Source organism: Triticum aestivum, chromosome 5D (genome assembly GCF_018294505.1).
Source record: "Triticum aestivum cultivar Chinese Spring chromosome 5D, IWGSC CS RefSeq v2.1, whole genome shotgun sequence".
Taxonomy (NCBI): domain Eukaryota; kingdom Viridiplantae; phylum Streptophyta; class Magnoliopsida; order Poales; family Poaceae; genus Triticum; species Triticum aestivum.
The window spans coordinates 156,837,945-156,982,123 of record NC_057808.1 but is presented as its reverse complement, the minus strand read 5'-3'; positions in this window follow the sequence as shown (position 1 = coordinate 156,982,123).

Genomic DNA, 144,179 nt, shown 5'->3' with positions numbered 1-144,179 from the left:
ATGCAAAGTAGGCTCCGTAATTTCTGATTTCAGGGACTGATTCTCAAGTCTGTCTGCTGTTATTTTGTTGCCATGTAAACTTGATGCTACAGAGAGATCCATGCATATTTTGGAGATGTTCAGTAAGGATGTTTTGCATCTATAGTTGTAATTCATCCATTCCTGCTCTTGTTTGCAATTATGGAGTGCCATAGTATGACTCAATCTGGCTCTACTTTTGCTATAAAATATTTCTGGCAGATTCTTAACATGATATGCAATATTGCCAAGCTTATTGTAGTTGATCCATACATGATATGCTTTTTTTCTTGACATGAATTGCTTCATAAACATGCCGTCTTGCTGTAGGTATGCTTGGTTTGTCATGCATTGCTCTGTAGTGAGTGCATCAAGCTCACTAACATGCCCTCATATTATTATTTCTGCCATGCTCTGTTTTCTACTAAGTCTGAAACCTGATAACGAAACTTGCTATGTTCACATGCTTGCCATCATATCTTCTGGTCCTTTTTGGCTTATGGTCAGTAAGTGACTTTTGTCGTATGCATTTAGTAGAATACTGACATGCCTTGTCTTGCTATGTTAAGTTCCTCTAGCATGTGATTTCGTTCTCTGAACATTGCTACCTGATGCTGTTTACTGCCATGTCCAGTTTTTCACCAAGTCTGTGATCCTGTTATCTTTTGCACTTTTGCCATGCTTGTTTGAGCTTGATATGTTGTGATCTAGCCGTAGCTCAGTGTTCATCTTTTATCAAGCATCGCCTGTAGATTCCTGACATGTGCTTTGTTGCTATGTTGGAGTGTTGTAGCATTGTCGTTTGTTGCATTTTAAGTTCTATCATGCTGTTAATCGCAGATTCGTGTCATTCTTGTTTTGCTTGCCATTTGCAAACCGTGCATCCGTTTCCGGTGATCTTTATGTCGATTTCGACCGAAATCATCTCATCTTTCCAGTGGCATGCTTGGTTTGCTAAGTTACTACCATGTTCATCATTTTCCTTCCGGTGCACGCATATGCATCGCATATCATATCTTGCATATCATACATGTCTTGCATCATGTTGCTTGTGCATTTCTCGTGGTTGATTGTCGTTCCGTTTGCTTGTGTTCTTGTCTTGGGTAGAGCTGGGAGACGAGTTCATGAACGAGGAACCTGTTGAGTACGCTTACGAGGATCAAGCTTTTGACAACTCCGAGAACCTTGCAGGCAAGATGACCACCCCTCGAAATCACTTCTATCTTTGCTTTGCTAGTTGTTCGCTCTATTGCCATGCCACGCTACCTATCACTTGCTATATCATGTCTCCCATTTTGCCATGTCAGCCTCTAACAATCCTTTCCTAGCAAACCGTTGTTTGGCTAAGTTACCGCTTTTGCTCAGCCCCTCTTATAGCGTTGCTAGTTGCAGGTGAAGTTGAAGTTTGTTCCATGTCGGAACATGGATATGTTGGGATATCACAATATCTCTTATTTAATTAATGCATCTATATATTTTGGTAAAGGGTGGAAGGCTCGGCCTTATGCCTGGTGTTTTGTTCCACTCTTGCCGCCCTAGTTACTGATATACCAGGATTATGTTCCTTGAGTTTGCGTTCCTTACGCGGTCGGGTGATTTATGGGACCCCCTTGACAGTTCGCCTTGAATAAAACTCCTCCAGCAAGGCCCAACCTTGGTTTTACCATTTGCCACCTAAGCCTTTTCCCCCGGGTTTTCGCGAGCCCGAGGGTCATCTTTATTTTAACCCCCCCCGGGCCAGTGCTCCTTCGAGTGTTGGTCCGAACTGAGTAGACTGCGGGGCCCCCTCTGGAAACTCGAGGTCTGGTTTTACTCGTAGGATGTCTCATCCGGTGTGCCCTGAGAACGAGATATGTGCAGCTCCTATCGGGATTTGTCGGCACATTCGGGCGGCTTTGCTGGTCTTGTTTTACCATTGTCGAAATGTCTTGTAAACCGGGATTCCGAGACTGATCGGGTCTTTCCGGGAGAAGGTTTATCCTTCGTTGACCGTGAGAGCTTATGATGGGCTAAGTTGGGACACCCCTGCAGGGTATTATCTTTCGAAAGCCGTGCCCGCGGTTATGAGGCAGATGGGAATTTGTTAATGTCCGGTTGTAGAGAACTTGTCACTTGACCCAATTAAAATACATCAACTGCGTGTGTAGCCGTGATGGTCTCTTCTCGGCGGAGTCCGGGAAGTGAACACGGTCTGAGTTATGTATGACGTAAGTAGGAGTTCAGGATCACTTCTTGGTCATTGCTAGATGACGACCGTTCCGTTGCTTCTCTTCTCGCTCTCTTTGCGTATGTTAGCCACCATATATGCTTATTGCCGCTGCAGCTCCACCTCATTACACCTTCCTTTCCTATAAGCTTAAATAGTCTTGATCTCGCGGGTGTGAGATTGCTGAGTCCTCGTGACTCACAGATTCTACCAAAACAGTTGCAGGTGCCGACGATGCCAGTGCAGATGATGGGGTCGATCTCAAGTGGGAGTTCGACGAGGAACGTGGTCGTTACTATGTGTCTTTTCCTGATGATCAGTAGTGGAGCCCAGTTGGGACGATCGGGGATCTAGCATTTGGGGTTGTCTTATTTTCATCTGGATTTTGACCGTAGTCGGTCTATATGTTTGTATTTTGGATGATGTATGAATTATATTTATGTATTGTGTGAAGTGGCGATTGTAAGCCAACTCTTTATCCCATTCTTGTTCATTACATGGGATTGTGTGAAGATGACCCTTCTTGCGACAAAACCACTATGCGGTTATGCCTCTAAGTCGTGCCTCGACACGTGGGAGATATAGCCGCATCGTGGGCGTTACAAGTTGGTAATCAGAGCCATCCCCGACTTAGGAGCCCCCTGCTTGATCGAATCGCTGGCGTTGTTGAGTCTAGAACAAAAATGTTTTGAGTCTTAGGATTATATATATCGGAGAGTAGGATTCTTTTTACTCCTCAGTCCCTTCGTCGCTCTGGTGAGGTCTCCTGACGTAGAAGTTTTGACTATTCTCTCCTCAAATTTCACTAAAAAATTTTAGGATCACGCGGGTATCTTGGAATCGTTCCGATGGTTTTGTGACGAGAACATTGTTCTTGGTGCCTCCTGACATTTAGGGGTTGTGGCAGTGTCCCGGGGAGTTGAGCTCCGAGGTGTTGTCGTCACAATTTTATCGTTGCAGTTCTGGAATACCTGAGTTTCGCCGACATCGAAATCTCTTTTATGCAGTTGTTGGTGAGATCACCTCGACGCCACCCAGTACTGGGGCGGGAGTTCGGGAGTATTGCCATAACTTGTATAACGGATGTTTTTCGAAGGTTGAGGTAAACGATTTCCGAAGGTTTCTTGGTTATGTGTTGACGGATGGATACAGCTGGATCTAGGGATTGCTAGTTTGGGTGATATATTTTGTGTCCCCTGTATCCCCAACACCAGATTGCATAACCAGAAAGTTTCGGGAGTTTATAAGTGGGAATTCAAGTAGCCTTAGGATATCTTTCCGACAGACGCATGATATGAGATTGGGGTTCGACGTCTAGTGGTCCGCCTGTACACGGTTGGTTTTACAGTGGTCTCGTAGTGTCTTAAAGAGTCCATGGCTATGCCGACTCGGGGACGCTTCGTATGTCATGTGCACAGCCTTGTACATGATGGTGCTGTACGATTGAGCCCGTGTGGGCCCCACCACGAAAACTTCGGACGAAACCTCTATCATATGTTTGTTCCGGCTTATTCTGCAAGCCAATACTTTGTTTTGTTTTGTATTGTGGTATTCGAGTTGCTTCGAAGTCATATGTTGATTCCATATCTTTTTCAAGTGGCTTCTCAACTTATGGAAGTGTGATGATTTACTACGGAATTCATTCGTTCATCTTCGTTCGAATGTTTATTGTGAAGACTATATGTTGCAATTTCTATCCGTTGATTCTACTTATCTATTTGTCTATCAAGATGCTAACGGATGTCACCCTCTTCAGGATGGCTCCGCCAACGCGTCAGAATCCGGATCGCAATGAAGGGAGTCAAGCGAACCCTCCGCCACCACCTCCGCCTCCGGAGGCATGGCAAGCTATCATGGCAGCCACCAACGCCAATGCTCAGATGATTCTGCAACTCTTGCAAGAACGTACTCAAGGGCAAGGCAATCAAGGCAATCAAGGTCAAGGCAACAATCAGTTTCACTTTGCCACTCTCAACCAGTTTCTCGCAAATCAGCCCAAGTCTTTCAGCTACTGTGCCGAGGCCACGGATGCCGATGATTGGCTCGTGGACATCAACAAGCATTTTGAATGTAGCAATGTCAGGCCTGAGGACTATGTCAAGTTCGCTTCTTTCCAGCTCAAGGACCAAGCTGCTGATTGGTTTCAGCAATACAAAGATTCCAGAGGAGGTCGTGTGATCACTTGGACTGACTTCTGTCGGGACTTCAAAGCGCACCACATTCCACAAAGTGTTGTTGAGAGCAAGCGTGAGGAGTTCCGCAATCTCAAGCAAGGCAACATGTCTGTGTATCAATACAACATCCAGTTTCAGAAACTTGCTCGCTTCGCTAAACAAGACGTTCCTGATGAAAAGAGCATGATCTATCACTTCAGAGGTGGCCTTAAAGAGGATCTGCAGTTAGCTCTCGTTCTTGTTGAGCCTACTCAGTTTGATCAATTCTACAATATGGCACTGAAGCAAGAGGCTGCTCAGCTCAAGTGTGAGGCTTCTAAGAAGAGAGTCAGAGACGCAGTTCAGTCTTCTTCTTCCTCACTTGTGACTGCTAAGCAACAGAAGTTCTGGTTGCCTCCTCCTCCTCCGTTTCGTCAGCCTTACCAGCAGAAGAACAAAGGTGGCCATGGTTCTTCCAACTCTTCCAACTCTGGCTATCAGAACAAGTCTCAGAATCAAGCTCCAAAGTCCAATGCTCCTTATCACCGTCCACTCTCAGAGGTGACTTGCAACAAATGTCAGCAGAAAGGTCACTATGCTAACAAATGCTTCAACCAAAGGCGTCTGCCTCCTCCTCCTGTCAGATCTTCCAGCAATGCAGTGGTCAAGCATAATCCAAAGTATGCAAAGGTGAACATGATGAATGCAGCTCAAGCGGAGGAATCTACTGATGTGATAATGGGTAATCTCTCAGTTAATGATATTCCTGCAAAAGTTCTTTTTGATACTGGTGCATCGCATTCTTTCTTGTCATACCCTTTTGCATCGAAGCACAATGTTGACACAGAGATTTTATCCAAAGTTATGCAAGTTGTTTCTCCGGGAAAGCTTTTGACTTCTAGTTTGGTTGCTCCCAATGTTTCCATCAAGATGGGCGACTATAAATTTCTGTCTTCTCCAGTTGTTCTTGGTGACTCGGATATTGATCTAATTCTCGGGATGGACTGGCTTTCTAACCACAAGGCTCAACTCGATTGTGCTGCCAGGGAAATTCAATTGACACACTCTTCTGAGGATGTGATTATTTTTGCCGCTCGTGATGAAACCATTCGGTTTTTCTCTCTCAATGAGAAGGGCGAATTGAATGCCATCTCTCAAATTCCAGTCGTTTGTGAGTATCAAGATGTCTTTCCAGAAGAGCTTCCGGGTATGCCTCCTCATCGGCCAGTTGAGTTCGTTATCGAACTAGAGCCTGGCACTGAACCCGTTTGCAAGCGTCCATACAAGCTTGGACCCAACGAGCTGAAGGAATTGAAGAAACAGCTCGATGAACAAGAGCGTCTGGGTTTGATCAGACCGAGTTCTTCTCCATGGGGTTGTGGTGTTCTTTTTGTCAAGAAGAAGGATGGCACGGACCGACTTTGTGTCGACTACCGTCCATTGAACAAGAAGACAATCAAGAACAAGTATCCACTTCCCAACATCAATGAGCTATTTGAGCAACTCAAAGGTGCTAAAGTATTCTCGAAGCTTGACCTTCGTATGGGTTATCATCAGATTCGCATTCGTGAAGAAGATATTCCCAAGACAGCATTCAGAACAAGCTTTGGTTCTTATGAATATACTGTCGTGTCTTTCGGCCTTGTCAATGCTCCTCCAGTGTTCTCTCGGATGATGAATTTCATCTTCAACCCCTATACCAATGAATTCGTTCTGGTGTATCTCGATGATATCTTGGTCTTCTCCAAGAATAAGCAGGATCATGCCAAACATTTGCGATTGGTGCTCGACAAGCTCAGAGAGTATCAATTCTATGCGAAGTTCTCCAAATGTGAGTTTTGGCTCGATGAAGTTCTTTTCCTTGGTCACATCATCTCTGCCAAGGGCATCGCTGTTAACCCCGAGAAGGTGTCCGCAATTGTGAATTGGGAACCTCCTCAGAATGTCAAGCAGCTCCGCAGTTTTCTTGGTCTTGCAAGCTATTGCCGAAGATTCGTTGAGAATTTCTCCAAGATTGCAAAGCCTCTTTCCAACCTCCTCCAGAAGCATGTGAAGTATGTCTGGTCTCCTGAGTGTGACGTTGCTTTCAACACTCTCAAAGAGAAACTAGTCACAGCTCCTGTCTTGACTCCTCCTGATGAATCCAAGCCGTTTGAAGTTTTCTGTGATGCTTCTCTCCAAGGTCTCGGTGCTGTGTTAATGCAAGAGAAGAAAGTTGTGGCCTATACCTCTCGTCAGTTGAAGCCCAACGAGAAGAACTACCCCACTCACGATCTTGAGTTGGCGGCAGTCGTCCATGCATTAATAACGTGGAGACATCTCTTGTTGGGAAGACAAGTGGACATTTTCACCGATCACAAGAGTCTCAAGTACATCTTCACTCAGCCCAACCTCAACCTCAGGCAGACTCGATGGGTCGAAATGATTCAAGAGTACAATCCGAGTATTGAATATACTCCAGGCAAGGCCAATGTCATTGCAGATGCTTTAAGCAGGAAGGCTTATTGCAACAGCTTAATTCTCAAGCCTTTCCAACCGGATCTTTGTGAAGCTTTCCGCAAGCTGAATCTCCAAGTTGTTCCTCAAGGCTTTCTTGCCAACCTCATAGTATCTCCTACTTTGGAAGATCAAATTCGTGAGGCACAACTCCTTGATGCCATGGTGAAGAAGGTGAAACGTGGTATCGACAAGGGTCTTTCCAAATACAAGTGCTATCGCATTGATGACAGAGACACTTTATTCTTCGAGGACCGGATTGTGGTTCCTAAAGGTGATCTAAGGAAAGTCATAATGAACGAGGCGCACAATTCTCTCCTTTCCATTCATCCTGGAAGTACGAAGATGTACCATGACCTCAAGCAGTCGTATTGGTGGACTCGAATGAAGCGAGAAATTGCTCAATTCGTGAATGAATGTGATGTCTGTCGAAGAGTGAAAGCAGAACACCAACGACCAGCTGGTCTCCTCCAACCTCTTGCTATCCCAGAATGGAAGTTTGATCATATCGAAATGGACTTCGTGACTGGATTTCCCAAGTCCAAGCGCGGAAATGATGCTATCTTCGTTGTCATTGACAAGCTTTCTAAAGTGGCTCATTTCCTTCCAATCAAAGAATCCATCACAGCAGCTCAGCTGGCAGAGCTTTACACCTCCAGAATTGTCTCCTTGCACGGCATTCCACAATTGATTTCTTCAGATCGTGGAAGCATCTTCACCTCTAAGTTCTGGGACTCCTTCCAGAAGGCCATGGGCACAAACATTCGCTTCAGCACAGCTTTCCATCCTCAAACTAGTGGCCAAGTCGAGCGAGTCAATCAAATTCTTGAAGATATGCTCAGGGCTTGTGTCATTTCTTTGGCATGAAATGGGAAGATTGTCTTCCATATGCTGAATTCTCCTACAACAACAGCTTCCAAGCGAGTTCGGGCAAGGCCCCATTCGAGATTCTCTATGGCAGAAAGTGCCGTACTCCTCTCAATTGGTCAGAGACTGGTGAACGCCAACTTCTTGGCAATGACTTAATCACTGAAGCTGAAGAAATGTGTAAAGTCATCCGTGATAATCTCAAAGCCGCGCAATCGCGCCAGAAGAGTTACTATGATAGTAAGCATCGTGATTTGGCTTTCGAGATCGGAGACCATGTCTACCTCCGCGTCTCTCCAATGAAAGGCACTCGTCGCTTCGGTATCAAAGGGAAGCTTGCCCCTAGATACGTGGGTCCTTTCAAGATCATTGGCAAAAGAGGCGACCTCGCCTATCAACTTGAGCTTCCTTCCAACTTCGCGAACGTGCACGATGTGTTCCACGTGTCACAGCTCCGCAAGTGCTTCAAGACGCCTGAGCGCACTATCAACTTCGAAGAGATTGACCTCCAAGAAGATTTGTCTTATCATGAGCACCCCATTGCTATTCTTGAAGAAACTGAGCGCAAGACTCGCAACAAGTCAATCAAATTCCTGAAAGTGAAGTGGTCGCACCATTCCGACCGGGAAGCCACCTGGGAACGCGAGAACCATCTCCGTTCCGACTATCCGGAGTTCTTTCAGTCCTAGATCTCGGGACGAGATCCTCTCGTAGTGGTGGAGTGTTGTAACACCCCGCATGTAACTTGCCATATTTGTAACTCCGACTCTTGCCATTTTCGGCTATGTGTTATGTTATTCCCTCCGTGGTCTGGTTTTGTCTTTCGTTTTGCATTTTGTCATGTCATGCATTTTCATATCATGTCATCATGTGCATTGCATTTGCATACGTGTTCGTCTCTTGCATTCGAACATTTTCCCCGTTGTCCATTTTGCAATCCGGCGCTCCTATCTCCTCCGGTGCACCCCTCTTGTTCTCTTTCGTGAGCAGGTGTCAAACATACTCGGAATGGACCGAGGCTTGTCAAGTGGCCTTAATATACCACCCGGAGACCACCGGTCAAGTTTCGTTCCATTTGGAGGTCGTTTGGTACTCCAACGGTTAACCGGGCATCCGCAAAGTCCATTTGAGTGTCCAGCAAAACCCCCCTCCAAAATCAGCCCAAAACCCACCAAACTCTCATCGATGCTCTAGGTCGTTCGATCATGATCGTGTGGGCAAAAACCGCACCTCATTTGGAGCCTCCTAGCTCCCTCTGCTCCCGAAAACGAAACACAGTCCGAACCCTAGCATTTTTCCTCACGCCGCCGGACACGTCCGCCCGCGCCGACCGACGAATCACGCGCCGACACGTGTCCCGCCGCCGTCCACGCGCCGCCGCGGCCCGCCGGGCCCAAGGCCGGCCCGCCCGCGCGTGACCAGGCCCTGAGCCGCCGCCCGTTGCTCCGCCGTGCCCCGCCGCCGCCGTTGCCTCGCCGTCGCGTGCCGCCTCGCCGCGCCGCCCCTCTCCTCCGCCGCCGCGCGTTCCCCTCCGGCCGGCCACCGTCTCCCTCCTCTGCGCCGGCGTCCCCGCGCCTCCTCCTCCGGCCGGCGAGCCGAGCCCGAGCTCCATCGGGCCGGATCTCGATCTGGTACTGTAGCTCGCGTTGACTTTCCCCGACCCCTATATTTTTCTAAGTTTTTGCATTTTCTTATTAAGTGTCCATGTTCATCGTTGCATAACTCCTCGCATGTAGCTCCGATGCGCGCATGTAATATGTCAAATTGTTCGCCTCATGATGCTCTACATTTTTTTCAATTGCACCATGTTCATTAGAGGTCATCTTGATTCCCAAATCTCTGTTGCAAGAGGGCTAGTTGCTGTTATCTGCTGGTTCTTAGCAGAACTTGGAGATTCTTCATTTTTGTATCATTAAATCTGTGCACTTTATGGGCATGAGCTCTACATGTGTTTTGAAGTATGCCATGCCATCTTTCCAGTGGTGTATGCCATGTATTTTTGTGATATCTGTGGTGACTAGCACAAGCATGCAAAGTAGGCTCCATAATGTTTCTGATTTCAGGGACTTGGTGATCCTCAAGTCCTCGTCTGCTGTTATTTTGTTGCCATGTAAACTTGATGCTACAGAGAGATCCATGCATATTTTGGCGATGTTCAGTAAGGATGTTTTGTAGCTATAGTTGTACTTGATCCATTCCTGCCCTTGTTTGCAATTATGGAGTGCCATAGCATGACTCAATCTTGCTCTACTTTTGCTATAAAATATTTCTGGCAGATTCTTAACATGATATGCAATCTTGCCAAACTTATTGTAGTTGATCGATACATGCTATGCTTTTGTTCTTGCCACGGATAGCTTCATAAACATGCCATCTTGCTGTAGGTATGCTTGGTTTGTCATGCTTTGCTCTGTAGTGAGTGCATCAAGCTCAGCAACATGCCCTCATATTATTATTTCTGCCATGCTCTGTTTTCTGCTATCTGAAACCTGATAACGAAACATGCTATGTTCACATGCTTGCCATCATATCTTCTGGTCCTTTTTGGCTTATGGTCAGTAAGGGACTTTTGTCATATGCATTTAGTAGAACACTGACGTGCCTTGTTTTGCTATGTTAAGTTCCTGTAGCATGTGATTTCGTGCTCTGAACATTGCTACCTGATGTTGTTTACTGCCATGTCCAGTTTTTCACCAAGTCTGTGATCCTGTTATCTTTTGCACTTTTGCTATGCTTGTTTGAGCTTGATATGTTGTGATCTAGCCGTAGCTCAGTGTCCATCTTTTGTCAAGCATCCCCTGTAGATTACTACCATGTGCTTTCTTGCTATGTTGGAGTGCTGTAGCATTGTTGTTTGTTGCATTTTAAGTGCTATCATGCTGTTAATCGCAGATTTGTGTCATTCTTGTTTTGCTTGCCATTTGCAAACCGTGCATCCGTTTCCGGTGATCTTTATATCGATTTCGACCGAAATCATCTCATCTTTCCAGTGGCATGCTTGGTTTTCCAAGTTACCGCCATTTCATCATTTTCCTTCCGGTGCACGCATATGCATCGCATATCATATCTTGCATATCATACATGTCTTGCATCATGTTGCTTGTGCATTTCTCGTGGTTGATTGTGGTTCCGTCTGCTTGTGTTAATGTCTTGGGTAGAGCCGGGAGACGAGTTCGTGAATGAGGAACCTGTTGAGTACGCTTACGAGGATCAAGCTTTTGACAACTCCGAGAACCTTGCAGGCAAGATGACCACCCCTCGAAATCACTTCTATCTTTGCTTTGCTAGTTGTTCGCTCTATTGCCAGGCCACGCTACCTATCACTTGCTATATCATGTCTCCCAATTTGCCATGTCAGCCTCTAACCATCCTTTCCTAGCAAACCGTTGTTTGGCTAAGTTACCGCTTTTGCTCAGCCCCTCTTATAGCGTTGCTAGTTGCAGGAGAAGTTGAAGTTTGTTCCATGTCGGAACATGGATATGTTGGGATATCACAATATCTCTTATTTAATTAATGCATCTATATATTTGGTAAAGGGTGGAAGGCTCGGCCTTATGCCTGGTGTTTTGTTCCACTATTGCCGCCCTAGTTACTGATATACCGGGATTATGTTCCTTGAGTTTGCGTTCCTTACGCGGTCCGGTGATTTATGGGACCCCCTTGATAGTTCACCTTGAATAAAACTCCTCCAGCAAGGCCCAACCTTGGTTTTACCATTTGCCACCTAAGCCTTTTTTCCCCCAGGTTTTCGCGAGCCCGAGGGTGATCTTATTTTAACCCCCCCCCGGGCCAGTGCTCCTTCGAGTGTTGGTCCGAACTGAGTAGACTGCGGGGGCCCCTCTTGGAAACTCGAGGTCTGGTTTTACTCGTAGGATGTCTCATCCGGTGTGCCCTGAGAACGAGATTTGTGCAGCTCCTATCAGGATTTGTCGGCGCATCGGGCGGCTTTGCTGGTCTTGTTTTACCATTGTCGAAATGTCTTGTAAACCGGGATTCCGAGACTGATCGGGTCTTTCCGGGAGAAGTTTTATCCTTCGTTGACCGTGAGAACTTATGATGGGCTAAGTTGGGACACCCCTGCAGGGTATTATCTTTCGAAAGTCGTGCCCGCGGTTATGAGGCAGATGGGAATTTGTTAATGTGCGGTTGTAGAGAACTTGTCACTTGACCCAATTAAATACATCAACTGCGTGTGTAGCCGTGATGGTCTCTTCTCGGCGGAGTCCGGGAAGTGAACACGGTCTGAGTTATGTATGACGTAAGTAGGAGTTCAGGATCACTTCTTGGTCATTGCTAGATGACGACCGCTCCGTTGCTTCTCTTCTCGCTCTCTCGTGCGTATGTAAGCCACCATATATGCTTATTGCCGCTGCAGCTCCTCCTTATTACACCTTCCTTTCCTATAAGCTTAAATAGTCTTGATCTCGCGGGTGTGAGATTGCTGAGTCCTCGTGACTCACAGATTCTACCAAAACAGTTGCAGGTGCCGACGATGCCAGTGCAGATGATGGGGTCGATCTCAAGTGGGAGTTCGACGAGGAATGTGGTCGTTACTATGTGTCTTTTCCTGATGATCAGTAGTGGAGCCCAGTTGGGACGATCGGGGATCTAGCATTTGGGGTTATCTTAATTTCTTCTGGATTTTGACCGTAGTCGGTCTATATGTTTGTATTCTAGATGATGTATGAATTATATTTATGTTTTGTGTGAAGTGGCGATTGTAAGCCAACTCTTTATCCCATTCTTGTTCATTACATGGGATTGTGTGAAGATGACCCTTCTTGCGACAAAACCACTATGCGGTTATGCCTCTAAGTCGTGCCTCGACACGTGGGAGATATAGCCGCATCATGGGCGTTACATATATACAGTTGGATATGAGTGATCATGAGTTATTATTGTTGACGTCACCCTTGAGGTGAATAAGTTGGGAGGCAAAACTATAAGCCCTTATCTTTCTATATGTCCGGGTAAAACTTTTTGCTCCGTATATATGTTGAGAGTGTTAGCAATCATATAAGACTAAATGATGGTTAAGTATGTGGACTTGCTAAAAAGCTCCGACATGAGATCCTTCCTGAAAATATGATGAATTGCAATTGCATTGTTGATTGAGAACATAGTTTTTTAGTTTTCAAGAAAGTTTATGCTTTATACTCTGATGTTGTGATGCATTGTTACTTGCTCATGAGAAGTTTTATGATAAAGTTTATTGCTGTTATAACAATGATCATGATGCTACTATGTCCGTATTTTGTTTTTATCGACACCTCTCTCTCTCTAAACATGTGGACAAGATTTCTGATATCGGCTTTTGCTTGAGGACAAGCGAGGTCTAAGCTTGGGGGAGTTGATAAGTCCATTTTGCATCATGTTTTCGTACTGTTATATATAGTGTTTTTATTCAATAAAACACTTTGTGGAGTAATTCTAATGCCTTTTCTCTCATAACATGCAAGGTTTACACAAAGAGGGAGATTAACGGTAGCTGGAATTCTGGACCTGAAAAAGCTATGTCAGAGATACCTATTCTGCACATCTCCAAATGAGTTGAAAGTTTATGGAGATTTATTTTGGAAAATATAAGAATTATTGGAGAAAAGAAATACTAGAGAGGGCCACCAAGGTGCCCACTAGGCACCAGGGCGCGCCTGCCCCCCTGGTGTGCCTGTACCGACCCGACCCGAATGGATCGAAGTCTCTGTGCTGAAGTGTCATCCCTGGATCGGTATGCTGACACACACAGTACTCGAGGATTTATAACAGAGGTAAATCACATGTATAAAGTAACGTAAATACTAGTACCTCAATCCAAATAGCGGAAGTAACAATAAGGTTGTGGATTCCCATCAACACCAACGACAAAGTTGAGTGTAGAAACCGTAACCCTAACGTCTCACTTACTCGTCGTAAGAATCCTACAACATGAGACGTTGCAGCCACATAGGGTCAGTACATTGAATGTATGGAAAATTCACACCATAGGATAATGATGAATAATAGCTATCACTACATGCATATTTGGCTGGTGGAAAAGCTCTAAGTTTATTTTTGCGTAAAGCCAATTTTTCCCTACAACAAAGGAATATATTTTATTTAACTATAAAGTTTGTTGAAAATATTGAGAAGGTTCCTCGAACTCAATCCCAAAATATAAATCATTAACCCAATCAAATTAATTAAATAAAGTGTTGAGATCAACATGATAATCCAAGTACCAGAGACTCAAAATGTCCATAACCGGGGACACGGCTAATCATGATTAGTTTGTACACTCTGCAGAGGTTTGCGCACTTTTCCCCACAAGACTCGATCTCCTCCGTTGGATTTCTTGCACTACATGGTGTTTAAGAAACAGATGACCGAGACACAGTCTTTTAGAAACACTAACTCTTTACTCTGGGTGGACAGTTACACCTACTTTCCCCTACATCTGCTAGCCCACCACTGAAAGAGGTCATGCAACATACTCAACTATTCTAGAGCCCAAAATAGCTTGTGGCTGCACACGGAAGTTTCTAGAATGACTAATCTTATGATCCCTTTGAGCCTGGGTGGCATTCCATAGGGTGATCACATGGGTACTCCGGGATCCCCTTGGGCAATCACTGGGTTCTCCAGGTGCCCGGGCAAACCACTGGGTGCTCCAGGGTGCCCCAACCAATCCACCCAGATGTGTATTAAAGTAGCCACCTTACGTTAACCCTTAATAATAACTCTCACATCTGTCATGAATACACTCAACCAATCCACGTCTATGAGCATAGCAGAGCAGTATAAGCATAACGTAGTAGTAACTCCCAATGTTTGAATGCAGGACAATAGGTTCCTACCTCATCAACTACTTCCCAATACCCACATGTTATCAATCCTATTCATGCAATGTTTGAGGGTTTGAAACTAATGCATAAAAACTGGGTATAAAGGGATATGATCAAAGTGTGAACTTGCCTTGTACGGTTGATGAAGATGATTCGCACTCATAACTCCCGATAGCTCTACTCTTCACACTCTGGTCAATCTATCGTAAGCAAGCAATAGTCACCACACATAAGCAATCACTCACAAGATCGGAAAGAACGAAGAAGACAATTCGGAAAACATCAAAACCAAGCAAATAACTCTTGCAACATAAAACAATTTCTAACAGTACCAAAATTAAGTGAATTTGGCCTTATCAGAAAGTTTAGGTCAAGAGCTTCGATTTCCAAAAAGAATCAACTCAAACGGAGTTATAAAACTCAAGTTACGAACAAAAAAAGTTTGAACATGAATCTGAATAAATTTCGAAATTTGAAAATTTCAACAAATTGATGTGACAGGTTCACTAGATAGGTGAAAACAAGGCGAAACTATAGGCACTGGTTTCATCTAATTTGGGTGAACGAGTAAAAAGTTATGCTATTTGAAAAATCAGGGCCAACTTGATTTACAGAAGAAAAATAGCTACGGCTAAAAGAATTCTAGGTCTAATGTTGATAATCTAATTATTTTACCGTATTAGTCTAGAAATAATAAGCAACGGGAGTATATATAAAAAAATATGAAGAAAGATAGAAAAGACGACTTCGGAGAGAGGAGACAACTTTCAGAAGTCCCGCCGGAGAGAAGAAATATATTTTTTCTTTAATGAATCTAGTCAAACCAAAATATTGATTTAACCGGAATCGGATGATTTTTGGAGGCTCTATGGGTCTATATTTATAGATGGAAAAGAGACTTAAGGGTTAAAGTCTAGGCAATATGGGACTAAACATATACGTACGCAGATGAAATTTGAAAAGATCATGCACATGGGCTATAAAAGTTTGGCCCGGCCGCACGCTGTAGTTTTTTCTTAAACAAAATTTGGTCAAAGTGAAAAAAATGGCTGGCTGGGCCTGGCCCATGGAGGAGAGAATAAAAATAAAATGATGGGGTGCCCGATGCCATTATGCAGCGCACGTGGGCGACTGTTAGTTCTAGGCGCACGCGCAGTTTTGCTTTTTATTAAATAAATGGAAAAAGAAAACTGTATAACAAAAATAAAAATGAAATTCTACATAGGCATATTATATATCAAAATTTTCAGAAAAAGATTTCCCAAACGATGAACACATTTTCAGTGGCAAATAAATTCCACAAAAGTTTAAATAAAGCAAACAATGCTACTGGTTCATTTCAAAACCAAATAAAAATACTTTAAAATACCAAAATAATTTCAAATCCATTTTCTCCAATTTTCTGTTATAGGGAATCATTTTACCCAATTTTCCATATATTTTATTTTCGGAGAAAAATAATTTGAATAAAACTCAAATAACATCAAATTTAAAATAATTTCAATGGACTCTAAATTTGATTCCTTTTAAACTTCCAACTCATATTTCATATCTTTTGAAGAAGTCATTTTATCTTCTCTCATGAAAATCATTGAGTAGCTTAAACTTTCTAAATTTGAAATATTTCCAAATGAAATTCAAATGTTTTTGAAAACCCTTTCCATTTTAATTGGAAGAAGTCATGCCATCTTCTCTCTAGGGTTTTGTATTTGAAAAGAATTTGAATTCATGGAGATCATAAATGCAAAATGAAAGTTTGGGAAAGTCCTTTTATTCCCTCTCATTTAACTTTTGAAAAGGTTCAAATTTCACTCAATCTAACACAAGCAACCACACCAAAATCAAAAAACAATCAAAACTATTTATTTAATATAACATTCCAAAATTTAGAATTTTGGGATGTTAGAGTGCCCTGGTGGGTAGTGGGCCCCCTAGCCAGCCTTCGGTGCCAATCTTCTAGTATATAAGGTCATTTGCCCTAGAAAAAAATAAAGAGATTACTTTCGGGATGGAGCGCCGTTGTCTTGAGGAGGAAATTGGGCAGGAGCACTTTCCGCTGGGGATATTGCCCTCTAGGAGGGGCAAATCAAAGTTATCATCATCACCAACAAGCCTCTCATCGTGGGAGGGCGAATCTTCATCAACATCTTCAACATCACCATCTCATCTAAAAACCCTAGTTCATCTCTTGTGTTCAATCTTTGTATCAAAACCTTAGATTGCTACCTATGGGCGACTAGTAGTGTTGATTAAATCTTGTAGTTGATGCTAGCCGGTTTATTTGGTGGAAGATTATATGTTCAGATCTATTATTCTATTAAATACCCCTCTGATCTTGAGCATGAATATGTTGTGTGACTAGTTACTTTTGTTCTTGAAGCCATGTGATAGAGGCAAAGGTGTCCCGTCTTTCGATGAGATGGTGGTTGTCGTTTTCGAGGAAGTCAACTTTGACGATCTGACTACGAACGTGCGAGGACGTCGCGCCTTAGCAATCGCTAAACCAACTTCGAGAGGTTATTGACCACGCCGGAGCACGATCAACCTGACCACGAAGGTCAGTTTCCTGCAGACAAACGAAGAACAAGCAAGAAACTAAGATTGCAATCTGGATATTGCGAATATAGGAGGAAAGCTTTATTGATCAAGGTGGGGTTCTGTGACGCCTTTTGTCTGGTCGTTGAACACAAACGAAGTACGCGAAATTGCAGCTATGACAAACTTTACTCTAAACAAAACCCAAAGTCTATACGGTCCCCTAAGGGCTGTATATATGGAGGAAGAGGGGGGGAATTTGGTGGCCCTTGGGGAAGTGGTACGAAACCAACCCTATCTCTTGTTTCCCCAGACATACGGACTCTAAAAACAGCCTATGCTGATGTATTTCGAAATTACATGGGCCTGGCCCAATAATAAGGTGACGCATCACCTAGAATAGCCTCTGGACGAAATTTATGACGTGGCATCTTCTATATTTCGTCCAAGGCTTCATGCACTCATTATGGTGGCTTCAAAGTCCTGAAATCATCACTTGTAACTCTGTTCTTGTTCCCCTTGCGCATGCCATCCTCTCCATACTTGCTCTTGCTCCAGTGTTCATCCCTCTTATCCATGCTAGGCCCTTCATTTGTAAGCAAAACAAGTGTATCCAATTTAGGCAGCATCATATTCTCATGAACATTACAATTATTACCAAGAAACAAAGTACCTGAAAATTTAATTGGCGTGCGCAAGCTCTAGTAATTGGTCCAGTATATGTAGCAGCAAGGGATGTGGGTGTAACAATGGTATTGATGTCCTCATCAACATGTGTCGGTGGAAACGACTCCTATGGGATCACGGGGAATCCCTTCTACGGTTGGTGGCGCAGAGCTGCGGAAACAACGGGTTTAAAAGATCAACACGGGGAATTTATCCAGGTTCTGGCCGCAAGTGATGCGTAATACCCTACTGCTGCTAGTTTGTGTTTATCTGGTGTTCTTGGACTAGCTACAAAGCATGCAGGGTCCAAAAAGTCTGAATCCCCCTCCAGTATGCCTCGGGCCTCCTTTTATAGCCAAAGGGGTCGCCACGGTGGCACACAGGAGGTGGAAAGTTTATATTGTATACAAGTCTATCGCCTGGCACTGTGGGACAAATGCATTTAATGCGCTGCCGACGTGCCCCCTCACTTTATCGGGGACGGCAAGGAAACTCGTCCCGTCCGCGCTGCTTCGCCTCGCTCCGACGCGTGTCCAGGCTGACTAGGCGTGCATCGCCACGCTGGTTGGTTGGCTGCTGAGTTGGTGCGGTGGCAGAGTCTTCACGAAGATCTGCATGCCACCACGCAGGTGCTTGCTGAGTTGGCCTGGAAGTTGCACGTCGCCACGCAGGTGCCTGCCTTGTTGGCGGGTTGACTTCTGTGTCAAAACGGCGGTGGAGCCTTAGCTAGTGGGGGCCTAGCTGTGGCCCCGCAGATGTCTTCGGCAAGCGCCTTGCCGGGGTCTCGCAGGCGTCCCCGGCAAGGGTCTTGCCGGGGGTCTTGTGAGCGTCCTTGGCAAGGATCTTACTGGGGTTTCCGTCTTCTGGTTCTCTTCTAGTATTGTATGTCCTTGGTCTTGACAAAGATCTGCATGCCACCATGCAGGCGCCTCCCGAGCCTTGGTTCCAATGTTGTCGATGGTGTTGGAACTCTTAGGCTCGAGGGTGGCGGCTCTGCTGGTGTTGGGCAAGTCGCCCCGGCAAGGCCCTTGCCGGGGCTATGTAAGCTGCCCCGGCAAGGCTCCTGCCGGGGCTATGTAAGCTGCCCCGGCAAGGCTCCTGCCGGGGAGAGCCCACCTTGTCCCTTCGCTCCTCGTGCCTCTGTCTTGGCATTGCTCTGGTAGTCCTGTGTCTTCGCTCCATCCGCCCGCCAAGCATGGCCGCAGGCGCGTGGCTGCGGCTGCCCGCGCACAAGTAAAGGGGTACAAAAAGGACCCCTACTTTTGTACACCGACAGGAGCCCCGGGCCTGGGCCACATATAAGCGCGGAGCATTATTGGGCCAGACCCAGAACGGTGCGCGGGTACGCGTGGCAGAGTTTTACCGCAGTAACTCCCTCGCCCGTTGCGCTTCCCCATAACCAGCGTTGAATGTGTGACGTGGGGGTCGTGCGTGGGGAGGTTGCCGCACGCTCACGTCACATCATGGTAAATGGTAAAGAGGTGGCCCGCGCCTTCCCCATAAAAAGGAGAAACCGCAGGCGCGCTACTCATTTACCCCGTGTGCATTCCCCAATCTCGAAATGTCGCTCCCTTCTTCTCCCTTAAGCTCTTGTATTTGCCTGCCGCCACCATGCCGTCACTGCCCTTAATCCTCCATCCCCTCTCAGTCGCCATGGTGCCCAAGACAGGCAAAGGCAAAGGGGTGGACAAGGACGTCGGGGAGAAAGAGGCGCCGGAGAGCGAGTTGGCGGTGCTGGGGACGCAGCACGCCTACTTCCCCTCGACGATCGATGTGGTCCACCTCAGGGACAACTTCAGGCCCCTGTGGGGGAGGGAGACGACGGGGCATCCCACCACGCGCATCGTCCCTGCCGATTTCACCAAGGCCGGCCCAAATCGGTACCCCTTCTTCGTTGACTACTTCTCTTGCGGGCTTTGCCCCCCTTTCTCTGATTTCTTCAACGACGTCATGCACACCTACGGCTTCCATCTTCTGGATCTCACGCCGAATGCCGTGGCGTGCATGGCCTTCTTCGCCCATCTCTGTGAGGGCTTCGCCGGAGTGCGCCCCAGCACGGTGCTCTTCCGCCACTACTTCTACCCTCGCATCCAGGCAGGGGGCGCCATCTCCGGCCGCATCACCTGGATCTCGAGGTCTCAAGAGAAGGGCACATACCCGGAGGGCACCCAGAAGGAGAGGTGCGATGAGTGGCGGAGCCGGTGGTGCTGGATCGAGGAGAAGGATCCACGGGAGTTCTGCCGGGTTCGCCGGAGTCCGCCGGTCCGCCGCAAGGACTGGAGCGACCTCGACGCCAACAACGAGATGCTCTTGGTTGCCACCACCAGGATCAACCGCCTCACCGTGGCCGGGCTCACCCTCAAAATGATTGGGGCTGATTTCATCCGCCGCCGGATTGCCCCACTGCACAACAAGGGGAGGCCGGCCTGGGACTACAGGAACGCGGCCGACGTCATGAGGCTCCGCCCTAGCTTGAAGCAGAACTTCACGGTGATGGGGCACGCTCACTTCTGCCGGAGGCTCTTCTAGCTCAAGGTGAGTGACGATAGCAGGGCTGAGAGGACCGACAGAGCCGAGAAGGCCGGCAAGGTCGTCAAGGCCTCTCTGTTTGGGTTGCCGGCGGCCGTGGTCCCATTGAGCAACAATTCTCGCCAGACCTCCATCATTGCCATGATGCCAGACATCAACGCACATGGCCTCGATTCGCTCTGGGTCGAGCTGAAAGCGGAGGACGTGCAGGCGTTCTTCGACAACTTGTCGGAGAATTATGTCCGTGATGTGCCTCTGCTCATCCGCGACACCACCAAGCAGGAGCTGGACAACATCACTGCCAGGGCGGCGGATGCGGCACTCGCCAAGTAGGCTGGCAGCGCCGGCACCATGGAGGATGAGGTCGACGCGGGCGCAGAGAAGAAAGAGCTCGCCGGATGGGCGGAGTCTGCCGGGGAGGCCAGCAGCGCCTGCGCCGGGGCTCCCCTCGTTGAAGACGTGGTCGAGGAATGGACCGAAGAAGAGGCCGAGGCTGTCGACCCCTCGGCCATAGGGAAGAGGCGCGTCCTGCGGTGCGCCAGCTCCGGCGAGCTGGTCCGGCCTGGCAGGACCGCGCAGCGGCAACAGGTTCAGGAGCAGTCCGTGCGCCAGACGAAAGCCGCATCGACAAAGGCCGCGACAGGAAGAAGGCAGTGAAAACCGCGGTAGCGAAGAAAAAGGCGGCCGCCTCCTCCTCATCAAAATGGTGCCGGACCCCATCCCCTTCTCCTTCTCCTTCGGATGGCAACTCGGAGGTAAATTTTGACCTCGGGTCCTTCAGCCCGAAGAGGAAAAAGAGGCTAGTGGAAGAGGAGGCGGAGGACGACTAAGCGCTTCGCCCTCCATCATCTCCTGACCCCACGCCTATGCTATCCTCTTTTAACATGATATTATCCTCGCAGGGACATGGAGACGTTGGCCCAGAGGGTGGCGAAGAGGGCCAGGGCCTCGACGGGTGACGAGCCCCCGGCGAGCACTCCGCGCACGCCGGAGTTGGTGGTGATCAGCTCTCACTTCCCGTCGGTGTGCGTTGGGGCACGATCCCTTGGTGCTGATCTTGCCGGGTTTAAAGGAGGAGAGCAGCAGGAGGAGGAGGCGCTGAGGGCCACCCCCAACACACCGACCCCGTCAACCACGCCGCCCAGAGGGGCGTCCCCGACAAAGGCACCAAGCACCGAGCCCACGCGTACAGAGGAGGAGGAGGTGAACTTGGGCGGCAGTGGTTCCATCCCGGCAACGGACGTTGGCGGGGAGGGAAACACTTCTTCCCAGCTTGGCGCAGGTACGTGGCCTGCCTTCTGAACCTGTCTTTTCTTCTTCTTGGACCTTGATTTTGGCCCCGTCTCATTCTCCTTCTTGGTATCCAGACCCTCCCTTGGCGGACCAGGAGGACATTGATACCGTCATCGGGGAGGTCACCAAGGACGCCAAGGCCGAGGCCGACAAGATTGCTACCGAGGAGGCCGCCAAGACCTCCGCTGAGGAGGCCGCCAAGGGGCTTGCCGGGGAGGCTGACAAGGCCGTTGCCGAAGAGGCCGGCAAGGGGCCTGCCGGGGGGGTGGCTGATGACCAACCTTCCTCCCCTCCAGACCCTGGCACGGGCAAGTACTTGAAGGTGGGCGACGACCTGTTCGTCCATCTCCCAGGGACGGCGAGCACCAGGGCGCCAACCGAGGGGGAGGTGTTCGACGCGAGACGCTCGGCACCACCGGGCTTCAGGTTGTTGATGAACCGAGCACCGGCGGTGGCAGTTCCCAAGAGGAGCAGCTTCTCCGGGCCATGAGCGTCAACTTCTAGAAGCTCCAGGTGCTCCACCGTGCCCGCCTAAACAAGGCGAAATGCAGGACGGCGACAGCGGACAAGGCGGAGGTGGATCTAGAGGAGCGCGTCGCTCAGACGCAGGTCTGGTTCCGCGAGGCTCAGGAAGGACTGAAGGCTGCCCAGGATGAGCTCGCTGAGCGCAAACGGGAGCTCATCCTGAAGCAGGCTGACGTCGAGAAGGCCCAGGAGGTGGCGAAGGAACAGGCGGCCAAGGACGCGGCTGCTCGGCAATAGCACCAGGCTCTGCTGAACTCCCAGGAGTAGGAGCTTGCAGCCCGTGACGAGGCGCTCATCGCTACACTCCGTGGCAAGGATGAGGAGGTCGAGAAGCTCGTCGCGCAGTGGGCCCAGGAGCTGGAGCAGAGGCACAAGGAGGCAGTCGATACTCAGGCCCTAGTTCATGCCGGCAAGGTGAAGGAACTGGAGCTGGGGCAGGAGGAGCTGAAGAAGGTGGCCTCGGAGCTGATGAAGGAGAGGGACACGGCCAACCATTCTCTGGCGGATGCCTAGGCCGCAGTCTCCAACAAGGCCAAGCTGCTCTCCGAGGCCAACGACTCCATCAACGACCTTAAGCTGAAGGCGGACGACTTGGAGGGGAAGCTCTCGGAGGCCGGGGCTTGTGAGGAGACCCTGAACAAGGCCTTGGAGGAGGAGAAGCGGCTGCGGACGGATGGCGCCGCCGAGTACGAGGAGTACACGAAGGGCGTAAACCTCTGGATCAGCCGCCTCGTCGACGTCGTGGAGAGGCTCACCATGCAGCTAGCCGCCATGGGCCTTCCAGATGTGAGGTACTCCTAGGAGCTGAACTTGAGCCCCAATGCTAGGCTGGCCCTATTCTTCGAGGGCGTCCTCGGAGCCCTGGAGCGGCTCCGCTCCAACCGAGCGACCTCTCTTGCCAATGAGGCCCAGAAGCTTTGCCGGGGCGCCCTGACCAAGGTCCTCACCAAGGTGGCGTATTGGAACCCCAACGTCGACTTCGCCGACGCACTGGAGAGACTGCCAGAGAACGTGGACCTCGCGGCGCTCGAGGAGCGTATCGAGCCCATGATGAGCTGCGTCGACGGAGTCCAGAGGGTGGAGGGCCAGTGCCGGGACTAGGCACCCCATTTCTCATCGCCGCTGTGGGTTCATGACCAAGACAATTTTATCTCAAGTTAGAACTGCAGCAACAATTGATGTAATATAACTCTGCAGTACTTTAAGATGAAACATGCTATCTTCCTGTGTTGATCTTTCTTTGTATGTATACACCCTACGCCCAGTGGGATAGGGTTGTTGGCGCGTAAACCCATGCTATGGTGCTTCGAGGACGGATCCTAAGCAGCCTGCCGGGGGGCGCTTGCTGCCGGACAAACAACCTTGCCGCTCTTAGCGCGACCGCTTGAACTGTTGAGCGGACTCAAAACAGAACAAGGACGTTGCTAATACCGGGCAGGTCACTTTGCCGTTCTCAGTGTGGCCGATCGAACTATTGAGCGGACTAGAAACAGAACAAGGGCATTGCCAATAGGGGAAGGGCCCCATTGCGTACAGGTTTTCCATACAAAGAGCGAGACCTTTCGAGGAGAATAACCTTATATTAAAAGGAATTGCTAAAAGTTTTGCGTGACTTAGCTTTTCGGTCGCCATGCAGATGGTTGTTGCAGCTGCGGACAGCACCGCTCCGCCTAGCCGATGGCACCAGGGCGTGGCTGACCGCGGTAGCCTTCCTCTCTCGAGCCATCGCGATGAGGAAATCGATGAGCTGACTCCAAAAATGGATTTTAACAGCTCGCGCACCCTACCTGGCGCGCCAAAGATGTCGGTGGAAACGACACGTATGGGATCACGGGGTATCCCTTCTATGGTTGGCGGGCGCGGGGCTATGGAAAGAGCGGGTTTAGAAGATCAACACGGGGAATTTATCTAGGTTCGGGCCGCAAGTGATGCGTAATACCCTACTCCTGCTGGTTTGTGTTTATGTGGTGTTCTTGGACTAGCTACAAAGCGTGCAGGGTCCAAAAATTCTGAATCCCCCTCCAGTATGCCTCGGGCCTCCTTTTATAGCTAAAGGGGTCGCCACAGTGGCACACGGGAAGTGGAAAGATTATATGGTATACAAGTATATCGCCTGGCATCATGGGACAAATGCATTTAATGCGCTGCCGACATGCCCCTCACTTTATCGGGGACGTCAAGGAAACTCGTCCCGTCCGCCGCCGCTTCGCCTCACTCCGACGCACGTCCAGGCTGACTAGGCGTGCAGCGCCACGCTGGTTGGTTGGCTGCTGAGTTGGTGCGATGGCAGAGTCTTCATGAAGATCTGCATACCACCACGCAGGTGCTTGCTGAGTTGGCCTGGAAGTTGCATGTCGCCACGCAGGTGCCTGCCTTGTTGGCGGGTTGACTTCTGTGTCAAAACGGCGGTGGAGCCTTAGCTAGTGGGGGCCTAGCTGTGGCCCCGCAGATGTCTTCGGCAAGCGCCTTGCCGGGGTCTCGCAGGCGTCCCCGGCAAGGGTCTTGCCGGGGGTCTTGTGAGCGTCCTTGGCAAGGATCTTACTGGGGTTTCCGTCTTCTGGTTCTCTTCTAGTATTGTATGTCCTTGGTCTTGACAAAGATCTGCATGCCACTATGTAGGCGCCTCCCGAGCCTTGGTTCCAATGTTGTCGATGGTGTTGGAACTCTTAGGCTCGAGGGTGGTGGCTCTGCTGGTGTTGGGCAAGTTGCCCCGGGAAGGCCCTTGTCGGGGCTATGTAAGCTGCCCCGGCAAGGCTCCTGCCGGGGAGAGCCCACCTTCTCCCTTCACTCCTCGTGCCTCTGTCTTGGCGTTGCTTTGGTAGTCCTGTGTCTTTACTCCCTCCGCCCCGCGTGTGGTTGCGGCTGCCCGCGCATAAGTAAAGGGGTACAAAAAGGACCCCTACTTTTGTACACCGACAACATGGGAGAAGTCTTGTCATAAGTAATCATGTGAATTTGATATTTTGATGATATGTATGTTGTGATTCCCTTAGTGGTGTTATGTGAACATTGACTACATGACACTTCACCATCCTTGGGCCTAAGGGAATGCATTTTGGAGTAGTTATTAGATGGTGGGTTGCTAGAGTGATAGAAGCTTAAACCCTAGTTTATGCGCTATCCCGTAAGGGGCAGATTTGGATCCATATGTTTAATGCTATGGTTAGATTTTATCTTAATTCTTCTTCCGTAGTTGTGGATGCTTGCAAGAGGGGTTAATCATAACTAGGAGGCTTGTTCAAGTAAGAACAACACCCAAGCACCGGTCCACCCACATATCAAACTGTCAAAGTTGCGAACGCGAATCAAACCAACATGATGAAAGTGACTAGATGAAATTCCCGTGTGTCCTCAAGAACGCTTTTCTTATTATAAGGATCGTTCCAGCATGTCCTTTGCTATAAAAAGGATTGGGCTACCTTGCTGCACCTATTGTTACTATTGCTACTTATTACTTGTTACAAATTATCTTGCTATCAAACTACTTGTTACCGACAATTTCAGTGCTTGCGGAAATTACCTTGCTGAAAACCGCTTGTCATTTCCTTCTGATCCTCGTTGGTTTTGACACGCTATATTATTGAAAGGACTGCGATTGATCTCCTATACTTGTGGGTCATCATCATGCACACATAGTGTTTAGAATATTATCATGCTCCCACTTACATTCTTGTGAATACAAGCATCTTTGTTTCTATCGATGAAATCATATTATTTGATCAACTCATCGAAACAACGATTCCAACTCCACGATGCTTGCTTCAGATCATTACTGGATCTCTTGAAGTTTGCACACTTACTAGCATCCTCTAGATCTAGAAAATTACCTTGGACCGTATCAAATACACAACCTTGCTTATATTTCATAACTGAAATATTTAGTAATTGCTAGTTTAATCTGAACTGACTTGAAGTATTATTATGATGAGACAATCTCCTCATAATTAACTTCTTGATCTTGTCATAAACTATCTGCAACAAGTGAAGCATTATAAAACATATTTATCTTTGTCAATTTTTAGATCCATCACTACACTTTAGAAATTGAGTCTTTTAGAGGGTCTATCAAGTATTAAACTTGAATTATGTGTATGGATACTATATCCGATTATTTTGGCATATAGCCAAATCCGGAGTCAGGGCCTATCAAAGCTTCTCTGTGAATTATAGGTTCATTGTTTGTTTCAACAATATTTTGTCTGCATACCTTGATGGTGTGTACGAATTTTCCAACCTATATAGTTCAGCTGCATGTTCGACCGAAGTCCCTATATCCTATGTAGATGCTTTTGTATCATTCGCGGTAAGAAATTTTAGAACCACTTCTAGTGTTTCTTTTCTTTGACCAGATCACGAAGATTCTGTAATCTCGTCGAATTGCACTATCCTCCCACTCACTCTTTTACAGAAAACATTTTCTTGAAAATTTCCGCACTCTGTGACAAAACACTTTGCCTCGGCGTAGTGATTGAGGAATACCCAACCATTTGGGATAACCTATAATGTCACAGTTATTTTAACAAATTTGATGGCACTCTTTTCAGTGTAAAAGCCATAGTCTCGAAAGCATCATATTAAAAGAATATTGGCGGAATAATCAATGTCATCTCTGATCTCACCATCTCATAAATAGCTTATTACATCTACTCAAAACACTCTACCCTTAGTGGTGTTTCTAGGAGGTGCAAGCTATAAAATCCTTTTGTAGCTCATCAGACATTCACTAAATTTGAAAATCAAATATTCTTTTCTACAATCTAATAGTACAAACACAAGTTTCTTGTTACAGTAATTTCTACTTCATTCTGAAAATATTTTGCAACATTTCAAAAGATCGAGATTTATGTCTTAGTTAGTAAATATAAATATCTACTTGAGCCATCCATGAAGAAACATAAATGCAATGTTTGCAACAGTACTTATTGGACTACAAACATCAATATGCATATTCTTAATTAGTTTTGTTTCTCGTTCTTTATGGCCTGTGAACGGTATTTTAGTTTACTTCACTATTTGGATGAAAGTTTCAAGTATCACATGATTCATATTCATATGACACCAAATTCCATCACTATGAAATTTCTTCACGCGGGTTTCTCCAATATGACTAAATGCAGTGCCACACACATATGTCGTATTTTTAGTCTTGCGACATTTAGCGTCAGTGTTATGGATGTTCAATCCTATCACCAATATTCATCACTTACATCCTATTCACAATAAGAGTATGACCCTTTTGGTCATTACACAAGCAACTATTGTTCTCTTATGAACAAGCTCCTCGCAATTTCTATGCAATGGGCTAGAGTGAAAAAACTCTAAAATGAATTATGACAATAAATTGAGAGGTAATATGTTGATAAAAAACTATCATAACTATTAGAAAATATTCAACACATATTTAACCTCATTTATTTGTTGGATATTAGGTCATAGTAATTCTTGCATCAATTCGCAACAACATGCAATCGAGTCGGTTTCCTTGTGATCAACTGTTAACCACAATTCCCAAAGAATTTAGTGTAAAACAATTTAATCAAAATTATCGAGAATCACACTTTACTTGACCGACTTCCTCTACATCTTATAACGTGTATGACATTCATACCTGAGCTGGACATTCCAGTCTTCTTTTCCTTCCGCTTCTAAACTTCTTATATTTTTACTTTCAATATTTCTCACACTCAACAGAAGAATCATCTAACTTTTTAGGACTGGCATGAGCCCCGAACTCCCCTAGTCATGTAAGTCTCATTACATCCTTTGGTTTTGTTCTTTCTCTTTAAGTTCTCGCCCTCAACTCATGATTGGCGTTCTTCCGGATCTTACATATTTCAGTCTTAAACATAGTTGAACACTTCACTAGATCTTACAAACAAAACACTTCTTTAGATATCACATATCTTTTAATCTTTGTTCGTTTTTGAAAACAATCTTAGGGTATCACATAACTATCCCAAACATTTTGAAGTTCGGGTTACTCGGAAGCAAGCAGACCGTAATGCAATTCTAGATTTGGGATTGAAGAACATGAGTCTCGTCATCCATAGCATTAGCAGGAGAGTATTGTAAGCATACAGTAGGAAAAAAATCCTTCATTACACTTTTAGAGGACGATCCTCTCAATCATAAAGATTCAACTAGATAAATAATAGTCAACCAATTTCAACAGCAAAAGGTGGAATTGTGAGCCATAATTCTACAACAATAATGCAAACTAAACATAGGAATTATTCATGATTAATTTGCACAAGTGATTAAACTTAATTAATACATAATTGTGCTCCCACTCAAATCTGATGTAGGGTAGAACTCTAGGTGGCCGATCTTTCACGATTGGAGCGAATCCCATGAAGAACACGAGGGGAAAGAGAGGAATCACTCAAATCAACAAAAGCAATCACACATGTGCTAGATCCAAGTACCGATAGAGATCACACGGTCCAAATCCAACAAAGGACGATACATAAGGTGATCGGTTCTTCTCCGTGAGGAGGTCTTGAGTTCTTCCCGTTAGGGGACTTGAATCCAAGTGGATCTTCTCCGTAGAGGCGCGGTCTCTCTCGATGGAATAGATCCATATGGTGAGCAAAGTTCTATCTCAATTGGCTAAACCTATGCTAACCCTAACTAGGAGGAGGAGGGGGGTTTATATATAGTGCTAAGCCACGAAGGGGTAAGTGAGGGGCGAATGGGGACACGGGCCTCGACCCAAGTCATGCACGCAGGCAAAGGCCAGATGATCCAAATGGAGGTCCGGATGATCCGGGCCCTCTCCCAGATGATCCGGCTCCGCCGAGTGGATTCTGCAAGCTCTGGGTGCCGTGGCTGTGCGATTACGTCGATGATCCGGGGGGCATCCGGATGATATGGCTGAGTCCAGATGATCCGGACGGAGGTCTGGATGTCTAGGCTGACTCCAGCAGCCGCTCCATCTTCTTCTCCTTTCTTCCGTCTTCTCTTCCATGCTTGGCCTTGGTCCTTTGAATCTCCATGGTCATCTCGTATGAGCCTGAGTATACACAAGGTCCATGCATGAGGTAGTAACCATGTCTCATATGTGGAAAGTGGCGGTTCGAAGGGTTGTGAGTTCACCTTGTGTCCAATGGCGTATGGTCGAGGTCTCATCGTATGTCCTCTTGGGGCTTGGGGAGTACTCGAAGTGTACATGGGGATGATCATAGGATGCTCCGCATCATCTCCCCCCCTTGGGAAAGATCCGACCTCGGATCGTTGTCCTCATCACCATGGAAACGGTTGTTTTGGATGTACTTGTAGTTGGACGGAGTTGAAGACATTGAGCAATCCAAGTACTCCAAGGTATTGCCGGAGTGGTATACATGCAAAAAGAGCAAACACAAACAACACTCAGAAATGCAATGGTTAGCGCACACAAAGTGTCCATCATGTAAGAATGAGTCCGTGCGGCAAGATTGTTCATGACAAAGCGCATGAAGCTTATCAAGATGATATAGAATGATATGCAAAGCATGCATGGGAGAAAAATAATTCATTATGCACACAAATGTGTTGTGAATATGACCAATGCAACCACGGTGCAAAATAATGTCACAGTGAGACGGTTTATCAATAGCATGAATATGGCAATGGATGCTCAATATGAATAAGTTATCATGCAATTGATGGTAAGCAATATGATCATGATGTATGAATATGTCATCAAGAAAGATCACAACAAATTTGCTAAGAAAGTGCACAAGCTCATAAATCATGGATGAAATGGTAATACAAGATGCAACAAGGCAATCATAATTTTAGTCAATCCATGCATAATATGCAAATTTATTATGTGCGGTGTTGTACCAAAGCTCGATGTTGTGGCACTCCTCAACTTGAAGGTTCATAGGGTCCATCTCCAATGTCGATCCTCCCTCCAATATGTGTATCATGTAGACAATAAGAAGGAAACAACAATGAAAGAATGACCTATCCAATATACGTATGTGAGGATGGCTCAAAGGAAGGAGTTCACCTTATGGATGTTCCCGAAGATGTTGGAGTTGCACGTCATGTATGCGTTCACATAACCAATATGTCTCGTGATAGTGGTGCCTTGTGATTCCTTCAAAACAAAAGAACATGACAAACACTCGGAAAAACAAATGAGGTTAGCGTGAAAGCAAAACCTATCATTCGTGTGGTGAAATACCCAACAAGTATTCTCATCATTCTTGGCATAAGAAAGGACAAGGTGTGGCATTCTATGAAAGCATATGATGCGACTACAACCAAAGACATTAGGCTCAAGTAAACAAGCATGCATCACAAGTAAGTTGTCCAAGTCTCCATGATCAATAAGCATAGTATCGGTGCACGCACGACAAGTGGATATGAATGGTGCAACTAACGGAGATAAGAGACAATGATTAAGACAAATCAAGTGAGAGGCATGAACGTATATGTCATCAACCCAAGAAAGCGAGTAAGAATGGAACATGGGTGATGCGATAAAGCAAGCAATCATAGTAAAAAAGTCAAGCAAGCTAGTTGTGCGAAGATGCAACATACTAGAAGGAATCATGGCAAACATGTCATGTGTGCAAATAGTGGTCATGAATGATGCACATGACATATCACAAGCATGAAAGCAAGATATGAGGAAAATATCATCAATGTATTGGCGAGAGGCCATATGTAAATAGCAATGGGTCATCATGACTCTCCGAACACAACAAGCATCAATAGCATGAGGTACAAGGAAAACATGGTAATGGCAACAAGGATCTCTACCAAAATGCAAATACAAATAGGAGTAGCATAATGGTGTATCATGTGTAAGTGCAAGCAAGGGTCACAATTGCATGGCAAAGACATAGAAATAGGCATAACATGTAAAGTGAACACGGTAGAATGGGCATAAGATGACAAATGGTATATAGCCCAAAGCCGTGTGAGAGCCAAGTAGAAGAGATGTGCGTAGTCCTTGCGCGAAGGGAACGGTGGTAAGGATAATCCACGGGATCCTAAGTCATTGTTGCTCTCAAGAGCTCATTTCACCAACTCTTGGGATTGAGAGGTCGATGATTATATGTGAGTACCTAGACAAAACAAAGGCAAAGGGAAAATTGTGTGTGCGTGGTATATGTACACATCATCCATCATGATGCATACATGCTTGGGTTAGCACAAAGTAGCCAATGCTCAAATAAATGAGATGCATGATATAGAAACATGTCATCCATCATGAGAGGTTTGTTATTATGTATAGCATAATGTAGACTCAAATCGTGTAATGCATCATGAGAGATATGTAGAGCATTGTTGTTCATGGAATGCATATGATGCTAGCAATTATGGGAATCATGCAAAGTATGGAATGCATCAAAATCTCCTAATATGTATGAGGAAACTATGGGGGTCTCCTCGTGAGCATTTGTAGAAACATCACATGGAGAATATTGACAACGACCAAAACAAAAAAATATTTGGAACAATGTGATCATGGCATGGCATAGTAGATGAATTGCGCAAATCATGTAAAGGAAGCACAACAATATCATCACATGAAAAACAAAAGCCAATGACCATCATCTCATCATCTATGCCATAAGTGCAAATGGGATTTTTTAATGGGGCATGAATACTTACTATGTTGAGATTGAAATGATTCAATATGGGAGATCTCACTCATAGCATACGAAAAGTTTAAAGGGTTGTCAAACATGAAGTGACCAATAGAATTTTCACATGATATCCTATGGAGCATAACATCACAACTAGGCAATTCAACATGCTCATCATCATATTCATCATAAATGGGTAAGTCATGACATGAAGAATGCACACTAGGATGAAGCATGGGTGGATCAACATCATGCAATCAATCATTGGTGAGATAGTCCGCTAGTGGGACAAGAGAAGCACCATCACCTATGTTACCTTCGGTGCGTCGCTCATGTGTTGTAGGTAAGGTGTCGAAGACCAAGTCGTGGTCATTTTCATCTTGATGGAACCATGTGGGAGGTGCATCATCGTCTTCCACCATGGCCATCGTCGTCTCCATTAGAGGTATAGACTCGTCCAGGATAGGCACGTCATCATGTAAGAAATCTAGCACCAAAAGGGAAAACACACTCGGAGTAGAGGTTAAGTCGTTGGAAATCATAGTGGCGTCACATGCCATCTCAACTACCTCACTCACTAGGTGTTGTGGCTCACTCACTCCCGGTATGATGCTCTCACTCGTACGGTTGGTGGAGTCACTCAAATGGCTCTCAACCTCACATAGGATGTGTGGCATGCTCTCAAGTGTGGGTGATAAGGACATCGATACCATTGTTACACCCACAGCCCTACTACTACATATACTGGACCAATTACTAGAGCTCGCGCACGCCAATTAAATTTTCAGGTACTTTCGTTTCTTGGTAATGAATCTAATGTTGATGAGAATATGATGCTGCCTAAACTCGATACATTTCTTTTGCTTACAAATGAAGGGCCTGGCATGGATAAGAGGGACGAACACTGGAGCAAGACCAAGCATGGAGAGGATGGCATGCGCAAGGGGAACAAGAACGGGGTTACAAGTGATGATTCAGGACTTTGAAGCCACCATAATGAGTGCATGAAGCCTTTGATGAAATATACAAGATGCCACTTCATAAATTTCGTCCAAAGGCTATTCTAGGTGCTGCGTCACCTTATTATTGGGCCAGGCCCATGTAATTAAGAAATACATAAGTATAGGCTGTTTTTAGAGTCCGTATGTGTGGGGAAACAAGAGATAGAGTTAGTTTCGGACCCCTTCCCCAAGGGCCACGAAATTCACCCCCTCTTCATCCATATATACAACCCTTAGGGCACCGTTTAGACTTTGGGTTTTGTTTAGATTAAAAGTTCGCCATAGCTGCAACTTCGCGTACTTCGTTTGTGTTCAACGACAGACAAAGGCGTCATAGAACCCCACCTTGATCAATAAAGCTTTCTGTAGCGACCAGACCTCAGACGGTCAAGTCTCTGTGCATCAGTGTCATCCCTGGATCAGTAATGCTGACACGCACAGTACTCGAAGGATTTATAACAGAGTAGCAATCACACACTTATTACATCGAATGTCTCAAAAGAGAACTTAATAAAATAAATATGGCTTAAGGCCATCTAAAAACGATAACAGCGGAAGGCTTGGAAGATAAGCGAGTCCATCAACTCCAACGGCATCAGTGAGTATAAGACCATGACCTAAGGCACCTTACTCGTCGTCTGAAAAGTCTGCAACATGAAACGTTGCAGCCCGAAAATGGGTCAGCACATGGAATATGCTGGCAATGTAACACATAGAGAGTAATGAACAGGATAATGCTATACTACATGCATATATGGCTGATGGAAAGCTCTATGGTTACAGTTTTGCGAAAAGCCAATTTTCCCTACTGCAAAGGAATAAATTTTATTTAACTATCATGGTGGTTGTTAAACATTGAGAATGGGTGACACCATCTCAATCCCCATTAAGTTTCAACATTAATCCCAACATAATTAATTAAAGTAATATGATGAGATTCACATGATAATCCAAGTACTAGATACTCAAGATGTCCATAACTGGGGACACGGCTAACCATGATTAGATTGTACACTATGCCGAGGTTTGCGCACTTTTCCTCGCAAGACTCGATCTCCTCCATTGGGATTCTCGCACTGCATGGTGTTTGAGAAACGGATGACCGAGACATAGTCTTTCAGAAGCGTTAGCACCTTACGATCGGGTAGACAGCTACACCTACTTCCCCTACATCTGCTAGTCTACCACTGTAAGAGTTCACATAACTTAATCAACTATGCTAGAGCCCAAAATAGCTTGCGGCTGCACACGGAAGTTTCTAGCATGAATAATCTTATGATCCCTTTGAGCCTGGGTGGCGGTGCATAAAAAACAGGCAATCGCTGGAATACCCAGGTGCTTCAATCCACCCAGATGTGTATTTAAGTTGCCACCTTAAGTTGAACCATTAATTAACATACTCACATCTGTCATGGATACACTCAAACCCAATCCACGTCTACTATCATAGCATAGCAATATAAGCAAACGTAGCAGTAACTCCCAAGGGTTTGAATACAAAACAGGTAATAGGTACTACCTCATCTACTTTCCAAAACCCACAATTTAATAAGATCCTAATCATGCAGTGTTTGAGGATTTATCTAATGGAATAAAACTGGGTAATGAAAAGTATGATCAAAGTGTTACTTGCCTTGCTGATGATCCGTGAAACCTAGGGATTCGAAGTAGCAAGCGGCGCACTCCGGGTACTCTATCGCAAACAAACAAGCATACAATAAGTACTCATCTAATGCACAGGTAAAACTCGAATAATAGATCTAACCAGAAAGTTCAACTTAAGAACTCCGGTTTGCAAAAAGAATCAAATCAAACGAAGCAACGAAAGTCAAACGACGAAAGAAACAAGCTTCGTTTACTAATCTGGACCTAAGTCAAATTTTACAGAAGGAAAAACTTATTTGAGTTGGTTAAACGGAAAGGCGGCTTCGAGACGAAACTCTGGGCGCTTGAATCGCCTGATTCCGACAAACGAGCGAAAAGAAAAACGAAAACGAAAAACAGATCAGAAATCGCGATCAGAAATAATCGCGGAAAATCCGAGAAAAAGAAAACGGACGAACAGGCTAACGAACGAACGTTCGTTGACAGCGACTAAACGGCAAACTCGTTCGTTAAAACGAATGTACGGACGAACGTCCGCTAACTAAACTAAACCGGGGGAAAAAAAATAAAAACCGATCTATTCTAAAAAACAAAAACTAGGTTTTTTTTTTAAAACCGGATCGGTTAAAAAAACCGAACGGCGGCGGGGCGGCGGCGGCGTATACCTCAGGCGAGGCTCCGGTGAGGCGGGGCGGCTCCGGCGGGCGGGGTGAAGTGGCGGGGTGGGGCGCGGGACGGGCGGCGGCTTCGGGCGTCAGCGGGCTTCGGGCGGCGGGGCGGCTTCGGCGGCCGGGCGGGATGGGTGAGGCGGCGGGGCGGGGGCGGATTTTAAGAGGGGGGAGGGGCGGCTTGGAGGAGGGGGCAAGGCGGCGGGGAGGCGGAGTCCGGGTCGGACTCGGCGACGGCGGCGGTGGTCGCGGTCTCCTGGAGGGAGACGGCGGCACGGGGGAGCTGGGCCGGCTCGGCTGGGCCTCGGCCCAGTCGGGCGCTGGACGTTTTTTTTAAACAATTCCGCCGAACAGAAAATAAATCCTAGAAAAATAAATAAAAATCTAAAAATGCCAAAACAAATTTTCACCGTCTAAATAAAATATTTAGAACGAGATGAACATTTTCTTGGCCCTAAAATGCAATTTGAAAAACGTGTAATTTTTCCTATATTCAAATAAAATAGCGAAAACCTCCAAAATAAAATCTTATTTGATTTTTTTATTAAATCCTCAATATTTATTATTTTTGGGAAAGTCATTTTATTCCCTCTCTCTTATTTTTATAAATGAAATAATTGAAGATAAAATAAATAAAATCAAATGATCCTCTTTTAAAAAATTTGAGGAAACCCAAATATGAAAATAATGAAATCCCCAACTCTCTCCGTGGGTCCTTGAGTTGCGTAGAATTTCTAGGATCAAAATCAAAGTGCAAATAAAATATGATATGCAATGATGCTCTAATGTATAACATTCCAAATTGAAAATTTGGGATGTTACAAACCTACCCCCCTTAAGATGAATCTCGCCCTCGAGATTCGGGTTGGCTAGAAAATAGGTGAGGTTGGTCCTTCCATAGATCTTCCTCTCGCTCCCAGGTGGCTTCATCCTCGGTATGGTGGCTCCACTGAACTTTGCAAAACTTGATTACCTTGCTGCGCGTGACTCGACTGGCATATTCGAGAATCTTGACTGGTTTCTCCTCATAGGTCAAATCACTATCCAACTGAATTGCTTCTAGTGGCACTGTATCTCTCAATGGTATATCAGCCATCTCTGCGTGGCACTTCTTCAACTGGGAAACGTAGAACACATCGTGAACTCCTGACAATCCTTCGGGTAATTCCAACTTGTAAGCAACTTCTCCCATACGCTCCAAAACTTTGTATGGTCCTACAAATCGTGGCGCTAACTTTCCCTTAACTCCAAAGCGCTTAACTCCTCGAAGTGGGGATACACGAAGATAAACTCTGTCTCCAACTTCGTAAGCAGTCTCCTTGCGTTTAGAATCCGCATAGCTCTTCTGCCTGGATTGGGCTACCTTGAGCCTATCGCGAATCAACTTCACCGTCTGTTCAGATTCCTTAATCAAATCTGGTCCAAACAACTGTCGGTCTCCAACTTCGTCCCACAACAACGGTGTTCTGCACTTTCTTCCGTACAGCACTTCGAAAGGGGCCATTTTCAAACTGGCTTGATAACTGTTGTTATAAGAGAACTCTGCATAAGGCAAATTGTCGTCCCAACTAGATCCATAATCAAGCGCACAAGCTCTCAGCATGTCCTCCAAAATCTGATTGACTGTCTCGGTCTGTCCGTCTGTCTATGGATGAAAGGCTGTACTGAACTCTAGCCTGGTACCCAAAGTTTCATGCAACTGATTCCAAAACATTGAAGTAAACTGGGTTCCTCTACCTGATACAATGGTCATCGGAACTCCATGCAGACATACGATCCTGGTCATGTATATCTTTGCCAACTTAGCACTGGTGTAAGTGGTCTTCACTGGGATGAAATGAGCTACCTTCGTCAAACGATAGACTACAACCCATATCGAGTCATAGCCTGAACGAGTCCTGGGAAATCCCGTGATAAAATCCATGCCTAGCTTATCCCATTTCCATTCGGGTATCGGCAATGGTTGTAGCAACCCTGCTGGCTTCTGATGCTCTGCCTTCACTCTCTGACATACATCACAAACTGCTACATACTCCGCAATATCCTTCTTCATTCCGGTCCACCAGAAAGTATCCTTCAAATCCAAATACATCTTGGTATTTCCTGGGTGAATCGAATACGGCGAATCATGGGCCTCTTGCAGAATCAACTTCCTGATCTCCTGATCATCAGGCACATAAACGCGGTCCTCAAACCATAAGGTATCGTGCTCGTCCTCACGAAATCCCTTGGCTTTTCCTTTGCGCATCCTTTCCTTTATTTTGGCAATCTCCTTGTCAGTCTTCTGAGCTTCTCTGATCTTATCCATCAAAGTAGACTGTATTTGTAATGCGACAACATAGCCTCTCGGAACTATCTCCAAACATAGCTCGCGAAGATCCTCGGCTAATTCCTTTGGTAACTCTCCGGTCATGAGTGTGTTGACATGGCTCTTGCGGCTCAACGCATCTACTACTACGTTAGCCTTTCCAGGGTGATAATGCAATCTCATATCATAATCCTTTATGAGCTCCAACCATCTCCTTTGCCTGAGATTCAACTCTTTCTGTGTGAAGATGTATTTCAAACTCTTATGATCCGTGTACACCTCGAAGTGGTTTCCGATGAGAAAGTGGCTCCATGTCTTCAACGCATGTACTACGGCTGCTAACTCCAAATCATGCGTAGCATAATTCAACTCATGGGGCTTAAGCTATCGTGAGGCATATGAAACAACTCTTCCTTCCTGCATAAGCACTACTGCAAGTCCTCGATGAGAAGCATCGCAGTATACTTCATAATCCTTGCGCTGATCTAGCAGAATCAACACAGGTGATGTAACCAAACGTTTCTTCAACTCCTAGAAACTAGCTTCACATTCCTCAGTCCAATTGAACTTGGTGTCCTTCTTCAACAGCTCCGTCATGGGCTTTGCAATCCTCGAGAAATTCTCAATGAATCTTCGGTAGTATCTTGCGAGTCCAAGAAAACTCCCGATCTCTCCAACTGATGTGGGTGATTCCCAGTTTGTTACAGTGTCAACTTTGGTGGGGTCTACTTCTATTCCTTCTCCGGATATAACATGTCCAAGGAATCCAACTTCCTTCAACCAAAACTCACATTTGCTTAACTTGGCGTATAACTGATGTTCTCTGAGCTTCTCAAGTACCAAATGCAAGTGTTCCTTATGCTCCTCTTCATTCTTGGAGTAGACCAAAATATCATCAATGAACACCACGACGAACTTATCCAAAAACTCCATAAACACCTTGTTCATCAGGTTCATGAAATAGGAAGGTGCGTTAGTCAGACCAAATGACATAACAGTATACTCGTACATCCCATACCTAGTGTTAAAAGCCGTCTTAGGTATATCCTACTCTCGAATCTTCAACTGACGGTATCCTGACCGCAGATCGATCTTGGAAAATACCTTAGCTCCTTGTAAGCGGTCAAACAGATCATTGATCATCGGCAGTGGGTACTTGTTTTTGATGGTCACTTCATTCAGTCCTCGATAATCAACAACCATCCTTAACGATCCATCCTTCTTCTCCACTAGAAATACTGGCGATCCCCAGGGTGAAGAACTTGGGCGAATACAGCCTTTATCCAGTAACTCCTTAATCTGCTTCTTAATCTCCTCCAAATCTTTTGCGGGCATCCTGTACAATCTCTTACATATTGGCCCTGTGCCTGGCAAAAGCTCAACCAAAAACTCAATGTCTCTATCCGGTGGCATGCCTGGCAACTCCTCTGGAAATACGTCAGGGAAATCCTTCACCACTGGTACTCCCTGCTGTACAACTCCTGATAAGGAATTCACCTGAGTCCTCTTCGGCACATGCCGGGATACATACTTAATCCTTCTTCCTTCTGAGGTGGTAAGTAAAATCGTCTTACTGGCGCAATCGATGTTTCCTCCGTACATCGACAGCCAATCCATACCAAAAATCACATCCAAACCTTGCGAGTCCAAGATTATTAAGTCTGAGGGGAAAACATGCCTACCTATGGCCAATGGCATCTGAAAACATCCTTGGCTTGCCATATACTCTGCTCCTGGTGAACTCACTAACATATGTGTTTTAAGAACTTTGGTGGGCAGTTTATACTTATCCATGAATCCCCTTGATATGTATGAATGCGATGCACCAGTATCAAAAAGAATGAGTGCAGTAAATGACTTAACCAAAAACTTACCTATTACTGCATCTGGCTAGGCTTCAACCTCCTCCACGTTAACGTGGTTCACATGTCCTTTATTGAAAGGATTCGGCTTCTTCCCAGAGCTTCGATTGCCATTTCCATTCTGGGCTTCAGGACATTCATTGGCATAATGTCCAGTCCTCTGACACTTATAGCAAGTGACTTGGCTCAGGTCTCTTTTGGCTGGGGTTGATGGGTTGGTACGGTTCTGGCCGTTGCTTCCTCCATTCCCATTACCATTCTTGGGGCCATTATGATTATGCGAACTACCTCCTCCATGGGTATGCTGAAAATGTCCTCCCGATTTTGGGGTAAAACGTGGCTTCTTCTGAGCTCCAGAATTGTACTTCCCTTGTCCATACTTCCTCTTGCGGTTTTCAATCTGCTGTTGCTTCCCTTCAATCATGAGAGCTCTATCTACCAACTCCTGATAGTTGTTGAAGGTTGCTACCATCAACTGCATGCTCAGCTCATCATTCAGTCCTTCCAAAAACTTCTCCTGCTTGGCTGCATCAGTAGCAACATCATCTGGGGCATAACGTGCTAGTTTACTAAAATCCTCCACATACTGCCCTACGGTGCGTCCTCCTTGGCATAGGTTGCGAAACTCACGCTTCTTCATGGCCATAGCTCCTGCTGAAACATGGGCAGTACGAAAAGATTGCTGGAACTGGTCCCATGTGAGAGTGTCTATAGGGTGTGTGGCTGTGTAATTCTCCCACCATGATGCTGCGGGTCCATCAAGCTGATGTGCGGCAAAACGCACTCTTTCCGCATTTGTGCATCCTGTAGTGGTCAACTCCCTTCCAACTTTGCGAAGCCAATCATCTGCAACAATCTGCTCGGTGCTACTGGAATACACCGGTGGATTCAGTCTCAAGAAACGGGTTAAGTGATCAACAGGTGGTGGTGGCGGTGGGTTGTTGTTGTTGTTGTTGCCTTGGTTCTGTACTAGTGCTTGCATCAAGACATTCTGCTGCTGAATCAACTGAATGATCTCCGGTGGGAAAACAAATCCGGTGTCGCATCTCGGAGGCATCTGATGGGTTTAGAAAAGATGAGAATTTAGAATAGAATGAGGTCTAGAGAGAAAACACTACCCATATGCACATGAGACAAACACAATCAATATCACTCAAATCAATTCAAACAAGGCATACAATCGATCTAACTATCGTCACAAAGTGCTCGGACTATACTATATACATGGGGGAATACTACTACTGATTATGGTGGTGTACTAGAAATTTTGATCGGTCGAAGACTCCATGATATCTGCTGCAGCTTCATCAACAAAGTCATCTTCACTGGGGTCCGAGTCGGTGTCATCGATGATGATGTAGTTATCCGGGCAAGCGCAATCATCGTCTTCTCCTCCTGGTGCTGGGTCTCCCATCAATACTCCGATCTTCTTTATCAGGTCGTCATTCTTCTCCAACAACGTGGTGATCTCCTCCTCATATCCATCGCGCGTATACTTGAGTTCTCCCTCCAACTCTGTGATCTTGGTCAATGCCTTCTTCAGATCTATCATGCCTGTGCACATTTGGTTCTCCTGGCGACGAATGTGTTGGTTTTGCTCCTGGATGAAAGCTGCAATTGATCTATCCTTCTTGGTACTGATCATCTCCCATTGCTCATCTCGGTGCCCACAAATCTGGTAAATGGTATCCTTAAGCTCCTTGTGGTAAACTTCTCCAATGCGTCCCATGGTGATGTGGGCTGCCATGCTCTTTCCTAGACTCCAGGTTGGTGCATCAAAGGAAAACTCTATGGGCTCGGTGACGGGCATGAACGTCCTTCCTGGAACTTGAACTTGAATCATCCAACGCTCCTCTTCTGGTTGAATGGCGTTGTAGGTTCTGGTGAAGCTTGGTGTTCCGATGTTCAGGTATCTAGTGACTTCCTTCAAGTGGCGTCCAAAGGGTGTATCTTCATCTGGTTGCATGAACTTGTTCCTGGCATCCGCCATCCGAAAAGAGTGGAAAATGGAGAGGAGTTAGAAATGAGAAGAGAATAGTGATCTAGGGTTTAAGCTTAGTGGTCGTGTCCTACAATCAGCGTGTGCTCTGATACCATCTTGTAGTGACCAGACCTTAGACGGTCAAGTCTCTGTGCATCAGTGTCATCCCTGGATCAGTAATGCTGACACACACAGTACTCGAAGGATTTATAACAGAGTAGCAATCACACACTTATTACATCGAATGTCTCAAAAGAGAACTTAATACAATAAATATGGCTTAAGGCCATCTAAAAACGAACAGCGGAAGGCTTGGAAGATAAGCGAGTCCATCAACTCCAACGGCATCACTTAGTATAAGACCACGACCTAAGGCACCTTACTCGTCGTCTGTCTGCAACATGAAACATTGCAGCCCAAAAACGGGTCAGCACATGGAATATGCTGGCAATGTAACACATAGAGAGTAATGAACAAGATAATGCTATACTACATGCAGATATGGCTCATGGAAAGCTCTATGGTTACGGTTTTGCGAAAAGCCAATTTTTCCCTACTGCAAAGGAATAAATTTTATTTAACTATCATGGTGGTTGTTAAACATTGAGAATGGGTGACACCATCTCAATCCCAATTAAGTTTCAACATTAATCCCAACAAAATTAATTAAAGTAACATGATGAGATTCACATGATAATCCAAGTACTAGATACTCAAGATGTCCATTACCGGGGACACGGCTAACCATGATTAGATTGTACACTCTGCAGAGGTTTGCGCACTTTTCCCCGCAAGACTCGATCTCCTCCGTTGGGATTCTCACACTACATGGTGTTTGAGAAACGGATGACCGAGACATGGTCTTTCAGAAGCGTTAGCACCTTACGATCGGGTAGACAGTTACACCTACTTCCCCTACATCTACTAGTCTACCACTGTAAGAGTTCACACAACTTAATCAACTATGCTAGATCCCATAATAGCTTGCGGCTGCACACGGAAGTTTCTAGCATGAATAATCTTATGATCCCTTTGAGCCTGGGTGGCGGTCGATAAAAAAACAGGCAATCGCTGGAATACCCAGGTGCCTCAATCCACCCAGATGTGTATTTAAGTTGCCACCTTAAGTTGAACCATTAATTAACAAACTCACATCTGTCATGGATACACTCAAACCCAATCCACGTCTACTAGCATAGCATAGCAATATAAGCAAACGTAGCAGTAACTCCCAAGGGTTTGAATACAAAACAGGTAATAGGTACTACCTCATCTACTTCCCAAAACCCACAATTTAATCAGATCCTACTCATGCAGTGTTTGAGGATTGATCTAATGCAATAAAACTGGGTAATTAAAAGTATGATCAAAGTGTTACTTGCCTTGCTGATGATCCGTGAAACCTAGGGATTCGAAGTAGCAAGCGGCGCACTACGGGTACTCTATCGCAAACAAACAAGCATACAATAAGTACCCATCTAATGCACAGGTAAAACTCGAATAAGAGATCTAACCAGAAAGTTCAACTTAAGAACTCCGGTTTGCAAAAAGAATCAAATCGAACGAAGCAACGAACGTCAAACGGCGAAAGAAACAAGCTTCATTTACTAATCTGGAACTAGTCAAATTTTACAGAAGCAAAAACTTGTTTGAGTTGGTTAAACGGAAAGAGGGCTTCGAGACGAAACTCTAGGCGCTTGAATCGCTTGATTCCGACAAACGAGCGAAAAGAAAAACGAAAACGAAAAACAGATCGGAAATCACGATCAGAAATAATCACGGAAAATCCGAGAAAAAGAAAACGGACGAACAGGCTAATGAACGAACGTTCGTTGACAGCGACTAAACGGCGAACTTGTTCGTTAAAACGAACGTACGGACGAACGTCCGCTAACTAAACTAAACCGGGGAAAAAATAAAAACCGATCTATTATAAAAAAATGAAAACTAGGGTTTTAAAAAAAACCGGATCTGTTCAAAAAAACCGAACGACGGCGGGGCGGCAGCGGCGTATTCCTCAGGCGAGGCTCCGGCGAGGCGGGGCGGCTCCGGCGGGCGGGTGAGGCGGCGGGATGGGGCGCGGGATGGGCGGCGGCTTGGCGGCGGCGGGCTTCGGGCGGCGGGGCGGCTTCGGCGGCGGGGCGGGACGGGCTGAGGCGGCAGGGTGGGGGCGGCTTTTAAGAGGGGGGAAGGGCGGCTTGGAGGAGGGGGCAAGGCGGCGGGGAGGCGGAGTCCGGGTCGGACTCGGCGACGGCGGCGGCGGTCGCGGTCTCCTGGAGGGAGACGGCGGCGCGGGGGAGCTGGGCCCGCTCGGCTGGGCCTCGGCCCAGTCGGGCGTGGACGTTTTTTTAAAAACAATTCCGCCGAACAGAAAATCAATCCTAGAAAAATAAATAAAAATCTAAAAATGCCAAAACAAATTTTCTCCGTCTAAATAAAATATTTAGAACGAGATGAACATTTTCTTGGCCCTAAAATGCAATTTGAAAAACGTGTAATTTTTCCTAAATTCGAATAAAATATCGAAAAACTCCAAAATAAAATCTTATTTGATTTTTTTATTAAATCCTCAATATTTCTTATTTTTGGGAAAGTCATTTTATTCCCTCTCTCTTATTTTTATAAATGAAAATAATTGAAGATAAAATAAATAAAATCAAATGATCCTCTTTTCAAAAATTTGAGGAAACCCAAATATGAAAATAACGAAATCCCCAACTCTCTCTGTGGGTCCTTGAGTTGCGTAGAATTTCTAGGATCAAAATCAAAATGCAAATAAAATAAGATATGCAATGATGCTCTATTGTACAACATTCCAAATTGAAAATTTGGGATGTTACACTTTCCTCTTATATTCGCCATATCCAGATTGCAATCTTAGTTTCTTGCTTGTTCTTCGTTTGCCTGCAGGAAATAGACCTTCATGCTCAAGTTGATAGTGCTCCGGCGTGGTCAATAACCTCTCGGAGTTGGTTTAGCGATTCCTAAGGCGCGACGTCCTCGCATGTTCGTAGTCGGATCGTCAAAGTCGACTTCCTCGAAAACTATAGCCACCATCTCTATCTCTTGTGGAAGAGGCGGGAATTTCGTGGCCGTTGGGAAAGGGGTCTGAAACCAACCCTATCTCTTGTTTCCCCACACATACGGACTCTAAAAACAGCCTATACTTAAGTATTTCGAAATTACATGGGCCTGGCCCAATAATAAGGTGACGCAGCACCTAGAATAGCCTCTGGACGAAATTTATGAAGTGGCATCTTGTATATTTCGTCCAAGGCTTCATGCACTCAATATGGTTGCTTCAAAGTCCTGAAATCATCACTTGTAACTCCGTTCTTGTTCCCCTTGCGCATGCCATCCTCTCCATGCTTGGTCTTGCTCCAGTGTTCATCCCTCTTATCCATGCCAGGCCCTTCATTTGTAAGCAAAACAAATGTATCCAATTTAGGCAGCATCATATTGTCATAAACATTAGAATCATTACCAAGAAACGAAAGTACCTGAAAATTAAATTGGCGTGTGCGAGCTCTAGTAATTGGTCCAGTATATGTAGCAGTAGGGGCTGTGGGTGTAACAATGGTATTGATGTCCTCATCAGCTAGGTTAAGGTAACACGTACTGTTCGTGTGCATTTTAGTATCAATACATATGCTGATTATGTTTATTGTGATGTGGTACCTATGCAAGCATGTTCCTTATTACTTGGTGGACCATGGCAATTTGATAAAAAAATTATACACTATGGTAGAAACAATCAGTATACTCTTGTTCATAAGGATAAAAATATTACTTTGCTTCCTATGAATCCTGATTCCATTTTGAAAGATGATATTAATAGAGCTACTAAAGCAAAACAGGAGAAAAATAAGAGTGATAAATCAGATTGTGGCAAAAGAATTTGAGCAACAAATGAAGCCTAATAATAAACAATCTAGTGTTGCTTCTGAAATTAAAATGAAAAGTGCATGTTTAATTGCCACCAAGTCTGATATTGATAAGCTAGATTTTAGCAAATCTGTTTGCTATGCTTTTGTGTGCAAAGAGGCATTATTTTCATTCGAGGACGTGCCTTCCTCTTTGCCCCCTGCTGTCACTAACATTTTGCAGGAGTTCGCCGACGTCTTCCCACAAGACATGCCACCGGGATTACCACCTATTCGAGGGATTGAGCATCGAATTGACTTAATTCCCGGTGCATCGCTACCCAACCGTGCACCATACCGTACCAATCCAGAGGAGACGTAGGAGATTATGCGTCAAGTACAAGAGCTGCTCAACAAAGGTTATATATGTGAATCTCTTAGTCCTTGTGTTGTTCCTATTATACTACTGCCTAAAAAGGATGGTACGTCGCGTATGTGTGTTGATTGTAGAGGCATTAATAATATTACTATTCGTTATCGTCATCCTATTCCTAGGCTAGATGATATGCTTGATGAATTGAGTGGCTCCACAATATTCTCCAAAGTTCATTTGCATAGTGGATACCATCAAATTCGTATGAAATTGGGAGATGAATGGAAAACAACATTTAAAACTAAGTTTGGTTTATATGAGTGGTTAGTCATGCCTTTTGGGTTAACCAATGCACCTAGTACTTTCATGAGACTAATGAACGAAGTTTTACGTGCTTTCATTGGACGATTTCTGGTAGTCTATTTTGATGATATACTGATTTATAGCAAATGTTTGGAAGAACATTTGCAACATTTACGTGATGTTTTTATTGCTCTACGTGATGCATGTTTGTTTGGTAACCTTGGGAAGTGCACCTTTTGCACCGACCGAGTATCTTTTCTTGGCTATGTTGTTACTCCACAGGTAATTGAAGTTGATAAAGCCAAGATTGAAGCTATTGAGAGTTGGCCGCAGCCCAAAACGGTCACACAAGTGAGGAGTTTTCTTGGACTCGCTGGTTTCTATAGGCGTTTTGTGAGAGATTTTAGCACCATTGCTGCACCTCTCAATGAGCTTACAAAGAAGGATGTGCCTTTTGTTAGGGGTACCACATAGGAAGAAGCCTTCACGGTATTGAAAGATAAGTTGACACATGCTCCTTTACTCCAACATCCTGAGTTTAATAAGACTTTTGAGCTTCAATGTGATGCTAGTGGAATTGGATTAGGAGGTGTGTTATTACAAGATGGCAAACCGGTTGCATACTTTTCTGAAAAATTGAGTGGGCCTAGTCTAAATTATTCTACTTATGATAAAGAATTATATGCTCTTGTTCGGACTTTAGAGACATGGCAACATTATTTATGGCCCAAAGAATTTGTTATACATTCTGATCATGAATCTTTGGAACATATTAAAAGTCAAGCTAAACTGAATCGTAGACATTCTAAATGGGTTGAATGCATTGGGACTTTCCCTTATGTCATTAAACACAAGAAGGGTAAAGAAAATGTTATTGCTGATGCATTGTCTCGTCGCTATACTATGCTTTCACAACTTGACTTCAAAATATTTGGTTTGGAGACCATCAAAGATCAATATGTGCATGATGCTGATTCTAAAGATGTAATGCAGAATTGTAAAGAAGGAAGAACATGGAACAAGTTTGTTATTAATGATGGCTTTGTGTTCCGTGCTAACAAGCTATGCATTCCAGTTGATGGCATGCGCAAGGGGAACAAGAACGGAGTTACAAGTGATGATTTCAGGACTTTGAAGCCACCATAAGGAGTGCATGAAGCCTTGGACAAAATATACAAGATGCCACTTCATAAATTTCTTCCAGGTGCTATTCTAGGTGCTGCGTCACCTTATTATTGGTCCAGGCCCATGTAATTTCGAAATACATAAGTATAGGCTGTTCTTAGAGTCCGTATGTGTGGGGAAACAAGAGATAGGGTTGGTTTCGGACCCCTTCCCCAAGGGCCACGAAACTCCCCCCTCTTCATCCATATATACAGCCCTTAGGGCACCGTTTAGACTTTGGGTTTTGTTTAGATTAAAGTTCGCCATCGCTGCAACTTCGCGTAATTCGTTTGTGTTCAACGACCAGACAAAGGTGTCACAGAACCCCAACTTGATCAATAAAGCTTTCCTCTTATATTCGCAATATCCAGATTGCAATCTTAGTTTCTTGCTTGTTATTCGTTTGCCTGCAGTAAACAGACCTTCGTAGTCAGGTTGATCGTGCTCCGGCGTGGTCAATAACCTCTCGGAGTTGGTTTAGCGATTGCTAAGGCGCGACGTCCATGCACGTTCGTAGTCGGATCGTCAAAGTCGACTTCCTCCAAAAGGATAGCCACCATCTCATCGAAAGACGGGACACCTTTGCCTCTATCAGTGGGGCTAGTGGTGGTCACACTCATCATAGGAAATGCACTCAATGTCACATATGGTGGAGTCACTCATATCACTCATGGTGGGGTGACTCTCCTGACATGGGAATTGGGGCATCTCAACATATGTGGGTGTCAGTTAGATGTTGGTGTAAATATCTCCATGCTCAACTCCTATCGCCACCATGGTTGAAGGGATAGTCCCATGCTCAACCTCCTCATCCATAATGACTCCAAAGATGAATGTCGTAGGATGTGGCAAAACATCACTCTCCTCCTAGACCAAAGAGAGGGTCTCATGTGTGGTCTCGTAGCTTGAATCGGAGTATGAGTCCAATATGGGCGTCGTTTTCATGTTGTTGAAGAGGTTCATGCTCGTCGCCGTGGTCGAAGGGGATGTCCCTTGCTCGACCTTCTTGTCGCCGTCTTGTTGTTGGATGTCCATATGATGTGGCACCTCATAGCTCGTCTCCATGACCAAAGGGAATTTCCCATGCTCCGCCATCTTTCTTGCAGGGCTTCCGAACATGGAAGTGTCGTCCTCGCCAGGTGGTCGCCTTGTTGTTGAAAATGTTGATGTAGGCGAACTCATGGGAAGTAGGCGAAGATGTCGTACGTCCACAGGCGAAGATGCCTTGTTAGCACTCGGCGAAGATGACGAAGTGGTGGTGGTAGTAGCCGTAGCATCCTCTTGGTGGTTCTTGTCTCGCGGACTTCTCTTGTGCTCATGAAGTTCGGTCGTAGCTTGATGTAAAGCTTGTTTGGACTTGTAGGTTTGCGTGTGTCGAGCATCTTCATGTTGATGATGACGTTGTCGTGCTTGAGCTTGTAGTAGATGTCGTTCGGCGTCGCGCACATGTTGCTTGGAGGTGACTTGCTCTTCGTGACGATGTGGAATACAAACGTGATGATGGTCACCATGTATATGTGGACGTGGACGACTTGGGCTTGCATCGCTTGGGCACTCCGTAGATGATCGACTTGCTTGCCGTCGCCTTGTGGATGATATGGAAGGAGAAGAACGGTTGATCAACATGGTCCGAATCTCCTCCATCCTTGCATCTTTCTCCTCCTTTTCTGAAAACTTGTTGTCGAAGTAGTCCCTTCTCCTAGCTTCGGAATGTCCTAAGTCAGTGGTGATGTTGTCGATGACTTGCATTGCTCGTTGTAGTCCGAAGTGGGGAGTTTTGTTGTTGTAGTTGTACGCGCCATCGTTGTTGTGGAAGACCGGAGATGAAATGCCTTGCCTATCCATCACAAGACTCGAGAAAATATGAGTGGGAGAAAGACAAGAACTATACCAAATGTACCTTGAACGATGTTGAAGATGGATCAATGATCACTCAATAGTGTAACAAGGAAATAGCACAATTGGTATCGATCTTGTCAATTTCTCACACCTACACCAATAAGGCTTATGGTGGAGCTCGGTGAGGATAGTGGCACAAAAAATTTGATGTAAAATGTTAGCAAGAGTCAATATTGTTGAAAGAGATTCACAAATTCGCAAGTGAGACAAGTAGAACAATAGCAATGAATGGCACACAGAAACACACACACGGGTAGATAAATGGGGTCGTGCAACCAAGGAATGAGCACAAAATGTGGAATCCACGGAAAACTCTCGTGTTGCACAACTCAAGAGAGACGCTAGCACGATTACTCAATAGGCGGATATGACACTTGTGCACAACCTATAGGAGACAAAAATGCAACGACTTCTATCCCAAGTATGTTACGTATATGGTTCCCAGTGTTTCTCTCAAGATGATCCAAGATGATCGGATGTGAAAATCTTACATGCAATGTGGTATGATGCTATGGCTCTTGCTTACAAGCTTCTTTGCTCTTTCTCTTTTGCTTAAAAACTTATTCTCTTTTTTTCTATGGCCACAATGCGAAATGCACAAACCAACATAGCAATTGTGTATATACGGGAATAATATTGTAACACCAGGGATGATATGATGATACCAATATGATATGGTATGTATGCAATGGAAGGGTGGATCACTAATGTGCACAAGTAACGTTGCCGGCAATACTCAATGGCTAGTCTCGATAGGCAAGTGACACAGAATGGGCTAGGGGTTAACAATGCAATGGCAAGGAGAATGTACAATGATGTCGTCGAGGTTACCGTCCTTGCTTACGGTAGGGGTGTCAAAATGATGAAGTGGTGAATGTCGATCACGACCTCACGGCGATGATGAGTGGTGGTGTTCTCGATGTATACATGTTCCTAATTAGCCAAAACACCTTAGGAAACGGAAAAACCGCGAACTCAAAATCTCAAATGTCAAATGGTGGTAGCGGAAAAGCGGTGGTGGTTGTGGAAGTATTGGTGGGAAACCGGTCAAAATGGGTTAAGGTGGCGGAAGGGTATGATGGGCTATACACTGTTTCGGAGTCGGAATCACGGTCCCTAAGTAGCCGAAACACCTTAGGAGACACAACTCATGATGTAGGGTGGAACCCTAAATGGCCGATCTTTCACGAAACGAGCGGATCCCAACTAAGAACACGAAGAACACGAGGGGAAAACAATGGAAAACTCAAGAGGATCTCTCAAACCAACAAGATATAGTCACACATATTCTAGATCTGAGTACACATAGAGATCACACGGTCCAAAACCAACAAGGGACGATACATAGGGTAACCGGTTCTTCTCCGTGAGGAGGTCTTTATGGGGCCACCCAAGAGGGGGTCTTGAATCCAACATGGATCTTCTCCGAAGAGGGGCCGCGGTCTCTCTCGAGGAGTAGATCTGTATGGATGAGCAAAAACTCTATCTCACATATGAGCTAAACCAATGCTGACCCTAGAAAAGTGATGGAGGGGTCATTTATATAGGCAAAGGGGGCGAAGGGGTACATGGGCTTCGGCCCAACACACACACGCAGGTGGTGGTCCGGATGATCCGGATGGACAGCCAGATGATCCGGGCTTTAGGGACCCGGATGGTCCGGGAGGTGGTCCGGATGAGGCGAAGAGGCAGGCGACGGTGACAGCGGCCCGGATATCCGGAGGGGGGCCGGACGTCCGGCTGGTGTCCGGATGATCCGAGGGTTGCCCGGACGGTCCGGCTTCGGGGTGCAGCTTCGGGTGTCCTCATGTGGATTTGCCGGATCGTCCGGGACCTCGTCCGGATCGTCCGGCCAGCCTGGGACTTGGCTGATTTCCTCTCCGTCTTCACGCAAGTCTTTCTCTTCCGCTCCTCCTTGCTCCTTAGCTTCTCCATAGCTAACTCCTTGATACCTGAGTATGCACAATGTCTCCGTTTGAGGTAGTAGCCATGTCTCATGTGCATCGAAGTGGAATTGTGAGAGGAGAGATGTCACCTCGATTTCGAGAGATCTTGCACGTGCTCGTGTGATGGGTCCACTAGGCACTTGGTTAGACGATGGTAGGTCTATGGGGATGACCTTGGGATGCTCCGCATCATCTCCCCTCCCTTGGGAAATATCCGACCTCGGATCGAAATCTTCATCCCCATGGTAGGGCGAGAGATCTTTGATGTTGAAGATGTCGCTCACGTTGTACTTGTCGTGTGGGAGGTCGATCTTGTAAGCGTTGTCGTTGTAGCGTGCTAGCACCTTGAAGGGTCCATCAGCTCTTGGTAGAAGTTTGGACTTGCGTTCGTTGTGGAAGCGGTCCTTGCGAAGGTGTAGCCACACAAGATCTCCAATGTTGAATATCATGGGTTGCTTGTTGTCGTTGAGCTTGGTCGTGAGTCGTTGTACTTGGCGCTCGATGGTGTGCCTTGTATCTTCAAGCATCTTCTTGAGATAATTCACTCGGGCACCCGCGTCCGTGTTGATGCCCTCTTGTACTGGTAGAGGAAGAATGTCCAATGGGGACAACGGGTTGAATCCGTAGACGACCTCGAAAGGGGACTTGCCGGTTATTCAGTGTCTTGCGCGGTTGACGAGGACATCAATACCATTGTTACACCCACAGCCCCTGCTGCTATACATACTGGACCAATTACTAGAGTCCGCGCACGCCAATTGAATTATCAGGTACTTTCGTTTCTTGGTAATGATTCTAATGTTCATAAGAATATGATGATGCCTAAATTGGATACATTTTTTTTGCTTACAAATGAAGGGCCTAGCTTGGACAAGAAAGATGAACCTTGGAGAAAGTTCAAGCATGGAGATGATGGCATGTGCAAGGGGAACAAGAACGGAGTTACAAGTGATGATTCCAGGACTTTGAAGCCACCATAATGAGTGCATGAAGCCTTGGACGAAATATACAAGATTCCACTTCATAAATTTCGTCCAGAGGCTATTCTAGGTGCTGCGTCACCTTATTTTTGGGCCTGGCCCATGTAATTTCAAAATACTTGATTATAGGCAGTTTTTAGAGTCCGTATGTCTGGGGAAACAAGAGTTGGGTTGGTTTCGGACCCCTCCTCCAAGGGCCATGAAATTCCCCCTTCTCTCCTCCATATATACAGCCCTTAGGGCATCGTCTAGACTTTGGGTTTTGTTTAGATTAAAAGTTCGCCATAGCTGCCACTTCGTGTACTTCGTTTGTGTTCAACAACCAGAAAAAGGCGTCACAAAACCCCACCTTGATCAATCAAGCTTTCCTCTTATAATCGCAATATCCAGATTGCAATCTTAGTTTCTTGCTTGTTCTTCGTTTGCCTGCAGGAAACAGACCTTCGTGGTCAGGTTGATCGTGCTCCTGCGTGGTCAATAACCTCTCGGAGTTGGTTTAGCGATTTCTAAGGCACGACGTCCTCGCACGTTTGTAGTCGGGTCGTCAAAGTCGACTTCCTCCAAAATGATAACCACCATCTCATCGAAAGACGGGACACCTTTGCCTCTATCAGCGGTTGTAGGCGTACTCGATGATCAATAGGCACTCTTCCCACTACTTGATGTTCCTCTTGATCAACACGCGTAGTAGAGTGGAGAACGTACGGTTCGTCACCTCCGTTTGGCCGTCGGTTTGTGGATGATATGTCGTGGAGAATAGTAGCTTGATGCCGAGCTTGGCGCATAGAGTCTTCCAAAAGTAACTCAAGAACTTGACGTCGCGGTCTGAGACAATCGTCTTTGGCACTCCATGAAGTCGCAAGATTTCCCTACAAAAAGATTGGCAACATGTGAAGCATCGTCCATCTTGTTGCAAGGAATGAAATGAGCCATTTTGGAGAATCGATCCACAACAACAAAAATGGAATCCTTGCCATTTCTAGTTCTAGGCAAACCAAGCACAAAATCCATGCTAATATCTTCCCATGGTTGGTACGGAATTGGAAGAGGCATATATAGGCCATGAGATTGAGCTTTAGACTTAGCTTTGCGACATGTAGAGCATCGGTTGGTGAAGCGGTTGACGTCGCGGAAGATATTGGGCCAAAAATAGTTCTTGGAGAGCGTAGCAAGTGTCTTGTCGTGTCCAAAGTGTCCTATTAGTCCTCCTCCATGAGATTCTTGCAAAAGCAACAAATGAAGAGAATACTCGGGGATGCAAAGTTTGTTAGCTCTCATAAGATAACCATCCTTGATGTAATAGGGTCCCCAAGATGGATGCGTCAAGCACTTTGCATAAGGAATAGCAAAAGTAGGGTCATGCGCATATAAGTCTTTTATGTGCTCAAAGCCAATGACATTCAATTCAAGTTGAGTAACAAGCATGCATATACGGGAAAGCGCATCCGCCACAACATTTTCCTTACCTTTAATATACTTGATGACATAAGTAAATGACTCTATAAATACACTCCACTTAGCATGACGCTTGTTCAACTTAGTTTGACCCTTAAGGTATTTAAGTGTTTCATGATCGTTATGGATGATGAATTCATGAGGGCGGAGATAATGTTCCCATTCACGCAAAACTCGCACTAAAGCATATAGCTCTTTGTCATAGATGGGGTAATTGAGTTGCGCTCCGGAATGTTTCTCACTAAAATATGCTATGGGGCGCTTCTCTTGCGTTAACACACCTCCTATGCCATTACCACTAGCGTCACAATGAATTTCAAAGGTTTGTCAAAGTTGGGTAATGCAAGCACGGGAGCATGGGTATCAAAATTCTTAAGCTAATTGAAAGCGGTGTCTTGGGATGGTCCCCAAACAAACGATGCATTTTTCTTACTCAAAGCATGCAAAGGTGAAGCAATAGTGCTAAATCTTTCACAAATCTATGGTAGAAACCGGCTAAACCAAGAAAACTACGCACTTGTTGCAAATTGGTTGGTTGGGGCCAAGTTTTACTAACATTGATCTTAGATTCATCAACATGAACACCCTTAGAAGATACTACAAAACCCAAGAAAACAAGCTTATCAACACCAAAAAGGCATTTTCCATATTAGCATAAAGTCGCTCTTTTCGAAGAGTTTGTAGCACAGTTCGAAGGTGGGTGACATGATCTTTTAAAGATTTGCTAAAAACAAGGATATCGTCGAACTAGACCACAACAAACTCACCAATGTAAGGGCGAAACACATAATGCATAAGACGCATGAAAGTACCGGGTCCTTCCGATAAACCCATAGGCATGACTAACCACTCATACAAACCAAACATTGTTTTGAAAGCGGTTTTCCATTCATCACCCTCTTGTATGCGGATTTGATAGTAACCACTTTTGAGATCAATTTTGGAAAAAATAGTGGCACCGCTAAGTTCATCTAGCATATCTTCAAGGCGTGGAATGGGGTACCTATAGCGAACGGTGATAGCATAGATACGTCTACAATTGGAGCACATGCGAAAGCTACCATCTCTTTTTGGCACAAGAATGACTGGTACGGCACAAGGACTCAAACTTTCACGCCCATGTCCATGGTCTATGAGATGCTTTACTTGCCTTTGTATTTCTTTGGTTTCTTCAGGGTTGACGCGGTATGGGGCCTTGTTTGGAAGATGTGCTCTGGGGATGAGGTCGATGCGGTGCTCGATGCCTCGTAGTGGAGGTAGACCCGGAGGTAGCTCGCCGGAGAAAACATCGTCGAATTCCTGCAATAGAGAAGATAACACCAAAGGTAGATTGTGAGAGGTGTTAGTTTTTGGTGCCTCGTCCTTGCACAAAAGGACATAGTGCATGACACTTGATGGGTTCTCATACACTTCTATCATCTCACGTTTGGTGGCAAAAAGGACTAAGCTCTTCTTGTCGCTGATCGTGGAGGCACTCAATTTGGGCTTGTGGCGCTCACTCTGTTTTTGGTGGTTCGCTCTCTCACTATTTTCTCCATGATGGGTGGCTTGCTTGTTGACGATCACTTGGCTTGGAGACATAGGTCATAGTACATATACCTTTCCTTTCATCTTGAAGCTAAAGTGGTTTGTACGTCCGTTGTGATTGACACCTCGGTCAAATTGCCATGGCCGTCCAAGAAGGAGGTGGCAAACGTTCATCGGAAGGACATCACACTGCAAAGTGTCTTCGTAAGCTCCGATCTTGAAAGAAACTTGTACCCTATGCTTGACTTGGATGGTGCCGTTGTCGCTTAGCCATTGAACCTTGTAGGGGTGCGGGTGCTTCATCTTGACCAATTGGGGCTTGGAGCATAGTTCTTCACTTGCAAGGTTATGGCAACTCCCTCCATCGATGATGACCTTGACGGACCGTCCATTGATGCCGGCCTTGGTGTGGAATATATGGCATCTTTGGTCTTCTTCTTGTTGATGTTGAAGAGTCAAGACCTTGGATACAACAAGAGCGGGGTTTGAATCTTCGTCACAAAAGATTTGATCATCTTCGTCTTCATTCAGTTGCCGTTGTATGGCCACTTGGTCAAGGGCTTCCATTTCTCCCTCACTCATGGAGTCATAGGTTCCGTCGACGTTGAGGATCATGGTGCGCTTGTTTGTACACTCAAAGGACTTGTGGCCTCGGCCGCCGCATGTGAAGCACTTGAAGGAACTTGTCTTGATGGTCTCATCGGTTGGGGTAGATGATGATGAAGCTCACGGCTTGAAGTTGCTTGTAGTAAGAGGACGACTTGAGGTTGTCGAAGTTTTCTTATAACTTGACTTGTCGCCGTTACTTGTAGATGGCTTGGTTGAGGTAGAAGTTGTTGGAGTCATTGAAGCTTGATTGTTGGAGAGGCCATAGGACTTTGATGAGAACTTGGTGTACTTGAAGTCATCTTGCACTTGGCGTTCCGTCTTGGTAGCTTGATGCACGAACTCGATGAGGTTCGAGTATGGTTGGAATTCGGCGATCTTCTTGATAGGATGATTAAGTCCATTCAGGAAACGTGCCATAGTTTTCTCATCATCTTCCGTGACACTGGCTCGTATCATGGCAATCTCCATTTCCTTGTAGTACTCTTCAATGCTCTTGGTTCCTTGCTTGAGAAGTTGGAATTTCTTGAAGAGGTCGCGGTTGTAGTAGTTTGGCATGAAGCGTGCTCTCATGACATCCTTCATTTGCACCTAAGTAGTGATGGGTGGCTCACCTTTGGCCTCTTGGCGCTCAATGACTTGTTCCTACCAAATGAGGATGTAATCTTGGAACTCAAGGGATGCCATCGCTATCTTCTTCTCTTCTTCATAGTTGTGCAAGCGAAATATTTTGTCAACCTTCAATGCCCATGATATGTACTCTTCGGGGTCATTCCTTCGGGTGAACTTGAGCATGGTGAACTTTAGCTTGCTGTATTGTTGCTCTTCATTGTGTTGGGGTCGGGGATGATGATGCCCATGTCGTTGAGGATTGATGAACTCATGTTGCTCTTGTCGAGGAAGGTTGTCGACCTCATGTTGCTTTTGTCTTGGAGGATTTCCATTGTCTTCATGCTCTCGATGAACTTGATGTTCTTTTCTAGCTTGAGGAGGCGCTTGTCGATCTTGACGAGGAGCTTGACGATGCACATTTGATTGATAAATTCTTTCTTGAACTTCATCGCGAAGCACTTCTTGTTGCTCACGAGCTTGCCGGTTGCGCGTGGCTACGGCTCGACTTGAATCTCGAAGGGCACGTTGCACCTCAAGTGCTTGAGCTTCACGTAGTTGTTGTTCTTGGCGTTGTGCCTCGGCATCTTGTGCATCTTGGTGTTGGCGCGCTCGCTCCTCTTGTTCTTGTTGGCGTTGACGTTGCCGTTCTTGTGCTTGCGCGAATCTAGCTTGGTTTTGACGATGTCGATGCTCTTGAGAGTCGGTGTAGTGTAGAGGATTGCGGTTGGCTTGACGATCTTGACGTGCGGCACGACGAAGAGTATTCGACGTCGGGGTACTTGAGCCAGAGATGGTGTCGTCGGAGTGTCGACTCGAGCGACTCCTTCTTTAGTAGGACGAAGTGGCAGAAGAGCGGTTGACCAACAAGGCACGAATCTCATCCATTCTTGCGTCATTCTCGTGCTTGTGTTCGTCGAGCTTGGTGTCGAAGAAGTCTCTGATACGTCTCCAACGTATCTATACTTTTTTATTGTTCCATGCTATATTATATTCTGTTTTGGACATTAATGGGCTTTATTATGCACTTTTATATTATTTTTGGGACTAACCTATTAACCGGAGGCCCAGCCCAGAATTGCTGTTTTTTGCCTATTTCAGAGTTTCACAGAAAAAGAATATCAAACGGAGTCCAAACGGAATGAAAGCTTCGGGAACGTGATTTTCGGAACGAACATGATCCAGAGGACTTGGAGCCTACGTCAAGACATCAACCAGGAAGGGAAGAGGTAGGGGGCGCGCCTATCCCCCCAGGGCGCGCCCTCCACCCTCGTGGGCCCACGTTGCTCCACTGACGTACTTCTTCCTCCTATATATACCTACGTACCCCCAAACTTCCAGATACGGAGCCAAAAACCTAATTCCACCGTCGCAACCTTCTGTACCCGTTAGATCCCTCTTGGGGCCTTTTCCGGAGCTCCGCCGGAGGAGGCATCGATCACGGAGGGCTTCTACATCAACACCATAGCCTCTCCGATGATGTGTGAGTAGTTTACCTCAGACCTTCGGGTCCATAGTTATTAGATAGATGGCTTCTTCTCTCTTTTTTGGATCTCATTACAATTTTCTCCCCCTCTCTTGTGGAGATCTATTCGATGTAATCTTCTTTTGTGGTGTGTTTGTTGAGACCGATGAATTGTGGGTTTATGATCAAGTTTATCTATGAACAATATTTGAATCTTCTCTGAATTCTTTTATGTATGATTGATTATCTTTGCAAGTCTCTTCGAATTATCAGTTTGGTTTGGCCTAGTAGATTGATCTTTCTTGCAATGGGAGAAGTGCTTAGCTTTGGGTTCAATCATGCGGTGTCCATTCCCAGTGACAGTAGGGGCAACAAGGCACGTATTGTATTGTTGCCATCGAGGATAACAAGATGGGGTTTATATCATATTGCATGATTTTATCCCTCTACATCATGTCATCTTACTTAAAGCATTACTTTGTTATGAACTTAATACTCTAGATGCATGCTGGATAGCGGTCGATGTGTGGAGTAATAGTAGTAGATGCAGGCAGGAGTCGATCTACTTGTCTCGGACGTGATGCCTATATAAATGATCATACCTAGATATTCTCATAACTATGCTCAATTCTATCAATTGCTCAATAGTAATTTGTTCACCCACCGTAATACTTATGCTCTTGAGAGAAGCCACTAGTGAAACCTATGGCCCCCGGGTCTATTTTCCATCATATTAATCTTCCAACACTAAGTTATTTTTATTGCCTTTTAGTTTACTTTGCATCTTTATCATAAAAATACCAGAAATATTATTATCTTATCATATCTATCAGATCTCAGTCTCGTAAGTGACCGTGTAGGGATTGACAACCCCTTATCGCGTTGGTTGCGAGGATTTATTTGTTTGTGTAGGTGCGAGGGACTCGTGCGTGGTCTCCTACTGGATTGATACCTTGGTTCTCAAAAACTGAGGGAAATACTTACGCTGCTTTACTGCATCACCCTTTCCTCTTCAAGGGAAGACCAACGAAGTGCTCAAGAGGTAGCAAGAAGGATTTCTGGCGCCGTTGCCGGGGAGTCTACGCAAAAGTCTATATACCAAGTACCCATCACAAACCCTTATCTCCCGCATTACATTATTTGCCATTTGCCTCTCATTTCCCTCTCCCCCACTTCACCCTTTGCCGTTTTATTCTCCCTCTCTTTTCCGTTCGCCTGCTTGGTTGTTATGGCTAGCCCTCTATCTTCTCCGTTGTCTCCCGAGAATGAAGTTCTTAATTTTAAGCACAGGGAGGGAGAAAATCTAAAAGACGCTTGGTATAGAAATTTGCAATGCTCAAAATAGATCTACCAGGAAGCAATCCACTTCTGTTCTTCTTCGCAATTTTTATGTAGGCGCTACTCCTTGGTACAGATATATCCTTGATACCATTACCGGAGGGAATTTCTTGGGTTGCCATACGTTTGATTCTTATAATGCTATGATAGATTTGTTTGGCTCACCACCTCTTTTGGTTAATGGAACTATGTTAACTTTGGAGCATGTAATGCAAAGACTTGAAATTATTGAAAATAAAGTTGCTACCGTAGAGTTAATTGAAAGTTTGGATAAAAAGATCCACAACCGAATTACCCAATATGGATCTAAAGTAGGAATCACTTTGAAAAATATTAAGGAGAAGGAACCCATAGTTAATGAAAGAATAAATCAGGATTCCACTAGAATTGATAAACTAGAGGGTATCATTACCAACTTGGGAACCGCTTTTTCTTCCGTAAAGAATACTCCAAGTCCTCCAACTAAAATTGCCAAGCTTATGTATGTTCCTAAAAATAAGGGTGAATCCTCTAGTAAGGAAACTGCGGATCTCAAATCTATATGTATTCATCCCAATTTTTGTGCTATCATTAAGGAACCATTTGCTACAAATGAATTTTTTGATATTGTGCCTAAAAGTTTGATGATCAATAAAAAGAAAGAAACTCGTAAGGATGATAGATGTCTCATTGAATAATTGCCTACCAAAGATGGCAATACCTAGATCTATCCTTGCTTTTATGCCTAGCTAGGGGCGTTAAACGATAGCGCTTGTTGGGAGGCAACCCAATTTTATTTTTAATTTTTTAGTTTTTGCTTCTGTTTAGGAATAAATATCTGATCTAGCCTCTGGTTAGATGTGTTTTTATGTTTTAGTTAGTGTTTGTGCCAAGTTTAACCTATAGAATCTTCTTGGATGATAGTTATTTGATCTTGCAGAAAATTCTAGAAACTTTCTGTTCACGAAAATAATTGTTAAAAATCACCAGAACGTGTTAAAATATTGATTCCAATTTCTGCTGATCAATAAAAAAATTGTTTAGGTCTTCCTATTTTGGCTGAATTTTTGGAGTTCCAGAAGTTTGCGTTAGTTACAGATTACTACAGACTGTTCTGTTTTTGACAAATTGTGTTTTTCGTGTGTTGTTTGCTTATTTTGATGAATCTATGGCTAGTAAAATAGTTTATAAACCATAGAGAAGTTGGAATACAGTAGATTTAACACCAATATATATAAAGAATGAGTTCATTACAGTACCTTGAAGTGGTGTTTTGTTTTCTTTCGCTAACGCAGCTCACGAGATTTTTCTGTTAAGTTTTGTGTTGTGAAGTTTTCAAGTTTTGGGTAAAAGATTTGATGGATTATGGAACAAGGAGTGGCAAGAGCCTAAGCTTGGGGATGCCCATGGCACCCCGAGATAATCTAAGGACACCAAAAAGCCAAAGCTTGGGGATGCCCCGGAAGGCATCCCCTCTTTCGTCTACTTCCATCGGTAATTTACTTGGAGCTATAATTTTATTCACCACATGATATGTGTTTTGCTTGGAGCGTATTGTATTATTTGAGTCTTTGCTTTTTAGTTCACCACAATCATCTTTTCTGTACACACCTTTTGATGAGAGACACACATGATTCGGAATTATTAGAATACTCTATGTGCTTCACTTATATCTTTTGTGCTATATAGTTTTTGCTCTAGTGCTTCACTTATATGTTTTAGAGCACGGTGGTGGATTTGTTTTATAGAAACTATTGTTCTCTCATGCTTCACTTATATTATTTTGACAGTCTTAAATAGCATGGTAATTTGCTTAATCCTAATATGCTAGGTATTCAAGACTAGTAAAAACTTTCTTATGAGTGCGTTGAATACTAAGAGAAGTTTGATGCTTGATGATTGTTTTAAGATATGGAGGTAGTGATATTAAAGTTGTGCTAGTTGAGTAGTTGTGAATTTGAGAAATACTTGTGTTGAAGTTTGCAAGTCCCGTAGCATGCACGTATGGTAAACGTTATGTAACAAATTTGAAACATGAGGTGATTGTCCTCCTTATGAGTGGCGGTCGGGGACGAGCGATGGTCTTTTCCTACCAATCTATCCCCCTAGGAGCATGCGCGTAGTGCTTGGTTTTTGATGACTTGTAGATTTTGCAATAAGTATGTGAGTTCTTTATGACTAGTGTTGAGTAGATGGATTATACGCACTCTTACCCTTCCATCATTGCTAGCCTCTTCGGTACCGTGCATTGCCCTTTCTCGCATTGAGAGTTGGTGCAAACTTCGCCGGTGCATCCAAATCCCGTGATATGATACGCTCTTTCACACATAAACCTCCTTATATCTTCCTCAAAACAGCCACCATACCTACCTATTATGGCATTTCCATAGCCATTCCGAGATATACTACCATGCAACTTTCCACCATTCCGTTTATCATGACACGTTCATCATTGTCATATTGATTGCATGATCATGTAGTTGACATCGTATTTGTGGCAAAGCCACCATTCATAATTTTTCATACATGTCATTCTTGATTCATTGCCTATCCCGGTATACCGCCGGAGGCATTCATATAGAGTCATACTTTGTTCTAGTATCGAGTTGTAATCATTGAGTTGTAAATAAATAGAAGTGTGATGATCATCATTTTTAGAGCATTGTCCCAAGTGAGGAAAAAAGAAGAGAAAGGCCATAAAAAAGGAAGAAGGCCCAAACAAATGAGAGAAAAGAGAGAAGGGACAATGTTACTATCCTTTTACCACACTTGTGCTTCAAAGTAGCATCATAATCTTCATGATAGAGAGTCTCTTGTTTTGTCACTTTCATATACTAGTGGGAATTTTTCATTATAGAACTTGGCTTGTATATTCCAACAATGGGCTTCCTCAAATGCCCTAGGTCTTCGTGAGCAAGCAAGTTGGATGCACACCCACTTAGTTTCTTTTGTTGAGATTTCATACATTTATAGATCTAGTGCATCTGTTGCATGGCAATCCCTACTCCTTGCATTAACATCAATCGATGGGCATCTCCATAGCTCATTGATTAGCCTCGTTGATGTGAGACTTTCTCCTTTTTGTCTTCTCCACATAACCCCCATCATTATATTCTATTCCACCCATAGCGCTATATCCATGGCTCACGCTCATGTATTGCGTGAAGGTTGAAAAAGTTTGAGATTACTAAAGTATGAAACAATTGCTTGGCTTGTCATCGGGGTTGTGCATCATGAGAGCATTCTTGTGTGACGAAAATGGAGCATGACTAAACTATATGATTTTGTAGGGATGAACTTTCTTTGGCCATGTTATTTTGAGAAGACATAATTGCTTAGTTAGTATGCTTGAAGTATTATTACTTTTAGGTCAATATTAAACTTTTATTTTGAATCTTTAGGATCTGAATATTCATACCACAATTAAGAGGGTTACATTAAAAATTATGCCAAGTAGCATTCCGCATCAAAAATTTTGTTTTTATCATTTACCTACTCGAGGACGAGCAGGAATTAAGCTTGGGGATGCCTGATACGTCTCCAACGTATCTATACTTTTTGATTGCTTCATGCTTTATTATATTCTCTTTTGGATGATTAATGGGCTTTGCTATACACTTTTATATTATTTTTGGGACTAACCTATTAGCCGGAGGCCCAGCCCAGAATTGCTGTTTTTTTGCCTATTTCAGTGTTTCGCAGAAAAATAACATCAAACGGAGTCCAAACGGAATGAAACCTTCGGGAATGTGATTTTCAGAACGAACGTGATCCAGAGGACTTGGACCCTACGTCAAGATGTCAACCAGGAAGGCACGAGGTAGGGGGGCGCTCCTACCCCCCAGGGCGCGGCCTCCACCCTCGTGGGCCCCATGTTGCTCTGTCGACGTACTTCTTCCTCCTATATATACCTATGCACCCCCAAGCTACCAGATACGGAGCCAAAAACCTAATTCCACCACCGCAACCTTCTATACCCGTTAGATCCCATCTTGGGGCCTTTTCCGGAGCTCCACCGGAGGAGGCATCGATCACGGAGGGCTTCTACATCAGCACCATAGCCTCTCCGATGACGTGTGAGTAGTTTACATCAGACCTTCGGGTCCATAGTTATTAGCTAGATGGCTTCTTCTCTCTTTTTTGGATCTCAATACAATGTTCTCCCCCTCTCTTGTGGAGATCTATTCGATGTAATCTTCTTTTGCGGTGTGTTTGTTGAGATCGATGAATTGTGGGTTTATGATCAAGTTTATCTATGAACAATATTTGAATCTTCTCTGAATTCTTTTATGTATGATGGTTATCTTTGCAAGTCTCTTTGAATTATCAGTTTGGTTTGGCCTACTAGACTGATCTTTCTTGCAATGGGAGAAGTGCTTAGCTTTGGGTTCAATCTTGCGGTGTCCTTTCCCAGTGACAGTAACGGCAGCAAGGCACGTATTGTATTGTTGCCATCGACGATAACAAGATGGGGTTTATATCATATTGCATGAATTTATCCCTCTACATCATGTCATCTTACTTAAAGCGTTACTCTGTTCTTATGAACTTAATACTCTAGATGCATGCTGTATAGCGGTCGATGTGTGGAGTAATAGTAGTAGATGCAGGCAGGAGTCGGTCTACTTGTCTCGGACGTGATGCCTATATACATGATCATACCTAGATATTCTCATAACTATGCTCAATTCTATCAATTGCTCAACAGTAATTTGTTCACCCACCGTAATACTTATGCTCTTGAGAGAAGCCACTAGTGAAACCTATGGCCCCGGGGTCTATTTTCCATCATATTAATCTTCCAACACTTAGTTATTTTTATTGCCTTTTATTTTACTTTGCATATTTATAATAAAAATACCAAAAATATTATTATCTTATCATATCTATCAGATCTCACTCTCGTAAGTGACCGTGTAGGGATTGACAACCCCTTATCGCGTTGGTTGCGAGGATTTATTTGTTTTTGTAGGTGCGAGGGACTCGTGCGTGGTCTCCTACTGGATTGATACCTTGGTTCTCAAAAACTGAGGGAAATACTTATGCTGCTTTACTGCATCACCCTTTCCTCTTCAAGGGAAAACCAACGCAGTGCTCAAGAGGTAGCAGTCTCTTGTATGTTGCTCGGAGAGTCGCAAGTCGGTGGTGAGGTTGTTGATGCGGTCACTCATTGCTAGTTGCTCTTCATGCAAGGCTCGTTGCATTCCAAATAGGTGTAGCTTGGTTGATGCGGAGCATCCCAAGGTCATTCCCATGGACCTACCTACATCTCCCACGACACCACTTGGACCTATGACAAGAGCCCGAGCAATCGCTATCAAAGATAAGGTGAACTCGGTCCTTTCCGAACTACCACTTTCGACAGATGAGACATGGCTACTACCTCGAACGGAAACACTATGTGTGCTTAGGTACTTGGAGGAAAGCCATGGAACATCTACATCCAATGGACAAGATGGCTAGGACACCAAGTGCGAAGGACAAGAAGATGGGCTACCACGGAAGCTACAGCCACCGGACGACCGGCCCCCGAAGATCACGCGAGCCCTAGGAACTTAGGCCAATGAAAGCTACAGAACCCCTCCGGATGACCGAACCCTCCAGACGTCCGACGCCACACCAACAGAACGAAGTCTACAGAAGTCCGAGGAGGACCGGACGACCGGCGACCGGACGACGGGACACCTACGGACGTCCGATGCCATGGCAACAGAACCTAATCTACGGAAGTCCGAAGGTCTACGGACGTCCGGACCGTCCCGAGCCTTCGGATGTCCGACGCCCACCGGACGCCGACTCGTGGCTTTGTCCAGTTACGGTCTGAGGCCCATGTACCCCTTCACTTCGCCCCCATTTGCACTAAGACTATAAATAGACCTCCTCCTCCTCCTAGTTAGGGTTAGCATTGGTTTAGCTCATATATGAGATAGAGCTTTGCTCATCCATATAGATCTACTCCTTGAGAGCAGCCGCGGCCCCTCTACGGAGAAGATCCCCGTTGGATTCAAGACCCCCTCTTGGGTGGCCCCATCAAGACCTCCTCTCGGTGAAGAACCGGTTACCCTATGTATCGTCTCTTGTTGGATTTGGACTGTGTGATCTCTATGTGTTCTTGGATCTAGCATATGTGTGACTATATCTTGTTGGTTTGAGAGATCCTCTTGTGTTTTCCCTCGTGTTCTTCGTGTTCTTTGTTGGGATCCGCTCCTTTCGTGAAAGATCGGCCGTTTAGGGTTCCACCCTACATCATTGGTGACATAGTTGTTCGGATCATCGTCTTGCTCAAGGAAGAGTGGGTTGGTAGAGGTACTTGGCCTATCCATCATTGGAACAAATATGTGAGTGTGAGAAAGAGAAGAACTTATACCAAATGTACCTTGACCGATGTTGAAGATGGATCAATGATCAATCCAATGTATAACAAGGAAATAGCACAATTGGTACCAATTCTTCTCAGTTTCTCACACCTACACAAGTAAAAGCTTATGGCGGAGCTCGGTTAGGATGGTCGCACAAAATTTGATGTGAAAGTAAGCAAGACTCAATAATGTTGGAAAAGATTTACAAATTCGCAAATGCAACAAGTAGACAAATAGAATATGTGGCACACGGAAACACAACACACGGAAAGATAAATGGGGTCATGTAACCAAGGAATGAGCCAAAATGTGGAATCCACGAAAATGCTCTTATTGCACAACACTAGAGAGACGCTAGCACGATCACACAATAGGAGGATACGAGACTTGTGCACAACCTACTAAGCAAAAATGCAACGACTTCTATCCCAAGTATGCTATATGTATGGTGTCCCAATGATATGATCCAAGATGGTCGGATATGACAATCTTAATTTCGTATAATGCTATGGTTCTTGCTTATATGCTCTTTGCTTATCTTTCCCTTTTGCTTAAATGCTTGGTTGGCTCTTTCTCCGCATCATCTCCCCCCCCCCTTGGGAAAGATCCGACCTCGGATCGAAATCTTCATCACCATGGTAGGGCGAAAGGTCCTTGGCAAACGGACATCGGAATGACATCACACTCCAAAGTGTCTTCGTAAGCTCCGACCTTGAAGGAAACTTGTACCATATGCTTGACTTGGATAGTGCCGGAGTCGCTTAGCCATTGGACTTTGTAAGGATGCGGGTGCTTCATCTTGACCAATTGGAGCTTGGAGCATAGTTCTTCACATGCCAAGTTATGGCAACTCCCTCCATCGATGTTGACCTTGTCGAACCTTCCAATGATGCCGGCCTTGGTGTGGAATATATGGCATATTTGTTCTTCATCTTATTGATCTTCAAGAGTCAAGACCTTGGAGACAATGAGAGCGGGGCTCGTATCTTCGTCACAAAAGACTGTATCATCTTCATCTTCGTTCACTTGCCGTTGCATGGCCACATTCTCAAGGGCTTCCATTTCTCCTTCACTCATGGAGTCATATGTACCATCATCGTTGAAGATCATGGTGCGCTTGTTTGTACACTCGAAGGAGTTGTGGCCTCGGCCGCCGCATATGAAGCATTTGAAAGAACTTTTCTTGATGGTCTCATCGGTTGGGGTAGGGGCTGATGAAGCTCTCGCTTGAAGTTGCTTGTAGTAGGAGGACGACTTGAGGTGGTTGAAGTTTTCTTGTAACTTGACATGTCGTCGTTGCTTGTAGATGGCTTGGTTGAGGTAGAAGTTGTTGCAGTCGTTGAAGCTTGAGAATTGGAGAAACCATAGGACTTGGATGAGAACTTTGCATATTTGAAGTCATCTTGCACTTGGCGTTCTGCTTTGGTAGCTTGATGTACTAGCTCGATGAGGTTCGAGTATGGTTGGATGACTGAGTCCATTCAAGAAACGTGCCATAGTTTGCTCATCATCTTCCGTGACATTGGCTCTTATCATGGCAATCTCCATTTCCTTGTAGTATTCTTCAACGGTCTTGGTTCCTTGCCTGAGGAGTTGGAGTTTCTTGTAAAGGTCGCGGTTGTAGTAGGTTGGCACAAAATGTGCTCTCATGACATCCTTCATTTGCGCCCAAGTAGAGATGGGTGGTTCACCTCTTGCCTCATGGTTCTCAATGACTTGTTCCCACCAAATGAGGACGTAGTCTTGGAAATCAAGGGATGCCATTGCGATCTTCTTGTCTTCCTCATAGTTTTTGACGCGGAAAATTTTGTCAACCTTCAATGCCCATGAAAGGTACTCTTCGGGATCGTTGCTTCTGGTGAACTAGGGCATGGTGAACTTTAGCTTCCCGTAGCGTTGCTTTCATTGTGTTGGGGTCGTGGATGATGACGCCCTGGACGAGGAGGTTTGTCAACCTCATGATGCTCTTGTCTTGGAGGATTTCTATTGTCTTCATGCTCTTGGTGAACTTGATGTTCTTGTCGAGCTTGTGAAGGAGCTTGTCGAGCTTGTGGAGTAGCATGTCGAGCTTGTGGAGGAGCTTGTCGAGCTTGTGGAGGAGCTTGAGGAACTTGATGATGCATGTGAGCTTGATATATTCATTCTTGAACTTCATCGCGAAGCGCTTCTTTTTGCTCACGAGCTAGCCGGTTGCACGTGGCTATGGCTCGACTTGAATCTCGGAGGGCACGCTGCGCCTCAAGTACTTGAGCTTCTCGTTGTTGTTCTTGACGTTGTGCCTTGGCATCTTGTGCATCTTGGTGTTGTCGCCCTCGCGCTTACTCTTCTTGTTGGCGTTGGCGTTGTCGTTCTTGTGCTTCCGCGAAAGTAGCTTGGTTTTGACGGTGTTGATGTTCTTACGCGCGAGCTTGCTCTTGAGAGTCGTAGTCGTGTAGAGGATTGCGGTTTACTTGATGGTCTTGGCGCGCGGCTCGTCAAAGAGTGTTTGATATCGGAGTACTTGAGCCAGAGATGGTGTCGTTGGAGTGTCGAATTGATGTAGGGTGGAACCCTAAACGGCCAATCTTTCACGAAAGGAGCGGATCCCAACTAAGAACACGAAGAACACGAGGTAAAAACGAGGGAAAACACAAGAGGAACTCTCAAAACCAACAAGATATAGTCACACATATGCTAGATCCTCGAAACACAAAGGGGGATACACGATCCAAAGTCAACAACGGACGATACAAAGGGTAACCGTTTCTTCTCCGTGAGGAGGTCTTGATGGGGCCACCGAAGAGGGGGTCTTGAATCCGCTTGGAAGGATCTTCTCCAATGGAGGCGCGATCTCTGAGGAGAAGGTAACCAAGTGGATGAGCAAAGCGCTCACACAAACATGAGCTAATCCTTTGCTAACCCTAACTAGGAGGAGGGAGAGGTCTATTTATAGTCTTAGTGCAAAGAGGGGCGAAGTGAAAGGGTACATGGGCTTCGGCCCAAAACTTGACGCAACCAGGGTCCGGACGTCCGTGAGGCGCCAGTCTTCCGAAGGCTCGCTGGGTCCGAATGTACGTAGATCATTGGATGTCCGTAAATTAGGTTCTGTCACCACGTCGTCGGACGTCCGTAGGTGTCCGGTCGTCCCGTTGACGGTCGTACGGTCTTCCTCGGATTTCCGTAGATTTGGTTCTATTGGCGTAGCGTCGGTCGTCCAGAGGGATGTGGTCGTCCGGAGCCTGGGAGTTGTCGTACGTCCGGGTCTGGTCGGTCATCCGGCCGCTGTAGCGTTTGCAGGCCTGGGTTCCTTGGGTTGTTGTGACCTCCAGGGGTCGGACGTCCGGGCTGGGCCGGTCCTCCAGAGCCTGTAGCTTCCATGACGGCTCTTCTTCTTGTCCCTCGCACTTGGTGTCCTCGCCGTCTTGTCCATTGGATGTGGATGTTCCATGGATTTCCTCCAAGTACCTGATCACACATAGTGTTTCCGTTTAAGGTAGTAGCCATGTCTCATGTGTCGAAAGTGGTAGTTCGGAAAGGAGCGATATCACCTTATCTTCGATAGCCTTTGCTCGGGCTCTTGTCATTGGTCCACGTGGTGTCGGTGTAGATGCATCCATGGGGATGATCGTGGGATGCTCCGCATCATCTCCCCTCCCTTGGGAAAGATCCGACCTCGGATCGAAATCTTCATCACCATGGTAGGGCGAAAGATCCTTGATGTTGAAGACGTCGCTCACGTTGTACTTGTCACGCGGGAGGTCGATCTTGTAAGCGTTGTTGTCGTAGCGTGCTAGCACCTTGAAGGGTCCATCGACTCATGGTAGAAGTTTGGACTTGCGTTCGTTGGGGAAGCAGTCCTTGTGAAGGTGTAGCCACACAAGATCCCCAATGTTGAATATCATGGGTTGCTTGTTAACGTTGAGCTTGGTCGTGAGTCGTTGTACTTGATGCTCGATGGTGTGCCTTGTATCTTCATGCATCTTCTTGAGGTAGTTCACTCGGGTGCTCGCGTCCATGTTGATGCGCTCTTGTAGTGGTAGAGGAAGGATGTCCAAAGGGGACAACGGGTTGAATCCGTAGACGACCTCAAAAGGGGACTTGCCGGTTGTTGAGTGTCTTGTGCGGTTGTAGGCGTACTCGGTGATCGGTAGGCACTCCTCCAGATCCTTGATGTTTTTCTTGATTAGCACGTGGAGAAGAGTGGAGAGCGTGCGGTTCGTCAGCTCCGTTTGGCCGTCGGTTTGTGGATGGTATGCCGTGGAGAATAGTAGCTTGATTCCGAGCTTGGCGCATAAGGTCTTCCAAAAGTAACTCAAGAACTTGACGTTGCGGTCCGTGACAATCGTCTTTGGCACTCCATGAAGACGCAAGATTTCCCTACAAAAGAGATTGGCAACATGTGAAGCATCATCTATCTTGTTGCATGGAATGAAATGAGCCATTTTTGAGAATCGGTCCACAACAACAAAAACGGAATCCTTGCCATTTCTAGTTCTAGGCAAACCAAGCACAAAATCCATGCTAATATCTTCCCATGGTTGATACGGAATTGGAAGTGGCATGTAAAGGCCATGAGATTGAGCTTCAGACTTAGCTTTGCGACATGTAGAGCATCGGTTGGTGAAGCGGTTGACGTCGCGGATCTTGGGCCAAAAATAGTTCTTGGAGAGCATAGCAAGTTTCTTGTCGCGTCCAAAATGTCCCATTAGTCCTCCTCCATGAGATTCTTGCAAAAGCAACAAACAAAGAGAAGACTCGGGGATGAAAAGTTTGTTAGCTCTCATAAGATAACCATCTTTGATGTAATAGCGTTCCCAAGATGGATGCGTCAAGCACTTTGCATAAGGAATGGCAAAAGTAGGATCATGCTCATACAAGTCATTTATGTGCTCAAAGCCAATGAGATTCAATTCAAGTTGAGTAACAAGCATGCCTATACGGGAAAGCGCATCCGCCACAACATTTTCCTTGCCTTTAATATACTTGATGACATAGGGAAAAGACTCAATAAATTCACTCCACTTAGAATGACGCTTGTTCAACTTAGTTTGACCCTTAAGGTATTTAAGTGTTTCATGATCGGTATGGATGATGAATTCATGAGGGCGGAGGTAATGTTCCCATTCACGCATACTCGCACTAAAGCATATAGCTCTTTGTCATAGATGGGGTAATTGAGTTGCGCTCCGGAAAGTTTCTCACTAAAATATGCTATGGGGCACTTCTCTTGCGTTAACACACCTCCTATGCCATTACTACCAGCATCGCAATGAATTTCAAAAGGTTTGTCAAAGTCGGGTAATGCAAGCACGGGAGCATGTGTAAGCAAATTCTTAAACTCATTGAATGCGGTGTCTTGGGATGATCCCCAAACAAATGGTGCATTTTTCTTACTCAAAGCATGCAAAGGAGATGTAGTGGTGCTAAAATCCTTCACAAAGCGACGGTAGAACCCGGCTAGACCAAGGAAACTACGCACTTGTTGCAAATTGGTTGGTTGGGGCCAAGTTTTAAAAGAATTGATCTTTGATTCATCAACATGAACACCCTTAGAAGATACTACGAAACCCAAGAAAACAAGCTTATCAACACCAAAGAGGCATCTTTTCATATTAGCATAAAGTTGCTCTTTTCGAAGAGTTTGTAGCACGGTTCGAAGGTGGGTGCCATGCTCTTTGAGAGATTTGCTAAACACAAGGATATCATCGAAGTAGACAACAACAAATTCACCAATATAAGATCGAAACACATAATTCATAAGACGCATGAAAGTAGCGGGTGCTTCCGATAAACCCATAGGCATGACTAACCACTCATACAAGCCAAACTTTGTTTTGAAAGCGGTTTTCCATTCATCACCCTCTTGTATGCGTATTTGATAGTAACCACTTTTAGGATCAATTTTGGAAAAGATAGTGGCACCGCTAAGTTCCTCTAGAATATCGTCAAGGCGTGGAATGGGGTACCTATATCTAACGGTGATAGCATTGATGGCTCTACAATCGGAACACATGCGAAAGCTACCGTCTCTTTTTGGCACAAGAATGACCGGTACAGCACAAGGACTCAAACTTCCGGACACATGTCCATGGTCTATGAGCTGCTTTACTTGCCTTTGTATTTCTTTGGTTTCTTCGGGGTTGACTCGGTAGGGAGCCTTGTTTGGAAGTGGCGCTCCGGGGATGAGGTCGATGCGGTGCTCGATGCCTCGTAGTGGAGGTAGACCCGGAGGTAGCTCGTCGGGGAAAACATCTTTGAATTCCTGTAATAAAGAAGATAACACCAAAGGTAGATCGTGAGAGGTGTTAGCTTTTGGTGCCTCATCCTTGCACAATAGGACATAGTGTAGGACACTAGATGGGTTCTGACACACTTCTCTCATCTCATGTTTGGTGGCAAATAGAACTAAGTTTTTCTTGTCGCTCATCATGGAGGCACTCAATTTGGGCTTGTGGCGCTCACTCTCTTTTTGGTGGTTTGCTCTCTCACTATTCTCTCCACGATGGGTGGCTTGCTTGTCCGCGATCACTTGCCTTGGAGACATAGGTCGTATCACGTACTCCTTTCCTTTCATCTTGAAGCTATAGTGGTTTGTACGCCCGTTGTGGATGACACCTCTATCAAATTTCCATGGTCGTCCAAGAAGAAGGTGGCAAACGGTCATCGGGAGGACATCACACTCCAAAGTGTCTTCGTAAGCTCCGATCTTGAATGAAGCTTGTACTCTCTCGTCGACTTGGATGGTGCCGCTGTCGCTTAGCCATTGAACTTTGTAAGGGTGCGGGTGCTTCTTCTTGGCCAATTGGAGTTTGGAGCAAAGTTCTTCACTTGCGAGGTTATGGCAACTCCCTCCATCGATGATGAACTTGACGGACCTTCCATTTATGCCGCCTTGGTGTGGAAGATATGGTATCTTTGGTCTTCGTCTTGTTGATGTTGAAGAGTCAAGACCTTGGAGACAACAAGAGCGGGACTTGAATCTTCGTCGCAAAAGATTTGAGCATCGTCATCTTCATTGTTCACTTGTCGGTGCATGGCCACTTGCTCAAGGGCTTCTATCTCCTCTTCACTCATCGAGTCGTAGGTTCCGTCCTTGTTGAGGATCATGGTGCGCTTGTTTGTACACTCAAAGGACTTGTGGCCTCGGCCTCCTCATGTGAAGCATTTGATGGAACTTGTCTTGATGGTCTCATCGGTTGGGGTAGATGATGAAGAAGATTTCGGCTTGAAGTTGCTTGTAGTAGGGGGATGACTTGAGCTTGTCGAAGTTTTCTTGTAACTCGGCTTGTCTCCGTTGCTTGTAGATGGCTTGGTTGAGGTAGAAGTGGTTAGAGTCGTTGAAGCTTGGGTGTTGGAGAAACCATAGGACTTGGATGAGAACTTGGCATACTTGAAGTCATCTTGCACTTGGCGTTCCGCTTTGGTGGCTTGGTGCACTAGCTCAATGAGATTTGAGGATGGTTGGAAGTCAGCAATCTTCTTGATAGGGTGATTGAGTCCATTCAAGAAACGTGCCATAGATTGCTCATCATCTTCCGTGACATTGGCTCGTATCATGGCAATCTCCATTTCCTTGTAGTACTCTTCAACACTCTTTGTTCCTTGCTTGAGTAGTTGGAGTTTCTTGAAGAGGTCGCAGTTGTAGTAGTTTGGCACGGATCATGCTCTCATGACATCCTTCATTTGCGCCCAAGTAGTGATGGGTGGTTCACCTTTTGCCTCTCGGCGCTCAATGACTTGTTCCCACCAAATGAGGACGTAGTCTTGGAATTCAAGGGATGCCATTGCGATCTTCTTCTCTTCTTCGTAGTTGTGTAAGCAGAAGATTTTGTCAACCTTCAATGCCCATGATATGTACTCTTCGGGGTCATTGCTTCCGGTGAACTTGGGCATGGTGCACTTTAGCTTGCCATATCGTTGCTCTTCATTGTGTTGGGGTCGAGGATGATGACGCCCATGTCATTGAGGATTGACAAACTCATGTTGCTCTTGGCGAGGAGGGTTGTCGACCTCATGTTGCTCTTGTCTTGGAGGATTTCCATTGTCGTCTTGCTCTTGTTGAACTTGATGTTCTTAGCGAGCTTGTGGAGGAGCTTGTCGAGCTTGAGGAGGAGCTTGTCGATGCACATGTGCTTGGAAAATCCTCTCTTGGGTTTCATCGCGAAGCGCTTCTTGTTGTAGGCGAGCTTGTCGGCCTCGGTTGGCTACGGCTCGACTTGAATCTAGAAGGGCACGTTGTGCCTCAAGTGCTTGAGCTTCACGAAGTTGTTGTTCTTGGTGGTTTGCCTTGGCTTCTTGTGCATCTTGATGTTGTCGTGCACGTTCCTCTTGTTCTTGTTGGCGTTGGCATTGCCGTTCTTGTGCTTGCGCAAATGCAGCTTGGTTTTGACGATGTCGATGCTCTTGAGAGTCGGTGTCGTGTAGAGGATTGCGGTTTGCTTGACGATCTTGACGGGCGGCACGACGAAGAGTATTCGATGTCGGGGTACTTGAGCTGGAGATAGTGTCGTCGGCGTGTCGACTTGAGCGGCTCCTTCTTGAGTAGGACGAAGTGGTATAAGAGCGGTTGACCAACAAGGCACGAATTTCGTTCATTCTTGCGTCATTCTCGTGCTTGTGCTCGTCGAGCTTGTTGTCGAAGTATTCTCTTGTGCGTTGCTTGGAGAGTCGCAAGTCGGTAGCGAGGTTGTCGATGCGGTCGCTCATTGCTAGTTACTCTTCATGCAAAGCTTGTTGTGTACCAAAGAGGTGTAGCTTGGTGACGTAGTTGTTCGGGTCATCGTCTTACTCAAGGAAGAGTGGATTTGTAGAAGTACCTGGCATATCCATCTTTCCAAACAAAGATATGTGAGTGGGAGAAACAGAAGAACCAATACCAAATGTACCTTGACCGATGTTGAAGATGGATCAAAGATCACTCCAATGTGTAACAAGGAAATAGCACAACTGGTACCAATTCTTGTCAGTTTCTCACACCTACACAAGTAAAAGCTTATGGTGGGGCTTGGTTTGGATGGTGGCACAAAATTTGATGCAATTTTTAGTGAGACTCAATAATGTTGGAAAAGATTCACAAATTTGCAAATGCAACAAGTAGACCAATAGCAAAATATGGTACACGGAAACACACACGCAAATAGATAATGTGGGGTCGTGCAACCAAGGGTGAGCCAAAATGTGGAATCCACAAGGATGCTCGTGTTGCACAACACTAGAGAGACGCTAGCACGATTGCACAATAGGCGGATACGAACTTGTGCACAACCTACTAAGCAAAAATGCAACGACTTCTATCTTAAGTATGCTATATGTATGGTATTTCGGTGATATGATCCAAGATGATCGAGTATGACAATCTTAATGTTGTGTGATGCTATGGTTCTTGCTTACAAGCTCTTTGCTTATCTTTCCTTTGTGCTTAAAAGCTTGTTTGGCTCTTTGTTGTTTGAGCTCTTTTCTCGTGCAATGCTTCACGAACCAAGATAGCAATTGTGTATGCGATGACAACTTTGTGACACAAGAGATGATACCACGATATGCAACACGGAGATATGGTATGTATGCTATGGGTATATGATCACTAATGTGCACAAGTCACGTTGCCGGCAATACTCAAAGGCTAGTCTCGATGCGTAAGTGACGCAAAAGTATGGCTATGGGTTTATCAATGCAAATGCAAGAAAGGATGAGGATGAGTGACGCAAAAGTAAGGCTATGGGTTTATCATCACAATACCAAAATGATGTAGCCGTTCATAGTAGTCCTTGGCGAAGATGAGTGGCGGTGATGTCGATGTCGAATCGTTCCTAGTTAGCCGAAACACCATAGGAAACGATGAACCACAACTCAAATTCTCAAAACCAAATGCGGCCAAATGTGTCGGAGTTGGTAGAGGTCAAGTGGTGGTAGGGTTTGGTGTATTGAAAGGGTTTGTGGAAGTTAGGTGGTGGTATAGGAAGGTGGATGTGGAAATGGTGGATGTGGCTGAAATTTTGTTTGGAAAAATTCAGTTTCGTCAGAGAAGTATGGACGTCCGGGGTTTTACGGTCATTCGGTCGTCGAACGTCCGGAGGCTGTCGGACGTCCGTTGCCTAGGCGATTTCGGGCACGGGATGAACTACTAGGGTTCGTGGTGGAAGTGGTGAAATTGGTCAAATCCGGGCGATTTTGTGGAGGGAAATGGTGGAGATGATGGGGAAAAGCTAGATCCACTCAGGGCAAAGCAAATTTATGGATCGAATCCAACAAAACTTCATCACACCAACAAATCACAAAAAAAAATGGGGCTATTTTTGTGGGGAATTTTCGAATTAGGAAAGAACACAACAAAATCAAGCAAGAAAACGAAGAGGGGAGGCTCCGAAATCGTGATCACGTGGCTCATGATACCAAGATGATGTAGGATGGAACCCTAAACGGCCGATCTTTCACGAAAGGAGCGGTCCCAACTAAGAACACGAAGAACATGAGGGAAAAACGAGGGAAAACACAAGAGGAACTCTCAGAAACAACAAGATATAGTCACACATATGCTAGATCCTCGAAACACGAGAGGGGATACACGATCCAAAGTCAACAACGGATGATACAAAGGGTAACCGGTTCTTCCTCGTGGGGAGGTCTTGATGGGGCCACCCAAGAGAGGGTCTTGAATCCGCTTGGAAGGATCTTCTCCAATGGAGGCGCGATCTCCGCGGAGAAGGTAACCAAGTGGATGAGCCAAGCTCTCACACAAACATGAGCTAATCCTTTGCTAACCCTAACTAGGAGGAGGGATAGGTCTATTTATAGTCTTAGTGCAACGAGGGGCGAAGTGAAAGGGTACATGGGCTTCGGCCCGAAACTGGACGCAGCCAGGGTCCGGACGTCCGTGAGGAGCCGGTCGTCCGGAGGCTCGCGGGGGTCCGGACGTCCGTAGATCATCGGATGTCCGCAAATTAGGTTCTGACGCCACGTCGTCGGACGTCCGTAGGTGTCCGGTCATCCGGTCTTCCTCGAATTTCCGTAGATTTGGTTCTGTTGGCATAGCGTCGATCGTCTGGAGGGATGCGGTCGTCCGGAGCGTGGGAGTTGTCAGACATTCGGGCCTGGTCGGTCGTCCGGCCGCTGTAGCGTTTGCAGGCCTGGGTTCCTTGGGCTGTTGTGATCTCCAGGGGTCGGACGTCCGGGCTGGGCCGGTCGTCCGGAGCCTATAGCTTCCGTGACGGCTCTTCTTCTTGTCGCTCGCACTTGGTGTTCTCGCCGTCTTGTCCATTGGATGTGGATGTTCCATGGCTTTCCTCCAAGTACCTGATCACACATAGTGTTTCCGTTTGAGGTAGTAGCCATGTTTCATGTGTCGAAAGTGGTAGTTCGGAAAGGAGCGAGTTCACCTTATCTTCGATAGCCATTTCTCGGCTCTTGTCATTGGTCCACGTGGTGTCAGTGTAGATGCGTCCATGGGGATGATCGTCGGATGCTCTGCATCACGACTTGAGCGCCTCCGTCTTGAGTAGGACGAAGAGGTAGAAGAGTAGTTTACCAACAAGGCACGAATCTCGTCCATTCTTGCATTGCTCTCGTGCTTTTGTTCGTCGAGCTTGTTGTCAAAGTAGTCTCTTGTATGTTGCTCGGAGAGTCGCAAGTCGGTGGCGAGATGGTCGATACGGTCGCCCATTACTTGCTGCTATTGATGCAAAGCTCGTTGTGCACCAAAGAGGTGCTCTTTGTGATGTAGGAAGACATGTCGTCGTCTTCCTCGATCAAGAGTGGGTTGGTAGACATACTTTGCCTATCCATCATTGCGAGCAAATATGTGAGTGGGAGAAAGAGAAGAACTTATACCAAATGACCTGGACCGTTGTTGAAGATGGATCAATGATCACTCAAATGTGGAACAAGGAAATAGCACAATTTGTTCCAATTCTTGTCGGTTTCTCACACCTACACAAGTAAAAGCTTATGGTGGATCTCGGCTAGGATGGTGGCACAAAATTTGATGCAATTGTTAGTGAGCCTCAATAATGTTGGAAAAGATTCACAAATTTGCAAATGCAACAAGTAGACCAATAGCAAGATATGGTACACGGAAACACACACGCAAATGGATAAGTGGGGTCATGCAACCAAGGAGTGAGCCAAAATGTGGAATCCACAAGAATGCTCTTGTTGCACAACACTAGACAGACGCTGGCATGATTGCACAATAGGCGGATACGAAAGTTGTGCACAACCTACTAAGCAAAATGCAACGACTTCTGTCCCAAGTATGCCATATGTATGGTATTCCGACGATATGATCCCAGAATGATAGAGGCAAAGGTGTCCTGTCTTTCGATGAGATGGTGGCTATCGTTTTGGAGGAAGTCTACTTTGACGATCTGACTACGAACGTGCAAGGACGTCGCGCCTTAGCAATCGCTAAACTAACTCCGAGAGGTTATTGGCCATGCTGGAGCATAATCAACCTGACCACGAAGGTCTGTTTCCTGCAGGCAAACGAAGAACAAGCAAGAAACTAAGATTGGGGAAGGGTTCCGAAACCAACCCTATCTCTTGTTTCCCCACACATACAGACTCTAAAAACAACCTATACTTATGTATTTCGAAAGTACATGGACCTGGCCCAATAATAAGGTGACGCAGCACCTAGAATAGCCTCTTGACGAAATTTATGAAGTGGCATCTTGTATATTTCGTCCAAGGCTTCATGCACTCATTATGGTGGCTTCAATGTCCTGAAATCATCACTTGTAACTCCGTTCTTGTTCCCCTTGGGCATGCCATCCTCCCCATGCTTGGTCTTGCTCCAGTGTTAATCCCTCTTATCCATGCCAGGCCCTTCATTGTAAACAAAACAAATGTATCCAATTGAGGCAGCATCATATTCTCATGAACATTAGAATCATTACCAAGAAACGGAAGTACCTGAAAATTTAATTGGCTTGCGCGAGCTCTAGTAATTGGTCCACTATATGTAGCAGTAGGGGCTGTGGTGTAACAATGGTATTGATGTCCTCATCATCCACCCCTTCTTGAAATGAAGTCGTCCTAGACGGAAGCTCATCTTCCTCACCCAAATAGGGCTTCAAATCTGCAATGTTAAAAGTGGGACTAACCCCAAAATCTGCAGGCAGGTCAAGTTTATATGCATTATCATTTATTTTCGAAAACACCTTAAATGGACCATCAGCACCTGGCATTAGCTTTGATTTGCGCAAATCAGAAAATCTCTCTTTGCGCAAATGTAACCAAACAAGATCTCCAAGTGCAAAGACAACACGTTTTCTACCCTTATCTCCAGCATGTTTATATTTAGCATTCATACGCTCAATTTTTTCGTTAGTTAACTCATGCATTTTTAAGATCAATTCAGCATGTTGTTTAGCATCAAAATTAACCTTCTCCGAAGATGGAAAAGGCAACAAATCAATGGGTGCACGAGGTAGGAAACCATACACAATTTAAAAAGGGCACATCTTAGTAGTAGAATGCAACGAACGATTATAAGAAAATTCAATATGAGGGAAGCATTCTTCCCACATTTTCTCATTATTTTTCAAAACAGCCCTAAGCATAGTAGACAATGTTCTATTGACTACTTCAGTTTGACCATCAGTTTGGGGGTGACAAGTAGTACTAAAAAGCAGTTTAGTCCCCAACTTTGCCCATAAACATCTCCAAAAGTGGCTAAGAAATTTAGTATCACGATCTGAAACAATAGTATTTGGCACACCATGCAAGCTAATAATTTTCACGAAAGAACAAATCAGCAACATTGACAGCATCATCGCTTTTATGACATGGTATAAAGTGTGCCATTTTCGAGAATCTATCCACGACAATAAATATGCTATCCCTCCCCTTCTTTGTTTGAGGTAAACCTAAAACAAAGTCCATAGATATATCCTCCCAAGGAACAATAGGTACATGCAAAGGCATATATAAACCATGAGGATTGAGTCGTGACTTAGCTTTTGACATGTAGTGCAGCGAGCAACAAAACGCTCAACATTCCGTCTCATCTTTGGCCAAAAGAAATGTGTAGCAAGTACGTCCTCCGTCTTCTTCACGCCAAAGTGTCCCATTAATCCTCCTCCATGCGCCTCCTGCAACAACAAAAGACGAACAGAGCTAGCTGGAATGCATAGCTTGTTAGCACGGAACACAAAGCCATCATTAATAACGAACTTGTTCCATGTTCTTCCTTCTTTACAATTCTGCATTACATCTTTAAAATCAGCATCATGCACATATTGAACTTTGATGGTCTCCAAACCAAATATTTTGAAGTCAGGCTGTGAAAGCATAGTGTAGCGACGAGACAATGCATCAGCAATAACATTTTCTTTACCCTTCTTGTGTTTAATGACATAAGGGAAAGTCTCAATGAATTCAACCCATTTAGCATGTCTACGATTCAGTTTAGCTTGACTTTTAATATGTTTCAAAGATTCATGATCAGAATGTATAACAAATTCTTTGGGCCATAAATAATGTTGCCATGTCTCTAAAGGCCGAATAAGAGCATATAATTCTTTATCATAAGTAGAATAATTCAGACTAGGCCCACTCAATTTTTCAGAAAAGTATGCAACAGGTTTGCCATCTTGTAATAACACACCTCCTAATCCAATTCCACTAGCATCACATTCAAGCTCAAAAGTCTTATTAAACTCAGGAAGTTTGAGTAAAGGAGCATGTGTCAACTTATCTTTCAATACCGTGAAGACTTCTTCCTGTGCGGTACCCCAAACAAAAGGCACATCCTTCTTTGTAAGCTCACTGAGAGGTGCAGCAATGGTGCTAAAATCTCTTACAAAACGCCTATAGAAACCAGTGAGTCCAAGAAAACTCCTCACTTGTGTGACCGTTTTGGGCCGCGACCAACTCTCAATAGCTTCAATCTTGGCTTTATCAACTTCAATTCCCTGTGGAGTAACAACATAGCCAAGAAAAGATACTCGGTTGGTGCAAAAGGTGCACTTCCCAAGGTTACCAAACAAACGTGCATCACGTAGAGCAATAAAAACAACACGTAAATGTTCGAAATGTTCTTCCAAAGATTTGCTATAAATCAGTATATCATCAAAATAGACTACCACAAATCGTCCAATGAAAGCACGTAAAACTTCGTTCATTAGTCTCGTGAAAGTACTAGGTGCATTAGTTAACCCAAAAGGCATGACTAACCACTCATATAAACCAAACTTAGTTTTAAATGCTGTTTTCCATTCATCTCCCAATTTCATATGAATTTGATGGTATCCACTACGGAAATCAACTTTGGAGAATATTGTAGAGCCACTCAATTCATCAAGCATATCATCTAGCCTAGGAATAGGATGATGATAACGAATAGTACTATTATTAATGCCTTTATAATCAACACACATACGCGACGTACCATCCTTTTTGGCACTAGTATAATAGGAACATCACAAGGACTAAGAGATTCGCGTATATAACCTTTGTCAAGTAGCTCCTGTACTTGACGCATAATCTCCTTCGTCTCCTCTGGATTGGTACGGTATGGCGCACGGTTTGGCAGTGAAGCACCGGGAATTAAGTCAATCTGATGCTCAATCCCTCGAATAGGTGGTAATCCCGGTGGCACGTCTTGTGGAAAGACGTCAGCAAACTCCTGCAAAATGTTAGTGACAGCAGGAGGCAAAGAGGAAGGCACGTCCTCGAATGAAAATAATGCCTCTTTGCACATAAAAGCATCGCAAACAGATTTCCTGCAATCTAGATCATCAATATCAGATTTGGTGTCAACTAAACATGGACTTTTCAATTTAATTTCAGAAGCAACACTAGATGGTTTATTATCAGGCTTCATTTGTTGCTCAAATTCTTTTGCCACAATCTGATTTTCACTCTTATTTTTCTCCAGTTTTGCTTTATTAGCTATGTTAATATCATCTTTCAAAATGGAATCAGGAGACACAGGAAGCAAAGTAATATGTATCCTTATGAACAAGAGGATACTCATTGTTTCTACCATGGTGTACATAATTTTTATCAAATTTCCATGGCCTACCAAGTAATAAGGAACATGCTTGCATGGGTACCACATCACAATCAACATAATCGGCATATGTAGAGATACTATAATGCACATGAATAGTACGTGTTACCTTAACCTTGCCGCTGTTATTGAACCATTGGATATAGTAAGGATGTGGATGTGGTCTTGTGGTGAGAGATAGCTTCTCCAGCATCTCCATGCTAGCCAAGTTGTTGCAGCTCCCTCCATCTATGATGACGCGAACAGAACGATCCTTCACAACTCCCTTTGTATGGAACAAATTATGCCTATGATTTTCCTCAGCTTGGGTGACCTGCACACTCAAAACATATTGAGCAACTAAACATTCATACCTGTCAGCATCTTCAGGAGCCATGTATTGCGTCTCTTGTTCAGAATCATCTCCACCGTGTTCTTCACGTGTAATAAGAGCCAAAGTCTCCTCATCATAGTCACTAGCAGACTCATACCCACGATCCTCAGTAGCAATCATCACACGCTGAGATTTGCATTCTCTCGCATAATGACCATGTCCCTTACAACGACGACAAATAATATCACTTGTGTGCCCTGTTGACGCGATGGAAGAAGAACTCTATGCAAGCCCGTTAGGTGTGCTCTTGGCAGATAGTGGTGGTTGTGCCTGCTTCCTTGTATCACGGCTGGAGGTGGCTGCTGATGGAGGTGTTGGTGCAGTAGAATGTTTGGAAGTAGAGGATGCACGCGGTGTCAATGATGAAGGTCGACCTGCAGAAAAGTTAGTCCGCGCCAATGCCTGCCGATCCTGCACTTCACGTTCATCTTTACAAGCAAGATGGAAGAAACGAGTGATGTTATTATACTCCTTATACTCTAGAATGGTCTGAATCTCTATTTAATCCACCCATAAAATGTGCAAGCATAGCTTCATTATCCTCAACAATACCACATCTAATCATGCCAGTTTGTAATTCCTGATAATATTCCTCTACGGAATTTTTTCCTTGTCTTAAACGCTGTAATTTTTGAAGTAATTGACGTTGATAATATGGTGGAACCCAACGAGTATGCATAGTAGTTTTCAAAGCAGCCCAAGTAGCTAGAATAGGATATAATCTACAATGTTCAGACCACCATACACATGCAAAACTACTGAAAGCACAAATAGCAGCAGCAACACGTCTCTCCTTGGGATATTGTAAACATGTAAAACGTTGTTCAGTTTCTAACTCCAAAGTAAGATATATATCAAGGACATATCTACCCTCAATGGTGGAATATTCAATTTCAGCTTAGGAAGATAGTCATGATCACGTACGTGAGCTGGTAATGGAGCCCTACCATTGCGATTATTTGCATGTGGACGACCTGGTGTTGGTGGTTGCACGTAGTTCTGATTTTGATCAACCTCATCCTCGTAATCTACCACATAATCATCCTCCTCCTCATCAGCAGCAGGAGCCACAGAAGTATCAACAGCAGCACCAACAGTTTAGCCAGGCCCAAGAGGGACACGGCTCGCTCGGCGGAGGGCTGTTTCGCGACGTGGAGGTAGTCATTGTTGTTGTAGAGGTGCGGCAGGTGTAGCGGGCGGTGGTTGTGGAAGACGTGTGAGCAATTCATTAAACTTGTTATCGAGGTTTGTTTCGGACGCCTTCTCAATGCCATCTATCTTCTCCATGGCCTCTTTAAATCTGTTTAGCACATCTTCCACCTGTCCACTCATCATTTGCTGAAACTTATCATGTTACTGTTTGTTCGTCATGTTCTCCCAGTAGTCTCGTTGGCTTGTGATCTTGCCATGCTTAGCAGTAATAGAAACACAAAAGAATATGATCCTATAGACTACTAGAAAATGGCGGTGTCACAAAACCGTCAAGCAAATCTCAAATTCTTACCAGTTCTTACCCAACAGCAGGCGGTGAACGGCAACCGTTGTAGTCAAAACTCTCAAAGCATGGATAGAGTGATTACCAGGGAGAATCAAACGCACGTCGTAGATGTATGTGGGGCCGGGAAGGCTTATAATATGGTAGCAAAAAGGGTCAGCAATAATCAATTCAGAGATGCAAAGTTGAATAAACGCACAACGACGGTACTGTGCTGGTCCTATGCTAGACCGTGCTAGAGATGCGAGCCTAGAACACTAACAAAAATCATGGTGCTGCACGTAAACAAGGGAAAAACACACTCTGGAATTTTTCTTTTTCGCTTTTTTTTTTCGAAACCTACTCAGACAAGGAAACACGAATCAGAAATTAGATGGATCTCGAAAACAAACCTAATATGAAAGGAACTCGGATTGGTGGTGGATATATGGTGGTAGAATATGGCAGCGGTGGTGGTATATGGTAGCGGTGGTGGTATATGGATACGGATCGGTGGTATACGACAGCGTTGGTGGGATATGGCAGCGGTGGTGGTATATGGCAGCGGTGGTGGGATATGGCAACATCGATGAAGATGGTGCGGCGGCGGTGTGACAAACTGTGACAGAACTCAAAACTCTAAATGACTAGACGCTAAGGCTAGCAACAAGACACGACGATGCAACCGCAAATTCAACAAAGCAAAACCCTAAAAAGATTATTCAATGGCTCAGATTGGTTCGGATATGATGAACTAACCCTAATTTTTTTGGCTTTTTGTGGACTGTAGGTATGAAGAACAAGCTCGATCTAAACTATGAAAAACTGTAAAATCTCACAGAGCAACCTGGAAATCTGATACCACTTGATAGAGGCAAAGGTGTCCCGATGTTTCAATGAGATGGAGGCTATCATTTTCTGTGGGAGTCGACCTTGATGATCCGACTACGAACGTACGAGACGTCGCGCCTTAGCAATCGCTAAACCAACTTCCGAGGGTTATTGACCACGCTGGAGCACTATCAACCTGACCACGAAGGTCTGTTTCCTGCGAGCAAATGAAGAACAAGCAAGAAACTAAGATTGCAATCTGGATATTGCGAATATAAGAGGAAAGCTTTATTAATGAAGGTGGGGTTCTATGACGCCTTTTTCTGGTCGTTGAACACAAACGAAGTATGTGAAGTAGCAGCTATGGCGAACTTTTAATCTAAACAAAACCCAAAGTCTAAACGGTGCCCTAAGGGCTGTATATATGGAGGAAGAGGGGGAATTTCGTGGCCCTTGGGGAAGGGGTCCGAAACAAACCCTATGTCTTGTTTCCCCACACATACGGACTCTAAAAACAACCTATACTTATGTATTTTGAAATTGCATGGGCCTGGCCCAATAATAAGGTGACGCGGCACCTAGAATAGCCTCTGGACGAAATTTATGAAGTGGCATCTTGTATATTTCGTCCAAGGCTTCATGCACTCATTATGGTGGCTTCAAAGTCCTGAAATCATCACTTGTAACTCCGTTATTGTTCCCCTTGCACATGCCATCCTCTCCGTGCTTAGTCTTGCTCCATTGTTCATCCCTCTTATCCATGCCAGGCCCTTCATTTGTAAGCAAAACAAATGTATCCAATTTAGGCAGCATCATATTCTCATGAACATTAGAATCATTACCAAGAAACTAAAGTACCTGAAAATTTAATTGGGGTGCGCGAGCTCTAGTAATTGGTCCAGTATATGTAGCAATAGGGGTTGTTGGTGTAACAATGGTATTGATGTCTTCATCAATTCTATTGTTCCTAATCATGATAGGATCACAAGCCGACGAGGTAGACTGGGAGAACATGACGAACAAGTCATTACATGATAAATTCCAGCAAATGTTGGGTCAATAGGTGGAAGACATGATGACCAGCTTTGGCAAGGCACTAGCGAGGATAGATGAAATTGAGAAGACAATTGAGATCAAATTGGATGTCAAGTTCGTTGAAGTTCTTGCGCGTCCACCCCCACCTACTCCCTCTACTGCACTCCACGTCGCAATCCAGTCGTCCACCGAGCGAGGCGTGTTCCTCTTCGGCCTGGCCAAACTTCTGGTGCCGCTGCTACTGCTGTTGATGTCTATGGCTCCTGCTGCCACTAATTACGAGGGTGAGGTTGATCAAAATCAGAACTACGTCCAACCACCAGCACCACCACCAGATCGTCCACATGCAAATAATTGCAACGGTAGGGCTGCACCACCACCTCAGGTACGAGATCATGACCATCTTCCTAAACTAAAGTTGAATATTCTGACTTTTGAGGGTAGATAGATTCCCGATGTATATCTTACTTGGGAGTTACCAACTGAACAACGTTTTACGTGTTTACAATATCCCGAGGAGAGACGTGTTGCTGTTGTTGTTTGTGCTTTCACTAGTTTTGCTTGTGTGTGGTGGTCTGAACATTGTATATTATATCATATTCTAGCTACTTGGGATGCTTTGAAAAATGCTATGCGTACTCGCTGGGTACCACCATATTATCAACGTGAATTACTTCAAAAATTGTAGCGTTTAAGATAGGGCAGAAATTCTATAGAAGAATATTATCAAGAATTAGTAACTAGCATGATTAGATGTGGTATTGTTGAGGATAATGAAACTATGGTTGCACGTTTTATGGGTGGATTAAATAGAGAGATTCAGACCATTTTAGAGTGTAAGGAGTATAATAATATCACTTGTTTATTCCATCTTGTCTGCAAAGCTGAACGTGAAGTGCAGGATCGACAGGCATTGGTGAGAACTAAATTTTCTACAGGACGATCTTCATCATGGATGCCACGTACATCTTCTCCTTCCACACGTCCTACTGCAACAGCGCCTACTTAATCCACCAACTCCATCTGAGATATAAGAAAACAGGCACCACCACCACCATCCGCCAAGAGCACACCCTCGGGTCTCACATAGAGCTCTTCTTCATCCATGGCATCAAGAGTGAAAACACATGAGGTTATATGTCATCATTGCAAGGGTGGAGGTCATTATGCAAGCAAATGTCCATCTCCGTGTGCGATGATTGTTACTGGGGATGGTGGGTATGAGTCTGCTAGTGACTATGATGAGGAGACTTGGGCTCTTACTCCATGTGAAGAACACGGTGGAGATGATTCCGAACATGAGACACAATACATCGCTGCTGAAGATGCTGACAAGTTGATGATGACATCAATACCATTGTTACACCCACAGCCCCTACTGCTACATATACTGGACCAATTACTAGAGATCGCACACGTCAATTAAATTATCAGGTACTTTCGTTTCTTGGTAATGATTCTAATGTTCATGAGCATATGATGCTGCCTAAATTGGATACGTTTGTTTTGCTTACAAATGAAGGGCCTAGCATGGACAAGAGGGATGATCACTTGAGCAAGATCAACCATGGAGATGAGGGTATGCGCAACGGAAACAAGACAGGAGTTTCAAGTGATGATTTTAGGACTTTGAAGCCACCATAATGAGTGTATGAAGGCTTGGACGAAATATACAAGATGCCACTTCCTAAATTTCATCCAGAGGCTATTATAGGTGCTGCATTGCCTTATTATTGGGCCAGGCCCATGTAATTTTGAAATACTAGAGTATAGGCTGTTTTCAGAGTCTGTATGTGTGGGGAAACAAGAGATAGGGTTGGTTTCGGACCCTTCCCCCAAGGGACATGAAATTCCCCCTTTTCCTCCATATATACAGCCCTTAGGGCATCGTTTAGACTTTGGGTTTTGTTTAGATTGAAAGTTCGCCATAGCTGCAAGTTCGCGTATTTCGTTTGTGTTCAAGGACCAGACCAAGGCATCACAGAACCCTACTTGGTCAATAAAGCTTTCTTCTTTTATTCGCAATATCCATATTGCAATTTTAGTTTCTTGCTTGTTCTTTGTTTGCTTGCAGGAAATAGATCCTCATGGTGAGGTTGATCATGCTTCGGCGTGGTCAATAACCTCTGGAAGTTTGTTTAGCGATTGCTAAGGCGTGACGTCCTCGCATGTTCGCAGTCCGATCGTTAAAGTCTACTCCACCATGAACGATAGCCACCATCTCCTCGAAAGACGGGACACCTTCGCCTTTATCAAGTGGTATCAGATTTCCAGGTTGCTCGATGATATTTTACAGTTTTTCATTGTTTAGATCGAGTTTGTTCTTCATACCTACAGTCCACGAAAAAGCCAAAAAATATTAGGGTTCATTTATCATATTCGAACCAATCTGAGCCTTTGCATAATCTTTTTAGGGTTTTGCATTATTGAATTTGCGGTTGCATCATCGTGTCTAGTTGCTGGTCTTACTATCTAGTCCTTGAGAGTTTTGAGTTCTATTCACAAGTTGTCAAACCACCGCCACACCACCGTCATCACCACTGCCATATACCACCATCATCATCACCGCTGCCATATACCGCCATCGTCGTCACCGCTGCCATATGCCACCATCGTCATCATCGCTGCCATATTGAGTGCACCCATTGAATGATGAACCTTGGAACAAGTTTAAGCATGGAGATGATGGCATGCGCAAGGGGAACAAGAATGAAGTTTCAAGTGATGATTTCAGGACATTGAAGTACCAAATTTTTTGAATGCACCCATTGAATTAATTGTTGATGCAAAAGAACCAATGTTTAATCATTTTTATATGACCTCTAATCTTGGTGATGATTCTGTGTCCAATGTCTTATTGCATGTTTACTTATTTAAGCATGTTCTAGGATGTAAATTCGAGGCAAGTAAGGTTTATTCACCAATGTTGGGATGGTTTAATGATGAACATTGTCAACCTTTTGAAATGAATAAGTGCTTCACTTATATGTGCAAACATAGTAGCAATTTTTTCATGCCTTCTACTTCTTGTGATAATATTTGGGATTTAGATTTTATGAACTATGAAAGTTACTCATGTATCCATGTATCATATGTGCAAAAACCAAGGGAAGTAAAAATGGATGACATATACATATACAACATGTACACCTTGTCTCTTTTGTTAGCCACATTTCAGATTAAGCAACGCTGAGGACGGCTTTGTTTTCAAGAAGGGGAGGATGATGAGGACATGACTACCTTGGATACGACCAAAAATAATGCATACATGTATATTTGTGAGGTGATTTCTAATGCAAACTATGTAATAATTTTTTTATGTCATCCAGGACAAAAATACTTCACAGACTTTGATGACATGTCTAATTGCACGTGTATGTGACATTTGTGCAATCCACATATGAAGATAATGGAAAAAGAGAAGTTTAGGTGTTGTTCAAAAGTCCTCTCACGTCACTTCTAGGATGTCTGTGTACAAAAGAAGGGACGCACCTTTGTACCCCTTTACCTGTGCACGAGCAGTCGGAGCCACGCCCACGGCCCCGCCAAGCAGAGCAGGGGAGGTGAACCAAAGTAAAACCAAAGCCCGAGGCAGCCGGAGCAACGCCAAGACCAAGCCTACAAAGAGGAGAGGGACGAAGCAGGTTCCCCCGGCAAGACCCTTGCCGAGACCCTTGCCAGGACAGTCTCAGCGGCCCCGGCAAGACCCTTGCCGGGGCGGCTCGTCAAACACCAATAGGGCGAGCCACTCTTGAGCCCACGTCCCCAACACCATCAGCCACGTGGGGCCAGGGCTCGGGAGGCACCGCTGTGGTGGCATGCAGTTCTTTGTGAAGACATATTCAAGATCAGATGAGGATTAGAAGACAACGATCCTCGACAAGATCCTTGACGAGGAGAGCCACGAGACTCCCGACAAGATTCTTGCCGGGGACGACAGCGAACCACGGCAAGACCCTTGCCGGACCCCCCGGCAAGGCTCTCGCCAAAGAAGCCAGCAGGGCCACTGCCAGGCCCGCACCAGGCAAGTCTCCACCGCCGTTCGCATGCAGCTGCCAGTCCAAACCAGCTGGGCAGGCACCTGCGTGGCAACATGCAGCTTCCAGGCCAACTCAGCAGGCGCCTGCGTGGCAGCATGCAGATCTTCGTGAAGACCCTACCACCGCGCCACCTCAGCTGCCTGCCTGCCAACATGGCGCCGCACGCATCGCTGCCAGGGCGCGTGTCGAAGCGAGGAGGAGGGGCGACGGACGAGACGGGCCTCGCCCCCGTCCCCGATAATGCTAGGGGACACCTCAGCGGCGCATTAAATGCGACTTGTCCTGTAATACGAGCGATAAGCTCACAATACTGTACGCCTTTCCACCTCCTGTATGCCACTCTGGCAGCCCCTTTCACTTATAAAAGGAGGCCCATGGCATACTGGAGGAGGATTCGGCTCTTTCGAACCACGCACTCACCATAGCTAGTTCGAGAGCTCAAGTACTCTCTGAAATACACCCACCAAAGCAGGACTAGGGTTTTACGCATCCTCGCGGCCCGAACCTGGGTAAACGATCCTTGTGCTGATTGCTAATCCTGCTCTTCTCTCAAGCCTGCGCCCCGGCAACCGTAGTAGGGATCCTTGTGATCCCATAGGTGTCGTTCCACACCGACATAGGCCAAGAGAAGATAGAGTCCAAGGCTCTCACGTTCTGGATTCAGATTCGGACTACACAGACATACATGTCTCAAAACGCCAAGATCTCTTTCATACGGACTCCGAATTGGTTGATTCTTTTTTTGTTGGAATATAGATTTCATGCTCTTTCCAACCCAATTGGAATCACCTTGAAATTTGTCCGGACATTGAGATATCGACAAAACAATCTGACGATGCAGTAGAATCTGAGTCAAACTACAAGTCCATAGGTGTTGCATCACCTCCACTTGGGCCCATGAGCCTTGTACGACCTAGGGTTAGTTTTAGGCTACCTTGGAATGTCCTCCCACCTCCTTGGCCGCCAACCCTTGCTCCTATATAAGTAGATCCATCTAGTAGCTTTTTCCTTGGGATTTGTTTAGTTAAAAGTTTGCCATTGCAACTTTGTGTACTTCGTTTGTGTCCAACGACCATACCAAGATCACTTCGAGATCCCCACCTTTGTCAATACTTCATCTATATTTACTATATTCAGATAGCTTTATCATATTCTTGCTTGGTCTTCAATTGCTTCCAGGAATAGACCTTTGTGGTCAGGATGATCATGCTTCTGGCATCATCAGTAACCTCAGGAGATTGGTTTAGCAATTGCTAAGGCACGACGTGGGTGCACGTTTGTAGTCGGATCGTCAAATTCGTCTCCACCAAATCAATAGTTACCATCTCAACGAAAGATCGGGACCCTTGCCTCAATCAAGTGGTATCAGATTTCTAGGATGGTTGGTGAGATTTTACAGTTTTTTGTAGTTTAGATCGAGTCTGTTCTTCATACCTACAGTCCATGGAAAATGCCAAAAATATTAGGGTTAGTTCATCATATCCAAACCAATCTGAGCCTTTGCATTATCTTTTTAGGGTTTTGCATTGTTGAATTTGCGGTTGCATCGTCGTGTCTAGTTGCTGGTCTTAGTGTCTAGTCCTTTAGAGTTTCGAGTTCTGTTCACAAGTTGTCACGCCGACGCCGCACAATCGTCATCACCACTGCCATATACCACCATCGTCGTCACTGCTGCCATATACCATCATCGTCGTCACCGCTGCCATATACCATCGTTGTCATCACCGCTGCCATATACTACCATCGTCATCACCGCTGCCATATACCACGTATCCACCGCCAACACGACAATCCGAGTCCACCTCCTTCACAGATTGGCCACCAGTCCGTGTTCCACCGCCCTACATATATCCGCCACCAGTCCGAGTCCAATATTTGTTCTTTTGTTTTCGATTTCCAGATCATGCAATAGTCCGAGTCATGACCAAGTCAGACTCCCAACTTTCATACTTCTTGCAGTAGAAAAATAGTTCTAGTTTAGAAAAAAACTAAGTCTGGAAAATTCTGGCTAGGAAGTTTTTAGACCATTTGTAGAGTTTTTCGAAAAAATATTTTTGCAGAGCAAAACAAAGTGCAAAAAATGAAAAAAAGGAAAAGAGAGATTCAGAGTGTGCTCCTCCCTTGTTTACGTAAAGCCTCTGCTGCTATACATACTGGACCAATTACTAGAGCTCGCGAACGCCAATTTAATTACCAGGTACTTTCGTTTCTTGGTAACGATTCTAATGTTCATGAGAATATGATGTTGTCTAAATTGGATACATTTGTTTTGCTTACAAATGAAGGGCCTAGCACGGACAAGAAAGATGAACCTTGGAGCAAGTTCAAGCATGGAGATGATGGCATGCGCAAGCTGATAGAGGTGAAGGTGTCCCGATGTTTCGATGAGATGGTGGCTATCATTTTCTGTGGGAGTCGACCTTGACGATCCGACTACGAACGTGCGAGACGTCGCGCCTTAGCAATCGCTAAACCAACTTCTGAGGGATTATTGACCACGCCGGAGCATGATCAAATTGACCACGAGGGTTTGTTTCCTGCGAGCAAACGAAGAACAAGCAAGAAACTGAGATTGCAATCTGGATATTGCAAATATAAGAGGAATGCTTTATTAATGAAGGTAGGGTTCTGTGTCGCCTTTGTCTAGTCGTTGAACACAAACGAAGTACGCGAAGTTGCAGCTATGGCGAACTTTTAGTCTAAACAAAACCCAAAGTTTAAACGATGCCCTAAGGGCTGTATATATGGAGGAAGAAGGGGAATTTGGTGGCCCTTGGAGGAGGGGTTCCGAAACCAACCCTAACTCTTGTTTCCCCACACATACGGACTCTAAAAACAGCCTATATTCAAGTATTTCAAAATTACGTGGGCCTGGCCCAATAATAAGGTGACGCAGCACCTAGAATAACCTCTGGACGAAATTTATGAAGTGGCATGTTGTATATTTCTTCCAAGGCTTCATGCACTCCTTATGGTGGCTTCAAAGTCCCGAAATCATCACTTGTAACTCCGTTCTTGTTCCCCTTGCGCATGCCACCATCTCCAGGCTTGGTCTTGCTCCAGTGTTCATCCCTCTTATCCATGCCAGGCCCTTCATTTGTAAGCAAAACAAATGTATCCAATTTAGGCAGCATCATATTCTCATGAACATTAGAATCATTACCAAGAAACGAAAGTACCTGGTAATTCAATTGGCGTGTGCGAGCTCTAGTAATTGGTCCAGTATGTATAGCAGCAGGGGATGTGGGTGTAACAATGGTATTGATGTCCTCATCATCCTCCCCTTCTTGAAATGAAGTCGTCCTCAACGGAAGCTCATCTTCCTCACCCAAATAAGGTTTCAAATCGTCAATGTTAAAAGTGGGAGTAACCCCAAAATCTGCAGGCAGCTCAAGTTTATATGCATTATCATTTATTTTCTCTAACACCTTAAAAGGACCATCAACACGTGGCATTAGCTTTAATTTGGGCAAATCAGGAAATCTATCCTTACGCAAATGTAACCAAACAAGATCTCGAGGTGCAAACACAACATGTTTTCTACCCTTATCGCCAGCAAGTTTATATTCAGCATTCATACGCTCAATGTTTTCCTTAGTTAACTCATGCATTTTTAAGAGCAATTCAGCACATTGTTTAGCATCAAAATTAACCTTCTCCGAACATGGAATTATATAATCCAAACTTAGTTTTAAATGTTGTTTTCCATTCATACGAATTTGATGGTATCCACTACGCAAATCAACTTTGGAGAATATTGTAGAACCACTCAATTCATCAAGCATATCATCTAGCCTAGGAATAGGATGACGATAACGAATAGTAATATTATTAATGCCTCTACAATCAACACACATACGCGACGTACCATCCTTTTTCGGCACTAAAATGATAGGAACATCACAAGGACTAAGGGATTCGCGTATATAACCTTTGTCGAGCAGCTCTTGTACTTGACGCATAATCTCCTTTCTCTCCTCTGGATTGGTATGGTATGGTGCACGGTTGGGTCATGATGCACCGGGAATTAAGTCAATTTGATGCTCAATCCCTCGAATAGGTTGTAATCCCGGTGGCGCGTCTTGTGGAAAGACGTCAGTGAACTCCTGCAAAATGTTAGTGACAGCAGGAGGCAAAGAGGAAGGCACGTCCTTGAATGAAAATAATGCCTCTTTGCACACAAAAGCATAGCAAACAGATTTGCTAAAATCTAGATCATCAATATCAGATTTGGTGGCAAGTAAACATGCACTTTTCAATTTAATTTCAGAAGCAACACTAGATGGTTTATTATTAGGCTTCATTTGTTGCTCAAATTCTTCTGCCACAATCTGATTTTCACTCTTATTTTTCTCCTGTTTTGCTTTATTAGCTCTATTAATATCATCTTTCAAAATGGAATCAGGAGTCATAGGAAGCAAAGTAATATTTTTATCCTTGTGAACAAGTGTATACTGATTGTTTCTACCATTGTGTACAGAATTTTTATCAAATTGCCATGGTCTACCAAGTAATAAGGAACATGCTTGCATAGGGACCACATCACAATCAACATAATCAGCATATGTAGAGATACTAAAATGCACACGAATAGTACGTGTTACCTTAACCTTGTCGCTGTTGTTGAACCATTGGATGTAGTAAGGATGTGGATGTGGTCTTGTGGTGAGAGATAGCTTCTCCACCATCTCTCTCCATCTATGATGACGCGAATAGAATGTTCCTTCACAACTCCCTTTGTATGGAACAAATTACGCCTCTGATTTTGCTCAGCTTGTGTAACCTGCACACTCAAAACACGTTGAGAAACTGAACATTCATACCTGTCAGCATCTTCAGCAGCCATGTATTGCGTCTCATAAGAGCCAAAGTCTCCTCATCATAGTCACTAGCGGACTCATACCCACCATTCTCAGTAACAATCATCACACGCTGAGATTTTCATTCTCTCGCAAAATGTCCTCTTCCCTTACAACGACGACAAATAATATCACTTGTGTGCCCTGTTGATGCCATGGAAGAAGAAGAGATCTACGCAGGCCCGGCAGGTGTGCTCTTGGCAGAGAGTGGTGGTTGTGCCTGCTTTCTTGTATCACGGCTGGAGGCGGCACCTGATGGAGGTGATGGTGCACCTGTAGACTTTGACGATCCGACTACGAACATGCGAGGACGTCGCGCCTTAGCAATCGCTAAACAAACTCCGAGAGGTTATTGACCACACCGGAGCACGATCAACCTGACCACGATGGTCTATTTCCTGCAGGCAAACGAAGAACAAGCAAGAAACTAAGATTGCAATCTGGATATTGCGAATATAAGAGGAAAGCTTTATTGATCAAGGTGGGGTTCTGTGACGCCTTTGTCTGGTTGTTGAACACAAACGAAGTACGCGAAGTTGCAGCTATGGCGAACTTTAATCTAAACAAAACCCAAAGTCTAAACGATGCCCTAAGGGCTGTATATATGGAGGAAGAGGGGGGAATTTTGGGGCCCTTGGAGGAGGGGTCCGAAACCAACCCTAACTCTTGTTTCCCCACACAAACGGACTCTAAAAACAGCCTATATTCAAGTATTTCAAAATTACATGGGCCTGGCCCAATAATAAGGTGACGTAGCACCTAGACTAGCCTCTGGACGAAATTTATGAACTGGCATCTTCTATATTTCGTCCAAGGCTTCATGCACTCCTTATGGTGGCTTCAAAGTCCTGAAATCATCACTTGTAACTCCGTTCTTGTTCCCCTTGTGCATGCCACCATCTCCAGGCTTGGTCTTGCTCCAGTGTTCATCCCTCTTATTCATGCCAGGCCCTTTATTTGTAAGCAAAACAAATGTATCCAATTTAGGCAGCATCATATTCTCATGAACATTAGAATCAATACCAAGAAACGAAAGTACCTGGTAATTCAATTGGCGTGCGCGAGCTCTAGTAATTGGTCCAGTATGTATAGCAGCAGGGGCTGTGGGTGTAACAATGGTATTGATGTCCTCATCATCCTCCCCTTCTTGAAATGAAGTCGTCCTCGACGGAAGCTCATCTTCCTCACCCAAATAAAGCTTCAAATCTGCAATGTTAAAAGTGGGACTAACCCCAAAATCTGCAGGCAGCTCAAGTTTATATGTATTATCATTTATTTTCTCTAACACCTTAAAAGGACCATCAACACGTGGCATTAGCTTTGATTTGCACAAATTAGGAAACCTATCCTTACGCAAATGTAACCAAACAAGATCTCCAGGTGCAAACACAACATGTTTGCTACCCTTATCGCCAGCAAGTTTATATTTAGCATTCATACGCTCAATGTTTTCCTTAGTTAACTCGTGCATTTTTAAGATCAATTCAGCATTTTGTTTAGCATCAAAATTAACCTTCTCCGAAGAACAGGAAAAGAATTCGCCAGCGTGGTCGAACCGCACCACCAGTCAAGCCAGAATCTAGTGGATCTGCCATTGTGATCAACAAACTTGACGAGATCTTGAAAAATAGGCCTAAGTTTAAAAGGTCTTTCCAGAACTGAGAAGCCCCCGAGGCGCGAGCAAACATGGGGCTAGAAGAAGGGAAATATTTAGCTTTGAGATGTTATACCATAGAGGTTTATCCGAGGTGGTGTTCATGATCTTCCACGACCATTTGATGATCAAGCATTTGTTCATGACTAGAGTGTTAATGATACCCAGCCCCCCAAGGCTTTTTGGTCTGCAAATAATCTCCCATTTAATCATGCGATACTTGCGTTTATTATCAGCCACGTTCCAGTAAAAGGCACCTCTATGTTTATCAAACCCAGTGTGAGTGCCATTAGTAAGCAGAAAGAATCCCATCAGAAACATAGGGAGGGAAGTAAGGCATGCATTAATCAGGGCTAGTTTACTAGAGTGGGTATTATATCTACCCCTCCAGGGCGTGACATCACTACCAACTTTGGCCACCATAGGAGCAAAGTCTTTAGCCAAGAGTTTGTCAGAAGTTATAGGTAGACCCAGATACTTAAGAAGGAAGGAGCCAAGAGAACAATTCAGTAAGCGGGCAACGCGTAAGGCCTCGGTATCTGAGACCCCAGTGATGATGACTTCACTATTGGAGAAGTTGATTTTTAGCCCAGAGATTGCCTCGAAGCAGAGAAGAAGAAATTCGAGGTGGGCAAGGTAGTGATCAATCAGTTCCACCATAATAATCGTGTCATCAGCATACTGAAGGTGCGTAATCCCTTGCGAAATAAGATGGGAACTAACAGGAGTAATTTGGCCAGCCCCCGCGGCCCTAGATAGAATATTAGAAAGGGCGTCCGCCACGAAGTTGAAGAGGATGGGAGAGGCCGGGTCACCTTGCCTAAGGCCTCTAGAGTTCTTAGAAAAATTGCTAACTTTCCCATTAACAAAGATAGCAGTGTGGCCACCCACGACCAGCTGCATAATTCGATGGACCATACAATAGTCAAAGCCCTTAGCCAGCAACACTTGTCTTAAGAAGCCCCAACTCACAGAATCATAGGCTTTTTCAAAGTCCAGTTTAAGAATAACAGCCTTGCTGCCTGATTTGTGGATATCATGGACGATCTCATGCTGTAAGTGCTCTAGTGCCCCTTAGTGATTTTGGTGTATTGAAGACTTATAGGTTAAGGGACTAATGTGTTTATGAGTGTACACAGGTCTATAAGTCTATGAGGAGTTTGATATTTATAGAGAAAGTCGACCCCTAAAAATGAAGTTCTTCGACTGAAGACTTTGGATTTCTGAAGACTTTCTGAAGACTTTGAAAGTGAAGAAATTGGTGTGACCTTGAAGACTTGGTATTCATTTGAGGAATGAAGCGTGAAGACTTTTGTTTTCGTAGTTTCATTTTCTCTTTCTTGAGTCATAGGAAACACCGTACTGTTAAAGGGGGTCGAGGAAATACTAAGGAAAAATTTCCATGTGATGGTCAATTCAAAATCCTACACCTACCAATCCCTTCGAGTGAAGCCATTGGAAATCTCATACAGTTCAGTCATATTCTTCAGTGACAGAGACGAAGTTCTTCTGGTCTCTGAGGAATTTGTTCTGACTGAGGAGTTAGGAATTCGCCAGTGCAGATTGCCTACACAGTGAGGAACATGATAGCCCTGAGGAATTTGATACTCAAATTTCCGACCGTTGCTGTGCTATGCGCCAGCTGTCCCAAAATATCTACCCACCTAACGGTCATATCATTGAAGGGCATTTATGTCTTATCATGTCGGGCTGCTCCCTAGGCTATAAATAGCCGCCCCCTACAACCACTAGCTGGTTGGCCGCTCTGAGAGAAACTGACACTTGTCATTTGAGAGCATCCCATCCTCCGAGGACTTTGAGCGAAAATCATCAAGTGAGGAAAACCCCAAACCCAAACACCTACAAACCCAAAGTTATTGAGCATCACTGAAGAGATTGATCCTACGTGGATCTGACGCTTGTTACCTTTGAAGACTGTGCTTCTTCCAGACGGTTAGGCGTCATGGTCTAGAGCATCCAAGAGGAAATTGTGGATTCCCGAGTGACCGAGTCTGTGAAGGTTCGGAATTCTCCTGAAGACTTACCATGAGTGATTGGGCAAGGTCTGTGTGACCTTAGCTCAAGGGGAATACGGTGAGGACTAAGTGTCCTGGACTGCGTGTTCAGGACTGGGTGTCCGGTACTGTGTGTCCTCAGGTTTAAATACCTAGCCGCCCTAACCAGACATACAACTGAGACAGCAGTTGGAACTGGTCTACCAAATCATTGTCTTCACCAAGCTTACTGGTTCTATTTCCTCAACTCTTCCATTTCATCATTACTGTGTTGTATGCTTGTTCATATCTGTGTTTGAAGACTTTGACTGAAGACTTTCTCAATTACCTTAGTTCAATTTCCTCAGTCTGTTTGTCTTCATCCTGTGTTATCCTGTGTTTACGTTTTCTGTACTCTATGCTTGTTTTCATTTCATCATGATGACTATGCTTGTGTTCTGCTATGCATACTTTTGAGTACTTATTCCGCTGCAAGTAGTTCTTCGCTAAGGAATTTCCTCACCCACAAATTCCTCAGTGAAGAATTTATAAAAATCGCCTATTTACCCCCCCTCTAGTCGACATAACGCACTTTCAATTGGTATCAGAGCAAGGTACTCCCTTGTTCTATGTGATTTTGGTTTAACCGCCTGGAGTTTTAGTTATGTCGACTGCAGGTATGATCAAGGTCTCTGCTGGGTGTCCTACCTTCGATGGGACGGACTACCCCTATTGGAAGAATAAGATGCGAATGCATCTTGAGGCAATTGATAACGATCTCTGGTATGTTGTGCAAAATGGTGTTCCCTCTCTCTCACCCTCACTGAATGCTACCGATGTGAAGAGATTCAAGCAACTCGATTCTCAAGCGAAGAATATCATATGTGGTCATCTGAGCAAAGGACAGTATGGAAGAGTGAGTGCTTTGGAAACTGCTCAGCTTATCTGGGATAGGCTGTTCAAAGTCAATGAAGGAGTCTCAACACAGCGTGACTCTAGAGTTGATGTTCTTCGCAATCTCTTCAACCGCTTCAAAAGACTCGACAACGAAAATGTACAACAGACCTTCGATCGCCTCACTGACATCTCAAATGAGCTTCAAGCGCTCGGTGCCACTAACATCACCGACCATGAGGTGGTGAAGAAATTGCTGAGATCGCTTGATTCTTCATTTGATACTCTGGCATTGATGATACAAGAGCGTGCTGATTACAAGTCACTTGATCCCACTGATATCCTCGAGAGGCTAAACACTCATGAGTTCCAGCTTGCTGAAAAGAGAGATCTCTATGGTTCAAGCTATGGCAGATCACGTGCATTGAAGGTCAAGGCAGTTTCTGAGTCTGAAGATGAAGACTCTGACAGCAGCCTTGGTGATCCTGAAGAACTGAGCCATGATCTAGCACTGCTCGTGAAGAAATTCCAGAAGTTCTCAAGACGTGGTCGCTTTGGAAGACCCTCAAGGAGCAATGATTCCTCATCCAGTGACTACAAGAAGAGGCTTTGTCACAAATGCAAGAAACCAGGACACTACATTCAAGATTGTCCTCAGTGGGAAAAGGAATCAAAGAAGAAGAAATACAAGGATTACGGTTCTGATGATGCGAAGAAAAAGAAGAAATCCTCAAAATACTTCATCATCAAAATCCTCAAAGTCTTCATCTCACAAGAAGAGCAGCTCCAAAAAGGCTCGGGCATTCATTGGCAAGGAAATGGACTCTAAGGCTGAATCTGAAGAAAATGAGGAAGAGGAGGCATCTGAGGATTCCGAATCCGGTGTGGCGAGCCTAGCCCTCGCTACTGCATTCGTCAGCAAGTCTATCTTCAACACTGAAGAAAATGATCTCACCAACAAGGCTGATGAAGGCAATGATGACTACGCTCCCACCTATTGCTTCATGGCAAAGGGTGCCAAGGTACTCAAATATACCTCCTCTGAATCAAGTGAGAATGAATCTGATGAAAACCTTAAGCCCAGCTATTCTAAACTTGCTAAAATTGTTGTGAAACAACAAAGGGCCCTTGAAAACGTTCAAAACATGCTAGAAAAAAGTGATGATATGTTGGGAAGAAATGGATCGCACTAAAACCTTGACTGAAAATCTTCAGAGACTTCAGACTAGGTTTGACAACCTTCAAGGTCATCATAACACTCTCTTGTCTGATCATGAGAAGCTTTCTTATGAATTTCTTCAAAGAAAGCAAGATCTTGAGAAGCTAAAAGTGACTTATGAAGATCTTCAGAAGGAGCGCGATTCATTACTTGCTCAACAAATCAGCGCTGCTCAGGAAGAATTTGTTCCTCCATGTTTGAAATGCATTGAACGTGAATCTGCTAATTCTTCACCTGAATGTTCAAATGCTTCTAATGCTACAAATTCCTCAACTGTCTCTGCTATCATTAATTCCTCATCTGAGGACATTGCTAGTATCACTAACGATGCAGGGCTGAAGGAATTGTACATGACAGGCATGTACAAAAGCCTCAAAGGGCATCAGACTCTTTGTGATGTGCTTAAAAAGCAGATCCTCAACCGGAACCCCAGGAAAGAGGGTATTGCCTTTGAGAGGAAACTCAATGCTGATGGTAGATATTGGAAGCCTAAGCAGTACCCCAAAACCTCATGGGTTGCTGCAAAGGGACCTCCAGTTGATCCATCTAATTTATCTGGCTTTACATGTGAATCTTCTCATTCTCCTGATGAGTCATTTGACTCCAACTACAAACTGTTTAAAACTCAGAATGGTGAAGTATTTGCTAGATATGTTGGCACTAACTGCAGGAACGGTTCCCCTATGAAGAAAATCTGGGTTCCCAAAAGGTGCCTTGAAAGTCTTCAGGTGAATGTCCTCATGACACCACCTGTGAAGATTAGGAACCCCAGATCAAATTCTTCATATGGATCCAAGTCCTCATACGGACCAAATTCCTCACATGGATCATATTCCTCAAGAGGATCAAAGTCCTCATATAAACTCTGTTTCGCAGGGAAGAGCCAAGGGCTATGAATATGAGCGTTATTCTTCTAATCATTATGTTCATAAGTCCTCAAAGAATTTCTCTGCTTATTCATATGCTTACCCGAACTTCTCTTATGTGAAACGAAACGGATTGGCTTCTATGCCACCTTTCTCATATGGAGCTCGCAGAGTGATGAACTCTTTGCCACCCCTTCAGATGTGGGTGGTGAAGAAAAAGAACTAATCTCTTCTGCAGGGTCAGGTCTCCAGACGTGCTTGAACGTCTGAAGAATTTGCTGGAGACCTGAAGAGTGCCTGAAAGGACGCAGGCTAATCATGAAGAAATGAACTTTCATTTCTCACGTCCTCATACTGTTTTTAACTGTTGCATTGCTTGATGAAATTGGTCTGATGAATTGTGATGTCATATTCTTCACTGATAAGTATATGAAGTTCGTAAGCTGCACTAATTCATCTGCAGGATGATCAACCCAAAGCCACTGAGTGGGTCCTCGATAGTGGATGTACAAATCACATGACTGGTGACAAGAATCTATTGATTGATGCTCCCTTATCACCATCGCATCTGAAGCATATCATCTTCGCTGACAAAGGCAAAAGTCAGGTATTGGGTCTAGGTAAGGTTGCGATCACAAAGGATCGACACATGGACAAAGTCATGCTTGTCGAGTCCTTAGGATACAACCTCATGTCTGTCTCAATGCTTTGTGATCTTGATATGGTAGTTGTCTTTGGCAAGTATCGTTGTGTTGTGGTTATGGAAGCTGACAATTCCAAAGTCTTCGAAGGCTTTAGGAGAGGAGACTTGTATATTGTTGATTTCTCTACAGGACCGCAACCGGCCGTGTGCCTACTCGCAAAAGCTTCAGAAGGTTGGCTATGGCATCGACGACTTGGTCATGCAGGCATGAGGAATTTGCACACGCTTGCAAAGAAGAAGCATGTCATTGGCATTGAGAATGTCAAATTCCTCAAGGATCACTTGTGTGGAGCTTGTGAAGCTGGAAAGATGACCAAGGCTAAGCATCCAGCGAAGACTATCATGACCACTACTCGACCATTCGAATTGCTTCACATGGACCTCTTTGGTCCTAACCATTACTCAGCTGTCACAAATGACGCATCTCTCTATGGGCTTGTTATTGTTGATGATTACTCTCGTTACACATGGGTACACATTGTTACTTACAAACATGAAGTGCAGGAAGTCTTCAAACGATTTTCCTCGAGGGCTTCAACCAACTTTGGTGTGAAGATCAAGCACATCAGAAGTGACAATGGAACTGAGTTCAAGAATTCTGGTCTTGATGACTATCTTGATGAACTTGGTATTACTCATGAGTTATCTGCTCCTTATACTCCTCAGCAGAATGGCGTCGTGGAGCGCAAGAACAGAACTCTTGTTGAGATGGCTCGCACTATGCTTGATGAGTACAAGACGCCTCGTCACTTCTGGATTGAGGCAATTTATACTGCGTGCCACATCATCAACAGGGTATATCTTCACAAATTCTTCAAGAAGACTGCCTATGAACTCCTCACTGACAAGAAACCCAATGTGAGTTATTTCAAAGTCTTCGGTGCTAAATGTTGGATTAGAGATCCTCATCACAATGCTAAATTTGCACCGAAAGCACATGAAGGTTTTATGCTTGGTTACGGAAAGGACTCGCACACCTACAGAGTCTTCAACACCGTTCTTCACAAGGTTGTTGAAACTGTAGATGTGCGGTTCGATGAAACTAATGGCTCGCAAAGAGAGCACCTACCCTCTGTGATAGATGAACCAGCACCTGAGGAAACTATCAAGTTCAAGGCTACTGAGGATGTCATTCCTACCGAAGAATCTGCTGAAGAATTCATTCCAGAACGTGAAGAACGTCGAGCTAATGCACCTGAAGAAATTGCTGAAGAAAATGGTGCTGAAGAAAATGCTGATCAAATTCCTCGACGACAACCTACTCATCCTCGCGTTGCAAAAGAAGTGCAAGTTGAGAAGATCATCGATGACATTGAAGCACCAGGTCCTCTCACACGCTCAAAAGCTTCACATTTATCTAACTTTTGTGGGCACTATGCTTTTGTCTCTATCACAGAGCCCACTAAGGTAGATGAAGCATTTCTGGAGCCTGAGTGGATTCAGGCCATGCAAGAAGAATTACATCAGTTCGAGCTCAACAACGTTTGGGAACTGGTCAATCGTCCAGATCCTCGCAAACACAATATCATTGGCACAAAGTGGATCTACCGCAACAAGCAAGATGAAAATGGCCTTGTGGTGAGGAATAAGGCACGGCTAGTAGCTCAAGGCTACACACAGGTTGAAGGAATTGATTTCGATGAAACTTTTGCACCTGTTGCTAGACTTGAAGCTATTCGCATATTACTTGCTTATGCTAACCATCATGATATCACTTTATATCAAATGGATGTGAAAAGTGCATTCCTCAATGGTAAGCTTGAGGAAGAAGTATATGTTGCTCAACCCCCAGGTTTTGAAGATCCTAAGCATCCTGACAAAGTCTTCAGACTAAATAAGGCCCTCTATGGCCTCAAGCAGGCCCCTCGGGCGTGGTATGATACTTTGAAGGAATTCCTCATGAAGAAAGGCTTCAAACCCGGTTCACTCGACCCTACTCTTTTCACTAAATCATATGATGATGAATTGTTTGTATGCCAAATATATGTTGATGATATCATCTTTGGCTGTACTGACCAACGTTATAGTGATGAATTTGCCTATATGATGAGTGAAGAATATCAAATGTCTATGATGGGAGAGTTGAAATTCTTCTTAGGTCTTCAAATTCGTCAACAGCGCAATGGCATATTCATATCTCAGGAGAAATACCTCAAGGATGTACTGAGGAAATTCGGCATGCAAGATTGCAAAGGCGTCAAAATTCCTGATGCCCACAAATGGCCATCTGTGCACTGATGAAAATGGTATTGACTTCGATCAAAAGGTATACCGCTCCATGATTGGTTCTTTATTGTACTTATGTGCATCTAGGCCAGATATTATGCTTAGTGTTTGCATGTGTGCCCGATTTCAAGCTACACCGAAGGAATCACACCATAAGGCTGTGAAACATATTCTTCGATATCTAGCTCACACACCAACACTAGGATTATGGTACCCCAAGGGCTCGGCTTTTGATCTCGTTGGATATTCTGACTCTGACTATGCTGGTGATCGTGTGGATCGCAAGTCAACATCTGGTACATGTCATTTCCTCGGACGATCTTTGGTCTGTTGGTCCTCGAAGAAGCAGAACTGCGTATCACTGTCTACTGCTGAAGCTGAGTACATTGCTGCTGGTTCTTGCTGTGCTCAATTGCTGTGGATGAAGCAAACTCTCAAGGACTACGGCGTCAACGTGAAGAATGTGCCTCTCTTCTGTGACAATGAGAGTGCCATCAAGATTGCTCACAACCCAGTTCAGCACTCGAAGACAAAGCACATTCAGATTCGTCATCATTTTCTTCGCGATCATGTGTTGAAGGGCGACATTTCTATTGAGCATGTGAAGACTGAAGAACAGCTAGCCGATATCTTCACAAAGCCCTTGGATGAGAAGAGATTTAGCAAGTTGCGGTGTGAGCTAAATATCTTAGAATCTTCGAATGTTCTTTGAAGAGGACGCTCATCCTAACACTTATGCAAAATTGATGACTTAGATGTGCAACACATGAAGAAACGTTTTTCTTCAATCAATGAAGAATAACACTCTAAGTGTGAAGAAATTAATGAAGAATTTGATTCTCAGAACCCTACGACAATTGTACGCGGTGTCTGAAATCATCATTCTTATACGGTGGGTCACGCCACCACAAAAGTTGAAAATCTTCAATTTGAGTTTTCCTCAGTTTTGAAATTCCTCAGTTGTTCATATTCTTCAACTTTGCAAAATCTTCAATGTTTCCGTCCTTTTTCTTCATTGTCTATATATATATATAAGTTTATGTCCTCTACAACATTCACTTATGGCTAATTCTTCAAGTTGGTTTTTCTGCTAAGTGAATGTGATCGGACCCTTCCCCCTCTATGCTATACTCAACCCAATCTATTCACAAATTCTTCATGTGCGTTCTATTTGAAACTCGTTCAAAATCTTCACTGTGTCCTTGTCAGCTGAAGAATTTGCGAACGGAACTTTTAACTTATCTTATCCAAATTTTCGGCTTTGCCGCTCAAACCGTTCCGCTTCCCACGATATACTTATCTATTCACCCACGATCTAACACGATCTCCACTTCTCAGTACGTGGGTGACACATGTCAAGCGAATGAGAAGGGTCAGGGGCACGTTCGTCCAATTTCTTCGGGCGAACAGTTTTTCACCGTGGCTATAAATACCCCCTCTCCCCTTCCTCACTTCTTTTACTCCGCTCGACCTCTCTCCAGCTCGAGCTTCTCAAACCCTAGCGCCGCCGCTACATCATCGTCGCCGGTGAGGAAGAGCTTCACTGCCTCGACCTCGTCGCCGCCGTACTCACGCCGGCCGCGGAAATCTTCACTCCGCCGCCGCCGTAGCCGTCTTCCTCCGCCAAGTTAGGGCGTGGAAGATCTGCACAGACGAGCTTCACTTCTCCACATCCCAGTTCGTCGTGTTCTTCGTTCAGGGTAATTAAAAGTTACTTTTACTGCCCTCTTTGATTCAAATGACTTCTACAAAATCTTCAAAGGTGTTTATTCCTCAAATTTTTCACACACTGAACACCTCACTTGTCATCTGTTCTTGATTCGTTTCTCTAAGCATCATTTTTCTTCAAGATTCCTCAATTGTGTGGATCTTCGATCTATACAACTCTGGAACCTAATACAAAGAACGCTTAGTGAAATTCTTCAAGACTCATCTGGTCAAATTCCTCAAACTTGTTCTTTTTGAAAAACCTTCTGAGAACGCATATGACCTCTCCAAATTCCTCGCAACTATACTCTGTTCACAGGTACTCATGTCCGCTGCTGAATCACTAGGTTCTCATCAACTTAACTCATTTGCAGCGTTCCTCGAAGAAAAGTTGCATACTTCTTCAGAGAGTTCAATTGTTCATATTCCTCAACTGAAGAAAATGGCTGATGGAAAGAAGCCACAGAAAGGAGGAAAGAGGCCTGAGGTCAATACTGCCTTTGAAATCCCTGAGGACATTTATGCTGGGTACTGCACACCCCCTGAGGAAGATAAGAATCAGTGCAAGGTGCGCATTCAGAGGATAGAAAGGAGATGGGCAAAAGAGTCTAGGGAGTATAGGTATGTGACTCCAAAATACATGAAGAAATTCGCTGTTACTCCTCCATGCTCAAGACCACCATTGGCACCTGGCCAAGAGGCAGATCCCACTAGCATCAAGCGCGGTGAGGATTTTCCTGAAGAATGGGCCAAGCGCCAGGCCAAGTTGGCCAAACAGGCAAAAGATGCAGTGAAGAAATTCAACGAAGACTCTACTGCTGCTGGTGCTGAGGCCTCTGTAAGGTCGAAGAAATCCATGGCAATGAAGCCTGCGCACAAGCCAAGTGCCTCTTCTTCAATGCCCTCACGGCCAATTTCCTCAGCTACGCCCTCACGGCCAATTCCTCAAGCCGCTCATCCTCCTCCAAAGTCCTCAGCTGCTCCGACAAAATCCTCAGCACCTGTGCATCTCGCCACGTGCCAAAGGACTACAGGCATCTCTATTGCCTCAGGAGCTTCGCCTAGTTCCTCAGCTGCACCAAATTCTTCAACAGGACCCTCTCTGCTGAAGACAAAGACCACTGCTGGACGAGGCTCTCGCCCAAGTCCTCACAAGAGGCAGGTCTCCTTCCAAGTACCGTCTGAAGAAGACGAAGGTGATGACGAAGAACTTGCTGAGATCATCAGAGATAGGCAAGTCAGGGCCGCTAGAGCCAAGGGCACAAATGTGCCACTGCTTTTGGATCCAAGGTTGATCCTCGACTATATTGATCTCTGGCACAAGGACCCAAACACTCCTATGCCTGATTTCAAGTTGACACCTGGCCAAAGTCACATGCTGACCCATTTCATCCAAGAAGAAAAATGGAAATATGAGAAGGCCAGGCAGATCAAGAAAGCGCAATATAAGAAGGAGAAATTCTGAAGAACAACGTTGTCACTATGACAACTGATGAACTTGTAAAGATTCAGTCTGAAATAAAAGTCCTCAGCGATGATTTCAATGCTTACTATGCTAATTGTCAAGGAGCCAAGGTCAGGTTTGTTAAACTGACTAAGAAGTTCACCACCAATGTTGCAGCTGCAACGCAACAGGAAATTCCTCCGGCTGAAGTATCTCCTCATCCAACTGAAGAACATGCCAGCACAGTTGATGACTTTCAGACTGCTGAGGAAATTGCCAGGGCACCCACTATTGGTGCGCCTGAAGAAAATGAAGAGGTCAGGGCAACTGCATCAGTTGTGCCTGAAGAAAATCAACCACATTCCTCTGCTCCTCCTGCGCCTACTCCAACTCCAATCCTTCCATCTGCATTAGATGTGAAGAAGACCAAGGCTGCGGAGTGTGCAGCAGTGAAGAAAAGGAAAGCATCAGCTCCTTCAGATTCTTCAGCACCGAAGAAGATGAAGGAATTACTGTATGTGCCTCGGACTGTCTATCGCATTCTGGCGAAGACATTGAGTCCTATCAAGGGCCATGACTCGAATGAAGAAGAAGTCGTTGGCATCATGAAGAATCTGCTTTTCAATATCATTCATGGCGTTCCCGTCAACTTCCATGATTTCTTCATTAGGACTCTGGCCAATGTCGCAATGTCACCATTTGAGTTGAAGCCTTATGCACCATGGATTATCAGATTCATCAGAACAAGGTCTTCACTCAACTACAAAGCTGATACACTGAACCATTGCAGCTACTTGCCCCCGATCGAAGTCCTCAAATGAACATTTTCCTCAGCTAATGAAAAGGGCAAGGCTACTGCTGTAATTGATGAAGGCATTCGTCCATTGGATGGACAATTTCGCAAGGCTGCATCCTACTCCACCAATGATGACTCTGCCACCCATGACTCTGCCGCAAACGCATCCAAGCAAAATCCTCAAGGCACAGCACCAAGGGTGATGACTGACCGTGAGCTTCTCCCCAGTCTTCATCAGAAGGTTGATCGCAATCATAAATGGTTCAAGCATCAGTTTGGTTCAATTCTTCACAACATGACTGCTACCCACAATGCAGTGAAGAAAAACCACTACTACCTTCATGAAACCCTCAACCGCACCTGGGCTGTTCTATCTCAAGTCTATAGTGAAGAAGATCTAAAGAAAATGGGTCTCAAGGAAGATCTTGACTGGGCTGCACCTCCTCCGAAGAAGTACAAGAAGGTCAAGGTTCCTTCCTTGGTGGCCAGCTCCTATTCTTCATCACGTGACACTGATGAACATGAAGATTTGGATGACACTGCGGCAGGCCCTACTACAACAAACGACCCCAACAACGCCGACGCTCCTTCATCACCTTGATATTCTTCAGGGGCGTTAGTCCTCATTTTCGACCCTTTTGGTCATTCGATGACAAAGCGGGAGAAATTTGAGTTAGTCTTCAAGCGGGTCTATCTTATATGGGCGTTTTTTCTAAAGTTACAACTCTCGTTCTTCTAATGACTTTGTTGGATCGAGTTGTAAACTTAAACTATATGGTGGCCCGATACCTTTGCTGTTTCTTCTGCATGCTTATTCCTCGTTAAAATTATTGCACGCATGCTGAATTACATCAGTCACCATATTTCATCATGCATTTCAAATTCTTCATATATTATGTCAAATGCGTGTATGAATTACAAGATATAGGGGAGATCTCCATGATTCAACTCTTCAAGTGTGCATTGCTTCAAAAGCAAATTCCTCACTATGCACATCTTCAGGGGGAGTTCTTCTATATCTTGCAATCAAATTCCTCAATATCTGTATTTACACTTCATATGCTTATCCCCGTTGAAAACATAACCTATATTGTCACCAATCACCAAAAAGGGGAAGATTGTAAGTGCATCTAGTGCCCCTTAGTGATTTTGGTGTATTGAAGACTTATAGGTTAAGGGACTAATGTGTTTATGAGTGTACACAGGTCTATAAGTCTATGAGGAGTTTGATATTTACAGAGAAAGTCGACCCCTAAAAATGAAGTTCTTCGACTAAAGACTTTGGATTTTTGAAGACTTTCTGAAGACTTTGAAAGTGAAGAAATTGGTGTGACCTTGAAGACTTGGTATTCATTTGAGGAACATGATGCGTGAAGACTTTTGTTTTCGTAGTTTCATTTTGTCTTTCTTGAGTCATAGGAAACACCGTACTGTTAAAGGGGGTCGAGGAAATACTAAGGAAAAATTTCCATGTGATGCTCAACTCAAAATCCTACACCTACCAATCCCTTCGAGTGAAGCCATTGGAAATCTCATATAGTTCAGTCATATTCTTCAGTGACAGAGACGAAGTTCTTCTGGTCTCTGAGGAATTTGTTCTGACTGAGGAGTTAGGAATTCGCCAGTGCGGATTGCCTACACAGTGAGGAACATGATAGCCCTGAGGAATTTGATACTCAAATTTCTGACCATTGCTGTGCTATGCGCCAGCTGTCCCAAAATATCTACCCACCTAACGGTCATATCATTGAAGGGCATTTATGTCTTATCATGTCGGGCTGCTCCCTAGGCTATAAGTAGCCGCCCCCTACAACCACTAGCTGGTTGGCTGCTCCGAGAGAAACTGACACTTGTCATTTGAGAGCATCCCATCCTCCGAGGACTTTGAGCGAAAATCATCAAGTGAGGAAAACCCCAAACCCAAACACCTACAAACCCAAAGTGATTGAGCATCACTGAAGAGATTGATCCTGCATGGATCTGACGCTTGTTACCTTTGAAGACTGTGCTTCTTCCAGACGGTTAGGCGTCATGGTCTAGAGCATCCAAGAGGAAATTTTGGATTGCCGAGTGACCGAGTCTGTGAAGGTTCGGAAGTCACCTGAAGACTTACCACGAGTGATTGGGCGAGGTTTGTGTGACCTTAGCTCAAGGGGAATACGGTGAGGACTAAGTGTCCTGGACTGCGTGTTCAGGACTGGGTGTCCGGGACTGTGTGTCCTCATGTTTAAATACCTAGCCGCCCTAACCAGACGTACAACTGAGACAACAGTTGGAACTGGTCTACCAAATCATTCTCTTCACCAAGTTTACTGGTTCTATTTCCTCAACTCTTCCATTTCATCATTACTGTTTTGTATGCTTGTTCATATCTGTGTTTGAAGACTTTGACTGAAGACTTTCTCAATTTCCTCAGTCTGTTTGTCTTCATCCTGTGTTATCCTGTGTTTACGATTTCTGTACTCTGTGCTTGTTTTCATTTCATCATGATGACTATGCTTGTGTTCTGCTATGCATACTTTTGGGTACTTATTCCGCTGCAAGTAGTTCTTCGCTAAGGAGTTTCCTCACCCACAAATTCCTCAGTGAAGAATTAAAAATCGCCTATTCACCCCCCCTCTAGTCGATATAACACACTTTCACATGCAGACAGAGGACCCCATCGAGGATAAAACGACATTTGACAAAGGCAGATTGAGTAGCAGAGAGGATACGGTGAGCCACAGGAGTAAGATACGGTGGGGAACTTGGCAAAGTTATTGATAAGAGCAATAGGCCTAAACTGGGAGATGAGCTCCGCGCCCTTGATCTTAGGAATGAGAGACATAACCGCATAATTGAGCCTAGAGATGTCCACCGTCCCCAAACAGAACCCTTGAATAACTGCCCAAATAAGTGTCTTGAGTTGAGGCCAAAAAGTTTTAAAGAAAGGAATAGAGAAGCCATCCAGGCCAGACGCAGAGTTAGTATTAGCTTTGTTAGTAGAATTAAAAATCTTCTCTTCAGAGAAAGGTATCATAAGAGCAAGGTTTTCATCCAGGGACACCCTGTCCTCTTGGTTCCAAAAGGTAGAAGAGATTCTGAACCCTTGGTCAGGTTTGGCAGAGAGGAGGGAGGAGAAGAATTCAACTATGTTATTCATGATGATGCCTTGGTCTGAAACCCTAACCCCTTCGATCATCAAGCTGTCAATCATGGATCTACGCCGCCTCCCATTCGCAATGGCAAAGAAGTAAGTAGTGCGGGAATCTCCTTTAAGCATGCAGTTGATCGTGCCCCTCTGGCACCAATATATTTCTGCAAGGCGATGCAGCTGCACCAGAGATTGCTCGAGGGAAAAACGTAGAGCCCATTCAGAGCCAGAGAGGCCAGAAGAGTCAGCCCGAGACTCTAGAGCATCAATCTGAGGCAAGAGCAGGGCTTTATCTCTGCGCTCCTACGCCGCGTGATTATGGGACCAGCCACACAGAAACTTGTGCAGGGAATACGAGCAATGGTGCCAGTCATCCATAGGGCCGAAAGAGCGACGGACAGTCGTAAGAATTTCAGAGATTCTAGAAGCGAGGAGGTCACCAAAGCCGTCGATTAGAAGCCAAGAGGCATCAAACTGGAACCGAGGAGGGGTGGAAGCGCAATGAAGCCCCGTGTCAAGAATGAGTGGAGCATGGTCAGAGCCTACAATAGCCTTTGTTTTGAGAGATTCAGATTCAGAGAGGCCAGAAGAGTCAGCCCGAGAATCTAGAGCATCACTCTAAGCCAAGAGCAGGGCTTTATCTCTGCGCTCCTGCGCCGCGTGATTACGGGACCAGCCACGGACAAACTTGTGCAGGGAATACGAGCAATGGTGCTAGTCATCCATAGGGCCGAAAGAGCGACGGATAGTGATAAGAATTCAGAGATCCTAGAAGCGAGGAGGTCACCAAAGTCATCGATTAGAAGCCAAGAGGCATCGAACTGGAACCGATGAGGGGTGGAAGCGCAATGAAGCCCCGTGTCAAGAATGAGTGGAGCACGGTCCGAGCCTACAATAGCCTTTGTTTTGAGAGTAGCAGGCGAGAAAAGGGAGTCCCAACTCGGGCAAACAAGAACACGATCCAAGACAGAGCAACTACAGGACACCTGATGATTAGTCCAAGTGAACCTTGAGCCCACCCTGGGAATCTCACAAAGTGCGCAAGTACTAATAAAATTGTTAAAAGCATCAGCCAGCGCCCAGGAGAAGTTGTTGGTGTTCTTATCAGTCGGATAGCGCAGCAAGTTAAAATCACCACCAATCAGGAGGGGAAGGGTGCAAGAGTCGACCTTATTAGAGATTTCGTCCAGGAATAAGGGGGAAAGGGAATGGTCAGTCGGGCCGTAAACCACCATGACTTCCCAAAGTGTATTGAGTTGGCAGTGGAACACAATAGAATAGGCGCAAAAAATACCATGGTTGAAGGTTACAAAGTCAAAAACATCACGCTTAGAGCCAATTAGAATGCCACCCGAGTGCCCCGAGGAGGGAAGAAAATTCCAATCAAAACGATTAGCACCCGGAACTATAGAGAGCTCGTGGGGGGCAAAGGAGGTTTTAAAGGTCTCAACCAGACCTATCAGATCAATATTATCGCCCCTGACGACGTCTTTGATTTGGTCTCGGTGCCCCCGAGCCCCGAAACCTCTAACATTCCAAAAAAGCACTTTCATTTGAAGGACAAGTTCTTAATACATAAGCTCGACCTGCAGGGTGCCAAGCAGGTTTTAGCGTGTTTAGGGGCACCCTTCTTCAGACAGACCCATGGGGCAACATAACTAGCTTGCTCCCCCTTCCGAACCCTCCTCGGCCACAACCGAAGGAGCAGGAGGAGCCGCCGCAATATCTTTTTCTTTGGCGATAGCATCCTCGGCCACCTCACTGGCCCTAATTAGAGCAAGCAGAGAGGAGGGGGATCGAACATTATGATCAAGCGATATACCAACATTCGTGGGAACCTTTGTCAAATGATCATCCGAATAGGAGGGCAGAACAAGCCTAATAGGGGAGGAGGGAGAACTCGAGGAAAACGACAGGGGAGGGGCTAGAAGAGTACCTAAAGCTGGAAGATCATGAGCCGCCACACGACGTGCAGCCTTGTCCGCCACTCGTACTCCACTGTCGCGGATCTGACCACTCTTGCGCGACGTTGAAGAAGGAGAACTGATCAGAGTAGAGCGCGGCGCCAACGGAGAAGCCTGGCCCGCCGCGTCACCCATGTCAGCATCCAGGTGGCAACAGAGCCCCGCCGTGGAAATCTTGGTGCCCGAGGAAACCCGGCTGCGAGCCGAGAACTTTCGGACAAAGGATTTGCGCTTGGGGAGGGACCCAGCCGTAGCACACGGAGGGGAGGTGGGGAGATCCTCAATGGCAGACATAGACGGCGAGCCCGGACGGACCGGCGGGTTGGAGTAGACCCCAGAAATAGGAGTGCCAGCTGGGGGGCAGCCGGGACAGCCTGGTCAGACAAATTCTACACCATCACATCCTTTCCAACATCCTTGGTCTTCGGGGCATTGTCTTTGAAGAGTTCCCTGGATTCCGAGCCCATTCCATCCCATTCCGAGGCTGTAAAGCATGGGTGCGAGCCGCCGCTCAAGTTGGCTATCGGTGGAAACAACACCTATGGGATCACTGGGATCCCTTCTACGGTTGGCGGGCGCGAGGTTGTGCAAAGAGCGGGTCTGACAGGAAGCATACGGATCGTTTACCCAGGTTCGGGCCGTGAAGATGCGTAATACCCTAGTCCTTCTTTGGTGGATGTATTTGAGTGTTCTTGTGTTCTTGAGCTAGCTACGGGGTGTAACTTGCCCAAAAGATCCGAATCCTCCTCCTGGTCACCTCGGGCTTCCTTTTATAGGCAAAATGGGTTGCGACAGTGGCACACAGGAGGTGGAAAGGTCTACAGTCCATAAGTCTATCCTCTGGGACCGTCGACAAATGCATTTAATGTGCTGCCGACGTGCCCCGCTCACTATATCGGGGATGGCAAGGAAGCACATCCCAGCTGTCGCCGCCTCGCCTGGCCTCGACACGCGTCCGAGCTGACGAGGCGTCGTGGCGTCACATTGCCTGGCTGCTGGGCTGGCGCAATGGTGGAGCCTTCATGAAGACCTGCATGCCACCACACAGGTGCTTGCTGAGTCGGTCGTGGAGGCCGCTCGTCGCCACGCAAGCGCCTGCTCAGCTGGTCGAGCTGGCAGCTGCATGGGGATGGCGGTGGAGTCATGGCAGACGCGGGCCCTGCTGCCACCCTTTAAGTGTCTCCAAAAAGGCCTTACCGGGGCCCCGGAAAGGGTCTTGCCGCGGCTTCATGCTCTTCCCCGGCAAGCATCTTTGTCGGGGATCTCGTGGATTTCCTCGGCTAGGTTCCCGCCGAGGATCGCCGTCTTCTGGTCCTCATCTGATCTCATATGTTTATGATCTTGACGAAGATCTGCATGGCACCATAGAGAAGCCTCCTGAGCCTTGGTTCCAATGTGGATAGTTGGTGGCGTTGGAACCCGTGGGCTCAAGGGTGGCTTGCTCTGCTGGCGTCGGGCAATTTGCCCCGGCAAGGCTCTTGCTGGGGCTGCGGAGGCTGCCCCGGCAAGCGTCTTGCCGGGGGATTCCACCTCGCCCTCCTGTTCTTTTGTGTTTTCTGGTCTTGGCATTGCCTCTGGTTGCCTTGTGCCTTCGGCTTCCCTCCTCTGCCCCGCTTAGGGCGGCCGTGGGCGCGGCTCCGACTGCCCATGCACAAGTAAAGGGGTAAAAAGGAGTGCCCCTACTTTTGTACACCGACAGGAGCCCCCGGGCCTGGGCCTCACATAAGCGCGACACGTTGTTGGGCCAGGCCCAGAACGGTGCGCGGGCAGGCGGGGCAGGATTTTTACCATGGTAACTTCTCGTCCGCTGCGCTTCTCCACGACCCGCGTTGAACGCGCGACGTGGAGGGTCGTGCGTGACGTGGGGGTCATGCGTGGGGCGGTTCCCGCATGCATGTGTCACATCGTGGTACAGAGGCGGCTCGCGCCTTCCCCATAAAAAGAGGGAGGCGCAGAGGCCCGGCTCATTTACTGAGTGGACTCGGGTCGCGGTCTTTAAGGCGCCCGCGGCCCATGATCACGGGGTGGGGAACGGTCGCTTCACCCGTCCCCTCGATCATGCTCGCTCGCCACGCGTCCCCCATGCAGGTGGCAGGCGGTGGAGGCGGGAAACCGGGTTGTCGCTGATTGGTGCAGCGGGTCGGTCCCGATTCCCTGCGCCCCCGATGATTGGATTGGTTGAGTGGGGCGGTCGAGCCTTGACCCCGCCCCTTTATAAGTAGGGGGAGGGGATGTCATCCCACATTCTCCCAGCATCCATCCTCTTCCACTCCTGCTCCTTTCTTCCATCGACCATGGCGAAAGGGGGCGCAGCCCATCAACGGTGGCGGCGAGGGTCGCCGCTCGACAGCGCGTTCCTCCTTCCCAAGAGCTCGCGGCGCCGGAGCCGGCCACGAGAGGAAGGGGGAGGGGGCGAGGCCGAGGTCGCCGTGGCACTTGGGGAAGAGTGTGACGGGGCGGCGCAATGGCCTTGCCTCCGCCAGCGATGCCTCCCGCGATGGTGGGCCACATCGGGGACCAACCCCGCGAGTTCTTCATCAGGCTACGCCGGCACCGCATCGTCGTCTTCATCTCCCTACTCCATTTGCTTGGGAGATGGAGCTCGATCCGCCCCAGACCCTCAGGTTGCACATGAGGGGCTGCGGGAACGGCGGTACGCGGGTCGACGTAGACTTCCCCGCTCCTCACGTCATGTACCTCCGTCGCGCATGGAAGACGATCGCTCGCGTCCACAGCCTGACGGCGGGGCTCGTCCTCTACTTCGAGTTAATGGAGGGCGGCTTGCTCTCCGTCAAGGTCTTTGGAGATCTTGGAACTCGCCTAAAGTGCTGCGTGGAGAGGTCCTCCGACGATGAAGATTCCTCCTCAAGCGGGAGTGATGAGGAGGACAGCGACAACGATGACGAGGGAGTCGAGCGGCGGGACGCCGACTGGCCTCGTCACCCCTCCCTCAGCCACGCGCCCTGGCGAGGGCTTTCCTCGTCAAGCTCTCCATCGGCGCGTTCCCCATCGCCTCCTTGGGCGGCTGGTGTAGGAGGGCCGGAGAAGGCGAAGAAGGCGGGTGGCGGCCGTCAAGTCGGAGTACGCGGGCACCGACACCTTCGTCGCGTATTGTCGGCCCGCTGCCTCATCTTCCAGCTCCCCTCCCGGCACCAAGATGTTCTCTTGGTGCCTTCTGCTCCTCGTACCGCGCCTAGGCGCTCTTTGCTCCCTCCCGCCATATTGTTCCACCTTCTGAGGAGAGGGACAAGAAAGGGATTACAGGCATCTTATCTCTTTTTAGTTTGTAAGCCTGCGGGCACTTGTTGGATTTTAAATTTGTAATCCCCTTGCTCATGTTTTTCATTCCGTATGAACTGTACCTGGATGGGATGTTTTTAATGAAAAAGGGTGCTTGCCGGGTTCTTTGTTCATGGGCGGGGCCCACGCCAAGGAGTAAATCCTTGTTATTTTTAGGATAAACATTGTCGCCCGGCAACAGGCCTTGCCGTTCCCTTACTCCAGCCTACCATTCTCATGCTCTTGGCGGACGCAGGGGCGAAGTAGAGTTAGGCCCCTCGTTTATTTCTTGCCAACGCGACTACAACCGGTTCGGACCCAGGGAATTGGGTGCAGGAAAGAGGGGGAGCACGGTGGTCTAGGAGCAAAACGAGGCTTCATACGCCCCAACTTCATACGGAAATGCATAACAAAGGATGAAAGACATATCTGAATCTGCAGCCCACGGCAGCCTTGGCTTGCCGTGGTTGGATTCTTGTATCTGCAGCCCTCGACAACCTTGGCTTGCCGAGGCTGGAGCGCCGGCTCGTTCTCTTTCTTGCAAACAGCCCAGCAGGAGTGTCCGTGTACCCTACGAACCAAAGAGGACGGAAAGGAACAAAGTAACACAAACACGACCTCTATGCTAGGGGTTAGTCGCCGCTAAGCACTATCAACCCTAACCGAGGGAGAGACTCAACCTAGCATGCATGCTATAGCTTAGGGCGCCAGCGCTTCATTTATTTATGCTCAGGGTCTGCGCCTGGCTTTGTACAGAAGGTTACATGCCTTGCCGGCAAGGCTTGTACAAAAGGTGGTTTGCTGGTGGGCCCGGCAACCATGCCTTATGGGTAAAACTTGCAAGGATGTTCAATGTTCCGGGAGTTGCTCACTGGAATAGCATCTTCGGTCTCCAGGCGGACTGCGCCAGGCCTGGTGACTCCTATTACCCGATAAGGGCCTTCCCACTTCGGTCAACTTGTTGGAATTCTTGGCCGATTGAACACGCCAAAGAACAAGGTTGCCTTCCTCAAAGCTTCGGGCATGAACCTTGCGGCTATTATAGTGGCGCAAGGCTTGCTGGTAGTGTGCTGCTCTCACAGCCGCCCGAAGACGATCTTCCTCAAGGAGCGTTGCGTCATCTTGCCGCAGTTGCTCTTGCTCAATCTCGTCATAAGCAAGCACTCAAGGTGACCCATACATGAGTTCCATGGGGAGAGCTGCCTCTGCCCCATATACTAGGGCACACTGGCACCGGCGCCTTGCAGCGAGAAAGCCCCATCAAAGTACATGATCCAGTTGCGATTTGCTTCCTTGCCAGTGAGAGTGGTCTCCTGGATTTCTTCGTCGGGTGTTGAGGTCCATTCCGCAATGAACTCCGCCAGGACTCTGCTCTGGATTGTCTAAGTACTTTCAAAGTTCAAACCAAAGCTCGATAGCTCCAAGGCCCACTCCACAATCCTCCCGGTTGCGTCTGGATTATGCAGTATCCGTTGCAACGGGAGGCGGGTGATGACAGTGATCTCGTGTGCTTGGAAGTAATGACGCAGCTTCCTCGAGGCCATAAGGTGGCCGAAGAGCAATTTCTGCACACCAGAGTACCTTGACCTAGCCCCCTGCAAGAGGGAGCTGACAAAATAAACTGGGTGTTGCATCATCTTCTTCTTCTGCATCACTTCTCTCGCTCGTGCAGGCCCTGTCCTGTCAACGTCAAACCCTGCCGGGGCCCCGCCTTGCCGGCACCAGGCCCTGCCGGGGGAATATCTGGCTCGCCATCCACCGGTCCTGCCGCTGTCCCTGCCTCTTTGTCGACCTCCCTCTGCGCCACCAGCGCAGCGCTGACCGCTTGATTCATCGCCGCCAGATACAGCAGCAATGGCTCTTGTGGTTTAGGCGCAACCAGTACTGGTGTAGAGCAGAGGTATTTCTTCAGATCCTGAAGTGCTGCTTCGGCCTTCGGGATCCACTCCATTGGGCCCGCCTTTTTCAAGATTTATAAAAAAGGAAGGGCGCACTCGGCAGACTTGGAGATGAATCGGCTCATGGCGGCAACGCAGCCAGTGACCCGACGTATATCCTTGATCCGCTTGGGCGCCTCAATCTGCTCGATAGCCCTGATCTTGTCTGGGTTCGCCTCGATCCCACGCTGTGACACAAAGAACCCGAGAAGTTTGCCGGACGGAACTCCGAAGACACACTTCTCAGGGTTCAACTTGAGGTTGATCTTGCGCAAATTTGCAAACGTCTCCTCCAGATCTTGTACAAGTGTCGCCCTGTCCTTGGTCTTGACCACTATGTCATCCATATATGCTTCCATATTTCTATGTTGCTGGGGTTCAAAACCAATTTGGACTGCTCTTGCAAACGTTGAGCCAACACTCTTCAACCCGAAAGGCATCCATAAAAAGCAATGCGTACCACATGGGGTGATGAATGCTGTCTTTTCTTCATCTTCCCTTGTCATGAAGATCTGGTGGTATCCTGAGTAGGCGTCGAGGAATGATAACAGATCACACCCGGCCGTGGAGTCAACAATCTGGTCGATGCGCGGCAACGGGAAAGGGTCCTTGGGACAAGCCTTATTGATATCTGTGTAGTCAATACACAGCCTCCACTTCCCATTTGCCTTGCGCACCACTACCGGATTGGCCAACCACGTCGGATGGAGTACTCCTCTCTCCAAGCCTACTGCTTCCAACTTCCTGATCTCCTCTGTGATGAACTCTTGCCTTTCCAAAGCCTGCTTCCTGACCTTCTGCTTGATGGGCCGCGCATGAGGGCAGACAGCAAGGTGGTGCTCAATCACCTCCCTTGGAACGTCGGGGATGTCGGATGCTTGCCACGCAAACACATCGACATTCGCCTGCAGGAATGTGACGATCGTGCCTTCCTATTTGTTGTCGAGGGTGGAGCTTATGGTGAAAGCCCCTCCCATGCCATCCTCCCTGACGGACACCCTCTTGGTCTCAGGCGGTGCAGCTCTGGATTTCTTGCTCTTGCTGGTGGAGTTCTCTGGCACGTCCTCGACGATAGCGCAACACTTCGAAGAGGTGCGCTTGCCGGAGTGGGCGCGAGTGGTCTTGCCGGTCCTCTTCTTCCCTCCCGGGGCTTCAGTGGCAGGAGCAAGTGCCTCGGCGGCAGCTGCTGCAACTGCTTCCCGGTAGAGTAGGTCGGCGCAGATCAACGCATCCTTCTTGTCGCAGGGGACGGTGATGATGGTCATCAGCCCAGGCATCTTCAGCGTGTTGTAGGCGTAATGTGATGCTGCCATGAAATTGGCTAATGCCGGGCAGCCGAGGATCCCATTGTAGGGCAAGGGGATCTCGGCTACATCGAAGACAATCCTTTCCGTCCTGTAGTTCAACTCGCCTGAAACATCACAGGCAACGTGACCTTCCCCTTCGGCTGGCTCCTTCCCGGGTTGACCCCTTGAAACATGCCCGTCTCCTCGAGGTCTCCGTCAGGAATTTGCTGCCCTTTGATCACAACAGGTGAGATCAAGTTCAGACCGGCCCTGCCGTCAACCAGCATCTTGTTCACCTTGAGGTTGCGTATCATTGGTGAAACCAACAACGGCAAACACCCGACCGCAGTTGTGCGATCAGGGCGATCCTCGGCATCAAAGATGATGGACGTGCTGGACCACTTCAGCGGCTTCTGAGCATCGAACGATGGCTCCGCTGATGTGATCTCACGCGCCCATTGCTTGAGCTGGCGATGAGAAGTGTGCAGCAAGGCGCCACCATTGATGCACATGGCCTCCGTAGCCTTCTGAAACTCTTGCTCTTGCCGGTGGAACTCTCTGGCACGTCCTCGATGGTAGCGCAACACTCCGAAGAGGTGCGCTTGCCGGAGTGGGGGCAAGTGGTCCTTCCGGTCTTCTTCTTCCCTCTCGGGGCTTTAGCGGCAGGAGCAAGTGCCTTTGGCGGCAGCTGCTGCAACTGCTTCCCGGTAGAGTAGGTCAAACATGTCGGTGGAAACGACACCTATGGGATCACTGGGATCCCTTCTATGGTTGGCGGGCACGAGGTTGTGCAAAGAGCGGGTCTGACAGGAAGCACACGGATCGTTTACCTAGGTTCGGGCCGCGAAGATGCGTAATACCCTAGTCCTGCTTTGCTGGATGTATTTGAGTGTTCTTGTGTTCTTGAGCTAGCTACGGGGTGTAACTTGCCCAAAAGATCCGAGTCCTCCTCCTGGTCGCCTCGGGCCTCCTTTTATAGGCAAAAGGGGTTACCACAGTGGCACACAGGAGGTGGAAAGGTCTACAGTCGATAAGTCTATCCTCCGGGACCATCGGACAAACGCATTTAATGCGCTGCCGACGTGCCCCTCACTTTATCGGGGACGGCAAGGAAGCACGTCCCAGCTGTCGCCGCCTCGCCTGGCCTCAACACCCGTCCGAGCTGACGAGGCGTCGTGGCGCCATGTTGGCTGGCTATTGCGCTGGCGCGGTGGTGGATCCTTCATGAAGACCTGCATGCCACCACGCAGGTGCTTGCTGAGTCGGTCGTGGAGGCCGCTCGTCGCCACGCAGGCGCCTGCTCAGTTGGTCGAGCTGGAAGCTGCATGGGGATGGCGGTGGAGTCATGGCAAATGCGGGCCCTGCTGCCACCCTGTAAGTGTCTCCGGCAAGGGCCTTGCCGGGGCCCCGGCAAGGGTCTTGCCACGGATTCGTGGTCTTGCCCGGCAAGCATCTTTGTCGGGGGTCTCATGGATTTCCTCCGCTAGGATCCTGCCGAGGATCGCCGTCTTCTGGTCCTCATCTGATCCCATATGTTTTAATCTTGACGAATATCTTCATGCCACCACAGAGGCACCTCCCGAGCCTTGGTTCCAATTTGGATAGTTGGTGGCGTTGGAACCCGTGGGCTCAAGGGTGGCTTGCTCTGCTGGCGTCGGGCAAGTTGCCCCGGCAAGGCTCTTGCCGGGGCTGCCCTGGCAAGGGTCTTGCCGGGGGAGTCCACCTCGCCCTCCTGCTCTTTTGTGTTTTCTTGTCTTGGCGTTGCCTCTGGTTGCCTTGTGCTTTCGGCTTCCCTCCTCTGCCCCGCTTAGTGTGGCCGTGGGCGCGGCTCCGACTGCCCGTGCACAAGTAAAGGGGTAAAAAGGAGTGCCCTTACTTTTTTACACCTACATTGGCAGCATCATCACCCCCTATGCCGCGATTCTCAGCCGTAGGAGGAGGTGGGGGAGGAGGAATATTGGGATTGACACCACCCTCCATGCGGACTCGCAGCCTAAAGCCATCAGACGAAGAGAAGACGTCGACAGAACCATGAATACAAAGGGGGTCCACCACCCAGAGCTTGAGACGAACGGGGCCAAGAACAGAGAGGGACTCCGGGTCAACCATGATGGGCTTGCCGGTCAAGACACCAAAGGCCATCACGAATTCAGCAGAACGCAAAGTAGGGGGGATATCATCCACGAGGACCTAGGTTTTTGAGAGGGGGGAGATAGGCTTAGCACCATTGGAAGCCGCCTTCACTGACACAATGAGCTGGTTGAGAGGTAAAGTGAAACTTGTGCAAGAGGAGATCATCTTGAGGCTACTCTTGGAGGGGAAAACCACGGCGAAATCAAAGTCAGAGAGCTGCCGGATCTGCCAATCCCAGCCTCCGTCATCCCACAGCTTGAGTTCGTCCAGGAGGGTCTGGGGGGAAATTTTGTGATCTTTGATGGTGATAATAGCAGTGTTGGAGAGCGCAGGGGCCACAGCCACCTGAGGGATCTCGCTGTCGAGAGCATAGAATGAGCACCCAGGAAGACCTTGACCGAAGAGCATAAAGGAAGCAGGCTTGCGACGATTCTGACAGTCCACCATGAGGTGGCCATCTTCTGTGCAGATCAGGCAGAAAGGTGGACTAAAGCAACGAGATTGGAAATGGCCGGGCTGGTGGCAAGCAAAGCAAGTATGGTTAAGGTTGGGTGGTTGGGGAAGGGGAGGGGACAGACGAGCCGGCGGAGGAGGGGGAGGGGGCAAGATCCCGTCGCCCAAGGTAGCAGAAGACGGGCCGGGGCCAGACGACCGAGAACGACGCCCAAAGGCACCAGATCCAGCGCCCCCACGCTCCATCGGGCGCCCGCCGAGCCCCGATGAGGGGCTAGAAGAGCGACCACCACCACAATCCAAGGGGAGCGGGCCGCGTGGAGGAGGAGGAGGGGGACGGGCACCACGACCAGAGCCGCCAGCTGCCGCCGCGGCCTCCCAGGAATCGACCCCAGATCCTCCCGATCCGGGGGCCTCTGACCCGGAAACCGCCGCAGATACCGCAGCCGTCCGAGCGCGCTCATCTTTCTGGAGCCACTTGTGCCCCGCCGCCCAGGCCTCGTGGTCGCGGGCCACTTGCGACCGAGCCGCCTGCTCGGCCTCAAGCTTCGAGCGGAGGGACGCCTCGAGCTCCAGATCTGCCGCCCCGTCGCCCGAGTCCTCCCGCCGTCGCTTCTTGCCCGACACGGCCTCGCTCGAGGACCCACAGGATCGATCCATGGCCACAATAGCCGCGAAGGAGAGAGAGGTGGAGGGGATCTACGGTAGAGTGGGATGTGGAGGCGGAAGCGACGCAGATCGGATTGAGAGGCAGGAAACCCTAGGAATGGGGGACGGAGCCCTTGCGGGCCCATAAATATCCTGAGCTAGCTAGGCCGGGAGGGGCCACGCAGGCCGAGCTCGCAAAAGGGGGAGGGGCGACTGGGCCAAGATAGGCCCAGGGCCCAGAATGGAGAGGGGGGGAACTCACAAGTAGACGACAGCGAAGGCAGCCCAATTGGAACGGACGGCCCAGACCGGGCCAAAGTGGTTCGAGCAGAGGGCCCACAAGCCTCCTGCTCAGGAACCCGATCTAGGGTTGGAGGCGAGGGGGACGGAGGAGAGCAAGATGAATGCGCCAGCAGCACCGGACCCAACCTGCCCGCCGGCGACGAGGACGGAGGAGAGCAAGATGAATGCGCTAGACCACCAACCCGCATAGGGACGGCCCCCAAAAGCAACACGTTCCGGCGAGGAGGCCGTCCCAGAACGACTCCGTCGACGGCCACGCCCAACCTGGATCCAGCCAGATCATACCACTACATCAGAGAACACCGGCCGACCGGGCCCACCCGGGGCAAATTTTCAAACGCGCCCCATCGGCCCCGATCTCAGCGGCGACGTCATGCCAGGAGGAGAGACCATGGCGAGAGGGGGAGGGTCAGAATCATAGTCAGAGTCATCCTCGCCCACATCCGATGATAGGGCCCAAAATTTGTTGCCAGAGCTAGATCCAAAAGCGAGAGGACGAGGAGGGGAGCCATTGGACGGGAGAAGGGGAGCGTCTAGAGGAGATGCCGGCGCCAGAGATGGAGGGGAAACACGGGGAAGGGAAGAGGCAAGGACGGGCCACGGTTGCCGGAAGGAGCAGGACAATGGGGAGGAGGAGGAGGAGCGCGGGAGGGGGGAGGAGGGGAAGAGGAGAGCCATCATTAGTCCTGCAAACGTGAGCTTGCCAACTACTCCCTCTTTGTTTTAGGGCGCACCAAACTTGCCCTATTATTTTGCTTTTTTTTCTTTTCTTTTTGCTGATCTGAAGTTACCAAACGAGGAGCACACCATGACCCCTTTTCCTCTTTATTTTTTTCTCTCTCCCTTATTCTGACGTGGAGTACTACTCTCAAACTCTCACGTTCTTTTTTTTGGGTAATCCCAACCGAATCAGCCAACTTGTACTTTCCTTCTTGATCTCCAACGTGAGGAGGAACTTCTAAATCACAAACCCACATGCACTTCCCTGCCTTATTTTATTTTCTGTCTTCCTTATTCTCTCTCTTCTACTTTTATTTTCTTCCGGCCGTGCAGATTTCCAAATACAATAGATGAAATTGCTCCTTTCGTGATCTGAACTTTCCAAACAAACTCTAGCTCGTATCCCCTCCTTTTCTTTCCTTTTTATGAAAAAAAACGTCCAGCAATATCTCCTTATTAAATTACTTGTTGGCTGAAAAATCTGTTTCTGTGCTCTCTTTTTTTTGCTTCGGTCTCCAGGTCTTGCAAAACAAATCTGATCTGCCTTTTTTCTTAGTTCCTTTTTTCTCACGTGATGAATCAAGCTCCCAAATGAACAATATGATGATGCTGACAATGGCGGTAATGAAAGTAAATGGCAGCGGACGATGAAACAAAGTGGATGATGGTCTATGCGGATGTGGCGTGAACAAAACATGACTAGAACTCGAAACTCTAAAAATTTAGACACTAAAACCCAGCAACTCGACACACGATGCAACCGAGAATTCAACAATGCAAAAACTAAGTGACAATAGCGAAAGACTCAGACTGGCTGGGATATGATGAAATAATTTAACTTTTTTTGTGGCTTTTTTGTGGACTATAGGTATGAAGAACAGACTCGATCTGAACTATGAAAAACTACAAAATCTCACCGAGCAACCTGAAAACTGATACAACTTGATACAGGCGGGGTCTTGATCTTTCAATGAGATGATAACTATCGATTTGATGGAGACGACTTTGACGATCCGACTACAAACGTGCTCGACATTGCGCCTTAGCAATCGCTAAACCAACTCCGAGAGGTTATTGACCACACCGGAGCACGATCAACCTGACCACGAAGGTCTATTCCTGCATGCAATCGAAGAACAAGTAAGAATATGATTAAGCAATCTGAATATTGCGAATATGGATGGAGTATTGATAAAAGTGGGGTTTCATAAGCGGTATTGGTCTGGTCGTTGGACACAAACGAAGTACACAAAGTTGCAGCGATGGCTAACTTTTAACTAAACAAAACCCAAGTCTAAATGATGCCTTAAGGGCTATATTTATAGGGCAAAGAGAGGGGATTTCGTCCATCCTAGGCAAGGTGGGACTAAAACACCTCCTAAGTCGTTTCCCCTACAATATGGACTCTAAAAATAGATTACATGGGCCTGGCCCAAAATAAGGTGGCGCAACACCAATAATAAGCTATGGACGAAATTTATGAAATGTCATCTTGTATATTTCGTCCATCTTCTTGTATGTCATCATGGTGGCTTCAATGTCCAAAAATCTCCACTTGAACCTCTGTTCTTGTTCTCTTCGCACGCTCCTTCATCACTGTGCTTGACCATGCTCCAATGTTCATCCTTCTTGTCCGTGCTAGGCCCTTCAATAGCAAGCAACACAAATGTATCTAAGTTAGGCAGCATCATATTCTCATGAACACTAGAAACATTACTAAGAAATGGAAGTACCTGATAATTTAATTGGCGTATGCGAGCTCTATCAATTGTTCCAAGAGGTAAAACAGCAGGGGATATGGGTGTAATTGTGGTAGCCATGTCCTCATCATCATGCAACACCTTTGGACTTGTAGTTTGACCTGGATTCTGCTGCAGCGTTAGATTGTTTCGTCGATAACTCAATGCGCCAGAGGAATTTTTAGGTGAAACCAATTGGGTTGGAAAGAGCATGAAATCTACTTTCCAACAAAAAACAAAGAATCACGCAATTTTTGTGCCAATTTTCTAATAATTTTTCTCAAGAATGGCACTGACTCAAGCTTTCAAACGCAAAAGGAATCACCCAATTCAGAGTCCTATGAAAGAGTTCTTGGCGTTTTGAGTCAGGTATGTCTGTGAAGTCTGAATCTGAATCCAAAATGTGAGAGACTTGGACTCTATCCTCTCTTGGCCCAAAAGTGATGTGAGAGGATGTCGGTGGGAAACAACACCTATGGGATCACAAGAATCCCTACTACGGTTGCCGGCGCGCGGGGTTGCGAGAAGAGCAGGATTAGTAATCAGCACGAGGATCGTTTACCCAGGTTCGGGCCCTCGAAGTAGCTACGGTGGCTGAGTAGTTCCAAAGAGCCGAATCCTCCTCCTGTACGCCGTGGGCCTCCTTTTATAGTCGAAAGGGGCTACCACAGTGGCACACAGGAGGTGGAAAGGCATACAGTATTGTGAGCTTATCGCTCGTATTACAGGACAAGACGCATTTAATGCGTTGCTTAGGTGTCCCCTAGCTTTATCGGGGACGGGGGCGAGGCCCGTCCCGTCCGTCGCCGCTCCCCCTTGCTTCGACATGCGCCCTGGCCAGCGATGCATGCGGCGCCATGTAGGCAGGCAAGCAGCTGAGGTGGCGCGGTGGTAGGGTGATCACGAAGATCTGCATGCCGCCACGCATGTGCTTGCTGATCTGGTCTGGGAGCTGCATGTTGCCACGCAGGTGCAAGCCCAGCTGGTTGGGCTGGCAGCTGCGTGCGAACGGCGGTGGAAGCTTGGCTGGTGCGGCCTTGGCGGTGGCCCTGCCGGCACTCTCGGCAAGGGTCTTGCCGCGATGCGCAGTCGTCCCCGACAAGGATCTTGCCGGGGGGTCTTGTGGCTTTCCTCGGCAAGGATCCTGCCAAGAGTGGCCATCTTCTGGTCCTCATCTTGATCTCATATATCTATGGTCTTGAAAAAGATCTGCATGTCACCACAAAGGTGCCTCCCGAGCCCTAGCCCAATCGTAGCTGGTTGGGTTGGAACCTATGGCTCAAGGGCGGCTCGCTCTGTTGGTGTTTGGGCGTGCTGCCCCGGCAAGGGTCTTGCCGGGGCTGCTGAGGCTTCCCCCGGCAAGGGTCTTGCCAGGGGAAACTGCTCCGTCCCTCTACTTCTTTGTGTTCTTGGCCTTGGCATTGCCTTGATCGTCTTGTGTTGGGCTTCGGCTTCTCTCCGGCTTCCCTCCTTTTTCCTGCTACGTGTGGCCACGGCGCGTGGCTCTGACTGCCTGTGCACAAGTAAAGGGGTACAAATGTGCGCCCCTACTTTTGTACACCGACAGGAGCCCCCGGGCCTGGGCCACACATATGTGTGACACGTTGTTGGGCCAGGCCCAGAAAGGTGCACGGGCAGGAGGGGCGGATTTTACCGTGGTAATTTTCCGTCTGCTGCGCTTCCGCATGACCCGCGTTGAACGCGCGACATGGGGGAGTGGCGCGTGACGTGGGCGGCATGCGTGGGGCGGTTCCCGCACGCATGCGTCACATCGTGGTAAAGTGGCGGCTCGCGCCTTCCCCATAAAAGCGGGAGGCGTGGAGGCGCGTCTCATTTACTGGATGGACTCGGGTCGCAGTCTTCAAGGCACCCACGCCCCTTGATCACGGGGCGGGGAACGGTTGTCTCACCTGTCCCTTCGACCCTGCACGTTCGCCACGCGTCCTTCATGCAAGTGGCGGGCTATGGAGGCCGGAAACCGGGCCGTCGCCGATTGGGGCAGCAGGTCGGTCCTGATTCCTTGTGCCTCCGCCGGCCGGATTGGCTGAGTGGGGAGGCCCAGCCTCGACCCCACCCCTTTATAAAGATGGGGGGAGGGCGCCATCCCACATTCTTCAGTATCCATCCTCCTTCATCTTTGCTTCTTTCTTCCACCCACCATGGAGAAGGGGAACCCCGGTCCCTCGACGGTGGCGGCGAGGGTCGCCGCTCGACAGAGCGTCCCTCCGCCTCCTGAGCCCGTGGTGGTGGAGCCGGCCGCGAGGGGAAGGGGGAGGGGGCGAGGCCGCGGCAGAGGTCGTGGCGCCCGGGGAGGAGGAGGATGGGGCGGCGCGCCGGCCTCGCCCCCGCCAATGATGCCTTTCCCGACGGAGGGCCACGTTGGAGACCAGCCTCGCGAGTTCTTCATCAGGCTGCGCCGGCCTCCGCGTCGCCGTCTTCGTCTTCCCGCCCCGTTTGCTCGGGAGATGGAGCGTGACCTGCCCCAGACCCTCAGATTGCACATCAGGGGCTGCGGGAAAGGGGGCACGCGGGTCAACGTCGACTTCCCAGCTCCTCGGATCACTTACGTCCGCTGTGGATGGAAGACGTTCGCTCGCATCCACAGCTTGACGGCGGGGCTCATCCTCTGCGTCAAATTAATGGAGGATGGCCTGCTCTCCGTCAAGGTCTTCGGAGATCTTGGAACTCGCCTGAAATGCTGCGTGGAGAGATCCTCCGACGGAGATTTCGACGATGGAAGCTCTTCCTCGAGCGAAAGTGACGAGGAGGACAGCGGGGCAGATGACGGGGATGAGTCCGACGAGGCGTCGGACACCCCGCGCCTAGGCGCGTGCGGGAGTAGCAGCATATGCACCAGGCCGCTCCTCCGGCAGAGTTTTCCCGGGGGAGGGGCCAGCTCCTTGAACTTCTCGGGGCCGTCTCCTTGGGCGGCTGGCGTCGGGGGGCTGCGGAAGAGGAAGAGGGCGGGCGGCAAGGCCGTCAACTCGGAGTACGCGGACACCGACTCCTTCGTCGCGTGTTTGGCGACCTGCCGCCTCGTCTTCCAGCTCCTTTCCCGGCACCGTCATCACCGGCCCACCCATGGGCAGCCACCGAGGTGTTCTCTTGGTGCTTTCTGCTGCTCGTAGTTCGCCTAGGCGCCCGTTTTTCCCTTTCGCCTCCTTGACCTACCTCCTGAGGAGAGGGACAAGCAAGGGATTACGGGCATCACATCTCTTTTTTAGTCTGTAAGCCTTCGGGCCTTGCTAGATTTAAAGCTTGTAATCCCCATTGTTCATGTTTTTCTTTCCGTATGAACTATACCTGCATGGGACGTTTTTAATGAAAAAGGGTGCTTGCCGGGTTCTTCGTCCGTGAGCGAGGCCCATGCCAAGGATGAATCCTTGCTATTTTTACAATAAACGTTATCGCCTGGCAACAGGCCTTGCCATTTCTCTTCTTCAGCCGACCGTTCTCGCGCTTTCGGCACAGGCAGGGGCGAAGTAGAGTTAGGCTCCTCGTTCATCTCCTAGCCACCACAACACTACCAAATTCCGACCCAGGAAGTAACTCTCGGGTACAGGAAAAAGGGAGCACGATGGTTTTAAGACATAAACGAGGCTTCACATGTCCTAGTTCCATACGGAAACGCATAGCAGGGGGATGAAAGACTTATCTGAATCCACAGCCCCCGGCAACCTTGGCTCGCCGTGGTTGGACCCTTACATCTTCAGCCCCCGGCAGCCTTGCCTTGCTGGGGCCGGAGCGCCAGTTCGTTCTCCTTTTCCCAAGTGGCTCAGCAGAACAGCCCTGCGAGCCGAAGAAAACAGAAAAGATGCACACTCGACCTCTAGGCTAGGGGTTAGTCGCCGCTAAGCACTATCAACCCTAACCGAGGAAGAGACTCAACCTAGCATGCATGCTCTAACTTAGGGCGCCAGCGCTTAGTTTATTTATGCTCATGGTCTGTGCCTGGCTTTGTACAGAGGGTTACATGCCTTGCCGGCAAAGCTTGTACAAAAGGTGGCTTGCCGGGGGGCCCGTCAAGCCGCTCCTTATGGGTAAAACTTGTGAAGATGCTCGATGTTCCAGGAATTGCTCACTAGGACAACATCTTTGGTCTCCAGGCGGATTGCACCGGGCCTGGTGACTCGTATTACCCGATAAGGGCCTTCCCACTTTGGTGTCAACTTGTTGGTATTCTTGGCCGACTGAACGCGCCGAAGAACAAGGTCGCCTACCTCAAAGCTTCGGGCATGAACCTTGCGGCTATGATAGCGGCGCAGGGCTTGCTGGTAGCTTGCTGCTCTCACAGCCGCCCGAAGACGATCTTCCTCAAGGAGCGTTGTGTCATCTTGCGCAACTGCTCTTGCTCAAGCTCATCATAAGCGAGCACTCGAGGTGACCCGTATATGAGTTCCGTGGGGAGAACTTCCTCCGCCCCATATACTAGGGCAAAGGGTGTCTGACCGGTGGCTCGATTTGGCATCGTCCTGATCGACCAAAGAACCGCCGGCAACTCATCAATCCAGCGCCTTCCTCTCTTGTGCAGCCTGTCAAAGGTCTTCATTCTCAGGCCTCGCAGTACTTCAGCATTTGCCCTCTTAGCCTGGCCGTTGCTCCGTGGGTGTGCCACGAAAGCGAAACAGACCTTGTTGCCGAGGTCCTGGATATATTGCATGAAGGTGTTGCTTGTGAACTGCGTGCCGTTGTCGGTGATGATCCTGTTTGGCACACCAAAATGGCAGGCCAGCCCTTTGAAGAACTTGACGGCTGATTGTGTTGTCACCTTCCTCACTGCCTCCACTTCCGGCCACTTTGTGAACTTGTTGATTGCGACGTACAAGTACTCAAAGCCCCCGACAGCATGGGGGAAAGGGCCAAGTATGTCGAGCCCCCAGACCGAGAATGGCCAGGGGAGAGGGATTGTTTGAAGGGCTTGAGCTGGTTGATGAAGCATCTTTGAATCGAACTAACACGCTTCACACTTGGTTACTAGTGTCGTCGCATCCTGGAGGGCGGTGGGCCAGAAGAAACCTTGCCGGAACGCCCTGCCGGCAAGGGCCCTCGACCCTATGTGGGAGCCACATATGCCTCCATGTATCTCCGCCAACAGCTCCAGTCCTTCCTCCCGGGGGATGCACTTCAATTTCACACCGTTCGGCCTTCTCCTGTACAGGACGTCGTCGACGAACTGGTACAGGGCAGATCAACGGGCTACTTTTTCCGCTTCTTCCTTCTCCTCAGGAAGCTCCCCTGTTTGGAGGAACCGGACGGTATGCTGTGCCCATGCCGGAGCCTGGGGCTCGATGGCAAGGACCAAAGGCATCTCTTCTGCCACGGGAGCAGCTATCTCCATGGCCAGGGCTTGACGCCCTGCCGGAGCCAGTTGCTCTTTGGCAGGCTCAGTGTGCACGGCAACATCCTTGCCGGCAGCCCCAGGGGGCTCGGCGGGAAAGTACTTGCCAGGACCTGATTTCCTCCGCTTGTTCTGTCCCGTTGATGGTTTGACGGATGGCTGAGTTAACCGGAGCAAAAAGGTACCTGGTTCCACAGGTAGCTTGAATGCAGCACGCTTCGACAGGTAATCGGCGATGTCGTTCTCCGCTCGGGGAACGTGCTTCACTTGGATACCATCAAAGCGCTCTTCCAGCTTCCTCACCTCATCTACGTAGGCCTCCATCAACGGGCTCTGATAATCTTTGTTGACTTGCCTGACGACAAGCTGTGAATCACCCCTGAGTATGAGCTTCCTAACCCCGAGGTCTGTTGTGATCCTGAGACCGGCAAGCAACCCCTCGTATTCGGCAGTTTTGTTTGTGGACATCTCCCTGGGAAAGTGCATCTGGATTACATACTTGAGGTGCTCTCCGGTGGGTGCGACAAGCAGCACACCGGCACCAGCGCCTTTCAGCGAAAAAGCCCCATCAAAGCACATGATCCAGTCGCGGTCTGCTTCCTTGCTAGTGAGAGCGGTCTCCTGGATTTCTTCGTCGGGCGTTGAGGTCCATTCAGCAATGAACTCCGACAAGACTCTGCTTTGGATTGTCGAGATACTTTCAAACTTCAAAGCAAAGCTCGACAACTCCACGGCCCATTCCACAATCCTTCCGGTCGCATCTGGGTTATGCAGTTCCGTTGCAACGGGAGGCGGGTGACGACAGTGATCTCGTGGGCTTAGAAGTAATGACACAGCTTCCTCGAGGCTATAAGGAGGCCGAAGAGCAATTTCTGCACACCGGAGTACCTCGACCTAGCCCCCTGCAAGAGGGAGCTGCCAAAGTAAACCGGGTGCTGCATCATCTTCTTCTTCTACACCACCTCACTCGACTGCGCGGGCACTGCCTTGGTGGCAGACTCTGCCGGGGGCCTCGCCTTGCCGACACCAGGCCCTGTCGGGGGAATCTTTTGCTTGCCATCCGCTGGTTCTGCCGTCGCCACCGCCTCCTCGTCGACCTCCCTCTGCGCCACCAGTGCGGCGCTGACCACTTGATTTGTCACCGCCAGATACAGCAGCAACGGCTCTTGTGGTTTAGGCGCAACCAGTATTGGCGTGGAGGAAAGGTATTTCTTCAGATCCTGCAATGCTGCCTCGGCTTCTGGGGTCCACTCCATTGGGCCTGCCTTCTTCAAGATTTTGAAAAAGGAAGGGCACGCTCGGCGGACTTGGAGATGAATCGACTCATTGCGGCGACGCAGCCGGTGAGCTGACACACATCCTTGATCCGCTTGGGCGCCTCAATCTGCTCAATAGCCTTGATTTTGTCTGGGTTTGCCTCGATCCCGCGCTGCGACACAACGAATCCGAGAAGCTTGCCGGACGGAACACCGAAGACACACTTCTCAGGGTTCAGCTTGAGGTTGATCTTGCGCAGGTTGGCAAATGTCTCTTCCAGATCTTGCACAAGAGTTGCTCCGTCCTTGGTTTTGACAACTATGTCATCCATGTATGCTTCCATGTTTCTATGGATCTAGGGTTCAAAACCAATTTGGACTGGTCTTGCAGACGTCGAGCCAGCACTCTTCAACCCGAAAGGCATCCGTAAAAAGCAATGCGTACCACATGGGGTGATGAATGCTGTCTTCTCTTCATCTTCTCTTGTCATGAAGATTTGGTGGTAGCCCGAGTAGGCGTCGAGGAACGACAGCAGATCACACCCGGCCGGGGAGTCGATAATCTGGTCGATGCGTGGCAACAGGAAGGGGTCCTTAGGACAATCCGTATTGATATCTGTGTAGTCAATACACAGCCTCCACTTACCATTTGCCTTTCGCACCACTACCGGATTGGCCAACCACGTCGGATGGAGCACTCCTCTCACCAAACCTGCCGCTTCTAACTTCCTAATCTCCTATTTGATGAACTCCTGCCTCTCCAGAGCCTGCTTTCTGACCTTCTGCTTGATGGGTCGCGCATGAGGAACACCGGGGATGTAGGATGCTTGCCACGCAAACACGTCGACATTCGCCCGCAGGAAGGTGACGAGCGCGCCTTCCTATTTGCTGTCGAGGGAGGAGCATATGGTGAAGGCCCCTCCCGTGCCATCCTCCCTGACGGACACCTTCTTGGTCTACGGTGGCTCAGCTCTGGACTTCTTGCTCTTGCCGCAAGAGCTCTCTGGCACGTCCTCGATGGTAGCACAACACTCGGAGGAGGTGCGCTTGCCGGAGTGGGTGCGAGTGGTCTTGCCGGGTTCCTCTTCCCTCCCGGGCCTTCAGCGGCAGGAGCAAGTGCCTTGACGGCAGCTGCTGCAACTGCTTCCCGGTAGAGTTGGTCGGCGCAAATCAGCGCGTCCTTCTTATCGGAGGGGACGAAGATGATGGTCAACGGCCCGGGCATCTTTAGCATGTTGTAGGTGTAGTGTGACGCCGCCATGAACTTCGCTAGTGCCGTGCGGCCAAGGATCCCGTTGTAGGGCAAGGGGATCTCGGCCACGTCAAAGACGATCCTCTCCATCCTGTATAGTTCGACTCTCCTTCAAACGTCACGGGCAGTGTGACCTTCCCCTTCGGCTGGCTCCTCCCCGGATTGACCCATTGAAACGTGCCCGTTTCCTTGAGGTCTCCATCAGGAATTTGCAGCCTTTTGATCATGACGGGCGAGATCAAGTTCAGGTCGGCCCCGCCGTCGACCAACAGCTTGTTCACCTTGAGGTTGCGTAACGTTGGTGAGAACAACAACAGCAAACACCCGACCGCGGTTGTGCGGTCAGGGTGGTCCTCGGCGTCAAAGATGAGGGGCATGCTGGACCACTTCAGCGGCTTCTGAGCGTCGAACGATGGCTCCACTTCTGTAATCTCTCGCGGCCACTGCTTGAGCTGGCGGTGAGAAGTATGCAGCGAGGCGCCACCATCGACGCACATGGCCTCTGTAGCTTTCTGGAACTCTTGCTCGCCGGACTCGTCATCCTCGTCATGATTATCGTCTTCTTGCTTCTTATCGCGGCCCCGAGCGGGCCTCTCTTGCTGGCTGTCTTTGCCGTGGCGCCCTCCCTGGCCGCCATGCTTCTTGCCGGATCCCTCGGCACTGTCCTGGCCCTTCTCCTTGTCCCACCTCTCATACTCGGCCTTTGGCTTCTCAGCAAGCAGCTCGACTTGCCGGCAGTTCTAGAGGTCGTGGCCCTTGGTGCAGTGGATCTTGCAGTACTGCTTGCCGGAGCCCCTTGGCTTGTCGGTAGCTGCTAAGGCCCGGCAGGCGGCGCACCCGGCGATCTCCTTGCCGGGGTCGTCTGCCTTGACCTTCTTGGCAGCGCCGGTGTCGTCAGATCCTTCAACGGCAAGCACAGCCTTGCCCGTGCGTTTCCTGTTGCGACACCGGCCCTTCTTCGACGGGGCGGCGGTGTCTTCATCAGTAGAGTTGGTTTCCGCGCCGGCGTCTTCACCGGGGTACTTCCTTCCCTCTTGAGCCTGGGCGCACCTATTGGCCAAAACATAGAGTTTGGCCACATCCTTAACCTTGGTCATCTCCAGCTCTTCGCGCATCTTGTGGTTGCGCACGTTCTAATGGAACGCGCTGATCACCGCGGCGGGATGAACGTCGGGGATGTTGTACGGCACCCGACTGAATCTCTGGATGTACTTGCGCAGGGTTTCCCCTTCCTTCTGGGGAATGAAATGCAGATCACTGGCCTAGCCATGAGCTTGGTGGCCTCCTATGAAGACGCCAACGAACTCATGGCATAGATCCGACCAAGAGGAAATGGAATCCGCCGGCAAGTGCATCAACCAAGACATAACATTAGGCTTCAGTGCCAGCGGGAAATAATTGGCAAGCACCTTGTCGTCGCGAGCTCCGGCAGCCTGCATCACGATGGTGTAGATGCTGAGGAACTCGGACGGATGGGTCTTGCCAGTGTACTTCTCGCCAACGTCGGGCCTGAACGTGCAGTGGGACGGCCACTGGAACGGCCGCAGCTCGCGGGTAAAGGCCGGGCAGCCCACCTCGTAAGGTAAGCCGCCGGAGCCCCCCGGTGCTGGGTGGTCCATAGCGGGTCCCGCCCGCTTGTCCGACTGGTGGCTTGTATCACACCAGCGCTCGATAGTGATTTGAGCATCTTCATGCGCTCGTTCTCGAAGAACTTGGCGCTGGTCGCAGTGGGTCCGCGGGTCGGACGACGCTATAGAGATGTTATCACAAGCATCGTCACGACGGGCCGACGCCCGCGGCTGCTGGCGAGGAGGAGTAGAGTGCACCATGACCGTAGCACCCTCGGTCCTCCCAGCGCTGGCATGTGGTGGCTCGGTGGAGCGCCGGCCTGAGGGTCCCGCCGGTCGCGGATCATCTTTGTTGGCGACGGCAACGAGGCTCCGGATGGTGGCCCTCCACTCGCCGAGCTTCTCCGCGGCAGGAGGGAAGTTGAGGAGCAACTGCGCGCGCGCCAAAGCTTCTGCTGGCGTGGGTGGCGGCGATAGCTGTGTGGACCATGGCGCACTTCGACTTCTAACCACGTTAGAAGGAGCTCCATCACGACCCAGCGGCTGCGTGCCATTTTCGCCAGCACTTCGGCGGGCATGCTGAACTCCTTCGTCCCGCGGACGACGCACATGGCTCTTCCCACGGCGGTGTCCAGGGTCACCGGTGTGCTGGCGCTGCCCGTCGCGCACACCATGGGAAGAGCACGCAGTGGTCGCCGGCGTGGGCGTCTTGGAGGTTGCTGCGCTGCCCGTGGGTGGCACAACGACAATCCTGGAGGGCCCCCCTGTCGGTTCTATATTCGGCGTATCTCGTAGTAGGGGTCCTAAGCTAGGCGTCTTAGAGCGATGGTAACATGGACACGGGATTTTACCTAGCTTTGGGCTCTCTCGAAGACATAATACCCTACATGCTGCTTTTGATTGTATTCATATGGGGTGTAGTACAGAGTACATGTATCTACCACGAGATAGTAGTAATGAATATGAGATTGTCCATCGACTAGCCTGGCCTCGGTTTATATAACACACCGGAGGTCTAGGGTTTTGGAGAGTCCTTGGCTTGAGCGCGAAGTCTTGTGGAGTCTTCCTTGTATGCGGCATGGGCTGTCCGAACTGGCCCAATAGTGAACCGCCACGGGGGTCCTCGGCCCGATCCAGCTGGTCGGGAGACGACGTGGTGAGTACCCCCTAGTCCAGGACACCGTCAGTAGCCCCCTGAACCGGTCTTCAAGTTGGGGACGCTCCTCGATTCTTACGAACTATTCTTCATCTTCGGTCGTCGGTCTTGAAAACTGGTTCAACAAATCTTCTCATCTTCAATCTTGAGGATCGTCGAAGAGAATCCGAAGAGTTTACACGTCGGGTATCCGAGGAGCCCCTTTCAGTTATCAGCCTTTATCAATGCCTTGTTAATTTTACGCCCACCTCGGGTTTGAAGTGTTTCCCATGCGGCGGTGTTCTCTCACGTCCGAGCTCCAACGCCGAACTGCATTTGAGGTATCTTTTGTAGTCAAGCACCAACGCCGGACTGTATCCGAGCTCCAACGCCAGACTGTATCCGAGCTCCAACGCCGGACTGTATCTGTGTTATAGATCACCTTGGCTTGAAGAAGTTTTAAAGGAGGTTAGCCGAGCTTAATGCCGGATAGGTCCAGATGGTACCTATTGTTGTCCGAAGACGCGTTTGCCCATAGTTCGGTCAAGCCGAACACTAAGTACTTTGAATTTTCTGTATTGAATAGGCAATGCAGTAGCCCCCGAGACACTGGTCGGGTGGCAACACCAGATCAGCGGATCGATGTGCCCCTGTAATATTTGTAAATAATAAGCGTGAAGGCCAGTAGCCCCCGAGCCTTAATGTGGGCACGGGTGGCCGAATTAAGGATCGATATCCGTCTGACAGAAAATGTTGTTGTGTTTAACACAAACTTCTCGGAAAGAGAATAAAGATCTCAAAAAGGAGTTAAAGCTAACGAAAGTTGAGCTCACCAAGTTCGGCCTTAAGGGGCTTAATAGGAAATCAAAGCCAATAGGGAACTATGAGAGCGTTATGTCAGCTGATCGGTTGTCTCAAAGAGACTATGCCATTGACTCTTTAAAAGATTGGCTGCGAGAAAATTGATTTTCGCTCACAATTTAAGTGTAATGACTCTATGTACCGAAGTACTTTACATCATTAATGCTCGGATCCGTATTGTACAAAACTTTGTTGACCAACCATCGACTTCAACCTCTTCGGCCATTAGCCGAGGAGTCTTTTCCTACTTTATAAAGCCGTTGTAAGGGCAAAGATTCATGGAAAACAAGGCAATCCGGCCATACGGTTTTATAAACAAAGGTACATGGAGAGATATGTTATATTACATTTTAACAAAAGAAACATCTTCCAAAGAAAATAGTCCCACTATACGTTCCTTTCTTTGGGTCGTCATGCTTATCATGATCATGAAACCTCACCTCCGATCAATGTGGGAGGAAAATATTGAGGATTTAGTTCAGGGAAAGTTCCCGAACTCTATGGTATTAATGAACCAAAATTTTCACTTCCGTCGTTGCCGACCAATGTGATCCTTTAAGATTGCTAGCTTTCGGCTTCACCCGGTCTGAGGTACTAACTAGGATGACCCGATAGTAACAATCACAGAGGTGCTCCCTTTACCACCTAGCCGAACAATCAGGAACGTAGGGGTAAGTACAGGAGCCAGGCAACCCAGCTTGGCAAAAATCTTAAGTCAAATTGATGCATATGTATGGCATTATAACGATGATTACGGAAGGAAACCCTTGTATATTAAATACAAATGCCGATGATATGTTTAGTTTGACTCCGTTGCGACCGTTTATCAGTTGAAAGTGGCCCATCGTCGGCTTCCACCCCCTTGTAGATACTACGCAGGGTGTTTTCGCAATAACAAAACAACCCTTAGCCGACGTCTTGGTGCCCGAAGGCGGTTGTGTTAGTAGAAACGAGGCAATCAGGTATGCGGGCTTTATAACTTTCACTTAGTCATAAGAGCTTTAAGTTGGGAAGCCAGTAACTAGCCCCGGGTTAGTGTTTGGCGACAGTCGAGGTCAAGCCGTAAACGCTTTGGCCAATGTTATGAATAGCCCGTCATTTAACATAGTCATCGGATCGCTGACCAATTTACGCTTATTGTGATAGTCAGCTTTCGGCTTTCTCCACTTGGGTGCTTTACCATCCGAGATGGAAGCACAATCATAGTGGTTCTCCCTTTGCACACCTAGCCGGACAAAGTGGAATGTAGGAGGCAAGCACAGGAGCCGGGCAACCCAACTATTGACCGAAGACACAATTCGAAACTGATGCATATATAGGAATATCTGAGAATGTGTTTGCCGAATCTCTAAAGATGTCCGGTGTTGCACTGCGAGACTTATGCTGGAAACACACAAATAGTTTAAAACTGCCATAGGCTTGGAACACCAAAAAACGTCAGTAAAAACTTGACGTCCGAACAAGATCAATTGTTCGGTGCCAATCCAAAAATTGGTCTTAGAAAAAAAAGTGCTTATGTCGTGTTTAATATGACACATCCTATCTCAAGACTTCAAGCGGGTCAGCCTATGGCTTCAACCTCCTATCCCTAAGGCGGCGTACTTCTCGTTAGGCCAATTTAGCAAACTAAGCTCTAGCGGCTTTAAGAGAGAAATTAGGCTCCCCGGCTATTGACCACACACTCGCGTCGAAAAAGGAGTGATAGAAAAAGACTTTGCAATGACTAGGAAGAAATCATTTATTATAAAACGGCTCATATAAATTTAAGAGCCCCCAAGTGACTTGGGTAATAGAATTTTTATGTATAATGATCGTATATACCAAAGTACTTCTATCATATATGTGTTCACCCGAACTTTAAACGCGTCTTAACCGATCGTCATTTTCTCCCTGTTCGGTCAAGGACTGAAAAGTGTTATGTACTCCACCAACCGAGAATATCAACGGTGTTTCCGATAACCAGGCAATCAGGCCATAAGGCTGTAACAGGCAAAGCGCGCTCAGGGAACTTAAGCTATATTACTGACGAAGTGTAAGAAGCATCTTCGAAGAAAATAGTATCTCCGCCGATACCTTTCTTCGGTTGCTCATTGTCACTATGAGACTTGTGCAATAGATTTATTGTACTCATGAGTTCTGGTGTGTGCCGACCATGATTGAAAACAATAAGAGTGCTAGCTTTCGGCTTCACCCAGTCTGAGGTCTGAGCTCGGATGACCTGATCGTGACAATCGCAGAGGTGCTCCCTTTACTCCCTAGCAGAACAATCGGGAACGTAGGGGTAAACACAGGAGCAAGGCAACCCAACTTGCAGAACACTTAAGTCAATATGGTGCATATTGTGGCGTAATACACGAACAAGGAACAAAGTCGTACAAGTATAATCATATGCAAGAAGAAAAGCTTCATAAGGGAAGCCCCCAAATAAACGGGGTATTTTAATTTGTGTGTCACAAACTAAGTTATGACATGGAAATTTTTCACAAACAACTTTTTGCCAAGAAAGTATAATGCTTGGTCGAACCGAACAAAATTTAAAACTGAAAGTTTTTGAGCATGAAAGCAACTTAGCTAGTTAATGTGTTCGGCATTGATGACGCGGTCCGAGCTTGATGCGGGACAAGGTCCCAGCCCCCGAGCTGGTCCCGAGGTGGCGGAGCGAAGAGCTCGGCACTCTGAAGTGGCGACGTAGCACGACCAATGTGGCGAGGTGGAACCCCCAGTTCGACCAAGGTGATGGAGCTAGCCGGCAGTATGATGCCGAAGTCCCCGGTGTGGGTTAATGAAGTGATGACAAAGCCCCGGTCGAGCCGAGGTGACATGGTACGTCGGTACGCCGAGGTGATAGCGCTGCCGGAACCGGATCATTTATCTATTCACAGAAAATAGTGCAAGCCAATAATAATAAGATATTTTAAAAAGAAATCTCTTCTACTTAATTAATTGAAGTGATTTAAATGATTTAGAAAAAAGTGGCCTGAGCGCCGCGGTTAGCTCGATGGAGTGGTCGCACGGAGGCATCTGCGCAGGTCGATTGGCCGAGGTGATGACACAGCCACAATCAATTTTGGATGTGTGCCCGACTTATGAAAAAGCGATCGCCCAATCGAGACATTGGTCAGACTGACACGGACGGAAATCGCCACGTACAAATGCCGATAGAATATTTCTGCAAAACTAAGGCAGTAGAAAGCAACAGAAAAATGCTCTGTGCGAATAATAATTTTACGTGCTAAAGGGAATAGATAGGAGAGATTAAACCTATTTGTTGACCCTGTCCATAGCCGATCAAAGCAAATAAATAGCAGTATATACAAATCTATAGTCATGTGTGTTGCGTATGCTTAAGGTCCTTGCCTCCACTATGTAGCAATCCGAGGTGAGAGATTTGTTGCTTCCATTACGTGGGCACGGGCAGCACTAATAATAGTATTAGTGCTTACACGTGGGAAGTGCACAAAGACAGATGATTAGTCAAAAGCATAGACTGCTTTAGTAATAATTATATAATAAACAAAAGAGGAAAAGGATCAGGTCTCCCTGTTGTGCGGCCATCGATCCGAATTCTAGTTGGCCCCTGTGCGCTGTTCTGCATGGGCAGTACTAGCGCTGTGCAGTCTCCTCGCTGGGTCGGATTTCCTTTTCTGGCAGGTGAGTTCTTATCCAGCCAGTGTATGATTTTGGCCCTGATCGGGTTGGCTCGACACGCGTCCCCAACGTTGGAACAGAGTTCGGTCGCCAGGCCTCTCGCCGCCTTGATAGCCTGCATGGGCCACCAGGATCTGGTGCCGAAGTCGATGTTGATGCTGGGCGCCGGCGTCACGCAGTGAAGGCGTGAAAAAACCCGAAATCGTAGGGCGGTTTGAGTTTCCAATGTTGCGTTCGTAGGACCGCGGATAGGACTGCACGATTATATAGGTCGTACTGTAATCTGGCGCAACAATAGCGGATGTTGTAGCAATTAGTCATCAGGTTAAGATCAATATAGCACTGGAGATATTAGTATCTCATGCGGAGGTTAGCAAGTAGTAGTAGTATAGTACTACTCCTCACGCTGGGGTCAAGCTAATCATGTATATGAAATATGCACGGGACAAGCCACCAGCGCAAAAGACTTCATTAAATAATATAAAAAAGGAAGGAAGTAGGGAAACTCCCTGTGTTTCCGCATAGATGAGTTACCGCCGGCCTGGTGTGTTGCCGTACGCCAGAAGTACTGTGCATGCGTGATCAGCACCGCTGGCCGGATTGCCTCGGCAGAACGGGGTATATATAAATTGCCTTTGGGTGTGCTGCTAGTAGTATCACACCTCGGATATGATGTTCTGGCAGGTAGCGGACAAGGCCGCCGCCGCTAGAAAATTTCTTGATCTCGTTCAGCAAATAAAGTAGCACGACGCAGAACCAACGATTTTGCAAAAAGAGATAATATATATGGAATAGATCTAACTGAAAAAATATCACCTGATCATCACATCGATCTGTGTCGATCACCTAGCAGGCTCTCAATGAAAGCACCAATGTCGGTTCTATATCCGGCGTATCTCGTAGTAGGGGTCCTAAGCTAGGCGTCTTGGAGCGATGTTAACATGGACATGGGATTTTACCCAGCTTCGGGCTCTCTCGAAGAGATAATACCCTACATGCTGCTTTTGATTGTATTCATATGGGGTGTAGTACAGTGTACATGTATCTACCACGAGACAGTTGTAATGAATATGAGATTGTCCATCGACTAGCCTGGCCTCGGTTTATATAACACACCGGAGGCCTAGGGTTTTGGAGAGTCCTTGGCTTGAGCGCCAAGTCTTGTGGAGTCTTCCTTGTATGTGGCATGGGCTGTCCGAACTGGCCCAATAGTGAACCGCCACGGCGGTCCTCGGCCCGATCCAGCTGGTCGAGAGACGACGTGGTGAGTACCCCCTAGTCCAGGACACCGTCACCCGCGCCACCTACGGGGGCCCAGCCCAGTCTTTGGATTTGGCGTGCGGCCCGTCGCCTGGCGCACAAACGGTGCCGCTCGCCAGGCTCTGACTATCAGGGCGATGCTGGTGCTCGCGGACCGTGGCCCGGTCCTGTCCGCGACCGGGCCGCTGCTCGCCCATACTGGCACGGGCCGTTCGGCCCCCGACGAGCCGATCGCCATGGCCGTCTTCTTCTTGGGAGCCATGGGAATGAAGAACCGCTAAGCTAACTACTAGAACAGATTCTGACAATTGCGCCCCCTACCTGGCGCGCCCAAGATGTCGGTGGGAACCTGACCTATGGGATCACAAGAATCCCTACTACGGTTGCCTGGGCGCAGGGTTGCGAGAAGAGCAGGATTAGTAATCAGCACGAGGATCGTTTACCCAGGTACGGGCCGCGAGGATGCGTAAAACCCTAGTCCTACTTTGGTGGATGTATTGAGTGTTCATGAGCCCTCGAACTAGCTACGGTGGCTGAGTAGTTCCAAGGAGTCGAATCCTCCTCCAGTATGCCATGGGCCTCCTTTTATAGTCGAAAGGGGCTGCCACAGTGGCACACAGGAGGTGGAAAGGCATACAGTACTGCGAGCTTATCGCTCGTATTACAGGACAAGACGCATTTAATGTGTTGCTTAGGTGTCCCCTAGCTTTATCGGGGACGGGGGCGAGGCCTGTTGAGGATATGGACCTTAGAGTCACCCACCAGGAGGGGCCGGGTTACTCGTACGGTTGTTGCCAGAAGCCCGGAGCCAAGTTTCAAGACGATGGGCCAGAGATGGGCTGAGACCCGGATATGGCTTAAGGCCCGTAGTTATAATTATTGTAGAACTTGTAGCGTAAGGCAAGTATAGTTTAGAGTCCGAGCCGGATACTCTTATAAGCCGGCCGGGACTCTAAGGGCTGCTGGGCGTCAGCCTCCCTATATAAAGGGACGACCCGGCAGCGGATTGAGGGCGACAACAATCTCATCGAGAGCCGGGCATAGCAGTTTAGCTCCCTAGTGATCGTAACCTTAATCAATACCACCTCAAACTGGACGTAGGCTTTTACCTTCACCGTAAGGGGCCGAACCAGTATAACCCTCGTGTTCCTTGTCCCGCATTAACCCCTCCAAGCTTCCTAGCTGCGATGGCTCCACGACTAAGTCCTAGCTCGAGGACATCTGCCGTGACAATTCCACGACAGTTGGCGCCCACCATGGGGCCAGCGCACGGTGGATTTGAGTTCTTGAAGGGCAGCTTCGAAGGGCTCAAGGGATACGCTGTAGGCCGGATGACCAAGAGTCATCGCGGCAAGCTCTACATCGACGATGCGGACTGGGGCCCCGACGCCGGCTCAATTGAGTACGGGTACCGGGTCCCCTTCGGCGGAATTCATGTCTTCATTGGCAAGATTGGTGAGCCGGGCCCCGAGCCGGATCTCTGCACCGATCTCATCGAAACGGCTCAGCGCGCACGACCCGCCCGGGCCCGGCCTGCCTTAAGGTGCGCTTTTGTGGGATGCATCCATGGAGGGCCCTCTGATCCATCTGGGTCTGGTGATGAGGCGGCCACCGGCTCTGACGGCGAGTCGGCCACCGATGAATCAAACTCGTTGTACCAACTTCAAGATGGCAGGCTCATGGGTTGTTCCGATGGCGACAGTATTCCGGACCTTTTTGAGCCGCCAAGTCAGGTTGGAGTTTTTATGGCTGGTGCGCAGCCTGTTCAGAACCCCGCTGCTGGATCGGGAAACCCGGTGCCTTCTCCGGCTCAGGTGCTGATGGATCTCACGGACAAGATGACGGCCCTATTAACCGCCACGGTTGACCCAGCGAATCAAGCTCAGCATGATGCGGAGGTGGCACAGTTAAAATTGGATTTGATAAAAGCTAAAGAGGATCTTGCAGCGGAAGGGATTAGGCTGGCTGCGGAGCGGGCAGCTCTCGACGCCCGGACTCAGCTGATTCAGGCGCAGTCCTTCCAACTCACGATGGATCAGAATGCGGCCAACGAGATCATGAGAAGGAGGAATCAGAAGGCCCAGTCTCGGCTTCCACCGGTTTACGATCCACGCAATCTCTTCAACACGCCGGGTGCAGGGTCTAGTAACCCGCCAGGGGTCATTGCGCCCGGGTCTGGACCCCTTATTCAGCCAGGAGTGATGGGGCCTCCCCAGGTGCCCCCTGCCCCGCCTCAGTATGTGCCAATACCCCCGGGTCATTATGATAACCCGCTGGAGAACATGGTGGCTGCGGCAGCGCGACTGGCGACTCTTCCTGTTGACGGAGACTCTCCGGCGGCCATCGAAACCCGCCGGGTCAGGGAACTCCTGTAGACGGCACTGGCACAGCAAGAGGCGTACTCCTACAGCCGGGACAGGATCCACTCGACCCCTCGTCCAGGCCAGAGCCCGAGTTACAGCCGGCACATGGTCTCAGCAACCGGCTCAAGTAATGTCCGACGCCATGACCCGCCTGCTGGCCATGGCCCGGCTCATAATGGGGCCTTTTATGCGGCAAACCAAGCGCGGCAAGAGGCGGAGCAGGTGCCTCAATTGACGGCTTACCAGACCCCCCCGGCTTATCCGACGACGTTCGTTGATGTGGGTATTTCTACCAGGACCGGGGGTGTCCCTTGTTTGGTACCAGCCATCCGTAATGAACGTCTACCTAAGGACTTCAAGGGCCCTAGGAAGGTGCCTAACTATACGGCGGACTTACAGCCTGCAGCCTGGATTGAGAGTTATGAGATGGCTATGGAATTGCTGGAGGTCAGTGAGGCGGCCATGGCCAAATATTTCACCATGATGTTAGATGGAACTGCCCGCACGTGGTTGAAAGGGCTACCGCCAAACTCCATTGGGTCTTGGGCTGAGCTGAAAGCCCGGTTCATTCAAAACTTCAAAGATACCTGCAGGCAGTCTATGTCAATTGTGGATCTGACTAACTGTAAGCAGCAGGAGGGTGAATCCACGACCCATTGGGTTCGCCGGGTCAAGGAGATCATACATTCATCAGATAAGATGGATGCCGGCTCTGCAGTCTTAATGTTGGAACAGAACTGTCGCTTTGTGCCCCTTAAGATGAAACTCGGGTGGCTTAAACGCGACTGCACCGATATGGGTACCCTAATGGCGGCT